Genomic DNA, 144,179 nt, shown 5'->3' on the forward strand with positions numbered 1-144,179 from the left:
CGCACACACATACTCTGATCAGCACATTGGGAAGCAACCGTTAAGTGTTTTGCTCAAGGACGCTTCGACATGTAGTCAGGGAAAGCCTGGAATTGATCCACCAACCTTCTGGTTGGAGGACAATTGTGCTTCCTCCTTCCTACTTCCTAGATATACACCACTCATATGCTTGCAGAGATGGATGTAATAATAACAAGGAGTTCATCAGAGTACTTTTTGTTGCTGTTGTTTCCCACTTCCCACTCTCTGTTAGGCTGTGGTACAGGAAGTGGTACAAGAACAAGGTTTTGAAATGTGTTCTTCTATGTCTTAGTCTGCACACAGTTAAAGGTCATTTTTGTTCCAAAGAGTGTCAGTACTGGTGCTCTACCATATACAACACACACACACACACCTATGAGGTACATGTATTGTATGCTTATAACATGAAAAAAGTTTTCTTGCTTTAATTATTCTCATGCTGCACTTACTGCTGCACATAAGCATATTTACCAAAGTGTTTCTGCAGTAATGTTACTGTATTTTCTTCCTGACAAACTGATGTAGATTGTTGTTAATGATGCAAGTGAGCTTGAACTATTACATTTATCATTGATAAAAACAGGCACCACAGACCAAACACTTAACTTAAAAGCTTTAAAATTCACAGGCACATCCCCTAGGCATGAGCATGTCAGGTTTACCTATAGCAGCTTTCTAAGTGGTTTTCAAAATTACTGTGACTTCGTGGCTGCCAGCAGAATTAATTTGACATGAATTTCATTTAAAATGAAAGCCACGGGCAAACTGCTGGACAGATGATGGGATGTAGTTTTTCAGGTAAGAGAAATAGCACCATAAACCTGAAACCTTTCAAATGCAACGCCTACAACCAACACAGGATAACAAACAGTCCAATAGCCAGCAGCTAAGTGGTGTATTTTGAGGTAATGGTCCATAAGAGGAGAGAGCTCTCATGCAAAACTCTGTGCCAAGTCTGCCTGTGTTGATAAGATTTGAAATCCAATGGGCAAGTATCTTTTATCAAGCTATTTCTGAGATGCAAATCATCCATGTCTGCTGTTTTAGATATTACAAAAACAGGTCATGTCAAACCACTTCTGAAGTTAGATAAGAAAAATCAAGACACAAGGTCTTTTAGTCTGGTTCTCCTTTTTATCTTTTCTTTTTTTTTTTTTTTTTTTTAGGAAAGTTACTTTTTTGTAAGGCAGGAAAATTGCCTTGTTTCAGCTATTGTAAATATGCAAATTCCTTTGTGGGCAGCACAGAGGTGCAGTGATTAACAATGTTGATTCACAGCAAGAGGCTTGGTTCATTCATGGCTTCTGGTTGTCAGCTGGGGCTTCTCTGTGTGACCCCTGCATGTTTTTCCTGTTTCTGCACTGAGATTTCTCTATGTATGCATGTAAGGATGCATATTTCTCTGTCTCCGTGTCAGCTCTGTGATGGACTGCTGATTTATTCAGGCTTCCTGCCATATGATAGTTGTGATGTGTTGCAGCTCTTTGCTGCATTGAGCAGAATAAAGCAAATCTAGACGTAGGATAAATATTCCTTCATTGCCTTATTACTTTTAATTGCCTTTGTCCAGCATTTAAATTGGTTGTGTAATTCAGCCTAACTGCTTCAGCTCACAGTATGCACGCAGTGCAAGCAGAGGTTGCTTTTATCTCAAAACCTCCGCGCTGCATTGAGATTTGAGCAAAGAAGTAATTTGCCGGGCTTGCAAGTGTGACCGGTGTGGGTGTGATAGTGAGTTAGAGCCATGAATCTGACTCTACTATTCCTCCATGCACCCTCAAGAGACACTGAACAATGTCACATTGAGGTTCTGATATACTGTCCACCTCTTCAGCAGCGATGCCCTTGACTGTGTTACTGACACCTCCCAATGACAACAATACAAACAATCTGCTGCCGATTAGTTCAAATCACACGTCCTATTTATTCTTTTCCCTCAGCTCATGATGCCCTTGGATTTCTATTGGTTTATGTCCCAGTCTCAATAGAAATGGAATAAAACAAATTCTATTAATGTCAAATTTTTTTATCTTTCTTATTTGCTTTGGATTCTTCACCAAATGCTTCCTCGTTACTTGCTAAAATGATAAATTAATGTTAATCTGCCATGGCCACCTTTTCCACAGTGTACCCTGCTTAGGCTCCAGTCTCATCCATGACCCTGCATTGGAATAAATGGGTGTAGACCATGGATGGATTGATGGATGACATTAATAAAGATTTTCCACAAGAATTGTTTGGTTTATTTCACGACCTGAATCCATCTCTAGATTCAGAATACGTTGCAGAAAAATTACATATTCCATTCTGTAGTCATTTTGTTTTCCTAATCTTTATCTCTTTGAATATAAAAGGTCAATAATAAGAACAATAGTTTGAAAGGATACAGCTCTGTGAGGCTGCACTTGGATGCAATGATGCACAAAGCTTAATTCTAACACATTTTTTCCATCCTACACAATGTATTAGTAATTACCTCCTAAAACCAAGTACACTTGTGAGTGGTAAACACATACTAGTATTGCAGTCAGTTGGTTATAAACCAATGAACCAGACAAATTATAATTCTAACACTGAGATGGTGCTGCAGTTAGTCTGTCAATCAAACAACCACCAACACATGTAAAGGTACAGCAAACACAGGAAATAGCAACTTGAAATTAAATGGCCACATGAGGAATAACTGAAAAGAGATGGAATAAAGATGATAAACAAGCAACTCAAAGAATTCAGTGAAAGCCACAAAGATACTGAAAACGAGATGAACTAATGTACACGTGTGTAAACATGAGATGTTTAGAAGGATGGAAAATTTGACAATTCAAGGGGGGTTGTGGTGGAATACCTGTCTATAACACTCAAATGAAGCGGTACATGAGACTAAATGTATGATTTCCTTTAGAGCCGTTCCACATTAGTGTTTAGAGAATGAATAGAAGCAAACAGCACAGCAGAAAATGGTGTGAAGCAGCAACTCTAAGACTGGATTCAGATAGACACAGATGGGCATAATGCTTCAAACCTTGGTGGGGGATAAAACTGATGCTAGTAGTTGTAGCAATCAGTCACAAGATCAAACACACGATTTTTCAGATTTACTGCTACTTGTAAAAAGTTGAACTATCTTAAACTTTTCATCTTCAGCTACACTAGCAGGGTGAAGCAAGTGGCCCAGAATTCAATCTGGCAATGCAAGATGCCACCCCACTCAAATGGAATAAGAAGTGAGGCTGTTGCTGCCTGACCTGAATGAATCCCAGCACAACCAGAACATCTCTGGAACATACAAGGAAAACAGCTTAAGAGGGAAAACGATGACAAAGAAACTCAAGAAGTATCACATTTAGAGCTCAAACCACAAACTGATGAAAAAAAAAGAAAAGAAAGGGTCTCAGTAGTATCAAAAACAGTGCTGTGTTGTTTGAAGTTGTGTTGGTAGGGGTTCTTTTGACGGACGCTTTATTTAGTAACAAGAAGATCCATCAATTATTCATTTTTTGTATCAATGCCACATGGCCCACACCATGCCCAAGAGGACCAGGCCCCCCCAGACAACCACCCAGTGTGGGCTAGCACCCACCCCGATGTTCCTGCCGCACATCCCAGGAACCAGGACACCATCAATCCCCCTCACCCTCCACCCACTCCAACCTGCACCTCACATAACCCTCACTTACAGCCTCCCCTACGCTGTTCCCATATACACTCACTTTCACACAACCACATCACACATAACCCTCACACCATGCCCCATGGGGGTCGTCCCCAGCGGACTAGAGGGCAGCTGGTACTGGGCTCGGACCAGAAGACAGTGAGCCCCAAATCTGGTCTCCACCACCACCCCCTGCCTCCCCCCCCATTACATCCCACCCAGATGGGACAGACTGGGCATCCCCCAGCCCCCCATCAGTGCAGTCAATCCGGGTCGTGGCTCCATGCACAACCACCTCTTGCTGACCTGCCATTTTTAAAACAAAGGTTTCCACCCACCACAGATGGAGCTGTGCCAGGCTGCAAAGTAGTCGTTATTGTGCCAGGAATAAAAAAAAAAAAAAAAGTAAGCGAAATGAATATATAACAACAAATTCTAAAAGTGCTGTAAAGATATTTACATAACCTAACTTTATCTTTTCTTACTGTAACTGTGGGGCATGGTGTTTAAAGGCACATATTTTACATGTTTCAAAAATTAGTTGTTATTTTGGGTTGGACAAAATGACAGCTAAGCTTAGGACCATCTTAATTTTGGCTCTGCTTCACTGGAACATGCTCAATGGCACTGTGTAATTGCAGAAAAACGAGCCCAGGGCCCCCACCAATTTAGTAATATTGGTAAGCTGCAACATTTAAATGATACATTTTATTTATCTAAACTTTTTATAACTAAGTAAATAGAAGACAGCCCTCTCTGCACTTACAGTGCAACATTACACAAATAATTTACACACACCAGCGTAGATATAGTGAAAACAACAGTCACACTTATCAAACCAACAAGCATAATATATCAATAAAACAACTTCAGCCTGTGGAATTCCTTTATGTCTCTGCATCTACTTTGGTGTATTCTACTGATAAATAAATATAATAATCTTAACATCTATTTGACATTTCCCATTCATCAGCCTTAATGATAATCTATATTGGACTTTCCAATGCATGGTAGTTTGTTAATACTACATGTGCATACTGATGGAAATATGGCAAATAATCTGCACCAACAAAAGCAATAATTGTGTTGGTAGAAGAAGCGATAACCTTCATGCAAGTAACTTTTCCAATGCACTGCAGGAATTCTATTAGCAGTTTGTAAGAAGATCTTAGATCCCAACTTTGTAAAAAGGCCTACATACACTAGCCCACCTGTCAAAAGTTTAGACACACCTACCGTAGGTGTGTCTAAACTTTTGAGTGGTACTGTATAAACAAAGGAAACACCTGTGAAGAAGTGGAGCAATCTCTCCCACAAGAGATTCCTCTGAAGAACTTTACCAAATCTGTGCGTTACAACTTTTTCAGCTCCATGAGATAACTGTTGGTTTGTTACGTAAAACCTCTGAAACATTTCCATATCTCTCAGAAATCAGTAACATTACCTCCTCTTTGACGCTAATGGCTGGCTGCAGTGCCCGAAGTGACATTATCATGTAAAACATATTACACTCCCACTGTTTTAGGAGTGGCATCACCCAGCTGCACCTTTGTTTGCAGCTGATCTACTTTTTAAAAGGTGACTCATGTCATCAAATCATGCAGAAAAAAGTAAGATAATAGTCTCATGTCATTATATGAGCAGCAGGAGCCAGAAGTATTAGTGTGTAGATCCCTTGCATCTTGCTTTGTTAAAGACTTGAGTCCGAACCATGTCTCTAATTAGATCTGTCAGCTCAAAGCCTAGTATGTGTGGGAACAGCATGGAAAACTGCTGAGCAACTGAAGGGGATGAGATACACATGCTCCATAGCTGTCGGTGGCAAGATGAAGTTGAAGTAGTTTATGTATAAAACACAAATTTTAGTTGTCTTTACTTTTAGTAAATGTGGTTAATTTACATTACTTTTAGTCTTAATAATAATTATAAATAATAATTCATTCTTAGACTTGCTTAGTTTACATAAAGGGACCAGAGCCAGTCCCAGCTGGCTGGGTTGGCAGTCCATCACAGAGCCTAAAGAGGGATGAGAGTCCGTGTATCTGTAGGTAGTACATGCAAACTTCACACAACTATTTGAACCAAGAACCTTCGTGTTGGGAAATAACAGTGTTAACCATCACGCTACTGCAGCTCCAGTATGAATTCAGTCATGTTTATTGCTGAGGTTACAACAAAAGGGAATAATTATAGAGAATGGATATTAACAAATTAAATCACATGATTAGCAGCTTGGAATGTGATACTCTTTTTTTAGATTAAATATTTATTCATGGTGCTTCTCGTTCTACTGCAGTAATGATGTGTTGCATAACTTTTGGTTCCCTTCTTTTTAAAAGCATATTTACTATGGCTGACAAGCTTTAAACATCTGCAGTATTTATATGCTATCCACCTTAGGCTATGAATATGACCCTGATCAGCTTTCTCTGGTTTCCACAGTCATTTTTAATCATGTTACATGTCTGTAGACTTGTGTCTAACTTCCTCTGAGCCTTTACCACCTTAAAGTGGATCTGACAGTTTATAAATGATTTACAATATTTTTGGCGAGGCTTGTCCTTCAACGTCATTAATATTAAAAGTCCTAGAGCATCATTTTTTCCATCTGTAATCTTTCTTACTTTCACTTGATGACAGATTAGACTTACCACAAAGACGGAGAACCTAGACTGGTTATAAGACTTTCCCCCTTTCATGACAAGACTCAGCTCTCTTATATTTCTTAAATTCAAAATAAGCTCTCAGCATATTTTACTTTGCTTTATGAAGTTTTCTTTTCTTCTTTTTTTTTTGTTTTTTTTGTTTGTTTGTTTGTTTTAGCCCCTCAGCAGAAACTTCAGACCTCATGCTGCAAGCCAGTTAATCTGAACTGGCTACAACAAGTGACACACACATACAGACAGATGAGCTGATGAGCTATATACAGTATACATTTAAGAAAATTCATTTATGCAGTACATTTAAGAAAAGTTGGGACAGGGGCATGTTTACCGCCAAAACACACAGTGAGTCCCTGTGAGATGGTTTATTTTGATGTTTCATTAGCATGACCATTTGGATGATTCAAAGGCTGTCTGCAACCAATCATGCTGGCCAAGTACTTGACCTTTATCATACGAAAAACCGCACCCTAATCCTGCACATGTGTCGTATTTCAGCGATTGGATCAATACAGTTGTGGAAGATGAAGATGTGTCCTATAGAGGACCTGCAGCAAGTGAGTGTACACTTCTTTGACCATTCCTCCTATATACAAAAGCTAATGCAGTGTCCTGGTATCCAAGGTTGTAGGTGATGAAAGTTTCCCCTAAACATAAATTAAATAAAAGACCCAGAAACTAATTTAGAAAGTGATTAGTAAGGTTAAAAAATGACCATGCTTTGAGTTAAATATATGAGCTTAATTGTCATTGTTACAGGGATGTGAAGGTGGAGAAGGTTATTAAAAGGTTCTCTACGATGTTCTCACTTTTGCCACAGAGCATTTCTCCTTAGTGTCTTCATGAATGAATGAATAAATATCTTTATTGACAGTAAAACTGCATCACCGCTTAGTGGCCTGAGACCTGAGTAGCCACATCAGCAATATGAAACATCTCAATCTCCAAAAGAGGTGTAATGAAACCGCAGCTGAGTGTTGTGTGCTGCGGACATCAGTGTGACAGGAGTTGTAACCATGCAACGCAGGAAAATAGACTGGAAATTTACCACAGATGGAAGGAATGTCAGTTCAACAGACTAGAAAATTGTACAATTACTAGGTTTTCCTTACAAAGATACATCTTTCACTGAAACATCTCTATACATGTTTCTACTTGACGTCCACTTCATACCTGTTGCTAAGGTTCACTTGGCTGTAAAAGAAGGGGGTGGATGGCAGGAAGTTCTTTTATGGACCTTTGTGAGACTCTGAACACCTTTTTTGCAAGAGATGATAAGTCTGAGGCTTAGCCTGCACCTGTTTTTGAGTATTTGGTTAACCCAAACATACACTTGTGTGTATTTAACTCAAATAATGTTCTTCTTGTTCTTGTTCTTGTTCTTGTTTTTGTTCTTGTTCTTGTTCTTGTTCTTGTTCTTGTTCTTGTTCTTGTTGTTCTTCTTCTTCTTCTTCTTATTATTATTATTATTATTTTGTAACATAGCCTACTAGTTTTGGTGCCTTAATCTTACCAAGCAACAGTTCAAAATAAAATGGAAAAAAGAACCAAGCTGAAGTCAAACTCTTTGCTGTAGAAGTCTGTTGTTTAATTCCTCCAACACCTAAATGCACTCTAGTTAGCAAGATGTTGATGTTGTTTGTGTACTTTGAAAACTGATTCTAAAGAGGATAAAATAATTTGAACGGTCATAATAAAAAGAAAAACCAACTTTCGGTTTGAACAGAATGTTCCCTTGTATTATTCATTAGTTTTTGGTCCATCCAGCCTGACCTCCATCCCTGTACAAACTTTGTAGCTAAATAACTACACTTTTTCCTCCGTTCCTCCTTTGCTTCTGTGATATGATTATTACAGCCATTAGGGGATGTTGTCACAATGAAGCATAAAGACAGGCCTTAATTAGATATTTGAATAAATTATCCATGGGTTCCTCATTTTGTAGGCTGATAATTCTTCAAATACAAGTGTTTAATTACAATATAGGTTTGAATATTCAGTAAATTTGATCACATAAATTTTTCTCAGTTTTAAGACTTCAGTGACTAAGTGCTTTATTAGAAGAAAAGTCAGCAGCTCACCACAGATAAAAGCTGCGAATAAAGACAGGATGTGTCCATTATGTTGGAGTCTTTAAAAACTACTGTATGACGCACTATGTCAAGAAATGCCATTTGCAGAGGATGTAGACCTTGAAATGTTGCGGCTATTTTGAACAAATCTTCAGTTTCCTGTTACAGTAATATCAGAAAACTTTATAGATTTTGTTTTCTGTTTTATTTGTTTTCTGACCAATTTGAATTTCTTTACATGAGGCTGAGCATCAACAGACAGCTGCACTAATGTGTATTATTCCCTATCTCTTCTGTGACACATGAAAAAGGCCAAACTCCATGGCAACATGACTCCAGTCTTATCCTCTAACGTAAATGCCATCAGTACGCCTCATCTGACACCACTCCTTTAACCCATTCAGGCCTGATGCAGCAGGCAATGTGAGTGTAGCGTCATTATTTCCAGGACACACCAGACATTTTAGAAACATTTAGAAAAATCAGATGGAATTCAATGTCTAACTAAAAGCTGGAGATTTAACTCCTTAAATGGTTTGTATTTCATGTCTGTAGTTTTCTTAATAGGCTGTTTTTTTGTGGTCAGGTTTTTAGAAAAGCTTCATATTTAAGGAAGACTGTCACAAAACAATGCCTTACAGTTTGTGTGAATGGGTTAAACCTTGTAAATCCAGCCTTATTTTCTTTATTACTGTGTATTCTTTCTCCACAACTTCTTTGAACTGTTGAAGACTCATCAACCCACTGACTGCTTTCTACTGATTTTCACACTGCTAAATCTTTCCAATTTCAGTTATTGTATTGGGATAATTTCATTTGATATGTTGTTATTTTCAGACCATTAAGTTTAATTACTCACATGATGACTTGTTTCATGTGGCGCACAAGAAATACAGTTAATGAAGTAACTTAATATTTTTATTCTCAACTAACAATTCACATCATTTGATGCATCATTATTTTTCTTCATTCACAGGCGACGTTAAATTGTCTTCAGCATGATTGATTCTGGTTTGAAATTCTGGGTTTTTTTAAAGCCACAAAAGGAAGAAATGCTCACTGAAACAAATAGTTTGACTCCAATAGATCTCACATGATGGTGCTGAAAAATCAGAAGTTGACAGTCACACAAAAAATATTGTAAAAATGTTTTGCCTTTGAACAAATATGGCTGTGCATATCTTTATGCACATGTACACAACTACACAAACACATACAATCTTAAAAGTAACCTTTGCATATGTTTCTATATATCCTTAATAGTAATTAGTAAAGTAGTAGTAATTAGTAAAGTAATAGTAAATAGTTCTGTGCAAGACAACGTAAAACAAAATAAACACAGTAAACACAGAGCCATCTTCTATTGTTTTTGTTACAGTTTCCTGATTTCTGCTTTATTCTTACTATATTTGTAAAACAATGTCACCGTTTTAAGTAAAAGGCTCCAAAATATTGGATGTTAGAATTTCTTCTCTTCGCAGCAAAAAAATAAATTTATAAATAAAAAAATAAAAAATACTCCTCCACATTTCTCCCTATTTGAACAGTGAAATCCTCTATGCTTTGCCTTTTAACACGCTAGCAAGAATTTCAAACCAGACCTCATGCTGTTTAGTATTCAACATGAACCATATAAAGATATAACGCCTTTCCAAAAGAAGTTGAAGTTAGGTGTCAGTGCACACTTTAAATTAAAGTAAAATACAAGTTGTTTCTTAAATCAAAGGTGTGGTATATATATATATATATATATATATATATATATATATATATATATATATATATATATATATATATATATATATATATATATTTATTAGAAATCTGAAAAGCTTTATTACCAGGTACGATAAACACAATAGAAAAAGGAAAAAAGATAAGAAAAAAACAAGTTGTATTAGTGCATTATGGGATTGCACGGTGGTGTGCACCCCTGCCTCTCAGCAAGAAGGTCACGGGTTCAGCCTTTCTTTGACGAGTTTGCATGTTCTGTTTGCATGTATGTGTAGATTCTCTCCAGCTACTCTGGCTTCCTCCAACTGTCCAAAGACCTGTATGTTAGGTTAATTAGATAAGTCTAAATTCTCCCTAGGAGTGAGTGTGAGTGGCAGTTTGTTGCCCTGTCCAGGGTGTACCCTGCCTCTTGCCTGCAAATTGCTGGGATCGGCTCCTGGAGAGCGTTTTGTGTAGAAGTTCACAGTCAACTGCCCGGGAGATGAACCGTCTTCAGCTGTATAACAAGAACAGTCTCTGCTGAGCCTTCTTGGTGAGCTCCCACTTGAGCTGACATCCACAAACAGGATCTTGATGTTGGATCCTGAAGAGTCCAGATGCTGGAGGATGAAGTGGAAGGCAATGTTTAAAACATCATCTGCAGTTCTTTTAGCTCTGTAGGCGTACAATAGGGGATCCAGGAGAGGGTGTGTAATCATTAAGTCCTGTGATCTGCCCTTTTGGGGGCTGGAATAATGGCTGATGTCTTGAAATCAGCTGCCACATTTTGAAGGGAGGAGAGTCCACAACTTTTTTTTTTTAGGGGATGTTTGGAGTTGGCAATTATTATAATTTTATAAGCAAAAATACTCCCTCATTCTTGCTTCATTGGACGCTTCAGCTGAGTTAATTAGTTTGCAGATTAGCGTCACATTCTTTTGTCATTCCACATCATTTCCACTCTCTCATCGGCCTTTTCCCACCACATTTTAAAAACTTGTTTAACATAAATGTATGTATGTATGTATGTATGTATATATGTGTGTGTGTATGTGTATGTGTATGTGTGTGTGTGTGTGTGTGTGTGTGTGTGTGTGTTTCAGCATTTAATATGATGTCTTTGCATTTAGTTGGATAAACTGCTTAAACAATTTAAAAAAACTGTTTGAAATCTGTTCTTTTACTCGGTATTCAATATTTTTTTTTCTTCTCCACTTTGGAAAAAGCAGTTATAATAATAGTTGGCCGTCATGTCAGCCCTTAGATCTCAATGTAACATTACATTTAGCAAAATGTGTGGGAAAGAGGAAAAAAATGTGTCCAGAGAAATAACTGGAGAGACTCACATGGATTTAAACATGGAAATCTCACAAGAATGCCAATAGAATCTCAGTCAAATTCCCTCTCCCTGTGTCCCTTTGTGCAGAAAGCAAAGGTAACCTCCCTCACGATTTTATTTACTAACGTGATCATCATCTGTACAATAATTATAAACAGATGTATAATGTTGTCATGTTATCGCTTGTGTAAATAAAGCAAAATCAATAGTCCAGTGAATGGTTTTATTCACTTGATGCTGAACAGTTTGTTTGCATCCTCAGAAGATCAATTGGACTTTAGAAAAGGAGCGCGTCATACATCCTCTCTGAGATACCTTTTGATATGAGCAATAAAAAGCACATGTTACAGCACCAACTGTGATTTTCTTGGAACATGTGCAAATTGCTTTTAGTGCCTCATCTGAAAAAGCATATAGCTTAGATATTTTATGTGCCAACAAATGCAGCCACCCATTTGGGATGGGTGGTGTAGGTGTGTGTGTGTGTGTATGCGGATTGAGGCAGGGGGGTGGGGGGTTTAAGAGGTGGGTGCTGCATTGATGATGTCTCATCCCTGAGTCCATTTCATTTTGGTTTGAAATTATTTGTAGTTTCCAAAGAGGAGGTTTGTGAACTTTTGTTGCTTATTGAAAATTAAATTCCAGCAGGATAAATTAATTTATTTAATCTTCATCTCTCCCCTCAGACTAGGGTGACATGAAAATGCTCTTTTCTATAAGTGAATGTTTGCAGCCCTATTAAAAATTATTGCCATTATCACCCTTTTACAGTCAACTTTGTTATTTTTACTAACTCTTTCCTGACAACTCAGACAGCCGTGTAGGGTTAAAAGAAAAAGGGGGGAGTCTAATTTAGTGCAGATCTTGGGGTTCACGCTCCGATGATGTTGGTGCTCCTATAGTTGCAAAGCTGAACATTGATGTTGATGAATAATGCACATGCCACCTAGTGGTGGTGATGATTAACACTTTTGGAGTCTTATTGGAGACCTTATAACAGAGGCTCATGCGCTGTTGCAGGTCATTCCGACTCCACCAGAGAAGATGATGAAGCTTTTACTTTCTGCAGATTTTTCTCATTTGTAACATTTGTAATTTTAAAAGCGAATATGTATATATTCTAGATCACAGCCCTGTATCTTTCTTTTGGGGTGGTTAGATTTAGGTTTGTTGGGTCAGTGAGATATGCTGTTATCAGATTTTAGACACTTGTTTTATCTTGTAGATCCGCAGACTTCAGCAACGTGTCTTAAAAAACAAAAACAAAAGAAACAGACTTTCTTAAAGGTTTCTATTGGTAGAAACACTTGCTCCTCTCACATCCTGTGCTTTTAGAAAGCATGGGTGACGTCCAAGACAACGTAAATCCCTTCTTTTATCAACTGAGAAGACTGAACCTGATAACATCTCACCCTTTGTCTTGTCACATTTGAAGAGGCTAAGAAGACTTTGAGACTTAAAACCCTCCCGGTACCTGAACCGTTGCGCGACTGCACAACCCTGACGCATCTGCAGAGGACGAGACTGCGGCAATGGAAAGTATTTCAAATGAAAGTGACTTTTGGCAGTTCAACGAATCCTGGAAGAACCCGAGTCTCATGAACGGGACCGGAGGCTTGAATCAGACGAACCCTCTGAAGCGAAATGAGGAGGTAGCGAAGGTGGAGGTGACTGTGCTCGCTCTGGTGCTGTTCCTGGCGCTGGCGGGGAACCTGTGCGTCCTGCTGGCCATCCACACAGCCAAACACAGTCAATCTCGTATGTATTACTTCATGAAGCACCTGAGCATCGCCGATCTTGTTGTGGCGATATTTCAAGTGCTCCCTCAACTTATATGGGACATTACATTTCGCTTCTATGGACCAGACATTTTGTGCAGGTTGGTGAAATACTTGCAGGTCGTTGGGATGTTCGCATCTACTTACATGTTAGTTTTAATGTCTGTAGACCGGTGTTTGGCAATTTGTCAGCCTCTCCGTTCATTGCATAGGAGAAAAGATCGTTTTTATGTCATATTTTCCTGGATCCTCAGTTTGCTCTTCAGTATCCCGCAGATGTTCATCTTTTCCCTCAAAGAGGTTGGCTCTGGAGTGTATGACTGCTGGGGCGACTTCGTAAAACCTTGGGGAGCCAAAGCTTACATTACATGGATCAGCCTCACCATCTATATTATTCCAGTGGCCATACTGAGCATTTGTTACGGACTAATTAGCTTCAAAATATGGCAAAACTTTAAATTAAAAACCAGACGAGAGCAGTGTATAAGCCTGACGCCCAAAACCTCCAAAAGCAACACACTGGCCCGCGTGAGCAGCGTGAAGCTCATCTCCAAGGCAAAGATAACCACAGTAAAAATGACTTTTGTGATTGTCGTGGCATACATCGTCTGTTGGACCCCCTTTTTTTCCGTCCAGATGTGGTCTGCGTGGGATCCAGCAGCCCCTCGCGAAGGTAGGTTAAAGTTTATTATAAAGAGCACGCGCGCCAGTGGGTCAAGACTGACACAGTGCACACGTTATATGCGCATTTGGAACGTTTTAAACACCAGCACAGAACCCATCATCTCATCTTTTGCACATTTCCTAGACACTGTTATCCATTGGAAATGATCAGTTTTCAGATGTTCATCCCTCTGGCTTTGCGCTCTTCACGTGCGAGGAGCGCGAAATTATGATGAGTCGCAGCTAATTAAGGAAACAAAAAGTAATTTTAAAGAGGTATTCAGACTGTTTTGTATTCCAGGCAGTAGATTTGTACAGCCAAGGTAACTCAGTAACCCAGCGAATTTACACCCATATAGCCTATTGGATATGTATGAATGTGTCAATAAGCAGTTGTAAAAGTAAGATTAAGATTAGAAAGAGACGCGGCCCGAAATATCACCTCACCACAAATATTTGGAAAACATTATCAGAATTGACATTGAAAACTAGTTGTCACATGGGCTATATAGAATCCTATTTAATGCAATGCACAATGTGCTGTTAGAAAACAAAATGATTGATTGGGGTTTCAGATGGAAAACGATGCACGCAGATTTCCCAACTTTCTTGTGAGCTTCCTTGCACTGCAGAGACCCACTGGCGGTTAATCATTAATCAACTTAGTGTGCGCCACCGCGCGTCCAGAAGCTTTGGTGCCTGTGGGGCACGTTGACATTTAACCACAATAAGCAACAAGCAGCGATCAACTGCTTGTGGTCAATTTGCTTCGATCTGCTTGGAAATGGCCACACCCACAAAAGATTTTATGTAAATATATATATATATATATATATATATATATATATATACGCACAAACACACACACACACACACACACACACACACACACAAATTAAATGTCTTTGTGCAATAAAAAGCTTTGCCTGGAAAAGCTGAAAAGGTAAATTGAAACGTTGATTTTCCAAACAATTTGTTCACTAGGTAGAATATAAAACATGCTTTTAAGTAATGTTTCGTAAGACTATAATAATAATAAAAAAAAACTTTAACACTGTATGTGTCCAAATTAAAGAATTCATACAAACCCCTAAAGAATAAAAGAATAATGTCGGGAGGTATAAATGCAGACCAGACATGGTGCAGGCCTTCTCTTTGTTGCTGAGGGTTTGTGTAAATGTTGTCAGCCACGTCAAACTGCATTGTTCACACCAACAATTTATGCTCTACTGCTAGTTGCTACACTGATGTATTAGAAGCAGAAGCATATTGCTTGATGAAACAGTAATTGGCTCTGACACCACACCTCACTGTGATGTTCAGAGTAACAGTGGCCAGAAATGAGCAATGACTTCAGCCCGTGAATGGAGAAGAAAGTGATTAATTCATTCATTTGCAGAGGCTGCATTATTGCAGGGAGGAGGACGATGGCTGGACGTGAACAGCACGTAGAAATGGCACACTTGGCAGTGACACGTGCCACTGTTTGTGTACAAAGAGAGTGTCATCTGTGTGTGCTGATAAGGTGTCAATTAGAAGCAGAAAGTGAGCCCAAAACAGAAAAATAAAGACCATCCAAGAGGAAAAATCACTACATTGCAATGATTTTATACACACACACTTACACACACACATATATACATAAGTGTGTATATATATATATATATATATATATATATATATATATATATATATATATATATATATATGTGTGTGTGTGTGTGTGACATGGATGCATGCATTGTCTAAGTTAAAATAAATAGATGGTTTGGATGTTTTCTCACTGAGAATGTCTTTTGGTGAGAAAGCCTGTAGTTAATACGAACCCTAGTTTAGCTGAGCATAATAACCAGAGACGGAGGGACCAAACTGAATCAGGCAGAAGCAGCTTGCCGTGTTTTCTCTGAATATCTTTACTTATTTTCCCCTGGGGACCAGAAACCTGTAATAACTTACTCAGAAAATAGCTTGAAATCATTGTTAATGAACTAGTTGTCCTCATTTAATTCTTTTTGCACAGATGAAAACAAAGATGCAATGGCTTACTTGCAGGCTGAGTTAAATATAATAGTCATTATATGTTAAGCTGACTAACTTCTAGATTCAGCTTTATATTTACAGTAATGTCATTACATGCTATCAATTTTCTCATCTTAGTCTCATCAGGGAACCAAACTATATCTCTGAAAAAAAAAACAAAAAAAACAAAACAAACGTGCCTGACGCACATGCTGTCAGTGTATGAAGTCTTCATCAAGGCAATCAATCTACATTTTAAACTTAAGAACAAGGAGCTAAATTTCCCTGTTTCTCTAAAGCAAATGATTACATTTTGATGACGTAAAATATAAAAAAAATTGTCATAGGGAGGAAGTTTACATTGTAATCACCCGATTAGGCTTATCAGATTGATTACTGAAAATGTCAGAAGACAGCTCCATTCTCTCGAAGGTTTGTTAGAGAGGTCTCGCTGGTGTCTGTGATTTCACATCAAGCAGCAAGACAGATTTCATTATGTAGTGGACAAAAAAACCACGAAGGTTAAACCTTGACTCAGACACACACATGGACTCCCAGAAACACACTGCGAATACAACCATCTCTCTGCTGAGCCTTGTGCCCTTGGAAGCTGACTCACACTCCGTATAGTATTGATTTGCATTAAGGGTTTGACAGACACAATGCCCAGTGTTCAATTTATTTTCAAAAGGTCAGTTCTTGTGTAGCATCTTTACAAGAAAAACGTTAAATAAAAATAGCTAAAAATATCACTTAATGTTAAAATCAAAATGAGGGGGACGCTTGTTTGCCACAAGGGAACAAGAATCAGCTTTAAATGAATTGCTGAGGAGTCCTTTGGACTGACCAGTATTAGCTGTGACAGCTGTACAGATGTACCACCCCAGGGATGATTAGTCTGTCTTTTCATTTGCTCTGTGATCTATCATTCCCTGGTGTAAGACACCATGAGCCAATTCAGCAAAGGCTCTTTCGTGATAGTGCCCCCTATTATTTAAATCAGGTCCAGGCCGCACTCTCATGTACTTTGATAATAAATCCCTGATAACCACCACTTGATCTTTTTTGCTGTCTGCCCTGCACTGTATTCCAGTGGCAGTAGCTTAAAAGGGATTATGAAACCTATGACAGTGTAAAATAGGAGTATACGAATCACTTATTCTGTCTTGGACTCGTGTTTTAATTTCATTATCTGGCCTTTCAATGACAGTTATTCTCAATCATATGTATGCCCACTCATTCTCACCATAATTTTATTACATCTCATGGGCAAATTATGAGAACAGCAGAGGAATGGCTGGACTGAAAGAGAGATTAGTAAGAAGAGGTTAAATACAGGATACAAACCAATTACATGATCTGAAACTCATTTGCTAAATGTCAGGTGGTTGGTGGCGTTAAAAGGAAAATGTCATGCAATCCCACTTCAGGTTTCTTGGTGTAATGTATCACCACGTTGTGCAAGAAGCCTTTCCACTTTTCAGACGCTAATGATGACAGCATGCTTTGTTTTATACATCAGCATGAACTTGTTTATAAACTGAATCTGACTTCTTTTTTTGGAGGGGGGGACTCTTAAAAAGATGTTGCACATTTTACTGATTTTGTCAAGCTGCTGGCCTGGTCTGTTTTACCTCCGAATACTGGCTGGGATTTCATCAACTAAGAAAGCTTCACAATTGCACGGTTTGGCCTTTGTTTTGAAACAGGGGATCTGAACAGATTGTGACAGAAAATGGGAAACAGATGACAGGGGGAAAAAGCAGTCAAGTCCACAACCAGGCCATGTGTTTTGTGAAGCTAAGTTCTGGTATAATGTGCTTTGAACTGCAAATAAATGAGTTTCATAAAAAGGTCTTTGCTATGTTCCCTACCTCCAACTCCCAAACCGTATTCAGTGCATCCTGGCTACTCTAAGAGAATTCTCCCTAGCTATGCCTTTGTTTGTTATATTAACTCATAATCAAGATTAAACAGAGCAAGTATAGAGTATGTTTGAGGTTACTCAAAATCTAATAAAACCATAACTACTGGGTTTGTTGTATATGACTTCTTTGAAGCCTTGTTTTGGCCATCCCCCTGCACAAAGAAGACTCAATTTAGAGACAAGGCAAGGCAAATTTATTTGTATTAGCACATTTCATACATAAGTCAACCCAATGTGCTGTACATAATCAAAAAGAAACAGATGAGAGAGTACACAGAATGAGGTACATTTGATAAAAACAGACATCCATGGGAAATACATAATCATCATATTCATTATCATCATCACTGTCACCAGGCTGTTCTTATTTATGGAACCACAATGGTGGAGTTATGAAATGCTAACAGAACAAACACATCTTTCTCTACCTTTAAGAGGCTCTTCAAGCTTAACCTAAAGAACATGTAACACCCTCACACAACTAACCTGCTCTTACTTTCATACTCTGATATTTACATTTACTCATACTGATTTAGTACTCAGTGTGCAGTTTCTTAATGCACTGAAGCCTGAATGTTGTTATCTTACTTGTTTACATTTTTTATGTCATAAAATGACTCACATATGCCTAAAAGGAGTTGGTAGAAGGTGTGATGGCACCACAGTCACACAAGAGAACTAAATTTATGTCCCATCCAAGGCAATATTTTCCAATAACTTTTCACTTTTCAACTTTGTATGGTTTGTTAGGGTAAGTCATAAAAGGGTTAGGTTTGAATTCTATGGTTACATCTTATTACTTTGCCCGAGTACTTCTCTATTCAGAACAAAAGGCAAAGTAAAATGTTACAATCTCACAGTTTCTGCATCTTAAAGAAGCCCTACTGAATTTGGGATGACTTTTCTCTTTGAAGAAGAGCCGTTCGGGTCAAAGTGAGCTATCTGATCCATGCTGTTGCATCACTAACATTCAGCCGCATCATTTGGATGGCTAAAAAGAATTAATAGACCTTTTTCACAGCAGGCAAGCACAGGTGTAATAATGTCAGCTACAGCCCAGTGAGTGCCTCCTCTTGTTCTCACTGGTTTGGTGTTATGGCTCACTGGGACTCTTAATGGAACTTAACCATGATTTTGCTGCATCTTTGCTTTTCTCAACAGTGGCATGTTAAAATATATGTTTTTAAAAGAGCTCTGTGGAGATAAGAGTTTGAGAGTTTGTTAAAGGGATTAGGTTTAGATGCAGGACTAGGATTAAACCTGCCACATCTGCTTTTTAATGTCTCCTGTTGCAGTAAAGTTGTAGGAACTCATCATAGAATAGATAGAGGAGGGTTAGGGTTAAGCATAGGGATCTGTTTTTCAAAATTGTCACAAATAATTTAAAATGTGTGTGCATCAACTAAGAAAGTATAAGATATCTTTTCCCCCTAGTACACACAACAAAGAATGGCAGTGAATGTAGTTTAAGCAAGTCACCAACATCCTTATTCATTTTAGTAAAAAAACAAAAAACAAAAACAAAAAACCTTCAGGCCAGAATGTTTTGTATAAATAAATTTTTCTTTTATCTCACCACAGTAAATTTTCTCTGTTTCTCCCCACACACAGCCATGCCCTTCATTATCTCCATGCTGCTGGCCAGCCTCAACAGTTGCTGCAATCCTTGGATCTACATGTGCTTTGCTGGGCATCTATTTCACGACCTGAGACAAAACTTTCTTTGTTGTTCTGCTCACTACCTGAAATCATCCCAGTGCCGCTGTGAGCGTGACTTTGACTCCAGCCACAAGAGCAACTCCTCAACCTTTGCCATTAAGAGCACTAGCAGTCAGAGGAGCATCACACAGACGTCCACCACATAAGCCCCCCCACACCTTGTCCCCTCTGTCAGGCTGCCCACTCAACCTTCCACTACATGCTGCTGCACATAAATTTTCCAGTAGTTCGATTTCTTCTAACACCCTTCACTACAAGGCTTATTTTAGCAAGACTGGTAGTGAAGGGTTTTGTCATTTTATGACAAAAGTCACAATATTTTTTATTTCAGCATAAATTGGCAATTAAACTGTGAAATAGATCATTGAATGAAACAAATGACTTGTTCTTATAAAGAAATGAAATTTCTGTGGACCACCTTAAAAAATCAGATGTTTATTAATATTATTATTATTATTATTATTATTATTATTATTATTATTATTATTATTATTATTATTATTATTGTACCAATTTTTTTTTTTTATTTAGATGTACAGATGTGTGTTTGTGTATTTACTGTGAAGAAAAGTATGAACAGAGAGTATTTGAAGTATTTTATAGCACCATCATCAACCACAGTGTTGACACAGGTTTTGTGGCCAGCAGAGCTTATGGGTCCTGTTTGTCTGTGTTATGATGCAATAGTTCTTCTGTCATAAATATTGTGTACCCAGTTGTTTACTTTGCTACATAACTGCATAGATTTAAACTTACTTAACGTCATGTTAGATATGAAACCTCATGGCTGTCACTGATATAAATTTGTCAAATGAATAAAAAGTAAATAAAGAGTTAAAGCAAGAACCAATGGCGTTATTAATTACACACAGTTGATATTCACCGGAGCTCCTTTTGTCTTCTGAGCAGACTGAAGACCATCTCTGTCCTGAAGAAACTTTGGGTTGAAGCAAAATTTTTGCTGTACATTCAAACTGTGAACATCTTATTCAGCCTCAGAAGTCTGAGGCCACTACAGGAAGGAAATAATGTAGCTCACCTTTCTGAAAGTTAGTTGAGGTAAATGCACCTGCATGATAATAAAACAATAAATGGTCCACACTCTATTTTTTTTAATGTTACTCTGTACACAGTATGCATTGATTTGTTTACAGATACAGATGGAACAATTCAGCGGCGATATGGGGTTCAGTGTCTTGTCCAAGGACACTTTAGCATGTGGACAGGCTGGGGATCCAAATACTAACCTTCCATTTGGAGGACGACCACTGAGTCACAGGGGCTCCAGGTGTGGATGATTAATACACCTGAGCTTATCTTTGTTTAGGAACCTTCCTAGCAGCCATTTGAAATCTCCAAATACTAATAATACTCGTAATAAAGTTATATTATAGAATAGAAATACTTAATTAATCCCTTTGGAGAGTCCTCAGGGAAATTTGGGTATTTTATTTTAATTTTATGTCTTTATATACTAATATGATATATAGTCTGTGTAACACTGTGATTGGGTTGCATTAGATGAAGTATCTAAAGAACCTTTAGCAGAATATTTATTGTGCATCTGTAGTTTGAGTTCTGCAGGCTCTCAGCAAGTCATCTATATTTCTGCTACCACCTTAACTTAACCCTGTGATGTTTTCCAACAATGTCAAAGATAAGAAGCTAAGAAGAACTGGTAAGTTTTTTTTTCTTCTTCTTCCTAACTAATAATAGTAATAATAATAATAATAACTAATAATAATAATAATAATAATAATAGCTTTCTTGTGCTCCATTGTGGGCATCAGGGATCTCAGTTTTCGGGGTGATTAGCTGCCCATGGATGCTGATTGTTGGAAAAAAGTTTGATAAGTTAGATTGCATGTAATTTTTTTTTAATTTCCCTCCTTCTAGGCTGTCCTTGTTTTCCTTGCACCCTCTCTTCCCTTTCTCCCCTCTTCTTAATTACAGAAGGGAGTCCAGGTATGCTGCCGTGAGGCTCCATCTGTCTGTCAACATTCATCATTGTCAGCTGTCAAGACAAGCCCCAGACCCTACCTGATCAAATAGTCACCTGCCTTGTCATCTACAATTTATTACAATCGTTGTTTATCTCCACGTGCTTACCTTCTTCTCCATATCTTCAATAGACAATCCAGACAAGATTTCTTCTTCACTGGACTGTTCAACTGCAACAATATGTCTCTTGTTGGACAAAGAACCAAAGGACTTTCTGTGCTCTGCAGCCTGCAATTTTAATTGTTAATTGTTCATTTTAATTGCATTTCCTAAATAAATTAATTAAAAATGTTCTGTTTAAAAGATTAAACAGAAAGATCTATCTATCTATCTATCTATCTATCTATCTATCTATCTATCTATCTATCTATCTATCTATCTATCTATCTATCTATCTATCTATCTATCTATCTATCTATCTATCTATCTATCCATCTATGTGTGTCTGTGTGTGTGAGAGAGAGTGTGTATGCATGAAGACACTTGTGAGTACCATCAGTGTTTCACTGTTTTAATGTTAGAATGTTTCACCAGTGCGCTTGGATCATTCAAACGGTTGAACTAGACAGAAAATCTAAAAACAGATTAACAAAAAGAAAAAGAAACAGAGAGGGAAACACACTGAGGTTATAAACAAAGAAGGGTGTGGTAACACTGAATCATCAAGTATGAGTCTCAGACACAAAAGAGGAGCACATGAAAGATACACAACAGCATCCTCTAGTGGGTCACACTCCACTGGTCAGTTTTTCCAGGATGGCTGAAGGTTTTAAAAAAACACCCCAAATCACAGCGATATTTTACATAACTTCTGCAAAGCCTTTAAATGAATCTTCTTTATAAACCAAATACTACACCAGTGGTGCAACATAATTATTAAAGTGTAATTTGGCTTTTATACATTTGTACTTTTCTAAAGAACACAGTGAGCACAAATTGAAGAGGAAGTTTTCACCTTTTTTCTGCCAGTAGTCAATGCATTCACATACACACCTGAAATATCTAAACAAAAACTATTATTATTCCTCTCATGATACTCTGATAAAAAGGATGATCTGAATGACTGTCCCTGTTCAATTAGAAGCTTGATAGTTTTTGGAAGTGTTGTCAAAATAAAGAGAAAAATATATCTGAAAACATTTTAGATCATGTGAAAAAAAAAATCTGTCAACGCTACTACCAGAAGAATCTATAACTTTTAAAAACAGCCAAATGTGACGCATACAGGAACATCATCCACAGGTTCATCAGTATTTGGAGTTCCTTCCCTTTTCTGAGAGAATAAAGCTGTTGGATGAGATTTTTATTTTACAAATAAATGTAGATAGTCAGATCTTCTTTGTGATAGACGGCCCACTTCTTCTCGACTGAGAAGCACATACAAGTGCTGGAGCTGTCAGAAAAAAATGCTGCCTGCTGCACCTGTCACAGCGCTTCTGGTAGCAAAATGCACACTGGGCATGTCAAGTCTCAGATCTTTCAGGTTGGAGGATGGTGATCAGCTTGTTACAACGGCAAGAGGAAGACTATATGGGAGAAAGCAAAGTGCCAGGACTGTTTTTCTGGTGTATAAAAACATACCACACATCATCCTGTCATACTTGAAAAACTGCAGTGTGAGTTCTTAGACTTCTTTGCGCAGTGCCACGCGCACGCTGCTGAAAATTTTGCCTAGGGCTTCGAAGAATGGATCACAGAAGGTCTGAATGCAGAGAGAGTAAATGCGGCTGACGCACTGCGACTCAATCAGACAGCTCTTGATGCAGGGAACCACAGCCCAGATGTGGCAGAAGGAAATGCAGGCAAAAAGGAAGCCCCAGAGCAGGGCAACAGGAATACCGAAGACAGCCGACAAGATGCGGTAGCACCAGTATTTGGACACAGTGAAGGTGGTGTAGCTGAGCTTCCACACCCCATCTAGGCTGTGTGTGCCATCCGGCTCAGCAATGACATCCTCAAACTCCACCTAGTAAGACATTTAAAAGAGACATTTATTAGTAAATATCCCTGCCAGGACAGAGCTTTTAGCCCTCATCATTCATATTTCCATGTCAAGTATGACATTTTTACTTTTCAAAGCTGAGTACTAGGGGCAAATTTATGCACAGAAACTAATTATCTATCCACTTCAAGTGCTGTCATACAGGCAAAGTTGTGGAGAGGCATTTAATGTGATGTTCAGATTGGTCAAAATGCTCTGCTCCGGCACATTTTTCACAAATCAAAGTTAGGCTCATGTAAAATTCATAAGAAAAACTACAATGGCCCAATCTGTCTGGTCTTTTCTGGAAAGTTGGCCATTACATGCTCAGCTAAGACTGGAGCAACAAAATCACCACGTCTGTTATCATACTTCACCATCCTCTGAATGAATGTCTGAACATGGACAGCTTATCTATATTTTTCTGAACAGTACAAATACAGGTCTTTTAAAGCTTTTGGAAAACTGTTTCAATCAAATTCTATTAAAAAGAAAAAATATCAATATTCATTACATTAAATAGACTAACACCCAAATGGTCCATAGCTGGAAAATTGGATTCCTTAAGTGGGATTAGACTAATTAGGGGCAGTGTTTTAATTAACAATCGACTCTTTTTCAGTTAAAAGCAAATAAATTTAAAATCCCTGCAGGAAATTCTTGCATAGATTTTAAATGTGATTGCTAATTCGGCACCAACTCTAACTCCCAGGCTAGAGTGTTGGGAATAATGTTAAACTTTACTCTTATGAATGAACAGTTTTGTAGAGTTTCTGAAAACTGACTGTAAATTGTTCCAAACTGAGCAGTCAGCTCAGTAAACAAATGCTTGACTCATAACTGATTTACTATCCTCTTAGACAATGTCAAATAAATAAATAAATAATATATTTGTCCCTGTCTGAAAAAAGATATTTTGTGATGGTTACATGGCAACAGTTACAAATACAAACAGTAACCTAAAAAAAACATGGTAGCACAGTGTATCAGTTTCAAGCTTTAACCCATTCCCAAAATAAGCTTTGTGCTATGCACATGCAACAGGAATAGCTCTTAGTCTATTTCGAGATTTTTAAAGCAACACAATAACCTGTTCTCTCCTTTTGTTCCTGACAACCACATTATTCAATTTCTCCACATTTCCATACATGCAAAGATGGGGGTTTCACTCTTAAACCTTCCCATGGGCGCTGTCACCAAACTGCACAAACCTTCACTACATCCTCATTGATCTGCTTGGGGTCTCTGTTAATTAGATCGATCTCTTTGGTGTGACTGTCCTTCACAATCTTCTCCTCGTTGGCGTTGTACTGGTACTGATCCGCCATGGTGGGGCTGCAGGTCCTGGTCCAGCTGTAGACAGAGAGGATAAGCCTTTCTGGACACTACACGCAGCCGGCTCACTTCACTTCTGACCCCTGTGGAAAGACTGTGACACTCCCGCTGACATGCCAGTGGACAGCTGTTGGAGGCGTCCTGGTAAAAATGGAGGCCTTACCCCCACCCTGTGCTCACACAGGCACCCACAGGGAGAAAGAGTACGCTCACACGCATGCACCCAATGTAATGAACGCAGACAGAAAAGGAATGCCTCAAAGGAGAACCCAGAGTTGTGTCAGATTTCACATGGAGTTGTTAAGTTAGCTGGGCTGGGTTTGCACAGTGACACTAACTTCCACTGCAGAATGCGGGAGTAAGGACAAACACACTCATGCTCTGGTTTGAGCTGAACTGTAGTAAAGTCTAATGGCTGATTGTGAAGGAATTTATTTATTTTTCTTCTTTTTGGTGTTGTGTGGTATGCATAATCATCACTGTCTGCACTTTCACTTTGTTTTAAGGCTGAGGAACATGATTCCTATTAATAAAGACTTTACCGACAAGGAATTTATCAGCTTCTCTAATGATTCATTTTGAAGACTTGATTGGAAATTTTTGTTAATGCTTCATGCTTGATATGTTTGCAGCTGACAATGTTTAATTATGAATACAAACACAAACACCCAGAGCACATAACAGGGTACACTGAGGGAAATCCACTCTCCATCGCTGGATGTCAGGGGAATGAACCAAAACCATATGATCTGCTTCATGAGCATTGGCATGGCATTTATAAGAGCAACATGCCTTTATTTTTCATATGGTACAAAATAAATAACAATAACATAAGCATAAGAAAAAACATATATTTAGCCTCTTCAGATTTATCTGATTTTTATGGGGTTGAGAACATAAAATTCAATAGTTCCCTAAAATAAAACTCAGTCTTCAGCCTTCTTTAAACTGTGCAGATGGTGCTATCCATCACAGATTTCCATATGAGCATGCTGCATAAACAAACTCATACAGTGGAGCGGCCAAATAAAGTGGGGGTAAAGAAAGGGTGGGGCAGAGATCATCCCTGTGAAATGTGGTATAAAACCTCACAGCACCCCCAGATCACTGTTGCTATTTTTCTCAATCAGTTGGGTCTAAAAGAAGTACAGGAAGCGTGAATCTAGAGCATGGATTGGCATTCCTTGTGCTAGATCCCTGGTAGTAGAGACAAAGATGAGAAGGGAGAGGTGGGATGAGATCAGAGTGCATGTGATTGAGTGCCAGGCCAATTAGACGACTATTCTTGGTGTGGCAGTGGAGAGAAGAACTAAGTTAGGCGTGGAGGCAGGGGGACAGAAATAGCTTAGCAGAGAGAGGTGGTGGGCATACCTCAGTATTCATGGGTGTCTATATAGTAATCTGAGACTGCACTGGCTCTTATCTTCCATTAAATTCAGACAAACACACATGCCTCTCAGACCAGATTTGGGGGTCTAATGGAGTGTAATGGTGTATAGTGGGTATCACTAACTCAGGTTATTTAACAAATGCTGTCTGTGCAAAAAGCAGTATTGGGTGTGGTGCTTGTTACATATATGCAACATTGCTTAGTACTGATTTGTTACATAACAACTTTGTTATACTATTTCTAGTAAGTTGGGAGACTCAATTTTTTCCTCCTGTTTCTTAATCGGATAGAATAAACAACAGAATTATGACACTGATCCGTCATATGGGAAGAAAAATAGGTAGAGCTTAGCAGATCTTGAAGGATTTTACACTTGCAAGATGTTTTATTCAAATAAAAGATTGTGGATGTCTATGAGTCAGGTAAAGGATTTACATCCATTTATTTCCTATACCTTTTTCTATACCCTGGACACGTCAGTCCATCGCAGGGCTGATCTCAGACGTGTTTAAGCTAAAAAGTACCACACAACAGAAAATCATCTAGGTGGTGTAAATTACAACCAAATGCAATTTTTTCCAGGAACAGCACCAAGAGACTGTTCAAATTTGACCAGCATAAAGGATCTGCCAGGAAAAAGTTTTTACTGCCCAACAAAAGCATTAGAGGAAAACTGCGGTTTGTTAGTTGGCAAACTGCAATCTTGTTAAAGGTCTTTGCCTTCATGTCAAACAGTCCACTAGAATCAGGGTTAATTTGTGCACAAATAAGAACATACATGTGCATATGCAATTACTTCACCATATTTAAAAAGCTATGAATATGCATGGCTTTTAAATGTTGCAATCAGTGAGAAATTGCTCACATCTGCAAGAGAGTAATTTCTGTTCCCATCTGCCCCAAATGGATGCAGAAACTCATTTGATTAATTATTTGCATATAAAAACATTGCATTTATTCGTCAGACCTGGAAATGGAAACAGTAGCAAAGAAGAAGTGCAGCTTCACAAAATGCTTCAGGTAAATTGTCACATTCATTGGAGAAATGGTGAGAATTCGATTAATTTGATAGTTTTATTTCCAAGGTCCAAAGAGAAAAACAATTACTTAATGGAAAAAAACAACAGAGGCTATCGATTATGTTGAAAGCAAAGGGCCCTGATAAAGGGAAAAACAAAGAAGTAGTTGGATGATAATGCATGTAGAAAATAGTCCAATAATGACAGAATAACCTTTTTCACACAGGTGTGTAAACAGATATCAAAAACACAATAAATTATTTTGGCGATTCCTAATTACCCTTTTGTGAGTGAGAAAAGCCATGTATCTTTTTAGAACAATGTACTCTGCACAGATTAATTATATATAGAGCACAAAACATCTTTTTCTATTCTTTAAGAACTAGGCAGCTTTCAGATACTAAAGGTACTTGAATGAAATGTGAGGTTATCTGTCTGGAACTTGAAATCAGCAGAAAAGTTTGGATCTTCTGGGACCTGCAAATAGGACCTTGGAGCCATTGGTCACATGTCAAAGTAGCTTTGAGCATGATACCATTACCACTATAAATTCTGTTGGTTTTTGTGTGAGTGTTTGTATGACAAAGAGCTTTTTTTTTTTTGCATGTGTTAAAACAGTAAAACTGCTTTGCCAGATCAGAAAAACAAGAAAATGTAAGTGTAGTTATTTTACCATAACAATCATTGAACAAATTATCTGAAAACTTACTCAAAATGAGGAAGAGCAGGGATACAAATCAAAATTTAAGAAAATCCCCAAACAATTAATCTGGCAGAAATAAGAGATTTGGTGGAAATTTAGGGAAAAGAGAAATGGAATTGATTTAATCAAAATTTTAATAACTACTGCAGCATAGAGTAAATAATAGGTAATAGTCCTGTGTTGATCAGCAGTCATTGTGGAGAACTATTGCTGTGGGCAGAAATGACCTCCTGTTTTTTTACAGTTGAGCTGAGGTGAGGACCCAAATGCAGACAGATGAGGCAGGAGAATGCGACACTACAGGGTTTAATTCCAAAGAACGAGGAAAAGTGATACAGACTGGAACACAAGGAAACAACAATGATGAGGAACTAATAAGGCACAGGTGAGAAGAATGAACCAATTAACCCGGGTGAACTAATGAGCAGCAATCAAAAAACACAGAATTAAACACGATCCTAAATACAAGAAACCAAGAGCATTAACCATGAAAATAACAAAACTCAAACGCATGGAACCGTGAACTATGACACCTGTATGTGGTCATTCCTGCTCACAGCAATATTCCTAAAGGAGCCTCTGAATGAACATCTTTTAATCACAATGTTTATAATGTGCAGTGTTGTCCTTCTTTAAAAGGAACCTGTGTGACATTTTCCTTTGCACCCTCAGCTCAAGCAACCAGAAAAGAAATACAAATTGCAGTTTGGTAAATTAAAGAACACACTAAAAATTATTTCTGTAAAACAGAACCAATACTTGCTTTGAGACCAATGGTGTGTTAATTTTTCTAGAAAAGGTTATTCTAATCTGTCAATACTTTAGCTGATTATGTTTTTTTTTATTTTATGAACCACAAAAAATACATATTTGTTTTATTTAATGTAAGCAAAAGGGATTAAACTAAACTAAACTACACTAAACTAAATTAAACTAAACAAATGTTTTAAAATCTCCAATGATAAACAAGTTTCAATTAAATATACAAAAGTCATTTACATTCCATTAGTGAAACAGACACATAATCAATTAAAGATTGAGCATCAGTAATGTTTTATTGAATTTATTTGCAATGTTAATTCTGTAGCAGCACCATGACAGCAGTAATTTAGCTTGTCTCAAGCACATATTAGTCCATAAAAAGACCTGCTCAGTAGCTCTGCTAGCACTCTTAAGCCCTGTTAGTCTCTTAATACAGTTACATCAAAATTTCTGGGTTTTCCAGATTAACACATACATTGTTTAGTTGTTTTGTAGTTGTGTGCTGCACAGTTGCCACACTCGTTTCCATCCATTGCAGGTGTGCAAGAAGCTATGAACCTCACTGTTATCAAAATGTAAAACATGATGAATATGTCAGTGTGCAAAATATCATGACAGGTGCACATAAATACAGAACAGTTAGCATAAATTATCTCTAAGACAAAACCTAAATCAACGTGCCACCACTTTTCTCTGTACCTTCTGTTTAAATTTACACACAGTGTAAATATTTGGTTCTATCTGTTTTCATCCTTTGTCAGATGGATAGTGATTTGACCACAGCACTTTCCAAGACTGGTAAAGAAAGGACTGACAAAAATGTTCAGTATGCTAGCCCACACAGCCTGGATCCAGTGCATATTGATGAGAAGGAGCTGCACACAGGGCACGATCAGCCTGGAAGGACAAAAGGAGGAGGACAAAACATGAGATAATGTAATAAAAAGCATATTAAAATACGTCTATACAGCCCAGTGAAGTTCCTACTGTGGGGAAACTGCAATAAAGAAATTGCAGCAGTCACTTTTACAAATTGATCCTGATTCACCAGCTTATACATTTCTGTAATATCTACCACATGTCAGTGTAACAGTCCTACCAGATGTGAAGGCAGCTGAGCACAGCAAAGAGGAGCCCTGCTGCCAGTGACACCGGCACTGCCAGCAGGAGGGAGATGAAGCGGTAGCACCACAGTCTGGACACCTCAAACAGGGCATGACTCCACAGCCAAACTTTATCAAAGCTTCGCACAGAGGGGGGTTCTGCAATCACATCCTCAAACATGACCTCAAGTCACACACAGATAGATACTGTAAGTGATTTTATACAGAAATTAATGCTATGCTATATAATGTAAAACCTTTAGATGCAGAATGACAGTGATGGATTAGATATTTGACAAGAACGATATACTGAAGCACCTATATAAACAAAAACAGCTGTGTATGATGATGACCACTTGAGGTCAGCATAATACAACACACTCATATCTAATCAGTAATTCAATGGAGTTAGTTGTCTGTATTAATTTTATTGAAAACTGAGCACCAAGACAATAATGGGATTCAATGCATAGCAACAGATTAAGTCTTTAGATTCTTCCTGATCATAAATAAAACACTTATTATCAAGAACTATTTGGATCATTATTAAAAGAAAAAAAAGGAAAAGTGACAGCAAATACTTTTTGCTGGCTCATCTATTTTAGTTAATATGTTTTATGTTGGTTCAGTTGTCAGGAGCACACTGGTTACCTTTAGATTGCTGTTGACTCTTTTGGGATCCCTGTTGTGAATCAGAGGTCTTACATCATCATGGATGAAGTCCACATCTTCAGAGTGTACATCCACTTTTACTTCCACCAGTTCCTCTGATAGTCTTGTGTCTTTTAATCCCTGGTCCTCCATTTCTGCTTAGTTGAGCTGTGTTCCTGCTTGTTATCAGTGGAGACATGGAGGATGAGCTGTTGCTTGAGGATGGCTGGCTTGATGCTGACACCCAGGTGGAACATAGTATACTGATGACTGCCCTGACCCTTTCTGAGGAATGCCTTTAATGGCTATGTGTGACACACTTTGCACACAGTCCAATTTATACTTGCATGAGAAAAATCCATTGCTCATGGACTAAAATGAGCCCTGACTCCCTTATAAATAAATAATGTGCGAGTGGTGATAAGAGGGAGTGCTTCGGCATCATATACTTCTTCCATCAATGGTGGATGGTGGTATTTGGTAGTTTTTGGTAATTATATACTGCTAAACACTCACAACAGCCTCTTGCCAGGAGCTTGTCCTGCTAATTTCTCATCCAAGTTGGAATTTTACTCATTATTAGAAACAGATTAACCTCCTAAAAGTTCCCTCAGGATCTAAATTGGGGTGTCCAGCTCCGGTCCTCAAGGGCCGAATTCCTGTAGGTTTCAGGTGTTCCCCTGATCCAGAACAACTTTTACACCACATTAAGCGGCTCACCTTAACACCATGCCCAAGCATGGTGACTTGTTAATCTGATTCAAGTGTACTGCAGCAGGAAATATCCAAAACCTGTAGGATAGCGGCTCTCAAGGACCAACTTTGGACATTCTTGATATAAAAGTTTCACACAGCATTAGCATACTTTATGCATTTGTTTCACAGAAACTAATTCAAGATGCAGCAAGTAAGTACTCACTAAATTTTTGGAAGTTAATATAACCATGACATATGACATTACATGAAAAGGGAGCTGTAGTGCTACACCTTTGTTAAGTTGACCTAATGCATAAGTCACAGACATTTCATTAGATTGTGTCTACTTGTGGGTTGAAAAACAAATAAACAAAACACATCAAATCCTTTAGATATAATATAGTTAAAATGGTTAACATTTTTTTGGTTGTGCTGTGGCACCTTTTTAGTGCTACCTTCTCGGTAGGTCTCAGTGAGACCCCCATTTAGACCAACAATAAAACAGAAAACATTTTTGCTTCACCTAGTTTCATCATCTTTAATCTCTTACAAAACCAGCTACTGATCCTTCATGCTTGCAATCCCAGATTGAATCAATAAAATGTGTCTGTCCATACGCACTGTGAATATATGGTTTATCTCTGCTTAAAATGTTGGCTAACTGTTGTTTACACTTATCACCTGGTTGAATCTGAACAGCAAATATACCACAGACAGCCAGCAATCTGACATCTTATCTCATTAACATTCATCCAGCTTTGTTGTAATTTTAAATTTGAAGGAAAATCTCCCTGCTTATTGATAGAATAAGCTGATAAAATGGAGCTGGATTCACTGCCATGTAGCACCCTCTAGTGGCCAAAAAGTGTCTGTAGTTTCTTTTTCTTATTTTATCGTCTCTAAACCAGTGGTTAAATCAGCTGCATTCTCCACCTAAGCATACATAAATAGTTAATATTCTTACAGAGTTGTAGTGGATGTGGCAGCTTCTGCTTAAAACGATGGTGTTATTGATGTATTTTAAAACACTAGTACTCTTCTTGCATTTGTTTTAATTAAAAAAATTATATTAGGAGGGAGAAAAAAAAATCACAAGTAAATAACTACTTCTTACTTCAAATGTAATTAAAATCAAACCAAAATAACCTAAAAACTAACACAAAACATAGTAAAATTTAGACTGAGTATATAGCTAAAAGTATTTTAGATTGAGCTTCACTGTTCCCTCATACTAATATGTTATTATAATGAACATAATTAGATTATTAATGCTGAAACATCACTGTGTAAGCAGCATGTTGCTGTTGTAACTGCTGTGTGTGAGCTTATTTTAAAATAACAACAACAAGGAAAATCAATATTTGATTAAATGTTAACAGAGACCTGGTTTAGATTATTTTATGAAAGATCTCAGACACCATAACTATTGTTTACAATCTTATTTAAAAAAAAAAAACAAACAAAAAAACATATCCAAATAGTCAAGTAACTCTTTAGTTGGGCATTTCAAATGCAAATTGTGGTTGCCATTGAACTTGTTTTGAAAATCCATCACAAGTGGCTTAGATTTAGTCCTAAATCAACAGGTCATGGATCCAGATGAGTGGACAGTTGTTAGATTATCCATGACCTTGTCGGTAAGATTGTCCCCTGATGTCACTTGGCCTGTAAAATGCATTTCTTTTCCTCTTTCATGTTATTCGATATACTCGCTGCCAAGCTGCCAAAGTTTTTCAGATTATCCCAGATCTTTGATATTTTTTTTTCTTTTTATTCAGTGTCACAGATCTTTGATATGTGTGTTTTTCTTTTTATTCAGTATCACAGATCTTTGATATGTGTTTTTTTCTTTTTATTCAGTGTCACAGATCTTTGATATGTGTCAAAAAGTGAGCATTCTGATTTTTGCATCTATTCAGTCAGATGAGGAGGAAACAGGAATGGTATCTGAGTTTTGCACATAAACATAAATACCTTATTTTAAACTGTGTCACACATGCATACATTGTTAACATGTGCAAGTAAAAAACATGTAAACTCTTATATTGGATAGCATGGCAGCATGTTTGAGAGGTGAGATCAAAACTACATACAGTATCTGTCTAACCTGTTCTTTCTGAGGCTTTTAGAAATGACATGCTTATACATTTCAAAGATGTTTTCATTCAAAAAAATGTCTGAGCATGTGCTGAAAACCCCACAGAGTCCTTATTTGTGTTCACAGATCAGTTTTACAAATAGTCACTTTTGCCACAGTAGATCAAGTAGACATTTTATTCTAGCTCTGCTTGATGTGATCATATTGACATAAGGCTTAATGAAGTCTGCAGAGAATCTAGATCTACCCCCCTGAGATATGTGAGCAGCTATTATATCCTAATATAGTGGTTTAATGATAGAACATTTGCTGATAAATAGAAGTAGTCTAATTATGACATATCCTAACTAGGCACCCATGCTGCTGTGACATCAAAAACATTCTTACATATGTTTATCCACATCTATATGCACCTGTCAGAAAGCTACTGCATTATTCACCCAAGTGTACATAACCACAGTTACATAAGAGTTATGCATATTTCAGTAAGTGATAACCATACTGCAGAATTGTGTTTGCTGTTATTTGCTGTAACCACACTATCCTGTCTTTTCCACTGTTCATGAAAGACTAACACAAACAGCAGTGGTCATAAAACAGCACTTTGTTACCGCTCTGTGCATTACCAATGCCCTGTAATGATTTCTATTGTAAATTCACTATCTCAACTCATCATATCCATGTCACTGTTATATTTGTCCATATTCAAAGAGACCTGTGCTATCTGTTGCTATCTACCTTCAACTTCTGCTCGACTGTTAATGCGTTTCTATCCAAATCTAAAGGCCCCGTTCTATATTTGAATTAGCAGACTCCAATTAAGATATGATGCTAAAGCATACATCAAGACAGCAGGTTGTTGTTGTTGCTATGTGAGTCACGGGCTCGCTCGATTTCCATGACAACAGGGAGAGATTACATTAACTGTCTATCAGCATATCTGTTGCACACAGAAACTCTTATTCATGGAGGTTTCACACACTATGAAGGAATAATGCAGTGATATAAGGGAGTCATCCTTAGACATGAGGCAAAGGATCACTACTACGCATCATTTACTTTTTCAGCACTTTATGAATTTGAACACTTGACAATGCTATGTCTTTTATTATAAACAGGTATGTTATCATTTATATGAAAACTTACAATAGAACTAAGCTGCATTCAAATGGAATAAAAAACATTTTTTAAATAGAATAATATCCATCCAATCAGGACTTTGTTATTGCAGTTATATAAAAGATTTAAACATTTACAAAAAAGTTTATAAGCATGATTTAAACAGTCAGTTATGATGAATAAAAAATATTTACAGAGAAAATGTGTTCAAATATTCTATGTTAGACAACAGTTTTAACACCCTGACTTCAAATAAATAAGAAAATAAACAACAATAAAGTCACAATAAACGTATGAGAGAATTAAACAATGTATGAGACAAAATATACAAATATACCATATAAATGTGTGTGTGTGTGTGTGTGTGTGTGTGAGTGTGTGTGTGTGTGTGTGCGTGCCTGCGTGCGTGTGTGTGTATCTGTGTACATTTTTATGGGTACAACTTTACTTTTTATGACTTTTTAGATCTATCTATCTAATGCTCTAGGATAAATTGTCCATTCATTAAAAAGTGATATGGTCTGCATATTAGCAATATGTTCCACAATTATGGATCATTGTCTATGGATGCTCCTCTGGTATTTGTCCAGGGATCTTGTTTTCATGCTTTATTGTGTTTTTGGGACTCAAGTTAGCACAGCTTGAGCGATTTGTAGCCGTGGTGCTGGTCCTCTGAATGAACTGAAGAAAATTTTCCTGAAATGAGCCCTCTTGGCTTGATGCTCCAATTTCCACAGGTTGGGTCAAGCAGCAACGTCGGAACTTTACCAGCTCATCTCTGATCTGTCTGTTCAACATGCCATAGAAGAAGGGGTTAACTGCAAAGGAGGAGTAGGCAAGCCATGTGACTGCTTCCTCTAGGTCCCCAGGGCTCTGCATGGAACCGGTTAGAGACATCTGCAGGTGGAAGATGAAGTAAGGCAACCAACAAACCAAGAACTGTCCCACGATGAATACTAAAGTGAGTGCAGCTTTGCCTCCACCGAATGCCCTCTCTGGAGATAGTCTTTGGGGCAGAGTACGAGTGGTGTTGATCATGGTAGTCTGGCTGTTGATGGAGTCTGAGCGATCCTTAGCAGGACTAGCATTTGCCCACGTTGTAACAGCAGGGACTTGCTGCAAAGCTGCAGAACGAGCTACCTTATACACAGCACAGTAAACAGTGAAAATAACCACTGCAGGAGCCAAGAAACAAACCACACTGAATAGCACAGCAAAAACTCTTCTTAAGCGACTGTGGCTTGCATGAAGAGAACAGTGAGCTGCTGCAATTGAGCTCTGATGTCCATAAGCTGGCCATCCAAACAGTGTCACCAAAGCCAAGAGGAGGGATTTAACCCAGATAAGGAGCATGACACCAATAGCAAGGTTGATGGTCATTTTAACCTCATAACGCATGGGGTGTACAATATAGAAGTAACGCTCCACACTGATGGCTGTGATCGTAAGAATGGATAAACAAATAAGAAAAACATTGAGAAAGATGTAAACCTGACACTCCAGCACAGTAAACACCACAGTGCCAAAAAATGGTGAACCGGATATGATACCCAAAGGCATGAGGAGGATGGCACACAACAGGTCCACTGCACAGAGGTGACACACAAATGCAAACCTCTTCAGGTGAGGAGCACGAGCAATGGCCACCATCACACCAGTGTTGGCCAACAAAGCAATGAGGTTAAGGGTCACCATGCAGAACAACCCAAACAGATCTTTGATTTGAGACTGGGAGCTTGTGACAACACCCACATCTGCAGGAACTGTAGGATTGGGCCCCCACAGAGCAGTGGTAATATTTGTAACTGAATGATGGGGCACAGAGGCTTTCATGGAAACAGTCTTGTCAGCCATTATTTATTTACCACTTCCTCCATTTGCAAATCAGATGTTCTATGGATTTCCTGTGTTGAGAGAATAGAGAATATTTTATTTTAATTTTTATGATTATTTATTCAATAAAACATAATCATGCACATTTCACATCTGCACAGGCATTATTTGATATAATGGTTACTACTGAAATAAGTGGTGTAATTATTTAAAAAGATCTAAACCAGTTATTGAAATAAATTGTAAATAACTTTTTGTACTATTCTACTGTATTTCTATACATTAAAAGCAACTGAAAGCAGCTACTTTTTGTACATACACCCACCAGCCACTTTATTAGGTACACAAGTTCAATAAGTGTACTGCTCAGGGCAAAGCAGATAGAGGCGGTGATTTTGAGGAAAATCCCGTATTAAAGAGAGAATTTGTTTAACTTCAGCAGAACAAGCACTGATTTCAGTCAGGGTTGGTACAGTCAGTTAGGTGAGTTTACTGCTTGAGTTTCTGTCTTGGTTTCGGGTTATTGTTTACATTGCTGGTGTGGGGCTCTGTCGTTAGCACCTTCTCTCTACAACCAGTTGAGGCCGTGACGCGGGTCACACCCACTGTGTACTGCTCAGGGCAAAGCAGATAGAGGCGGTGATTTTGAGGAAAATCCCATATAAAAGAGAGAAACCCATCCCTGTCAGATATGGGTACAGACCAAGGCATGTCACCCATAGACACCGCAATCCGTAAAACCTGTCCTTTCCAGTGGCATGCACGTCAGCCACACCCTCTGTTACCTTTGGTCTCTGGAACTGTCAGTCTGCAGTGAACAAAACAGAATTCATCAGTTCATTGATAAATGTCTCTGACATTCAGTTCCTAACCCTGACTGAAATCTGGATCTGTCCAGAAAACACGGCTACACCAGCTCCCCTTTCTGTCAATGCAGAATTTACCCAAACACCTCACTCAGCTGGACGAGGAGGTGGAACGGGCATTCTTATTTCTACAAAGTGGAACTTTACTTCTCCGTCCTATGGCTAACTCTTGAGTATCACGCAGTAAAGGTCCCTACACCCATTACTGCATACATTCTGGTCATTTACCGCCCTCCGGGTGGCAGTATAGATGAGTTTGTCTCTGAAATCGACATGATTCTCTCTGACATTCCTGATGATGGTACACCACTAATTGTCATGGGAGACATGAACATTCACATTGGCAAACCACAGGCAACTGACTTTCTGGCTCTCATCTACTCTTTCAATCTCAAACTGGTACAGACTCCTCCAACACACAAAGCTGGCAATACTCTTGACTTGGTGCTGACCAGAAACTGCTCCACAGCCAACCTGTCCGTCACCCCGCTGCATCTCTCAGACCACTTCCTGGTTAAATTCTCTGTCTTCCTTCCTCATGTCAATCAAGCGGCTCCAAAAATGGTGTCCTACTGCAGAAACTTGAGATCCCTCAGATCTACACAGCTGTCTGATAAGGTTTACTCTACCCTCCCTTCACACTTGGACTTCTCCTTACTGTCTGTTAATGAGGCTACAGAAACACTCTGCTCCTCTCTCGCCTCCTCTCTGGACAAACTCTGTCCTCTGGTGTCAAAACCAGCCAGACAAAACCCTCCCAGTCCATGGCTCACAGAGGTTCTAAGGGAGCACAGAGCCGGACTCAGGGCTGCAGAAAGAAAGTGGCGCAAATCAAAAGAGCACACTGACTTGTCTGAGTACCAGCAAAAACTTGAAACTTTCACATTCAGCCTAAAGGCGGCCAAGATAGCCTTTTATCAGAACAAGATCTGCAATGCTCCCAACATACGACAACTGTTCATGGTGTTTAACTCTCTTCTATCTCCACCACCTGCTCAGCCTCCCACTGTGCTGACTGCAGAAATGTTTGCTTCCTATTTCACTGAAAAGGTCGCTACCATCAGTAACCAATTCACTGCGCCTGACCAACTCAACCTTACCAAACCAGCTACTGGTGCCTCACTCTGCTCTTTCCGCTATCTAAATGAGGACGAAGTCTCTAAACTTCTAGTCAGCTCAAAACCCACAACCTGTCCTCTTGATCCTGTTCCCTCTGACATCCTGCAGAGCATTTTACCTACAGTCAAAACTGCAGTAACCCATATTATCAACTCCTCTCTTAAATCCGGTGTCTTTCCTTCTGCCTCCAAGTAAGCTCGGGTTACCCCGCTGCTGAAGAAACCCACACTCAACCCAGCCCAGGTTGAAAACTACCGGCCGGTCTCACTGCTTCCATTCATGTCTAAATTACTAGAGCGTGCCATCTTCAGTCAGGTCTCACAGTTCCTCCAAGACAACAACCTGTTTGATCCATATCAATCTGGCTATAGGCAAGGTCACTCTACTGAAACTGCTCTCCTGTCAGTTACTGATTCCCTACGGCTTGCCAGATCCACTGGTCAATCCTCAGTCCTTATACTGCTGGACCTAGCTGCTGCCTTTGACATGGTCAACCATCATATAAAGTTCTCCAAACTCTCGGAGCTTGGCATCTCAGGATCTGTCCTCTTGTGGTTTACGACCTACCTCACAGGAAGATCATTCAAAGTATCTTGGCAAGGGGGAATGTCCAGATCACATGGGCTGACAACAGGGGTGCCTCAAGGCTCGGTGCTTGGCCCTCTTCTCTTTTCACTATACACCTCTTCACTCGGTGCAGTCATTAGCTCTCATGGTTTCTCCTACCACTGCTATGCAGATGACACTCAGCTTTTCCTTTCTTTTCCACCTGACGACACAACCGTCTCAATGCGAATATCAGCATGCCTTGCTGATATCTCCGCATGGATGAAGGATCGCCACCTTCAGCTAAATTTGTCCAAGACTGAGCTTATTGTCTTTCCAGCCAGTCCTTCTTTACCACCACAGATAAGCGTGCAGCTTGACTCAATCACACTTGTGCCTACGTCTTCTACCAAGAATCTTGGTGTCATGGTAGACAACCAGCTGACCTTTAAGGACCATGTTGCCTCGGTTTCCCGGTCTTGCCGATTTGCTCTCTACAACATCAGGAGGATCAGACCCTACCTGACTGAACACACGACCCAGCTCCTGGTCCAGGCTCTGGTCATTTCACGCATTGACTACTGCAACTCCTTACTGGCTTGCCTGCCTGCATGCTCAGTTAAACCTCTGCAGATGATCCAGAACGCAGCAGCACATCTGGTCTTCAACCAGCCCAAAAGAGCTCATGTCACTCCACTGCTAATTGCTCTTCACTGGATTCCAGTTGCAGCAGGCATCCTCCCGGGTTGTGGAACGATCTACCAAACTCCGTCCGATCCGCAGAGTCCTTATCCACTTTTAAGAGCAAGCTAAAGACTCAGTTGTTTAAGGAGCATTTCCACACTTAGCTTAACTATTTTACGCAACAGAATGAGTTAGAAAGATTTGTCCAGCTCTTTGGCTCAACCAAGTACTGAAGAAGCTGTGTGCACTTATGCCCAAGATGATATTGTGTGATGAAATCATGCACTTATGCCCAAGTTGATATTGTGTGATGAAATCGTGATCTTGTATTTAAACAAAATGACTTAAAAAAAATAAATAATTAAAAAAATTATATGCACTGCCTCTAGCACTACATGACAGCACCTGGGTCCAACTGGACTCAAAGCAGTCTGACTATCACTTAATTATGATGTCCCATCTTTCAATTCATGCTTGTGTTGTTCTTACTCTCAAATGTAAGTCGCTTTGGATAAAAGCGTCTGCTAAATGACTGTAGAATAGAATAGAATAGAATAGAATAGAATAGAATAGAATAGAATAGAATAAGTTGTCAACAAAAACATATAATTAGCCAATCACATGGTAGCAGCTCATGCATTAAGGCAGGTAGTCATGGTAAAAACGACTTGTGAAGTTCAAACTACTGTAAGTGTCAGAATGGAGAAGAAGGGAGGTTTAATTGACTGAGAATGTGGTATGGTGATTAGTACTTGGTTTGTCTGAGTATTTCAGAAACTGCTGGTCTACTAGGTTTTTCCCACACAACTATCTCTGAATGGTGGGGCTTACAGATAACGATCTGAAAAAGAGAAAATCTTTAGTGAGTGGCAATTGTCTGCTTTATTGATGTCAGTAGTCAAAAGAAAAATGGGCTGACTGGCTGGAGATAATAAAGGCCACAGTAGCCCAAATAACCAGTTGTTACATCCACAGTCTGCAGAATACCATCTCTGAAGCAGATGGGCTACAATAGCAGAAGGCCACACCATATGCTAGTCCTGTCAGCTACAGGAAACTGAGGCTAAAATTCATGATGGTTGGTAATAACTGGACAATAGAAGATAAAATGTTGCCTGGTCTGATGGGTCTCTAGTTCAGCTGTGGCATTCAGAACGTAGGGTTAGAATTGTACATCATGAAAGCATGGACCTGCCCTGTCTTGGATAAGTGGTTCAGGCTTCTGGTGGTGGTGTAATGGTAAGAGGGATGTATTCTTGGCACACTTTAGGCCACTTAGTATAAACCAAGTGTCATTTAAGCACCACAGTCAACCTGAGTATTGCTAAAGACAATGTTCATCCTTTTATGACAACAGTGTACCCATTTATGATGACTACTTCCACCAGAATAACGAACCATGTCACAAAGCTCAAATCATCTCCAACAGGTTTCTTAAACATGACAACGAGGTCACTGTACTTCAGTGGCCTCCACAGTCTACAGATCTCCGTCCAGATGGGAACCTCTGAAATGTGGTGGAACGGGAGATTCTCATCATGTATGCGCAGCCAACAAATCTGCAACAACAGCTTGATGATTTCATGTCAGTATAAACCAAAATCTCAGAGGAATGTTTTGAACACCTTGTTCAATCGATGCCACGAAGAATTAAAACAGTTCTAAAGCCAAAAGTGGGTCCAACACAGCACTACTACCCTGTACCTAATAAAGTGGCCGGTGAATGTATTTAAGTGCAAAATACAAAAACATGTATGAAAACATCTGTGGCTATGGGTAAATTGGACATTATTTACTGTAAATACGTAAACAAGTGTGTTACTTGTGTGAATTTAGTATCCCCAGTTTTTATTAAAAGCTGGACATCTGAGTCTGGGGAGGATTTATGGACAAAATTAAATGTGACATTATAAACAAAATGTTTGCCTTAGGAAATTTAAAAAGTCCTGCTCTCCTGCTTAGATTTCTAAAATATAAAAATAAAAATACACACACTATTATAAATGCTGATTAGCATGAAAATTACTTACCCATGATCCACTCTTTGCTGGCATAGTATAGCTTAAACCAGTTGGTTAACTGTGGTCTGATCTGAATAAACTCAGCTTAAGTCCAACATATTTCAGGTTCAAACAACGGAGCCCAGCTCTAGTCCTTTTAGCCAAAATCATAACAACCAGGCATCCATTTAACATTAAAGTTTTAAAGTTAACACCAAGTGTTTAAAGTTTGTTTTTTTCTGAAGACAGGCAGCAGTGATCCAAAATTAATTCGTATATTTTCAGTAAACTTTCGCTGATCATGGATTCCATAATCGTTGTAATAGAATTATGCCTCTTTGCTCTCTTCACCCTTCCTCCAATAACACTCTCACTCCTGTTCTGTGCAGTGTATGGCAGTGACAGTCACACATTGTATTGTGTAATCGTGTGTGCTGGGTTTTTTCTTTTTGTTTTTTTTTTCCTTTGCCAATAGACACACACTTCACTGTCCCCCTTCAGAGCCCAGTCTTCACTGGGTCCTAATTTCCACCACCAATGAGGAAACTCATACCTAACTGATCTTGAAAAAGTCCCTTTGTGGTAAATAAAATAAGGGAATGAATAAAATGAACAATAACAAAATCTATTATTGTTATATGATTGAATTGATTCTACTCAGCATGATGTATTTTATTTGTAGACTGTAACGGTTTACATATTTTCATGATTCTCTATATTAATGACTTGTAATATCCATTCAACCTAACTTAGCATACAGTATAACTTATGTAATAACATTAAGAATGCAAAAGTGGCCCCATATTCCTCTCCCCAAAACTACTTTTCTGGTTAACCTTGTTGCACTAATTCAGTCTGTTTGGTTCTTTGCATCTGTGTCAGAATTTGATAAGATTGATAGGCCATACTTATCAGCCATTTTCATTTACAGGTATGAAAAATAACTTATATGGCCTTTATTAATAAATGGAGGAATTTGGGCAAAGTGAGAACTGTAGCCTGTCAATCAACTGACAGACACTGACATGTGATGATGTTCGACCACTGCTCAGTCAGCTGGGTGTCAGAGTATCTCAAAGCGTTGTTGCTTTCTCAAAATATTGTGGTGGAAGCTCTCACTAAGAGCCATATAAGGTAAAGGAAGGTAGACGTACAAACAGTTCGAAGTGGTTCATTTGCATGTCATGTGATGCCGACAATCCTTATGCCAACATGTATTTTGAATGTGAAGGCTGAAACAAAAAAGCAAAACCAGTCTGTATATTTTGTGATTTGTGGACTGTGGCACTTCTCTTTCCCCCTAAAGCTCTACTCAAAATATTTTACTAAAGTAGTATATTAATATTGTTTAGTAAAAACTAAAAAATGAAAAATAAATCAGGAGACGTTAGATCTCTGTACTGACTTAAAAAAACTTTACATTGATCACCTGTTCAATGTAAAGTTTTGATTTCTTGCAGCAATTTCAGTGTATTTTACATTGTTTGTGACAATATAGAAATCTGTGGTGATATAAAGATGCTGTGATCTCAGCTCAAATGTTCAGACTTCAGAATTTCAGAGACGTATCTATTTTTAAGTTTTAGTATATTTCTTTATACAATATTTACACACAGTATATGCACATTTGAGACAATAGAAAAAAGTTAAATATATTAAAATGGTAATGCAATAAAGGAAAAAACAGAACTGATAAGTGTCATTAAAATACAATACCAATAAACAATATTTAAGAATTACAAGTTTTTGTCAAAGAAGGGATCTGAAAAAAACAATTAAAATTAGATTTACTTTGTGGACAGTTTAAGATAAATCCTATTTATAATGTAGCCTGTTAGTGCTCTCCAATTAAAAGTTTGATTTTAAATGTTATTCTGCATAATAAAGTTTTTATATTACATATAAGCAAACATGTAAAAAAAAGCACACACACACTGACACACAGAGAAACAGGTTTACAGGGGTAGTTCAGTTTATTACTGCATCCCAAGTTCAAGCAATATTGATTAAGTCATATAGTCAGTGCAAATATGCAGACGTCGTTTCCATTCAAAGCAGGCTGCGTCTTACTGATGCCGTAGGCTAGTTCTGGGAACAAACCTAGAGCTACTAGGCATGAAAAAGCTATTTATGACGTGAATACATCTTTCAATACATCTTTCAGACAGTTCAACAAAACATTAGATTTGTAACATCGGCCACAAGCTGCACTTCATTCCTTTGATAACGTGAACACATGCCGTTTTTCATTCTGCTGCAGCTCTATTATTTTCAAAATGTGTTAAAAAACCTGCAAAGACATGCTTCGAGTTACCTTTAAATATCCATTATATCCTCATTTTAAAGGACTACTTTGCATTTAGAGGAGCATTCAAAGGAGTCTTCCCCCACAGCCAATGCGTTAAAATTTTATAGTTTCAAATATTTCAAACTTCTTTTGACCATCTTTAACTTTCATAATCTACAATCTGGTATAGTTGTTGCATAACCTCACCTCTGTCCCACTTTTGCAGTGGAATGAGACTATGGCAACTACAAATGAGATGCTCACAACCTAGGTTGCTATCAATAATGCAAAAATAATTTCTCAGGCATTCATCAAAGAAAGGATTATAGCAGACGTACTATTAAAGGTCATCCTCCACATTATGGTAAAGAAAAGAAATATTAGCATTTTCTCACGAGTCCTACACTAAATATTTTCTATCACACAAGAAAATATAAGGCACAGAAAATAATTAATCTATGCAAAATGGCTTAAATTTTGACACAACCAGTCTTCAATAAGACAGTAAGTCATATTAGATATGACAAACAGTATATCTAAGCCTTGTGGGAAGTGAAACTTAACTTTTTTCTCTCTCAAAAACATCCGTTTCTCTCTTTGATTTGAAATATTAATGCATTTTTAGCTCCAGCAGGTAGCGAATGCGACACTGGCTCTCTTTGTAGATGAGATATTCACTGTTGCTGAAGGAGCTCCCTGAGAACTGGGGTTGTGCTATAGCTTTTCCCTGAGGTACTGCAACCTTTTTGCCATCCAGGGTGATGACAGTGTCCTTAGAAGGATCTGGGGGGGAAAAAAAAGCCAAATAAAATAAGCCAAGCAGAAATAAACTAAACAAAACAAAGAAAATGAATTCCATGCTGTTTTATGATTTTGTCCTGTTATTGTGAAAAAGTGCAACTTTAAGCACAATATGGCGCAACACAAAGACAAGTAATTATCAGTGGCGGTCATCTTTAAAGCAGAGTTTCAGAATAGTTAATAAACATTTTTTAAACTGTATGAAATACACTGAGTATTTTACCTGGTTCCACTTGACCTCGTGCCACCACACTATCAAAGCCAGCAGGAGCCTTCTTTAGGCTAGGGTTATCATTGGTGATGGTATGCTCTTTACCAAGAGCTACTTCACTCAGAAACATCACTCCTATATTTTTTGAGGGACGCACTGAAAAGTAACAACAGAAAAAGTCTGATTCAAGTACAATTTTATGATTGTAATAAATGCCTGCATCATCTTCTGTGAGCCCGTCTCTGCAGCCTCACCGTAGCACGCAGACTTGCAGTTTTCAGATGCTAAGTAAATGCCACAACCAACACGGCCCCCTGAATGGGGCATTATCCTCAAGCCGCTCTTCAGAATAGCAGCAACAACTGCTATGTTGGTACCATGCCACAGCAGACGGCGGTTCTCCAGTTTATCATTCTTGCTAAAACGTTGTCCCTGCAATGTGCAAGTTAGATGTTAGGCTTTTGTTCTTCTGTATTACATTTCCTAAAACTGACTGTGCAGTGCTTACCTCCGTCTCTCGGTCCACTTCCCAAACGTTGATAATTTTTGGCTTACAATAATTATTTGCAGTTGCATTCAGGTATTTTTCTATGATCTTCAATAACAAAAGAACAACCAAAACAAATATTGTTGCAGTACATTAAGAACTGAAAATTTAAAACAACACCCTCACAGGCTCCTAAAATTAAGGACAGAATACCTTAAAATTTTTTGTATCTTTGTCCATTAGAGTCAGTTTGCATTTGAGAGACATGTAGTCTTGATCGATAGGATGAGGAATTGTCTCTATCATCTCTTCCTGAGCCTTCTCAGTTTCTGTCTTCAAAGTCTGTGCAAGCTCGATGTCAGCCAGCACCTGTATGCATGTAAAAAAATAAAAATAAAATAATCAAGCAACTACAGGAATAAGAGAACTTTAAACTTAGCTCATTCCAACAGAACTAAGAAAAGAAAAAGAATCTCACCATAAGCATTTCTTTTTTCTTTTCAACAATCTCGTTGTCGTCAATGGTTGGCGGTCTGTTCCTGCCAAAGTTGTGTGGGATTGTTGTGAAGAACTTTGAAGAAAGTTCCTCCAGACGCCCTCTTCCACTCCTCTGACTCATAGCTGCTTCAATCTCCTCCAGAACTTCAAAGCCTTTTGCAATCTGCACCTTACTGAGCTTACCCAAAGGCATCTTTTTAACATCTATAAAACAGACACACACACACACACATCCAATAAAGACTATTTTCTGTTTAGCTTTTTGCTAGGACAAGACATCTTGCACGTTTTATTTAATCTCTTTTAGAGTGCAAATATTTTTAATTTACTTGCAAAAGTGATTACTTGTGTAAGCAACACGCAAGACAGTGAATACTGAAAGCTCAAAATACAGAGATAAGATATGTAAATGCAGACTTCACCCTTTGTTTCAAGCAGTGGTTAATCATTTAACACACTTCATTTGGCATTGTATGTGAAAGCATATTAAACAAAAGGGATATGTGCACACTGAACATTAGCTAACTACATGAACTGGTTTGTTTAAAATGGTTGGCCAACTGAGACATACACACCTAAGTTCATGCATTCCATTGCCTCTTTGAACATGTCATTGCTGAAAATGAGTGTGATAAGTTTTTGTGTAGCTTCATCAAGGGTGCAAGGCAGTGCATTTCTCGAAAGCTGGACTGTTTTTCCATCAACGCTGTCCACCTGCAGTGGACAGAGAAGGCCCAGAGAGCTTTTGCTAAAGATGATAGCAGGTTCAAAAGGTCTAAAATATGATTTGATTATGAGGATCTTGAGTTATATTGAAATAGTCAATACTTCTTGTTTTAAAAAGATGCACATTTACGTTACCTTGACCTCAGCATCCTGCTCTCCATCCACTTCAATTAAGGTGTACTTCCCAGAGTGAGAGACAAAGTTCACTCGGTCACTCCAGTTATTCTTTGTCTTGTCCTTAAATTTTTTCTCAAAATCCTTAACGGCATTCTCAGGCTTATCAAACGGGTTGCTTAGTTTGTTTTGCCCCGCTTCCCCCTGAATTTAGATCAGGGATTAAAGAATTATTTGAAGTTGACAAACGTCCAAACATCACCAGAATAACACAGTATATTAGATGATATATAAAGATGCTAACTGCACCATCCACTCTGATAGTAGTATGATAAAAATATGAAATAATAAATATCTTATTAGAATATACTAATGTGCTGTGGTACAAGCATGCTTACATGCTGTATGTAACAGTAATGTAAAGGTAACAGATTAAAGTAGGGTTTTCATAACTTTACCAAGAATAACAATTTCTATTTATGATAAAAATAAAAAAAAAGAAATGTGTCCCAAATAGAGTTTTTCCATTCTGCATTTCCACTGGTTTTGCAGTACTAGAGAAAGAATCTGTATGTGGAGGATGTGGCTATTTTTTCTGCTTTGATTGGTTGCACCTGAAAGGGTGGGGTTAAACAGCATGCTTTGTAGGGCTTGTTTTTGCACTTTGTATTTGGATTAATTCTACTTTATGGCGTAGCTAAAATCCCAGGTAGTACAACAGGTTATTGCAGATGTACTTGCTATTATTCAAATACTTTAAGTGATAAATGAACAAAATAAAACTTTAAAGACAGTTTGATAGAAATATTGGGTTGAGAAAAACTTACCACTCTACCCCATCTGTTCCATGAATAGTATTTGTTGTTGGCTTTAATAATTTGGATGACATAAAACTTATTATTATTATGTCCAATATTTGTCTGGTTGAGCATGCAGTCATAGTCCTCATATACCTGTTGGAGACAACAGAGAACATTTAATAAATGTTCTTTTATAAATATAGTGCAGAGTTGTAGTGTAACTATCCCACCTCTCCAGAGGATGACAGTGGACAGTGCTCATCCACCTTCTTTTTGCCTTTTATTTGTGGCCCTGCAGCCAGAAGGGCCTCTTTTGCAGAAGTGAAAGCATCCTTGGGTTTTGGTGTTTCGGGCTCTTCCTTCACCTTCTTTCCACCTGCCTTGGCTGCAGAAGCAGCTCGTCTCTTCGGTGCCATGGCCCTGCTGTAAAACCTGCACACAAACTTACCATGTTGGTCACCGGAAATAATGCCCTGACAAGTTCAGACATGTCTCAGTGACGCTCTATCGCCCCCATAGGATAAATTTATGTTAAATTCCAAATAGATATAATTTCCTATATGGCCGTGTTGACTACTTATCAAATAGCTACTAATGAGTAATGCAGACGCTCCCTGTATATTTTTTATGAGTTTTGGAAAGACCGAAGAAGCCTCTACATCTCAGATCTGATCCCGAAAACGGCCTGAATGTAGCTCAGCTGGGAACTTACCTTAACAACAATAAACAGTGTTAGCACAGAAGCAGACAGACAGAGACAAGCTGTATTCCCCGTGGACGCAAAGTATTTCCTGGCTGCACCTGGATGACTGTGGCTCTGTGGAAGTTCCCAATCACCGTAGAGTCTGAAGAAAGAGGTGGGGCTTTACTGTAAACATCTTTCCTCTGCTGGAGGAAGACGAAATGCAACTAACGGCTGGACCGCGGCCGCCACCTAGCTAGCTTAACTGGAAATGTTTGGATCATTTTTCAGAGGCAGTCAAGTCTTGGTCATTTTTTAAAATATTTTTTTTATTTTATTTTATTTTTTTATCCAAAAGTTCCCTTTCAGGCCATAAATAACATTTAAATTGTATTTATCCATAGTAGGGAGCGCTTAAAGTATGTTTGCTCACTTAAAAACCGCATTATCCTTATTTTGTTCTGGTAAAGTTTTCTTATAAAAACTATAAAGTTAAATACAGAGTAGAGGAGTCATTTAATAAAGAAAAACAATTTAATTTTGCTATGCAGACCAGTGGTCTTCTGCTGAGCCTAACTTGTGATGTGGTGTGTGTTGTTTTGGAATATTTCTAGAGAAATATAATCATTTTTGAATGTACAGAAATCAGTAAACGTTTTCGAGTCACATCTAATAACAGGTCTTAAAACACACACACACACACATACATATATATATATATATATAAATTATAATTATGATTATGATTATTATTATTATTATTATTAGGGAGATAGCAAGAGTTGTTTTAAAATCTATTAATTTATCTCATACTGTTAAAAGAACAGAGTTAATAGTTGAGAAATTAACAGAACTTGCTCGCACATCATGTGAGCATTTCCCTCAAACACAAAGCCACAAAATGCCTCTAAACTACTGATTTTTTTTTTTTTTCTTTCTTAGTTTGACTTGATCATCCCTGTCCCCATCCATGCCCCTGTCCTGACAATGGATTTGGAATTTGAGGTTTTTACGGACTGAAACAACAGGCTGTATTTACATATTATACAATCGTGCAATGTTTCCTTGCTCCAGAACACCTGACTCAAATGAATGAGTCATTGTGCAGAGCTCGAAAGGCTGTTGGATCCATTCAGTTTGAGTGAGGTGTTGGTGTAGGAAAAAATGATAAACCTCCAAGACAGCAGCCCCCGAGGACCGACTTTAGACACCCCTGGTCTAGTGGGAGTCTAAAGTGTATCTTCAAACCCAGTGGTTCTCAGTCCAGGTCCTTAGGACCCACTGCCCTGCATGTTTTAGATGTGTTACTTCTCCACCACACCTGAGTCAGATTATTGGACTTCCTCAAGTTCTTTGCAAGTCGGTTAATGAGCCTTCATTTCATTCAGGCATATTAAAGTAGGGTTACCTCTAAAACATGCAGGGCAGTGGGTCCTGACCTGGAATGTGAAAAACTGTTCTAACCAATGTTTATTTAAATAAAAATAAAAAAAAAAAATACTTGAAATTTTAATTACTGTGAATTGTAGACATGAGAGTGGTTATTAATGATTTTACCAGGAGTCTTTCAATTAACCTGTTCAGACTTTCCAAATTCCAGGTCTCCCACCCAAACTGCATGTTATATATTTTATCTCGGCTCCCACATAGAATTGAGAATTTGTATTGAGAAACTCTGTTCCAGCTAATCCTGTGACTTAACTTCTCATAATTATGTTTTTATATATAAATAATTAGTTTGATATAAGATGCAACTTTATAACCTTAAACAGGATTAATACTCTTGTTCTTACTATCACAGCATGGAGTTGTAGAAATGCATTTTTGAGCTGGAGCATGTAAACAAGGTAATTTGTTTGCAGCTCAAATGACCTGCTCACTTTCCCCTTTTGCAAACACTCTGTTAATGGAAATGGCAAAGGTTGCCTACTATAGGCATAGTATTCTTCAAATCAAGATCAAAATGTGGACACAAGATGGCAGTGTTATATCACAGATTTGGCTTTGATCTGTTTTCAGACGTATCAGTGTCAGCTGTGCATGCTGTTAGCTGCTGTGTGTATTTTTTGATTGGCTTTGGTGGCTTTTATCCCATATCAGCAGATGATATTTGTGCTGGTGATTTTCATTTTAGAGCTGTTTGCTTTCTACAGATGGTGTAGATTTAAACTCTTCACTTTTGGGCAGTGCAAATTTTAGACCTCAACTGGGTCCAAATTTCATTTGCACAGATATCCTAAATTTGAATTAGTTTAAGAATCACTGTATGAAGTATTTGTGGGATTGATACGGGATCCCCAGTTCCTTCCGACCAAAAGTATTCCTTTCAGTTCAGTTTTAAAGCAAAACATATGAACATATTGTAGATATTTAACAGTTATCATTGAGATGCAAAAATGTAATTTAGATGAAGCAAAACGGACAGATACAATAAAGACAACTAAGACCTCAAGTTTTATCCAAGTTGCCTGTGTTTACAGTGTCAAAGTCAATCAAAACCTTAATTTGCATTAATCTCTGGAATGTGCCTCTCGTGAGGAGAGGCAAAGAAACACACTCAGAAAAAAATCATTTTAATTTAATAAAAACACATTTTATTTACATATAATTACAAGAAAGCACAAACTGGTTCACCAGAATCTACATTAAAAACATTTTTTATATAATACATTTAACAGATTTACTATAATTAACTCCATTGTTGTAAGTAGAATCTTCAAAAAACAAGGGCTATATTTTATTTTATTGGCATCTCATTTAAAATTGCTACGAGTCAAAGAACAAAATAAAATAATTGGGACATTGTACTCACAGCACTTTGAGGACAACAAAGTCAGGACGATCGTCTGTGTGACCTGTCTTCGATATCTGAGACACCTGATTCAGGACTAGTGATTATATAACTGTTTACAAGGCTTAGCAAAAGAACCCAGTTGATCTTCACAAGGAGGATGTTGTTGAGTCCACCACCTCTCGTCCGTTACACACTGTTGGAACAACATTGGAGGCTGATGCTGCAAAGCAAACACACACATATGCCAATGTTAAGGTTGTTTTGTGTACTGTTCCATTTTCACTAAGACACACTGCTATAAGCAAAGGAGCCCCCCTGCTCCAAGATGAGTCAAGTAATGGATAGTAAAAAAATATTAAATCTAGTTATTAGTAGTTGTTTTATGTATGTATAAAATGTTACTATATTTTAAACAAATATCCAAAATTGTGTCCCTCTGGCCTTTGATGCGCTTGTATTACACTGGATGTGTTTTTTTTTTTACATTTTTTTTAACTTGTTTCACTAACTGGTTGTCCAGAGCTCATGAACAACACATGATTTTAAAAGGAAAATTAAAAATATCTCGCTGTACCTAAAGTGGCCTTATATACATGAATATGGAACAAATTAAACTGAAATCAAATAAAAATGACCTTTTTTACATCAGGTGGTACCTTGAGAAAAACTGGAAGCCGGGCCAGTATTGACACTGAAGCGGGTGGTGGCCACTCTGAGGGTGCTGACATTCTTCTGTGGCTGGAACAGGATGATGTGAATCTTTGGAGCAAAGAGGCAACCCAGCACTACTGACCCACTCAGACTGACGGAGATGCACATGGTGGTAGTCTGCACCTGCAGAGTGAGACAGAGGTGAGAAATTCATTACTGGAAGCTGAAAGGTATTGTTTGATAATACCTTGTCTGGCTTCAAGCACTTGCATCCATCATCTACCTCACATATATTCAGTGATAAACAAATACGGAACAGGAAATAAACATGCATTTCCAAAAACAAAGGATTGGTGGATATTCTACAAAAATGAATGTGTCAGTCTTAACCTCATTATCAGCATAAGTTTCTATGTAGTCATATCATCAGTGACATATCATGGAGTATCATTTTCGATAATGATAATAAGAAGAACCCTCCAGTCGGAAAGAAATAAGTACATCTTTCACCATTTAAAATGAAAGTCAGGTGTAAAAGAGGAGGTAGATGGATGTCGTCAACTGAGACTTCTAACTGAAAGGTGTTAAGCGATGTGTTTATTTGCTTGTCAATCAGCTGCTTAACCCTCACTCCTTTTTTGCTTCACCCTGCCCACGTTGCTATTTGTCCTCAGCCTGCTCCATCATTTCCAACTCTTTCACAGCCTTTTTCTGCCCTCCTGAAGAAGAGGATTCAGCTCTGCACTGTGTGATGTATGGTGAGAACATATCTTTTTCACAAGGCACAGCAGGTGCTTGTCATCACCCTGAATGTTAATGCTGGAATTAAAATAATGTGGGCACCAAGTGTTGTGCTGCACACAAACTGTTCTGCCTCAAGGATAACAGCAAGTAAACAGAAGTGGTCTTTAATTATCTTACATAAAGATTTAGGTTTCTACTCTGTGTTTATCTCACAGTCGCCTATATTAGATCTAAATCTTGATGTCTTTATCCACAAATAAATAGATAACGATTAGTTTCACAAAAATTGCAATGCTGTGAAAACGATTTGTAAACAGCACAAAGACAACATGTGGTATGTTGAGATTTTATTTATTTATTTATTTTAAAATATGTTTATACTGAATATAATGCTAGGAGGAAGCTCCACTTGTGCAATGCTAAGAAATGTTTCACCTGGTGCAACAGTTCACAAACACTTCAAATGATGATATGAGATGATTTGGCATAAATAAATGAGCATCCAAGTGAGCCTTAGTCACTTAAAAGTGAGAATGGTGAAAGGTAGGCTGGGGAATTAGTTCAACAATACAAAAATGTTTCTTGATGTAATGCAAAAAAATGTCCCTCATGTTTGTATCGGCATGAATTACAGTTTACAGAAATCCTTTTCTAAGGTCCTTTTAGCTCCTCCCTCATATTAAATACTTTCCCAGCATCAGGGGAACCATCTGCGATGTAACTTGGTCATTTGTTTAGACAATGTAAGTGTATGGTTGAAGACACCAATATAGAACAGCCACTCACTACAATAAATAATATCTTGTAAGCATCAATAAAATGTTTCCTCTATAAATACAAGCCTTAATAAAAATAGGAGAGTTAAGAATTGTTTTATTCTAATGTGAGTTGAAGGAGCAATAAGGAATTAAGATGTTATTTTAACCCATCCACCAGCCACCATCTGGCTGTTCTGTTTGTTCAGCATTCATGTTTGTGGAGAGGACAAGCTCTCTTCGGCTGTCCTGTGCCCTACGCTCTGTATCCATAAGTCTGTGCTTTTTGGTCTGAAAGCATGTTACACTAAAACCTCAAACTACAGAAAACAATTCCAATTCTTTACAAAAAAGCTTACTTTTAAAAATAGCATCGGTCTCCTCTGTTCCCCAGTTGCTTATAGAGGGTTGAAATTATTGTGTTGCTAGCAGCAATTTTAAATTCATGATATTTATTTATTTATTTTTCATAAGGTAATAAAAAAAATGCTCCGTTTCAACATTTTATATTGTTTTGGGGCTAGATTTAGCAGATGAGGATTTGTAACTCATAGCACTGTGTTTGTTTTTATATTTTACACAGCTTACTCTCTTTTGTAGGACCAGGGTTTATTTTTCAAGAATTAGGAGACATAGCTCCTCTCTAAGAAACTAGGGATCTTAAGAAATGTAAGAAAATTATTGACTGATATATATTTCATGTCTTTGCAATATATTAGTCACTTAGTAAACCAACATGAATTTACCACTATATCTTGATGTGTCATAGGTTGGTATGTATGATTAATTCATTAAGATTCCCCTCATGCCACCTTTGGAGTACATTACATTCTGCACACTCATGTTCTGGTTTGAGATTTACTCTATACTAAACTCAGAAACAAAAAACCTAATTATACCTAAAGGCTTGTCACTGGGGTGGTACCCTCAAAGGTACTGCTGTTGTACCTTTAACAGAGAGTAGTTTTTTGTATCTTTTGAACCTTATGAATTCTATTCTATTCTGTTCTACAGTCATTTAGCAGACGCTTTATCCAAAGTGACTTACATTTGAGAGTAAGAACAAGTATGAAGACCACTATTGTACCTCTGGTGACTGTCTTGTACCTTGATTTAAAAGTAAAAAATGCCTCCCATTACAACGCTTGTGGGACATCATAATGCTTTTTCTCTATCACACACACACACTAGAGGTAATGTTTGAACTTTGCAAGTGGGGAGTGGGGAAACCTGGACTAAAACCATCAACCTTCTGACTGGCAGACAACGACACTTCCTCCTGAGCTATGGCCAGGTTGACAATAAAATGAGGATAATGTGAAATAAGTTAAAAAATTGTTTGAAAAAAAAGAAAGAAAGAAAGAAAGAAAGAAAGAAAGAAAGAAAGAAAGAAAGAAAGAAAGAAAGAAAGAAAGAAAGAAAGAAAGAAAGAAAGAAAGAAAGAAGTGAATGCAAAAATCTAGGTTTATTTATAAGTTTACGTCTAAACCTTTTTTTCTTCCCTCAACACTGCACAACAGATTTATTGAAATTTGTCTTGAATGTATAAGAAAACTGTAAAACCTTCTTCAATAGGAAAAGTATTTTTTCTGTTATATCTCAGCACTGACTATATCCTGATACTATACCCTAATGTTTAGAGGAAACAGTAGAGATATGTACCATTTACTACATAAATGAACCGTTCAGGCCTGCAGATGGGTACAAATACTTACTTTGAGGTCCAGTTGTGGGCCCTAGTTGGTGCATAAGTCCAGAATGTACCCAGGAGGACAGAATAATACTCCTACAGTACCCTTTTTCTGACAGTGTAATCAAAATACTCCATTCTGTGTATCTGCACTGTGAGTTTAAAATTGCTGAGTAAGGCCAATGTAAACATTCTACATAATGGTCTTACAACATTAAGATACAGAATTGCTAAATGCTCTTTTGCTAATACTGTAGTTTTGAAAAAATGCTTTGGCCAGTACCTCAAAGAATAAAACCTGTTAAAGTGCCTTTAATAATTCACACTATGTTTCTCTGGAAGAGCAGCGACAAGGAATCAGCCTTTCCGCTCATATTTTTCCAGTGGGGAGTGAGTGTGGAGAGCAGGATGTAGAGCTATGGTTACTCCTTGTCTTCATTCACTGTTCTTTTTAATATGTAGACCTATGAAGGTTTTTTTATTTTATTATTTTTTTTACTTTTTAATACAGCACTGCTGCTTGAGTTAAATGTATGCTTTGTTCAGCTGGTTTAATACATTCAGAGAATGTTACAGCAGAGATGAAATTCCTCTTTTTATTGGACTTTGTGCAATACATTTATTAAAAAAACTTTATTGGATGAATCACCCGAGAGCTAGTCTAACCTTGATGGCATAGATGTTGAATTTACCAGACTTATTCATATTTTAGTGTGTTATTTGTCTTATGGTGGGTTCAATAAAGGCAGTTTGTGCTCAATATATCTGATGACAGTGGTGTAAGAAGGTGGTAATTATGTCTTCTAATGTTGGGTGAACTCATGTAAATTAGGTATGATCCAGGCGATTCTGTTTCAGTGCTTCTGTTGCCTGCAATGATTTCCTAGAAGCACTACGATTTTTGGCTGAGATGGATGTTTAGTTAGTTGGGCTTGTTGCTGAGATGAGATGACAAGCGCTGGCATCAGAGAATCCCTCTTCCCCAGAGTCCAGAGAACATGTTCAATATTTCATATTGATAATCCAATATATTATTCATTGCTCAGTAGACTGTACTTAGCTTAGTTTAACATTTCATGGAGAACTACAGTAAAATCTTTATTTGTTATTCAGATGGAAATTTGCATCAGGCTTTGACAACAATTTAGGAAGTGGTGTAAAACTAGGAGAACACTGGTAATATGTCACTGCCTGTAAGAAACTAGAGACACTGTGCCAGCTGAGTTGCTTCAGTTATTATTCATTGGTCAAAGGGGAACTTTGCATCTATCTAATGAGCCCGTTCAGGCAACGAATGGTGTTGACTGGAGAGGTGCTGGAGGGTTCCTCTGAGCATCACTCGAGTCCCAGGATAGAGGGAGCACAGCTGGGACTCAGCATCCTGGTCTTTCACACTCCATTCCACACAGCAACGCACAGGGACACACAGGGACGTTCAGTTCCCTTTTAGCTCTCATGGTCCTGCCTTTTCCATGTTGCTGCAAAGGCAGCTGTGTCAGGAGACTCCCCTTCCTACTTCGCCCTTCTGTCCCAGTCTCATTGTGCACTGGTCATATCCCAGAGGGATAATGCCCCAAGTCAGCATAGACTTGGGGCATAAGTCTGCTGCCTGTGACTGTGACCTTATAAGATCAGCCCCATCATCCTCACAGAAGGCTATTTCAACCCTTCGTTTAGCTGTCACTTTGCAATATTTTTGGGTGTCTGTGTTTTAAGCTTACCTTGTCCATGTTTTAGTTTATTATAGCATACACATACATTTCAAGACCACAATCTGATTCTACTTGTTTGTCCAGAGTGAAGTGTGGATCAATGGTGCACATATTTTGGCAAAAATCTTTTTCATCTGTTTCACTTTCTTCTGGCATGTTTCAGTGCAGCACTCACAGCTACAAGCTACAGTAAACTCATTCTGAACAGGCACATTTCAAATAGGCACTGCACCAGTGCATACAAAATACAAATCCAGGCACAGAGGAAGTCATTATCTTCGAGGCTGTATTCTGCTCAGATTTTAAGAACCTTAAGCCATCGGAACAAATAAATTGTTAAAAATGATAACCACAGCATGTTCTTTTTAGAAATGTGTATTTTTTATCTTCCATTAAAAATACAGCATGTGTGCTCATGCAGCATAGGTTAACTTACCCTGTAGTCACTGGCAGTAACGTAGAATATGGGTTGGAAAGCTAGCCAGATGATGCAGGTGGTGTACATCGTAAACCCAATAAACTTGGCCTCGTTGAAGTTCTCTGGGCATTTGCGGGTCTTGAAAGCATAGACTGTGCAGAGGATAATGAGTATGCAGTTGTAAGTGAGAGACATGAGCATGCTGGAGTCCTTGCTGTTACACTTGAGGGTGACCACGTCTCTTTTCTCTGGGCTTACTTCTTTTCTCACACCTGGCGCTTCCACCAGCAGCCAGACCACCACCACTACAAGCTGGCAGGAAATCAGAGCACCACAAATGGCCACCTGAGAGGCTGGGCTGATAAATCGAGGCCTTTGGGCTCCATCCTTCACTCCACTAAAGATCCGAGCAATTCGATTGGTCTTGGTTAGAAGGGCTGAGTAGCATACGGCAAAGGAGGTGCCTAAACCAAGTCGCCGTAGTGTACACACTGCTGTGGAAGGTTTGGCAATGTAGATGAAGGTCATGCTGTAACACATTAGCACTCCCAGCAGAAGAATGTAAGAAAGCTCTCGTCCACTGGCCTTGACCACCGGTGTCTCATTGTGTTTAAGGAAAAGGCCAATGACGAAGAGTGTGCTCATCATCCCTAGACAGGAAATAGTGACAGGCCCAATGGCCCAGGCATCTTCCCAGCGGATGTACTCCTCAGGCAAGTCATAACACCCCGTAAGATTGGCCAGTGGCCACTGCCCAAAGCTACAGTCAGCACAGGTAAACTCATCCTGCAAGTACTGATAGGGCTGGCAGGGAATACAGATCCAGCAACACACATCTCCTGGCTGCATACTTTTCACCTCGTTCTTTCTACATGGGTCACTACACTGGGAGGTAGGCACAACCTGGCCACCCCAAGGGATCAGGCTGGTGTTTAAGGTCAGGCTCTGTGCCCAGTAGCCGACATTTTGGTAGACGTAGCGTCCACCCTCTTTGTGGTAGTGAAAAATATTGTAGCGACCAACGCTGTCTCCAAAGGCATCAAAACGGACTACATTCTCTGTATCAGGGGGACGAAAGGGTGCTGAAAGGGAAAAGGGGAAAAAAAATCTGAGTCTGTTTCGTTGATATAATCATATTTGATTTAACAGCATTTTAGGAATCACACAAATGTCATATTATATATCGTAACTTTCAGTAGCCTTATGAAGTACAGCTGAAATGAGTCACCCATCATAATTCTTTAGAAAAATAATCATACTAAGAACATTTATTAGAACATTTTAGTATTTCAAGTAAAAAATACCATGGATTAAAAAAACTAATATTTTTTTTATATGTAAAATGTCAAAAAGTTGTGAAAAAGCTGCTTGTAAAGATCCAAAAGACTTTGATATATATTGGGAAAATAAACTAAACAAATTTAAAACCAACTAGCTTTCAGATGTTTTTTAAATCTTCCCACATAGCATGTTTCAGGTTGTTACTATATTAAAATGTAAACCTTGACCCATGTTTGCAATCCAGAAAATACCTACTTTTAGTTGTTGCTCAAAAGATTTCTGCATCTATCTTTCTCATTGTCCTGAGTAATATCTGAGCTGCATCTGCAAAAAGCATCTACACAGAATCATTCTGCCATCACCTTGACTTCAGGGTGGGTGCTAATGAGGTAACGCTCAGTGCCTGGTTTCCTCTTCACACATGCTGTTGGCAATTGTGCCCAAATAATTCAGTCTTTTTTCATCAAGTCAGAGGAGTATGCTTTACAGAGTCATGTCAATGTCTTCAGACATTTTCCCAGCAGGCTGTCATGTGCGTAGAAATGACTTTTAGTTAACTCTTCTACTGTAAATGCCTGACTGTTATATCAATGTTTAACGTTTTTCCATCTCTTTAAAGGAACTCAAGTTTTTTAATGGTGATTCAATTCCTAGTTAAAGAATAGAGGCTGCTATGCTTTTGACCACTTTAAATGCTGTAGAAATTTTGTATCCAGATCTATGCCTTTGCACTGGTTGAGAATATCCTTATTTGTCTAAAGGCAATTCTCTCAGAACTTATAGCACTGTTTTTACTCAGACATGCACCATTCTTAAAACTGGAAAGTTTTGTCATTATAATATTTGACTGTTTTAACTGTCATTCAAGCTAAATGTGCATGAGAAAATTTATACCATATGACATTGCCTTTATCTAAAAACAAGTATTCATTGTTGTTGTTATTTGTTTGTTCCTATAGTCAGTCCATGCATCTTGGTTTTAAAACATATACAGAGCTTAGTAGTTCACCTGTTTTTCTCCTTTGGGTGATGTAATGACTCTTGGGACTGACTAATTTAAGGCCTCTTATCCATTTTAAAATCTCTAGATAGTGAAATCCTTTGGGCATTTCCCCCCTTTTTTTTTTTTTAGAAATGATGAAAAGCATAAAAGCACAGCTGGATAAGAGCACAGCATTATCATTATCTCCCATCAGTGAAAATGTCAGTATTTCCATAAATTGAAAGATAACCCAACACTGGTACATAAGTGAGAGCAGTTGAACCTGTAAGCCTGTTATTTATTATGTGTGGATGAGGTGATGCAATTATAGTTACATGTTTTGTGTGTTGTAGACAACAATTTTATGTAGACAAACAGAAAATAAATTATATTTGCACAATGAGTGTCTGAAAAGTTCAAACCAAAGTGCTTTATTCATGCAAGAAAAAACCTCCTCAAAGCATGAGGGTGAGGAAATGGTTTCATTACTGCTAACTGAATCACTACAGAATGTATCTGCAGCAAGTGTAGAAATATATAATTGCTATTGCACTAATTCAATAATTTATATGAACTGACAAAATGAATATAAACTGATGCAGTCTAATTTGGCATCCTGTATGTACAGATGGCACTTGAAGAAATTAAATATGTTGAAGTTTGCATGGAGTTTTACACTGCACAAATCAGTGTGTAGTCAGAAATGTGATACTTATATGCTCAATTTTAATGTTTGCCCATTAAGATTTTACTCACCGTCAAACTTGACTTTGAGAATGTAGTCCCTGTAAAATTTTCGGCCATTGCCAGTTTTCAGAGCTTCGCACATCTTGGTGGAGTTGGGGCATAAAGCCTGCCTCATGTTATGTAAGGCAGCAGCCATTGCATAGACAGCATTCACTATGAACATGATCTTAGATTCTGGTTGAAATGGAATATCATGGAGCGAGTGTTTTCCACAGCCCAGGTCATGGAGGCTGCACTGGAACTGGTTTTCCCAAAATTCTTTAAACCAAGGATTCCTTGTGTTGTTGTATGGGTGCAGGTTAGTGAAGTATTCGTTGAATTGGGGGATTTGATAGGAAGCCAGTTCAATGGTGAATGCGCCATCTGCCACAGCCTCACTTCCCCTCACAACACTCTCCTGTGCTCCCCAGCCATCACTGGCCACCCAGGTGAAGGTAACGTTCATGCGGTTGGCTGCCACCAGCAGCTCACGGGCGTCCTCACTACGTGTGAATAGGATGACCACTTTGGCATTGGACTTCTGCTGAAGGGAACGGATTACATTCTCGTAGCTCCAGCGGCTCATAGAACGGCTCACCTTGGCTGAGGTGGCAATGCAAATCTGGCGGGCACGAGCCTCCTGCTGGAAGGCATCAATGCCAGTCTCACCATAGTCACCTTCTGAAGCCACTGTCGATACATATGTCCAGTTGAAGTAACGCAGAATCTCTGCCATAGCCTTAGCCTGGTAGAAGTCAGGGGGCACGGTCCGGGCAAAATAGTCATAACGGGTCTTGTCACTTAGCTTGGCACTGGTGGAAGCGTAGCTGATCTGAGGGATCTGGAAAAGTCGTAGCAGGTTTGCCACCTGGAACAAGGAAAAGACCAAAATGATAAGTCATTTAAATCTGCAGTTATCTTTATTACATAGAAATGAATGTATAGTTGTAAAATCTTAGAAGTACAGTATAAAAATTTCACAGACAACGTGCACCTGCCACCTCTTTGAATGATTATAATTGCACATCTTTAAATAAATTAATGAAATTGTCTAGATTACACATTTTCCCCATGCAGATGCAATTAGTTTCACCCCATTTGGTCTTTGATTTGCTTACTGGATTCCTGCTGGGTCCTTTGAAACCTAACTCCCCAGATGATACTGACTTAATGGTGCGATCCTGCTTTTAACCATTGTGAGCATTTCCTGTTTATCTAATCCTTTCTAATCAGAAAGGCTTTTAACAAAGCTACACAAAAACTGAGTGGCTACAGGTGTTTCTAAGAACAGAAAGGAGGTACTGTGTGACAAAACAGATTCTTCTGTAGTTCTTGCTCCACTTTTGAGAGAAGTAGTGAGCACAGGTATTTGTCATGCATTTACACCCCCATATATACAAATGCACTATTTGGGAAACATTTTTTAGGATAAAGATTTTCTCCAACTTCAGCTGTAACTTTTATGTGAGAACTGGAAAACCAGGGCTTTTATTTTTTCTTGGGGGATCAAATTTTGCAACACCGTCTCTAAATGTGTAGTTACAACCCAACTTGAGCGGCAAGCTGTTGGAACCACTTAATTAAGAAGAACTAGACCATTTTCGTATGTCCCAGACACTGATGTTGTATTTGAATGAACTGCTCTGCCCACACACCAAAGACCAGGAAAATGTTAACAAAATGTTTGGAAATGGTGCTGCGTGGGTGGGATTTTTCAAAGAAAGAAAGAAAGAAAGAGATTTTTTTTTGCTCTTGATCTCAGAATCTAGAATTTTCTTCTTATACAAAAATAACTGTCACATGGTTTGCGTGATTTCCCACCAATCTCTGACATCAGCTTACTTATCCACTGAACAGAACAACACTGAATTTCCTGCAGTGTTTCTATGCAACATTTACAAGTGATTCAACTCTTAGATTTGACTTGACTACTGCAAACCCTTCCATTTTGTTCATTCTTTTTCTTTTTTTTCAAACCATTTCCTGGTGGATGAGCAAGTGCACAAGGATCATTATCCAGTTGAGAGGATTTCTTATTCATCTTTAACATTTTGACAGATGACCCAACAATATCTTCAAGCACCCTTTGATATGATGCAGAAATCATTGCTGAATCAGTGACAGGAAGCTGCCCTGTCCCTGAGGCAGCTGGGCAAGCCAGACCATAGCATTCATTTTATAATGCTTTACATTTTCTGTGAGGTTTTACTCAGTGAAAGAGGTCTTTGGCCTGTTTCAAACCTGTCTGCTCTTTAATTTGCCCGTCCAGAAAGAACTATTCCAGGATGTCTGGTTCTGGTCAGCTCAACACATCCTCATCATGAAGACCGGCTAATAATCATGTTTTATGTATAACAGTCTCTTACCCCAAACTGCCTTGATAGAATTGTTCAAAATATGGAGAATCAGCTGATGGCAGTGTTTTTGCTCCTTTATGAACAAATCAGAATATAATCTAAAGTGGAAAGTGGTATTGACACTGATTAGTCCTTTACTAGATCTACACTACAATTTTTTGTGGTTATAACATCTTATTTTCATGATCACTTGATGGGCATATTGTTTTTTGAGGACACCATAACCATAACCATTTGTTTGATTTAATTATAAGAAACTTGTGTAAATGGAAGTATTAACATTCCACACAAAGATTTCAAACAATAATCAATGGCTTTTTGTTTATTTTGTTTTGTTTACTTAACCCCCCCCCCCCCCCATAGACTAGCACATCATCATACAACTTTGCCCCCAAATCATAATAATTTTCATTTATATATAAATTATTGATTAAAGGGTGCTACCTTAAAATATTTTGATTAGGAACCAGATGTACCTTTCCACATTAAACATTTATTTTTAATATACAACAGCAATATCAAGCTAGAATCTACTCAAATATTTAACATAGAGTGAGACATGAATCTGTAGGAGTTATAGAACATTTAAGCCTTCAGTATTTGTACACGTAACATATTTGCTTATAGATAATTAGTGACATGTAAATTGTCAGACTTTAGTTAATAACTACTTTTAAAATGATTTTGTTCAAAGAGAGTGGAAACATAATAGCTCCCTTTGTTTCTAAAAGAAAAGTACTTAGACAAGCTGGAAGTGTTACTGCAGGGAAGATACAGCATTTATCAAGGGATTTAAATCCAGGCCAGTAAAGCTACATTTGTTTAAGCCAAGGGTCTTTTCTTCTGTAAGCACTGACTTGTTCTTGACAATGAAGGAACAGAACACATGCCTTAACATGCCAGTATGAGCCATTCACGAAGGTAACACCAGTAAAACTGCATTCATGAAGGTGACAGTAGCATTACAGGATGCTGTTATTATTCATGTTTACAGGTATGACCTAAAAACAGTTATAACTGTCTCTGTTAGAGAATATATAGATCTGACTAAGTGATGGAGTGAAAAAAGAATGGGCTTTATGGGAAATTACATCATGTTCAATGATTTTTGTTTGTTTTTTTGTTGTTGTTGTTGTTCGGAAATTACTAAACATCAGTAAAACTGTTTCTTGGTTGTTGTTTATGTCACTAACATAATTTGTTTACATTTTGTGAAATTGTGATTGAAAATATATGTGGATGATGAAGTGAAAGATTTAAAATATCTTTCTGATCTCTAACCAAAACCACACCACTGGTGTGCAGATCCAGGATGTTTTTTTTTTTTTGTTTGTTTTTCTATTTTTTTTTTTTTCCTTTTTAATATAAAATTTTTGAGCTGAGCGACGCAGACTGTACTGTGGCCAATTAATGCATGTGTAATATTCAGTCACTGTTGGCACTGAAACAGTCCTCATCAGTTTTCTTTATTGGGTTATGCCAGATACCAGCAAGACAAGCAGATAGTTTGAGGTTCTGTATGTCATTTGTTCTCCACCAGGCAGTGATGGGCATTTAGAGACGCAGCTGTGGGTCTTAACTGAGTTATGAATGAATACAATATGCCAAATGAGGGGATCCTTGCAGATGGTGTCTACAGCATCAGACTGAGTTAAACTGTAGCTGCTTGTTCAGTGTTGAATACACTGAAGCTGGTGGGGGATGTAGAGAAGTAGAAGTGTATTGTTTGAGTTTTTGGAGTGCAGTTGTTTAACCCTGGATGTTGTACCTTTCAAATAAAATGTGCCTACTCACTCCAGGAGGGATTAATAAGAATTATTGCAGACAGGGAGGATTTTCATGTTGTCTGTGAAAATGCTGCCAATTAAAAAGAGAGGGAAGTTCTTTTCACCCATGCACCAGAGTCCTGATATGTTCTAGTAATATTCTGCAGTGGTGGGATATGAGAATGTAAATGTCTGCAATATGCACTGTAGATGCAAACTTTCAATGGAGAATTTCCACTTTCCTTCTGCTGGAGATGGACATCTGAAACACAAGGGATGAGGTGCAGGAGAATTGCTGTCTAGGGAGTGCAGAATGAAGCATGTGATGCAGATATTCCATTGTTTACACATTAGGAAAAGCATTTGCTAACATGCATTTGTTAGCATGAGTACTGCATGTATCTGTATTTATCTGCAGTGGCAGGGACAGCACGTGGTGAAATATTTTGCTAAAATATTGTATCACCCAGAAATGATCCAGAGGTTTTATTAGGACTCTGGAGCCACTATAACACAAGTGTTGGAGTCCCACTAATGTCCTACAGATGTTAGCATGGTGGCATGTGACAGGACAAATGTCTGTAACATTCACTCCCAACTTAGTCTAAGGGTTTTTGTTCATGAGTACAAACAGCTGAATCCCAGTTGTGTAGGTGTTCTTAGACACTTTGTAGTAACGGCTTAAAATGATTTAAAAAATATTTAATCATTTTTAATTGATGAATCGATTTAGTTGCAGGGTTATAGTAAACTCCTCAACCATTGCCTTAAGCCAGAATAAACTTGAGACAGAATAATGAACCTTGACTACTTAACAGAAGCCTTACCAGGTTGTTTAATTGTACTGTTGGACTGATGAATCAAAAGTTTAAGAATTTGCTTTACATCAGATATGCCTGATATATACAGTAGGTTAATATCATGATGATGTAAATTAGATGTCATTCATTACTTTATTTATTAAAAATATTGCAGGATGTGATACTATAAAGCTTGTGTTATATTGTGGATGCTCTGAGGTTTTGGGGGATCAATTTGCCCTGTCTATGATTTTTTATTTTTTTTTTATTTTTATTCTTTCTTTCTTTTTGTTTTTCCAAACTGGTTGGATTTCTTTCAGTCTGGTTGTTTTGTATGTTTATTGATGAGTTGCAACCCATTGATTTTCAGTCAGTAAGAGAATAGATTATTTACAAAACATGTTGCTATATAGGGGAAATTTAAAGGAATATGTGTATAATGCAGGTTTAAACAGGAGAAACTTGCATTATAAAACACAACGATTATATGTAACAAGTTATGTATTATATTCACTTTTTCATATGATTTACCAATACTATTATACTATTATGTGGGAAAAAAATAATTAATTTTGCTGAAATCTCTCAGCGCTCACTGTGGTAAGTAGTTTCTCTGCAAGATATTAAATGGCTTTCTAATCCACTTACGATGCATGTGGCTTATGAAAGGTTGTAAAGCACAGTGACAGACATGACACTGATACAACGGAATTATTGGGAATCATTAGACAGATATTTACAAGACTTAAGCGAAAGCTCAAGGCTCTTTAACCTGCTGAAGTCTGTCCCTGACATATACAGTAGACTTAAGTGAAGAAACCACTAGACAGTAAATGAAAATAGAACTGGAGCATAGAAAAAACTGAAATAGACACTCTCTACGCTGATACCATAAGGAGACGTTGAAACTCTGCAGGGCATTGATTGATCCAAGAATCATCAACTGTAAGCACAAACGACTCTCTGCAGCTGCACGCAGACACCAACACACTGACTTTTTTCCGTGAAGTTGTTTGAAAGTTGACATAAATTAAGGATATTTGACTGCATGGAATGCAGTTGTGAGGAAGACTAATGATTTACTGATCCTTTCTTTTTTCTTCTCTGACAGAGTGGACTTTGCAACTCAGTTGTTATTGTTACTGCCAGCAGATAAAACTGTTCTGAAAAAGAAACCAGTCACATACTCATTCAATGCAACAGTTGTGTGTCTTGTCTGTGTCACTGCAGTTTCACACAGAGTGCACTGAAAAACAGATGATCCACCCAGAAGGACATAGTACTGTCTGTAATGGCAAGCAAAGCAGGGTAAGTTACTGTACATGTAACTTGTAATGTAAAAGGATTAGAAGCTGTGAGAGCATGTTAACTGCTTTTCTGCTCTTCATTGTAGCATAATTCAGTCTACATGCACAGCATCATATAGACAGATCTGCATGTGTGTCATTGTCTCTTGTAATGTACAAATGAATTGTTGTATGAACAAGATTATGCACACATAGTGAATTTGTAAAATATGGAGATATATGATAACATGTGTGGCAGTATGAGCTCAGCCTGCTGTATGTGGTGGTGAAAGCTCTCAGGCTAAGTGTCATGAGAGCTCTTGTGTTGTAGTAATGTAACTCTAGGGTTACTGAATTTAATCATGTCCTAATTTAATTTTGCATGGTAACACAAAGCTGGTTGACCTTTTTTAAAAAGAGGAATACTGCAGAAGAGAAAAATGAAGTGCAATCAAGAAGCTGACCAGAAAAAAATCCCATCTTGAAAAAAAAGGGCTTCATGTTATATGGATAATTATACTAAATATCATGCAAGGAAAAAAATCTTTTAGTACCTTTGCTTGGTTTAAGCACATATAATGAACAGGGGGCAAAATGCAGAGACAGCAACCCCCATATGCCCCATGTACACAAAAGCACAAAAACAGCAACAATTTACCAGGTGAAGTGATGATAATATGTTACTTCAAAGTATATTATTTGTTTTAATTCTTTAGTATTTTATTGTAATTTTCAAGTCCAGTTCCAATGTCTGAATATTTATAGGAATTACAAATTTACTGCTATTTATTCTTGCATTCATATAGTACCATTTTAGTCACATTAAATGTACAAAAAATAACACAAAGTTGCTGTGACAAGCTTTATTACCAAATCCCTTTTCTTTCTTTTATATATTCATCTCATATCTAGTTTATGCGCTTTACTTTGGTTATTTAGTTATTTGTATCCACTAATCATGTGATTTATTGGATAAGATGAAATTAAAGGAATAAAACAGAGCATAGATACAGGAACATATAAATAAGAGTCTGAGAGAGTGGCCTGATCCAGGAAATATCAGGCCTACTTTGTAGAAATGTCATGATTTTTTTCTACATGAAAAGCCCATCTGCTCTTCCCAGAAGACTATCTCAGTGTGCTTCTACGGCAATAACACTGCATTCCCAGAGCAGCAGTCCTTAGCTCTACTCAGTATCACACGTATATGGCCCAGTGCAGCACCGTGAAACACTCAGGCATACGTATGCACGAGGAATGGGCATGCATGTACATGCACTATAAACAGTGATGTTAGCATTGGATCATTATTAGTTTATTTTTTTATGATTTTGCTGCTTGGGAACAGCTTTAAGAGACCGAAATTTTAACTGTAACATACATAGAGCAAAGATGGTTTTTCACCTCATTCTGTTCTCTTATTCTGCTTGATAATAAGAATTTTCTTTATGCTGTAGTTATCTTCTATCTATGCTGTAGCCCAGAGAGCCAAGCAACCATTACTAGGTACATTTCTATGATTTCTTCTCATTCATTAACATTGTTTACAGCTCAGTAAATTGAAGTATATTAGCTTTAATTTCTCTCCTGAATGACTTGTTAGTATATTTATATATCTTTACAGTCCATTCTCATTCAGACAACTGACTGTAAAATTCAGCAAAAAAAGTTAAAAATCAAAATGAGCAAATTTGGGATGCAATTGACTTTTTGTAAACCTGTCTTTAACATCTAATATAAGAAAACATTCATTAAGTTTGTGCGGTGGCATGATATGTGTTTCATCTGCACACATAGCAGATTCTGCCAAGCCACTGAATAATCCAATCATTGTCAATTATTTACGATTTCAGAGTATGTTATTCACTTTTATCCATGAATATTGCATTTTCACTACATGTCTCTAACAGATACGATTCATTATTGTTCTCCTTGGCAATGAATTCTGTCGCGTGTGTTTCCATGTTTCAATCCTTTGACTCATGCATGCTTCACAGATTGGCAGGGTCTACCTGCAGATGAAGCCTTTTCTATAAATAGAGTTGTTTGTGACAGAAAAACATTAGATTCCCAAGCTCACTTAAAGCTCATAAATACACCTTATTATTTCCGTCTCTTGGTTTATTCTTCAAATGTCAAGTAGATTGTTTATATCAGGATCTATGTCTTTAAATCCTTCTATGCAGCTTTATGAATATGTCCTCTCTTCATGTTGTTAATCAGTTAAAATGACCACACCTCAGGCAGCGTGCTGATGTACTCCAATTATTTCACCGAGATGCCTCTGCACAAAAAGAGCCAGGGATTTCTGTGTAGTGTTTTGAAAGCTCACTGCACACTATTTTTCATTGTTTGTCATTGGATTCCAGAAATTTCCCCTATGTTTTGAGGCTGGGAATAGTTTTTTTTTTTTTCATGAGCATTTGAGTATTTGACATTCCAGAGTTGAATTCCCTTTATGTGCCTTGGCGATTATGATGTTTTGCCTGGGGATGCTCTCTTACCAATGAGTCATATTCAGCAGTGCTTTCTGCTGTCGGGGTAACAAAAGTGGAGTCCCATCCATGTATTAATCAAAAGCCAGCCCTCAGGCAAGATGTTCCTAGACTGTAATTGGAGGATATAATACATCTCTGATTAACCCACACATTTAGGACACTACGGGCTACTGCAGCCAAGTCTATATAAAACAACTACAACCTACAGAAAAAATGTTTTTTTTGTATCTTAAGTTTAAAGGTTTTTTGTGTTATGTATGCAATAATACACATGTATCTTGTCATTAATCCAGCTCTTCACAAATGAATAAAGATGCTGAATGTAGTGAGGAGAGTTGTTCAAGGCTTAATACTTAAGTCACATTATTTTTTCTACAAGTATGTTCAAACTGTCCAGATGGCATCACAGACTTTCTTCTTACTGTTTAAGATCCGAGTTGTGGTTGTCAAATGCTTTGACACCGTATGATACCATGTGACTCACTCTATCTCATTCCCTACATGAGCATGTCTGCCCGTCACTGTCTTAGCATCTCCGTGAAACATGATATCTCGTGCGATTGCTCAACATCCTCTGTGTGCATGCACACCTCTGCCAACCCACCAGACAGTCCGGCTGCAACCACAGATGGGGAAGATGGGGATGATGGGGCCTAGCCTGTGAGAGCGTCACAGAACTTCGCCTCCACACTTAACTCAATCTGTGCTCATGTAACGCCAGCATGGCCAGGCCTGCAGCCAGATCTGCCCCCATATCTGCGATTGTCACACTACAACACCAGCAGCACAGCAACACGCTTCTTCATTGTGACAGATTTAGACAGCACTCAGTGTTCTCACCACCTGTCAGTTCACTCTGTTCCACCATGTAGCCAGAGCAATAAGGGCCTTTGAAATAATATTATTATGTGTCCTGTAACTGCCTTCCCTTTGGGGGTGAAATACACACATCTGTATTAAACACCTGCCTTTCTTACAGAGAGCCAGACTCTGTAACCTTTCACACAGCCAGACTGGTTCACGTGAAGGTCTGACAGGCTATAGACTACGCACAAACAAGGCAGTTACAAAGGACAGAAACATTCTGTAGAGATGGTATCCAGCGGCAGTACAGAAATGCCACACACTCTCATGCCCCAAATGCATATCTCTGTGTAATAACGTCAGAGACAACAATGAGGCAATAGCATGTCTAAATACATGCAGCTCATCTGATTTTCAAAGGGCACATCTTACACAGCAAATCTATAAACATTAGGAGAGGGGGAAATTATTATCTGGTCACTGTTCATTTTAAAAAGCTAGTGAAAGGGTAAGAAATGATGCTATGAGCAAATTTACTGCCATGATTAAATGCTCACCAACTGGCTAAGATAAAGAGGCTGAGCTAGCACAGCTCATGGCTGAACTTTATTACTACATGAAGAGTTATTCATGGTGAGAAAGGGAACTCTGTCCTGTGGTGTACTTCTACCAATTCAATGAGAAGCTAGGGCAGACCCCAGACCTTAGGCTTGTAATAGTACATCCATAAATTACCACACGACAAGGGTACTCTCTACGGAGCCCCAGATACTGGGTTTTGCTAAAATTACAGCTCGTTTATCAAGTCCTTTGTTTCCAAAGTGTCCTTTTCACCAGGAATCCTTTTATAGGTGCTCTGAATCTCCTTCCTAAATTATTTCCCTGGGAGCTTTCTACCTGTTAAGTGTATTACTGTACTGTACTTTACTGTATGTTTGGCATTCTGCTTTATCAGCATTACAGTAAGAAGAGTTGTTAGCTGAGCTTTGGTTCAATTATGGGAATATGTATATATAATATCCACTGCACAACTGGAGAAAAGTCTTTTTCAGGAACTTCGAAATGATAAAGTACTGGAATATAAATAAGTGTGTCACAGTCTAACAAGCTCTCTAACAACTATATAGATCATTTGTTCATGCCCTTAAATCTGATCTATATAAGCCTCCTGTGAAGTGCTGCCCATCCACGCGTCAGGGGGGAGATAATGACATCTATGAGAGCAAGCATCATTGCCAAGTGTTTGCTTTAAGAAGCCACAAAATCCTTAAAAAATTTTTTAAATGAATAAATAAACAAGCATGGAGGAAGTTAGATGGCATGCTAACACACGGCACTGTCAGTCATTCACTCATGACATGACAGCTATTTTTACACTTCTGAGATACATTCAACAATAACATGACAACACTTGATTTAAACACTTTTCTTTCTCCCGGTTGGGTTTAGGCAGCACCATCACTTGGTTAGGGTTAGACATTTAAACCTGGTTATGGCTGTGGCATGATCGTGGTCAGGGCTGAAATGCAGTTGTTTTACAGATCACATGTAGTTGCTCTCATGACCTCATGGGAAGGACAGTCTGCATAGTTTTATGCATCACTTTAAAAAATAAAGAACTGTGAGAAAATTACATCAATTTTTCTTTTAAATTTGATGAACTCTTTCATAATCTAACAAGTTTTTAACCTTGTTAGCATGTCTTTAACATGTTTTATTTTTTCATTTGTCTTTTTTTTCCGAGAGATAACAGAGCCATGAATGCCATGAGGAGGGATTTGAATCTGTAGAGCTCTACCAGCAATCTCAGAATGATGAGGTCACACTATCTGCACAAACCATTTTAAACATCAGAAGGATCAGTAATTATTGTGGGATCGCTATTATACATGTAACAGGAGGAAATCACTCTAGAATTCTTTATGTCTAACCCAAACATGATATTCTATGACAAAAGCTGTTTCAGGTCATTTGGAAATTGAACTGTCCCATTATAAATAGCAGAGCAAACACTTGACTTTTGGGACAGCTACTTTGGAAACTTGACCCAAAAACAGTTGGATTTTTCCATTTTGAATTAAATGGGCATGTCCATCAAGTGGCATGTAATTTCTTTAATGTGCTTTCATTCATATAACCCTGCACTGAAGGGGTGGATCTGTCAGTACATGGGGCTGCAGCCAGTGGCAAGGAGTTCTGCCCAGCAAGGGCGTTGTGCTGCTCTTCCATTAACTCAGGAGTTGGAAGCCGCTGACGTTTAGCCAACCAGAATCCAATTACCAGCTGATAACATTGTAAACCCAAAGGCTCATTTTATCCACTCTTATGTTGTTGAAAGTGAAGGACATTGAATACATTCATATTCAGATTTTTTCCCTGAAATGAGACCTGTTTTTCCTCTTGAAAAATCACTCTTTGGTTTAAACATGTATAGCTGAATTGCCTCAAGTCCACTGAAAAACACAGCAGAGGGACAGTGTGGGCAGGACTCGTTCTTTGAATAGAAAAAAGGGGGAAAACAACAAAGTCCTACTCCAAACAATTAGACTGTTTTCATGGCAAAGCCCTTGAAATGTACAATTTTGAAGAACACAGATAAGTTTTTAAGGGAGGTTTTTAGAACTACTGGAGTGAGACTTTAACATCCTGAACTTCCTTGTGACTCTATATCCACTCATAATCTTTGGTCTGTCTATGTCTGTATTCATATTCCTGTATTTAAATGCTTTGTGAGGTTTTGCAGCACAGGCATCTATCTGCATGTATATATTTTTTCCTAATTAGCATATTTTGCCTGTGCGATTGCATACATCTTAATGAAATGCAAAGAATACCAGTCACAATTGTCTGTCACTATATTCAATTTACAAAAAATAATGTCCTAGTGTTTTGTTTTGTTTGTTTGTTTGTTTGTTTGTTTGTTTGTTTGTTTGTTTGTTTGTTTGTTGTTTGTTTGTTTGTTTGTTTTTCCAATACATTTATTCTAGGCTTTGGGCCCAAGTCTTAGAAAACAGCAGTCAAAACTCTGCTGTTAATTTTAGTATCATGTTCACTGAGATAGTAGAGAGATTTTTAAGAAAGCAAGAACTTGTTAACAGAATAAGTGGGCAGTGTGGAGATGTATAATATGATAGACCCATATATGTGTCTATCGCAGTTATTAAAATGTCATACAGTAGATGGATAATGCAATCCTCATGACAGGTCTCATATATAGAGCTGACCACTTCTTTCTGACCTTTCATGTCTAAAATTTAGCTAAAGATGCTACTGCCAGCCTGTTGCCCTGACTTAGAGTTCCTATAGAATCTGTGGGTTTTCAGTGTTCTGAATCCAATTAAATTTCTTAAATGGTAAATGTGAGCTCCTTTTTTTAGATAAGCATATATGTGGAGCATAACCGTGAATATCTGAAGTGAGGTGAACCATGCTTTTCATCTTGTAGAGGAAGACTGTTCTCTGGTTGACTGAGCCAGGATGATGAGCTTGAGGTAATGCTTTAAGGCACAAATATCTGTGGATATTTACAAGTCTTGGTTCCACAGGACACACTGTCTCTTCTTCACAACGACTTAAAATGATGCTGATGTGGTAGCAATATTACAGCTGAAGACTCAGAGATCCAATTAGCAAACCTTTCATTGAATCATCTTGAGTGAGCCAAAAGGAGCACTGCTGCTGAGAGTAATCATGCCATCACTAGTCATCCTGTCAGCCCGTTCTGAGCTCAACATCTGTAGCATGTCTGCCTCTGACAGGACCTTTGCTAAAGTGTGAATTACAGCGAAAGAGAACGAGATCTTCTAAATTAGATCATCCAGACATACAGGCATTCAGGTAAACAGATCCTCTTGTGGAACCAATACTCATTAAGTCCCTGTGTTACCATCTCACAAGGGGTAATTGCGCATGGTATTTAAGACTAAGTGGAAAGTTATATGACTATCTATCACAGTCGTATCAAACCCGTATTTCCCCCTCTCTCTGGTTCTCACTCAAGCCCACAGTAGCAGCTGATCAGGAAATAAACACTTTATGAGCATCTGACCAACTTATTTTGTGGTATACAACAAAGCAAATTTTAATTAACAAAATAAAAAATAATCATAGACGCAGCATGGCAGGTCTGCTTTAATTTACTCCTACCTGAATGGAAACATCACTGTAAGAGCCTCCTATCACCCCTGAGATAGCCAGAGGGACTTCATCAGGAATGGCGTAGGAGCCATCAGGGCACGTGTACTCGCTGTCATCCACTTTGGTGAGGGAGGCTCTGACAAATTCTAGAGACTGCTCCAGAGCGTAGGTGTCCTTAGAGCAGGTGTCCAGTATATGGGCACCCAGTCTGATTCCAGGAAGAATGCGCTCATCCTTGTTAATTTCATCTAAAGCCAGTAGCATGGCCTCCAGTCTCTGGATCCCTCTTTGTGCATTGATCTTGCCACAGTCCTCTGCCCCCTCACCCTTCTGGTGTACAGGAAACAGGCCACCAATCATCAAATCACCATCCAGGGTGATCTCCTTCTTGGAGTCAGTGTTATAACCCACCACGGGTAAACCCTGGGGAGCCTGGGCAAAAAGAGACAAGCACACGCACAGCAGGCAGAGGTGGGACAGCCAGAAGGGTCGGGGCACAGGGCGCACCCCCAACACAGGGGATTTCCCCAGTGACATATCCCTGTGCAAAACAAGGACACCGTCCTGCCCGTGGATTCTGATCAGCTTTTGATGACGGCGGCAACAACAACAACAAAAAAAGAAGAAGAAGAAGAAGAAAAAGACCTGTAAGGTGCAGCAGCACCAGCAGATCTCAAAGCACAAGTGTTGTTATTCTGACAGAGGCCATTTACAGCATCGTTGCATCCTCTTCAGTCTTCTCTTCTTCAGTGTCTGTAGATTACAGCCTGCAGATCAAACAGAGAGAAATTCACTCACAGCTTTTGATTCAGAGTACAATGATCCCTTTGTCTCACAAAGATCGTGTCTGCCAGGGACAGACTCATTCAGTGGAAACATTCTACATCATCTGTACAAGTAAATAAATAATTATGTATTTGTATGCCATTTGAGGATAGTTTTAACAGGGAATGAGGGAAAACAAAAACTGATTGACTTATTAGCAGCCTCTTATATGAACTACAACTCAGCTGGAGTGCATTCATAAACCAAATACGTCTACTTTGATTAAATATTTCTTCAATTTATTCCTCTAAAATCAAAATGACTCATACCCCTCAAAATGTCTCTGTAATGCAGATAGAATAATTAAGGCTGTGCACTGTATGTAGTGAATAATCTTGGCATATTTGGCTAATAAGTGTTGGCAGAAGCTTGAGGACAGAGATCACTGTTAGAGCAGAGTTCACTGAAGACAACACAAACATCCTTCAAAATGTTTTTCTCATGTCTTCAAGCGGAACACCGTCAATCCCTCATTGTAAAGGGCCTCATTTAGAAAGAGTGTTATCATTTCAGGCTTATTTTCCCCTCTCGCTGTTTCATTGTCTGCGTGACCTCCTTTTACTTTTTGCTTAGGCAGATGATTGTACAACTCATTTAGAATCACATGTGCATTTTGTACGCTGAAAGTCTGCAGAGATAACAAATTGTATCCTCAAGAAACATTTTGTCAAATCACATTACTTGCTGTCTTACAAAAACACACGAAATGTAAATAAGTAAAACAAATAGTGCATTTGGTGTTTTGTACGGAAAACTCTACAACTTCAGTTTATCATTTTTTCCTTAAATCATAAAGCCACCTGAAGTGCACATTTAAAGGAAATCCATACACTGTTTATCTTCCCAGTCTTCTTACTTTTTAAAGTTTTCTAAACTACTCATTCTTTAGTTGGGATGTCTATATTACACCCATCCATTTTAACATTAAGACATTTAGAGTGTAAATCAAAATCAAAGTCTTAAGTTGAACAAACTTGAGACCACTGTTCAGATTTACTCAAAGTTACTCAATTAAGTTGAGGCAATTTGTGAACACAGTTCAAAAACATGAGTAGACTTGAGTATCTATCCTAACTTTGTTAAACTTTCCTTTTTAATTTTTGGTCCACACAACACCAGAACCCCTTAATTGTGTTTAATTGAAAAAGCTTTGCAGCTGGATGCCTTACTGTTGTTTAAGTTCACTCAACTTTTTTTTTTCTATTTCAATGACTGTGGCTGTTTAGTGATTCCTGGTGGATTTGTGAAAATTAATATGAACGAGGTATTCACTTGCATACAAGTTGTTCTTGGCTCTTTTGTGACCTTGTATGTTATTGCAAGTCTTGCTCCTGGAGTCAGCTTTTTTGGTCAACCACTGCAGAGGAGGAAAACAACTATCTTAAATTTATTACAACAAGTACACAAGTGTCTGACTGCTTGGTGAGACCAATTTTTAAAGAGGATTTTGCTCATCCCATGGTACATTTAAGAAACCATATTGATTTTTGAAGCACTGTCTCTGTTACTCTGGTTGTATATATATTGTGTGTGTATATATATATATAATGTATTTAAAGGTTGACAGTTTTTCAGGAATTACAGTAGAAAATACTTTCTTGTGGAGTAAAGAAATAATGCCAATCCTGTATCTTTATCAGTTCAATATTAAGCCACAGTCAGGAGAAGCTTAGCTCAAAAACTGAAAAAAGAAAAACTGTTTTGCAGCCACCAAAGAATGTATTAGTTTCGTAATGTTTCATGTTACATCCCTTTAATTTATACATGCGTCTTGTACAGTTAGCTTTAACAGTGGTATTGATCATGTTATCTCTTGCTTGACACAAACGGGATTAATCTATTTTAAATCTATCTTAAATCCAAAGTAGATATACTGCAGATAAAAAGAGAGAGAGAGAGAAAAAAGAACTTAAGTTTACACAAAGCTGTCTTAGCACTGGCAATCCTGTGCTGCGCCTTGTTTCTATTCAATGTGACATGTCCTAAGAGTTGAAGCTGATCCAGTACATATACGGACTGACAACAGAGGAGTTGCAGTGCTCAGTCCTGAGGCCATAAACTCACTATTTTCCACATATAAACTGCTGTATATTAGAGGGAAAAAAGCAAAAAAATGTTTTAAGAACAGTCCCATCTCATGCATATTTCAGACAAGGCATACACAGTTTTTAGTGCCAGCTGTGGCTCACATGATTGTACAACTTTTTATTAAAGTTTCCCAACAGTTCTTTTCTTTTCTTTTTTAAATCTGTCAAGTTTGATGTCAATGTGATGTTTATGAGCTTGACTCTAAACAGCTGTTTTTCCCCTCTCTTTCATTGATCTGTCAGTAGGTTTTAATTGTGTCTTCACCTCTGAGATTCTTTGTAAAGTCTGTTTTAGTGCAAGAGCCATAAATGATTGAGACATCCAGATACAGACAGATGTGAAATATGATGAAAACCGATAAACAGGTGCTATTAATAGCTACTGCTGTGCATGACAACCATGCATAATGACAGTTGATCTGGTTATGAAGGAGAAAATGTCCATTGAGCACATACATATAATATGTAAGTGGACTTTTAATTGAGATGAACTGTGGGGGTGGAAATGAGAGTTATGAGTGTGTGCCCAGTTTTACAGACTTAATTGGGGCTTAGAAATCTCCCAAAAAGAATGGATTTTCATTGGGTGTAAACAGTTTTCTGCTTGTAGTCTCTGGTGTTCGTCCCCACAGATCCCTGAGGTTTAATTAGGCAGACTATTGAGTATGGAGGAAGTTTATCTTAGTAAATTATCGAGCCAGAATGATCTATCTCACACCCATTGTCTCAACAAGTCAAGTGTGCTGACAAGTAGCAATTAACTGTATTGATGAGAGATTATGAAAACAAAGCAAGGGGATATTAACACCCATATTTCTTTCTCTCTGTTTTAAAATACTGACTCACCTATTAAAGCAACATAAAGCGCACAGCAGGAGTAAGACTGCAGATCACATTCTTTAGGATTTTCTTTCTCTCTCTCTCTGTCTCTCGCTCCCTCTCTCTTTTACTTCCACTGTTGTTTCCATGGAAACTTGCCAAGAGATGTAGAGGATGAAGAGAAAGTGGAAGACAGACCAGGACAAGTGGGCCAGTGTGATCATGCATGGTGCTTGTTCTTGTGGGAGAACTGGGATGTCTGCACTGTTAACTGACCAACTGATCAGATTCCTGCTATAGCTTCTGCTTTTAAAGAGCAACTCACCCCAAAGGCAGCAATAATTTAAAGAGGCAAGCAACAATTTAAAACCGTCGACATGTTTTGTTGCTCTTTTTATATCAGATCTTTGATCACTAGTTTTAGCTCTCAACAATTATTTGAAAAAGAAGCGATGATCCTGGTGCAAACCACACATTTTTTTATTAAGAAATAAGATACAACATGGAGCATCAGGAACTGTCAGTTAAACTTAAAAGGTCCCTTTTTCTTCTGCACAAAATAATTGTGTGGATTTCACACTTTCCTTTTACTCCCTCAGCAGCTTGTCAACAAGTGAAATTCTACTGCAACAGTCTGCACATAGGAGGCAAAGTCACACTTACGTCCTGTGCATACAAAATCAAACACAACAAAGGAATACAGCTGGGTACAACAAGAAGGTTTTAATGTTGAGAGGGTGCATTCTGATAGTAGTAAGACTCTACAGCATGTAGAAATGCTGCTACACAAGTTATAAAATCCCAGATGGCAGAAATAAACTATATGTCTGGAATCTAAGCTGATTCTAATGTATTTATTTAGAGTATAATATATTAAATTGTCTGCAAAAGCACCGGTAAAGCACTTAAGCCCATGGTCTCCAGAGAGAATGGTGACAAAAGGATTTCTGGCTGACGCATTGTCAGTCTCTTCCCAGATCCCACATTCCCATCGGAGGCCTTCGACTCACCAGTGGACTCAATTTCTCTGTCTTTTATCACTCTCCTATAATATGATTGTACGCAGACCCACTTAAAAAAAAACTATCTTTGAATATTTTTTCATTGTTTCGCCATGACCAGTACAAGTCAATCACCTCCATCATCTCTGTGTTCTGCAGTGTTTTGTAGATACTAAAGAGGGAAACCTGTAACATGTCCAAGTACATCTATAGTTTTAGATACTTCCTAAAAAATCACATTCAAGGAAATTTTAAATATTGGGGAATCGTGCTAATTGGGTCACAACATAGACAATGGAAAAAAATTCAAATCTCTCAGGTAGAAAAAACACAAGTTTTCTTGTTAGATAACTGTTGGGCATTATTGTTTTATAGCTGTGGGTATGCATAAATGACAGCTGCTAAAAGCAATATTTACACTTTAGATGCAATATCCCACCCAGGATTCTGTCTGCACGGCAACATCAAAGCAAAACTATGCCTCTCAGTTTTTCTCTCTCCTCCTATCTAACAATCTCCGTTTCCCTCTTCACCAGATGGCCTTTTTAATTCAAGATAGTAAAGCCTGCCAGCCTCTTACACACTTCAAACCAGACTGTGTGAGGGAAAGGAAGAGGAGGAGTGGATTGGGGGCTGAAAAAAATTACAAGAAAAGATAGCAGATGTGAGAGGGCAGGGGGGAAAATGAGGGAGTGGATGGCCGTGTGGGCAGCAGTGAAAGAGGAATAACGTTAAGGTTTGAGAACGATGCAGATTTCTTTTTTTTTTTTTTTTTTATGACACTCATTTTCCCCAGGAGTGGAGTGCAGCATTAATATGGTAATATCCCCCCAGGCGATAGAAAGTGTTGAAGAGTGGAGGTCATCTTGTGTATACGCAGCCCTGAGCCTGGATGAGCAGGTTGGAAATCCCTAGTGGAATGAATTGGAGCCTTGCTGAGAGGAAGCAAAGGTAATGGAAGTCAGGGTTCCCTAAAATCACATTTCCAGCTGACAAAGAGAACAGTCTTGGCTGAGGGAAGACTGAAGGCAGTCATTTAACAGGAAGAAAGGCTTGGAAGTGAAAACTCCTACATGCACATGTCACCATTCACAAGCAGTGAGTAACTCTGAAGCTGGATGCAACTGTTACATATTGAACATCGCAAATTATTTTACTTCTTGACACATTAACTTCTTAAGAAAGTTTATGTTCTTAACTACTGAGTTTATTGTATCATAGATCTGTGTGTCCATAGCTCCAAAATCACCTTGAGTCAATATTCTGCTTCACTATGATGATCATGTTTAAAATGTGTTGAGTTTGTGTGTATTTTCAGTTAATCTGCTACCAGAAATAGTCAAATTTCACTAAACTGGACCAGTCGCCAACCAGTGACAACTTTAAAACCTCTTAATAGGTTCCCTGCATTTGGTTAAATAAAATAAACCCTAACCCATGGTTGCATGGACAAAGTGGGTCTGGTTGTGTCTTGGAGTGTCTGACACCAGGCAGCAGGTCCTTTGGTTCCTGTGGGTTGCGGATGGGGACTGTGCCAGTCAGGTTTTTTTCTGTCTCATCTTGAGGATGTAAGATTGGATTGGGATTTGGGGAGTTTAGTGGTTGGGTCGAGTTCTTTGAGTCATGTCATTGCTGAGCAATTTTTGCACATAGGATTTGTATTTTCCCACCAGGGATGCCCCTCCAGGTAAGTCTATAGGTGGTACATTTCAGAGTAGCATCCACATGAATGCCAGGTCCCAAGCTTTTCCCACAGAATATTGCAATGTAATGAGATGATCATCTGTCTTTGGTAGTGATGTGGCCACACAGAGTTCACTGAACATGTAGTGTCCTTTGACTTAATGCTTTCTTTAACAAATGCAGAAGTTAAAGTAAATAACTTTAAAAACATGTTTTGTTATTTCACTTAGGTTCACTATTATTAATGTAACTCCACTGTTTTGTAAGTCCTATGAGAGGCCATTGTTTGCTGAACCTTCATTTTATTGTGGGGGACCCACAGAAATGTTGGGCGTATTGAGATCAGAGGTGGACTGTAAACATTTAGGATTACGTCCCCCCTTTCTAAAAATGTGTTTAATTTGTTTAATTGTTCATCTTGAAAGTGTGATAAACTTGATCATTTGTTCATTCAGATCTAGTATACAATATGTACACTCACATCAAAATAATTTCAGGCACCTTAGGCATCTAGGGGTCATTGAGGTTAAAAAACGTGGAAGTGTCATTCAGTAAGCCCCCAATAACCTGCAGTATGCAACTGCATGGTAATGTGCTTGTGTTTTTCTGTTGCAGAATTAAAAGAGGAGTGGTTTTCACATGCTTGGGAGCCACTTTGTGTTCAAATGAGCAGCATTACACTCACTGTTTGGTTAAAATGTTAAAACTAAGTGGTTAGATTTAGAGATTATATATAAATCTAAATATAATTGTGTCTGTGGCTACTATAAATATGAAGCGTCAACATTTTCTCATGCCCAAGCAGTAGCTTCTGACAGGTTTTCTTTGTATAGTTTGTCAGGTGATGGTTGAATACACTGACAGAATCATCAATAGTGACCACCGTTAAATCAGTAAAATGATAAAATATCTCACATAAATGCAAACACTAAACCTTTGCTAATCAGGCCATTTCTGCAACTACCAATTAGCTCACCTTCCCTGCGCATGGAAGCATATGGCTTTATACAGTTAACACTACTGCCAGCGTAGAATACTGTCATTACATTGGGCATTCCTAAAAACTGTGGCTTCAAACAATTTCAGTATTTCTCATTTATATTTGCCATTTATGTTTCATAGAACCACAGATGTGGATCATCTTAACATTTCTCAGTTAATGGATATGCAGGTGCATGCACCTTTTATCACACAGGTGCATTGTGAAAGATGAGACTTGTTTTGTTATTTCACTTAGTTTCACTATTATTAATGTAACTCCACTGTCTTGTAAGTCCTATGAGAGGCCATTGTTTGCTGAACCTTCATTTTATTGTGGGGGACCCACAGAAATGTTGGGCGTATTGAGATCAGAGGTGGACTGTGAACATCTGGCATTACGTCCCCCCTTTCTAAAAATTTGTTTAATTTGTTTAATTGTTCATCTTGAAAGTGTGATAAACTTGATCATTTGTTCATTCAGATCTAGTATACAATATGTACACTCACATCAAAATAATTTCAGGCACCTTAGGCATCTAGGGGTCCTTTAGGTTAAAAAACGTGGAAGTGTCATTCAGTAAGCCCCCAATAACCTGCAGTATGCAGCTGCATGGTAATGTGCTTGTGTTTTTCTGTTGCAGAATTGAAAGAGAAGGAGTGGTTTTCACATGCTTGGGCGTCACTTTGTGTTCAAATGAGCAGCATTACACTCACTGTTTGGTTAAATGTTAAAACTAAGTGGTTAGATTTAGGGTTTATATATAAATCTAAATATAATTGTGTCTGTGGTTACTATAAATATGAAGCGTCAACATTTACTCATGCCCAAGCAGTAGCTTCTGACAGGTTTTCTTTGTATAGTTTGTCAGGTGATGGTTGAATACATTGACAGAATCATCAATAGCGACCACCGTTAAATCAGTAAAATGATAAAATATCTCACATAAATGCAAACACTAAACCTTTGCTAATCAGGCCATTACTACCAAACTACCAATTAAAGAATGAGAGAGAAGGTGAAGTTTGAATGTGATGCCTCTAAATGCGATTTAGAGGGATTTAAATCTCCAGATTGCTCAGTCATTGTCTATATGAAGTTACAGGTATTCTATAAATGGGATGCAAACCTCATATTCAGCTCCAGATAATCCATTTAATTCTTTGCATGCTTGTCTGATTCTGTTTTACTGACAGTTTTCCTCGTGCCTCCCGGCTGTATCCCACCTCCCCTTGGCCACCTCCTCACTACACCTGTGAAGAGGAATCCCTTGCTTGAGTTCAACGGTCCTTTTACCTCCCAGGAGCTCCATTCTGCCTCCCTCATCAAACATTCATCCACTCTCTTTGTCTCTCAGAGATCATTACTGCCCTCCTCATGATTGGCTTGAGCACTGTAATGAACGTGCGTAGCTTTTGTTTCAAAGGATTTTATTGTGTCTTTGCATTATTCACCACTGCACCACAACACTGCAAAAGGAAAGAGGCTCTTAAACAAGGGATGTTTTAAGTGTTTTTTACAATATCCTTGAGGGAATCTAAGTTTTATCTGTTTACACATGACAAACGGAGAGCTGTCATTTTGCTTTTCTGTTACTTTTTTTTCTTCTTTTTTTTCATTTACACTACCACCCAAACATTTGGATGCTCTTACCCATTTGATTTAATGGAAAAGTGTATCCACACTTTTGACTGATTTTTTGTATATAACAAGAACTCTGCATCTCAAGCAGCATTGCTTGTATGTAGCTGCTTGATATACTCTAAATTTAGGTCTTGCTTCAGTAAAATGAAAGTTGCATCCTATTCAGACTTACCACTGAGTCTGATTAGAAGGTCATATCTCCATCTCTTTTTCTGCTGCATTCATTTAGACTTAACTAATCTCTCCAGTAACAAATAAATCTACAGGTCTCATCAGCATATCTCCTGACTTGATTGACAGACTGTTGTGAACAAACAGGGTGTCATTTATAAAACAAGTTTCTAATCCAAAATAATTCTCTAAAACACAGATACGGTCACTTAGAATGGTTGGCTGCTTCATGCATGGACCATTTACTTCCAAGTTGAATTTCTAAAAGATCTAGGACTGAAGTTGAAACTGACTGGTAAGATCATAATGACTAAAAATGCCTTTTGAAGTTGGTCTGGTGTTTTTGTATACAATTGACTATAGTTTGGTAATTAACCAGTAAACCATTAGTAAAACTGTCGCATATCACTGTTGACAGTGAACTAAGGGGAATATTACACATTATACAGGTAGACAGTCTATCACCAAGCAACACTACAGATGTTTCCAACCTAAAAACTCTGTGCTTCTGACTTGTTTGGATAGCACACTGACATTCATTATGCACATTCCTGGAGCTATTATTGCCCTGCAGGATCCCAGGGCTGAAACATATTTATTTTATTTATTTAATTTATTTAACCTTTACTTTACCAGGGAAGTCCCATTGAGATTAAAAGCTTTCAATGGATTACAGATCAAACAAATGGCTTGTTACCAGGCTTGCAGAGCTGAATGACATGCAGATGAGGGAATCAATCATTTGATTCAGGTATGTTGGAGAAGGGTTGCAGCTAAAAGTATCAGGACAGTAGAACTCTAGGACTAGACTTGGGCATCCCTGCTCTAGTGCTTCAGGTAATGCCGTTTGCTCATGTTAAACAGTGATACACAGATGGGTCAACGGCGGAAGTGGCTGCCCTTTTTGCAAAAAAATCCAACACAGATTGCCCAGATGGTTCTGTATGACAAACCATCTGGTGTATCAGGTTAGTGTTAATAAAATCAAACAGAAGAAAATAAAAATCCTTTAGCTTCTTATTAACATACAACAAGCAAATGAAGCTTGTCATTTGATTTATTAAGACATAGTCTCTGAATACTGATCATTCATACTTCTGGACAGTCTTAGTAGCTGAAACTCAGCTGTTATTATTTAGTTTTAACTGTGAATCAGCATCTGTAGAGGCAGAGATGGAATGATTTGGTTTGTCGTTTGACCTCCACCGACTATTAATAAAAACAGCCTGTCTCTGTGAACATGGGCTCCATCCAGAAGATGAAGCCACATATCCATGATAAATCCGCAGATGTGCAGAGAAAAGAATCTGCTCTGCAGCGTGACCTTTACACCAAAGTCAGAGCAATCTGAGATAGCAGTAGAAGGAATCAACAACAGTTCATCATTATTCACTATGTGAATTATTAGGGTGGCTGACTTGGGACTCACCTAGGAACCTTGCATGCACGCTCAAAGTCAGTGCCACAGTTCATTTTAATCTGAGAGTCATGCTCACATTATTAATTAATTGAAAGCGTCTCTGTGCTTTCACCTGAGTAAATACATGTTTAAATTTTTCTGCTTGAAAGTACAGTTCTGTTTTATTTCAATATGTTAGGCTACTTTCCTGGATCCTTAATGATTTTTGTAGATTTGCATTATGATAATGCAAATACCTTAAATTTGATTTGTAGAAACTATAACTGCAATGCATAACTAAATCAGAAGTTACACACAAATTATTGCCACTTGTTGTGTGCATGTGAAGTTAGAGCCATGATTGTTTTGAGGTATTTCAGCGCGGCCACCACCCCTTCACCGTAGAGAAAGAGGTGTACAACTCTGTCTTTGTGGGACAGATGCAGATGTAATATTAGCTCCTCAAATTCAACTTAACAACTCTGTAAAGGGCTTGTATTGTGCATATATATTGGTGCACAATATAAATGAGACTTTATATGAATGATGCAAACAGACATCCAACCTATCAGACCCACGTGCACATAAGTGTGTGTATTTGCACAACAATAAGGAAGAGAAAGCTATTAAGCTGTCATTTTAGGACCATAGGGATTCATCACATAGGAATTTAGTCCCTGATGGCATTTAGCTAATACAGGATGTATACATCCTTTGTGTGCTGTAAAAGGTTTAAATGGCAATAACAATGTAGATGTCTCTTAACTCATAACTTTGATTCAGAAAGTCAAACTTCAGCTGTGCTCCAACTACATCTATGGGTTTGTGTATGAGTATGGATCCCACTGACAACGGCTTGTTTAGGTTAAGCTCGTCTAGGTAAACATACCTGAGAAGGAGACAGTGGGTAATATCACTTTCAGTCCTCTTTGTATCAGGTCAGCTATAAAAGGTGAATCAAACCACACACAGACTAATCTGTTTAAGGCCCAAAGGTTAGACACCTCCTGCCTCCCTCCTGACACTTCCTTCTTCTTCTTCTTCTTCTTCTTTTTTCTTATCTCAAGATTCAGTAGATGGCCGTGGAGTAAGTTCTTCAGTCAGCCATGAGTTGAATAATTTACAATAATCAACATGTTCAACTAAGTGCTGGGCTCACACATCATTCCAGTTTCTCAGTTTTAAAGAAGCATATACAAGCATGCCTACAGTCATTTTGTTATGTAAGATATTCCAAAGCGTGCCTCTGATGAACCATTGGTTGAGTACACAGCTTACAAATGATTTGCGTCTGCATAAATCTATGTTTTGACCAGGCTGATTGCAGAGCACATTGAGTTTTTTTATTTTTATTATTATTTTATTTATTTTTTTTTATGTGTGTGTGTTTTATCTGCTGAACATGCAGCACAGATGCCCCTGGGACATGGAGGAAGCGCCCACAGTACATTTTTTGCTTCCCTTAAATAGCCTTCTCCAGTATTAAGGCTGCAGCCTCAAAATATTTACAGCTGTGGGTTTTCGTTCCTATTCCCCCACGTGTTTAAAATGCATTTTGAACGCTACCTATGCCATTCAACTACACACACATCTGTGTTCTCATGCTAATTTGCAAAAGTATGATGATTATTTGCAGTGACGTGATTCTAATTTAATATGTTGAATTGTCTAGTACATCTCGAAAGGGATATATCACAAATAATAGCACACTTAACAATGCATTCATTTAGGGAAAAAATGCGAGAATATAGAAACAAAAAGTGCTTTGTACGCCAGCATCGAAACCCAGTGAGACACAAACTCATTCTGATTAAGTTCTTAACTCGATTTTCTGGCTGTGCTTAGCTCTTTTGATCACAGAAGTGAAATCGCTAGATATAACGGTTTTTGCGTAGTTCTGCATCGGGAGTTTCTAAACAGCCCGTGTAGATGAAAGATATGTCTGGAACAAGAGATGCATCAACAAAACAAAACAACGACGAGGTAAAACGTTTGATCAGTTTTGCATCGACAACACATTGATATAAATGGAAAATATTTTGTCAACAAATTACGTATTAATTGATTATTTCGTCGTTTATTTTAAATGAGTACAAGAAGGATTTTCGGATTCATTCTGCAGATGTTTTATCAAGGCAACAAAAAGGTGAGGTCAGCCCTACAACAAAGTCAAACCTGAATAAACAGACTGAGTTTACGTTCTTAACAAGCATCAGCTGAAGTTCAGAAAAATCCAAAGCCATGAATTCAATGCGCAAAACAGTCAAAACCAAAAAAAAAAAAAAAACACACACACACACGTTTACTTACCTGCTCAGTTCTTCGCGCCAGTGTGCAGTGAACAGGCTTAGAGAAACGAACGCATATCCTTCGCAGCAGTGTTGCTATTTTAGACCCAAAACAACTGTGACAAAGGACTACAGTAGAGCTGCATGAATGAAAAAAAGGCGAGTGCTGCTGCCTCAAGTTTGAACCGCGTGCAGCTGAGCCGCGCGCCAGGAGCTGTCCGTGGTGCTGGAAAACAACAACGCCGCCACACACAGACGCACAGCAGCCGCCGGATTCCTGGAGGTCTGATCCTGCCGACAGCGCTTCAAAAGTCACACTTCTTCAATGCGCTCGAAACAAATGCAACTGACGCCCACATCTTTATTCTGCTCAGAAAAGGGCGTCCGCTTTCTCTGGCTTTAAGTGCGATAGAAATAATCAGGATATCCTAAATAAAAAGATTAATTTAGAGGAGACTTTTGAGGTTTATATTATATCTATCAAGATTTAGCACAGAAGAAAGCCAGCACTGGTAGAAAAAAAAAGTTTGAATTCAACCTGTTACTCGAGAAAGCTACTTAAAATTTTGAGTCACTTGCAGATATTTTCAAATAGACTGACCTCGCCTCAACCCTCACAAAACTGAACAAAAATTCACGCTGCAGCAGACACGAGGAGAGTCTGGCTCGCTGTATGTTTACTAAATTACAATTATCAAATGTTGAGCGTAATGGAAACAATTATAAAGCGTTTTTCTCTGTTTAGTCGCTCTAAGTTTACCAAACTCTACCGGCTTGCGAATATCAGTAAATATAAGAACCGTCTTCTATTTGTTGAATTGCTCTGGAGGTGGGAAAGAAGATTAAAATAGCGACTCTTTGGAGACTAATTATTGTCAATGGAGGATTTATTTATTTATTATATATCTGGGTTCCGCGAGCAAGTTGTGACACGGCAGGAAAAGAGTGTGAGGTCACTCCCAGATGGCACAGTGTTGCGCGCAGGGGACACGCGGCGTTAGAGGGATAAGCTGCGACCCTTTTCTTTCTCCTGCCACGAGCAGCTTCAGACATGTATTGGTCTGCATTTAAATTTGTGCGCTGAAACATCTTTTCCATCCACAGGCTTATGGTGTAATGAGATTAATAAGTAACATCACGGGAGGGCAATAATCTCTATGCCCTCGAAGCTGCGTGACAGCCATGTGGGTTTCACGATTAATTAAATCAGTTGTTGACCCACTGTGTCATAGCAGTCTGCCTTCCAGACTGATTTTCGTTTTTACCTTTGGACAATGGTTGGGGGTGCCAGTATTAAAACTGAAAGAGCAACAGACATGCAGTGAGGGCATCTGTCCCTGTAGACTCATCACACCTCTGCAGGCAGAAGCTACAAGCAAACATTTTATCAAAATGAATTCGTTCAAGGAAAGCTGAACAGCTGAGGTAGTATTTTTTTTTTTGACAAATCTCCTGGTCAGCCAGAGGTGATGTTTAAAGTCTATATGAGATGCTGGAGATACTTTAAGTAAAAGTAAAAAAAATTTTATGACATGCCCTCCATCATAACAAGATTCTCCTCTGACACTTTGCCACAATGACCAATCTGGTGTTTTTGTTTTTACTCCAATATAGTATTCAAAAGGGTTTGTATTTGGATTTTTCTATTTATCAAAAATCTGTGTCCCCTACTACCAAGTAGTAGTACTCTTTTGTACACCTAGAAAAACCAAAGCTTAACTAACGGTAATGTTTATTTCTAGTTTAAAATAATATATTAGAAAATATCCCTCCATGAGATTTGCTTTTGATTATCTTCACAATATCAACTTAACCAGCAACATGGACCACTTTTTGTTCTTATTCTCTGAAAAACAGAATGCTTACAGTCACCACGTCTACTTATGGTTGGAGTGTACAAAAAATATTTGAATATTTGTAATTGTAGGTCATGTTGCTCATTAAAGACTAAAATTCTAAAGACTTTGTTAATCAAAATTATGATTGGAGCCTGTTCCCTCTCCTCGTGTTACAAAGAGCTGTTAAAATAAATTGAGGCACAAATGCCAAACCACTAAGTCAGATGGTGTTTAGATCGATGCAGCTCCTGCTTGCAGTGATAAGGATACAGAAGCATTTTACAATATTATTTAAGCATGTTCCTGATTCCTAAAGGTGCTTGTTAATGTAAAATTTTATCACTTTTCAACACTCTGGTTGAATGTTTTAAATGCATCAGGCTCCCCAAAGAAAATTTCAAAGCAGCTGTACTTAATTTGCTCAGCTTGCACTGAAAAAACTGTTTGTACTTTTTTTCAGCTCCTGTATTCATACCTGTACCCACACAGAGCAGTGGCTCTGGCAATCATTACATTGTGAAACCTTGAAAGCAGTTAGTCTTTAAGAGCAAGCTTAATAACTTATGAGGAGCTTACTGCATCATCAATGGCTTTTCAACAAGAATGTGTAGCAGTGTCGCCTACGCTGTTACATCTGTTGGAAGGCTGACAAATAAAAATGGAAGACTGTAGAACGGAGAAAGAAATCATTTGGCTGTATGTTGGAAAACTTTATGCTGGTGTGTAAAGAGAAATGTTTAAAGTATTTGTGTAAGAAACAAACTGATTCACAACTCATTTCTGTTAAATTAATTTCCAATTGATTTTTTATTTTACAGAGAGACACAAAAATGGCACCAAGCTGTACATTTCTACATTTCCAATCTTAGTGATGTCAACCAACAAACATGTCACAACTACTCTCTGAAGTGAATTTTGGCTAAAATAGCTAAACTGGAAGTAAAGGAAGGTTTTTACAAACCAAGTGTAGAAAGACAACATAACATAAAACGCCTTTATTTGAGCACAGAAGGACAGTAAAATATTCTGTACAGTCTCCAAGTCACAACTTTACATCCTGGTGGAGCGGTTGGTGATGAGACTGAGTCATTTCTCTGCATAGGATTTTATAATTTCCCCTGTGTAAATAACACAATGTAGCAGGTCCACCTACTTTCTACAGCAGCAGCTCCAGCACATTTTCTTCATTTATCTTTACTATACATCAAGACACCAAATTCAGGTAATGTTCACAAACACATAACAGAAATGTCTTCAGGATTTGATCATGATAGGTGGGATACAATATGAACTGCTGTACAAAAACATTCTGTTTGATGGTCCAGAATTGTTGGTGTCATTGTAATTAAAACAAATCCTGGACATCATGAACAACTCCATGTTGCCAGGGGTTAAAGACGTCATTGGGAGTTATTTTTTAAAAAAAGAAGAGCGATTACTGTTAAACATAAGTTACATGTTTTAAATAAAGATTTAGAAGGTTGGAAAATATGTTGGTCATGGATTGAACAGCTTTAGATCCACCAACAAGATTACTTGACAGATAACCAACAGGAACGTTCTACCATGCCAGTGTTACATGTCTGCATCCCTTTACTCTTTAAGCATCCTGCCTACTCATCTCCATCTCCCAAGTGCTCCTTCTTCTCAGCCATCAGTTCAACTGCTTCTTTAGCTCCATTTTCACCCTCAGGGATGCCCTCCTCTCCATCTTCCTTCTCCTCTCCCTCCTCCTGCTCCTCCTGATCCATGTCAAGCTCTTCAAAGGATGAGCCGCTGCCCATAGATTCATTCGAGCCTCTGTCGCTGTGGTCAGTGTGCTTAATGTCTTCGTTTGCATCCATTACCTCCCTCAGGGGCAGAGAGGAGGCCAGGGAGGCGGCAGTAGATGCTGCCAGGGATGTCTCTCGGCTGTCCCATGGCACGCCACCGCTTACTGAGCTTACGTCACTGTGAGAATCTGCACCTGCAGCAATGCAAAAAATGAGACAGATGAAATAGATTGTGTGAGATTAAACTTGTCGAGTTGTTTAGATAGTAGCATCTGCACCAAAGTTGTTGAAAAACCCACCAACTGGCCAGATCATCTCCAGCAATGCCACTAACATGACTAGACGGCTTCTTCTTTCATGTACTGGGTAAAATACCAAGTTACATTAACATTATGCTGAGTGAAGCTCATGATGCAAGGCTGAAAAGATATTGAGTGTATGCATTTACATACTCTATCATCCTTTGATCAGAGATGAAACAGATAATGGTAGTGTCTACTTACTTGCTTAAAATTCACCCGACAGAGCTCAGAGAAAGCATATTATTATTCTTAGAGAGACAAAATATCTTCTATGTAATGTCCTAGATGAGTCATTAACATGTTAATGTTACTTTTGAATCTGATCACTCTGTATTTGATTCTGTGCAGATGACTGTAGCTATGCAGAAAAGAAATGCTCTTGCTGGTAGTGTCTGCAGCACACTGCATATTTGTAATCATGGAGAGCATCAATTTGTTTAATTGATGGAGATTTCTTCACCAGCATGATCAGTTTGCTAATGTTCTCCATCTATATCTGAATGTAAATGCATTGGCCTTTGATCTGTGATTCATTGTGAACCAATCACCATTCATCATTGCTCACTCCAGGTCTTTTTTGTGTGAGCGAAATGGAAAGTTATTGTAATATGCACAGCTGGACAATATAAAGAACTTAAGAGAGGTTTAAACAAACTGTGTCTGACAATTCATGTAAGTATTGGGTAATGAATAAAATGAAAAGCGCTTTGGGTGCCTTGAAAAAATCTATTATTATTATTTCTATTATCATTATTATTATTTCTATTATTATTATTATTATTATTATGTCTGTAGAGATATTGACAGGCTACGCTGAATGCGTGTAACCAATGAAAAATCTCTGGCATTTTAAAAATTACAAGTAAATGAGGTGTTGGGACTTGTAAATATAAAAGCACATCATACCTCCCACCCACACAACTAATATCACCTCCATCTCACCACAGCTGGTGTCCTTAAAGAGAAATCTGGATAAAAAACATGTGAACAAAACCCACAAAAAAGCAACAAGTAGAAAATACAGCCATATTTCCAAGCAACGTTTCAATTAGCTATTGACTTATGATTAGATTTCTAAAATATTTTGTTTTCCGTGTTGTTGTGCACAGCCTTAATGCTTTTTTACTGTACAGTTTAATATGCTCTTCCCACGCTTCTTTTCTATCTAAAAAGTGAAATTAATGCATTGAAATTAAACATGCTTCAAAGATTAAATTTGACTTGACTTTAGAATCCCACCAGACACAAAATCACCACTATGCTGATTACTGTCCTTCTGTTTTCACACTCCGAATTAATGTCATGTGCACAACTACATGGCTTTGCACTAAAACGCATCATCAGGGACCCAAATGCAATAAGCAAGGAGTCTTCCAAAACGCTCCCTGAGCTCAGCCATTCCTTTGCATTCATTGAATGTCAGCGTTCTAATTATCACACCCAGCAAAGCTGACCCTGTCCGCAGAGTGGAGCGTTATGCATGTGATTTTTATATAGGCTGTATAACCCTTTGAATCCTGTTTATGGGCCAGCTGATTACGTAGCAAGCCCAAACAAAACCAATGGGAAATGTCCTTAATGAAACACATATGGTGTGAATGTGAGTTGTCATGGTGTTATTAGTTTAAAATGAATATAGATGGCTTCATGTTGTGGATTACATCTCATTGCAAGTTGTAGGGAAAGATTGTAGAGTTACCCATTTAGCAATGAAAGGAATTTCACAATGTAAGGAATTTTACAATTAATAATGGGTTTATTTGGAGTAAATATGTGGAGAGCTCATACCCCTGCATGAAAAAGACTCAGCAAATTAGACATCTTTTACCTTTTCTACAGCTGAAAGAAATTGTTTCTGGGTTGAAGCCTGTGAACATCTTTTGGATAACATTTACTTAGATTAGTTGCTAAATTGGGCCCATTGGGATCATTAGCAGCAAATCAAGGTCTTGTTCTTCAAACTGTTTGAAACAGTGGAGAGGTTTTTTAAGGAGGTGATTAGACACAGACAGTGCTGAGACATGCTGAGAATTTGGAGAATCAGTCTGAGTGGATGTCAAGAAAAGCCTGACATGAAAAGCAGCACAAGTTATAAATTCAATGGATCTTTTATTTCTTTCCTTTTTTCTCTTTTTTTACAAATGGAGTTTTGAAGGGAGGCATCCAGAGATAGTTACCATAGGACACATGGGTGAAAAACACTTTTGTTGGCCTCATCTGTGTGCAATATACCAGAAATAATGCAATACATAAACTTAGTATAAAAATAAAGAAATGAATGTTTGGTAGATTATTTCTTTGTTATAACAATATTTCTTATTCTATTGGAAGACCTGTTTATGTCCCTTTTAAATGGTGCCACAATTGTAAGGAAAATACATTTGTGGGACGAACAGCAGAGTTGAGTATGTGGGTTGTGCCCATTAAAAAAAAACTTGCCAAATCTTCTCAACCAATGCCAACCAGCTTATTCTGTTATTGACTCTTTGTTTGGTGTTGTTAATTTGTTTGACTGATTAAAGTGAACTAAAGAAATACGACATATTGGCAAATAACACACAGGGGCCTCCTTAACTGCCACAGCCGCCTGACACCTGGTCCTCATGATGGTCACCAGCTTGGTCACACACTCCTGGGATGGCATCCCATTCTTCATCCAGCATTTGTGGGCAAATTAGCCAATGTGGTTGTGATCCATTCCCAAAGTCTGGAGGTAGTGTCTGATAAGCCCCACTCTGGCAAGCTATGTCATCTTGGAGGTTAAAGTTTAGTTTCAGACTGTGAAGATATTAAATTGCCACTGCTTGTAGCATATCTCTCTATACTGATGCCTCCAATGATGACAATCTTTATTTTTTCCTGTCAGAGAGATGCCTCCCCCAACCATCACACTGCCTCTACCATAGGCCCTAATGATGCAGCAATCATGCTGAACAGGAAGTGAAATCATAGCTCAACACATTCCCTTTAATGACATCATTGGTGTGTGTGTGTGAGCGTGTTGACTCGCTGGGGGCACTGCAGTAAGCAAGGATGCATCTTTTCTATTAGCACTTATAGCTAAGCTTTTGACATGATCAAATCAAGTTGCCAAAGCTACAGAGCAATGCTGAACTACTTTGCCCCATCATGGCAGCTCACAGCTATAGTTGTGCAATTGTTTTGATTTACAACCAGACAGTGAGTTTCAATGTGTCTTTAATTACAATATTTAAAGTTTTGTAAGGCTATTCTGTGGCTTAAGTGGGCTCCATAAGTCTCTGTTATTTTCTTCATGAAGCTAATGTTTACAACTGATATTAAAAAGTATGCTCTTGCAGCACATCAATGGCTGTTATGATCACTTCATTATCATAAAGGATTTTTCATTTTGTTTGCCTTCTCTGGTCTCAGGACAGGCACAGTGTTTCAGTCAGGATGGTCAATGATGTGGACACTGAATGAAGGAAGGCAGTCTCCCAGGTGGCAAAGCAAGACTTCCACAGCTGGCTTGTCAAGCAGAGCTTAACTCCACTGATTGATCTGTCTCCCATTAAGAAGGCTCAGCTGTGTCTGAGACTGAGAAAGACCACAAACACAAAAACACACATATACGTACACTTTGTATGTAATGAATTTAGGTTTAGAAGTTTCTGTCACAAATATTTTCTTCCTAACAACCATTAATTTAGAAAAACTGATTACAGCCATGACTTAGGACCACGGTACACATTTAGATCTGTTTGTGATCTTACATCTACCTTTATCTTGTTGTGTGTGTGTATATATATATCTATGTATAAATATATAGATATATATATAGATATATATGTATGTATAGGGCTGTCAAAATGACTAAAATTTTTAATCATATTAATTACAGCTTTCAAATTAATCACAAATTTCAAATGATTTCAAAATGATTAATTACCATTCTCAAGAAAGAGCCAATGCTACAAATATTTGAAGTTAACAGACCTTCTCTTGGTTAAACGTCAGAATGTCCAACGGTCAGTAAATGCAGCATGTTATATATGTTGTTTTTAATCATCTCTACCATGTTCTAGATTCAACAGGGGTATTCAACAAAAACTTTAAAGCTGTCCAGTTATAGAAAAACTTTTCCAGGATATCATAATGACACAGACACACACACACACACATATATTATACACTTCCATTCAAAAGTTTGGGGTCACTTTGCCATGGGATTCAATAGGGAAGTGACCCCAAACTTTTGAACGGTAGTGTATATATACACTTAAATACAGTGTGTATGTATAATGAAAACATTGCATAAATTGAACTTTAGTCAAAATAAGACATACATGACTCGTCTCAAAAAGACCAGAGGTAAGACCTCATGTTATGACAGTGAAACTGATTTGTGCCTCACAGATAACAAGGTTTTTTGAGGGGCTGCATGACGGCAACACACTCTCTTCTGTACTCTTTATTTTACACATCTCCCATTCATTCGTAGGCATTGCCATCGTTGCTCTGTCAAGTGAAGTTGAACATGCATGTGGGTAGGGGTATGCTGGTGTTACACCAAAATTTGTGACCATGGGTGTGTGTGTGTGTGTGTGGGGGGGGGGGGGGGGGGGGGGGTACATTCCTCTGCATGTACGTCTTAAAAGACAAGTGAAGTCTTGAAAACTTGTATTTAAGTCTGAGGTCATTTTAATGCATGTACACATTCTGATGACTATCTGAAATTGTGACCTATCATATCATATCCCTCTTATAGTCTGGACCCTTCTAACATAATATCTGATATTGTGGAAAGCTGTGAGAGAATCAGGTGGGGCTTCATAACAGGAGCAAGACATGCCCAAATAAGCAACTACTCTCAGAAAAAACAAGCTCAAAAACCTGCAACAGACAATATTTGCAAAAGACTTAACAGAAAAACAAGCCCCAAGTTGCTGAAAAAGGCAGATTTAGCAACACTGCTGCCTTTCTCCAGTGCAGTCATCTTTATTTGTTTGATCCAGCTGGCAGTTTACAGCCATGCCAGGAGCCTCACACACTGATTGGCTGAGTGCATCACATGGGTTGGCTTACTTCCCTTGCAATTGGTCCACGTGTTTCCTGACCACTACTGTGAGGACTGCAAAAAGTTGCACAAGTTAAAGTATAAGCACCCAGTCAGATTTTATATTTTAACTCTGGGTCCATATGGGACAGGTTCTGGCTCAGGACCGTGGTCCGCTTGTTAGTGACCTCTGTTCTAGATCATAATTCAGAATTCATCATCATCTCATCGTTATCTCACCAACCGTCTCCATGGTGACAATTTCTGTCATAAAACCAGCAGATATAACAAGTGAAGTTAAACAGTCAACATTGATGAAGAAACTCTGATAAAACTGATGATCTGGATAAAAACAGGTTTTTCCTTTTATTATTAAAGTGTAAGTGTTAAAAAAAATCCTACAGCAGCATCAGCCAAAGTAAACACCTGTTGATAAAATATATAATTGACTGTTTGTTTTACAAGTTTTTCTTCACTTTTTTAACACTTTTTTCCTGGTCAGTGCACCTGCCTACCCCACATCAAAGCTTTTCTAGACCCGCCCCTGTATAGCTGAAATATAAATCCTTTCTACAGCTAGATCCTTTCGTCAACTACTGTGTTAGAGAACAATGCCAAAAACAATACTTTGGGGTAAATATGTGACAGTGTGAACCACTGCTAGATTCCTCCCTATCAGCTGAACAATAAATAAACCCAACGAGACAAAAGCTGATCAGCTGATCATCGACAGCGGAGATGACCAGAGAGCTACTAGAGCAAACACGTTGGTGCAAAATGCAGCTGAGCTGTCGCAAGTTTAAAAAAGAAATGCAGGAAAAATGCAGGTGTAGAACCCTCTCACCTGGAAAAGAGTGTGTTAAAACACCCCTATTCTCCACAGGGGTGACGTCCATGGGTTGCTACATTAACGCTGTGTTTATTCTCAAATCCATCCATAGAGCCAGCCAGCTCATCTTTCCCATCTGGCCTCTCCACCTCCCGCCGTCATATCAGAGGAATGACGGATGTTTGGGCTTGTCATGCCGCGCATACGTTAATTGTGTTAAAAATTTCGACGCAGTTTATTACATAAATTAATTATAATGCATATTTTTAAAAAATCTAGTCCTGAATCACCTCACAGATACTGGCAGGAAAAGAATACATGGAATGCCATAACCAAGTAGCTGGCACAGTGTACAGAAACATCTGTGCAAAATATGGACTGGAGACCCCTAGGTCACAAAGTGAAACACCTCCCAAAGTGATGAAGAATGAAAGCACCAAGATCATGTGACTTCCAGATACAGACCAACAAAATGGTGGTGGTGTGTGTATTATATATATATATATATATATATATATATATGCAAAGTGTGTCTCTAACACTTTAATAACTTTACAAACAGAATGAACTTAATGACTTTTTTCCTTCAGTGTGATCCATGACATGACATTTTGACTTGTAGCATAAAATTCTAAACACTGTAAAATAAATTGTTTAGCACTTAAACATTGGTTCTCATTGCCTCAAGTTTGGACACACTGTGGCTGCATGCGCTTGTGTTTGAGTACATGTGGCAGCTCAACATCTGATATAGCCTGGAGCCCTCCATAGATTCATTTTTTAAAATCATTTTTCTCTTTTGTCGCCTTGTGTCTGTGTTTTTATGTGTGAGATTCATACAGCCTCCGGATTTTAACACATATTTTTTTAAGCTCAAACTGAAACATTTCCAGCTTGCATGGACGCATCTTTATGTCAGCTCTTACAGCCCTGAGTAGACTCATGTCGGGTCTAGTCTTTACACTGACATTGTATTAAATAGTGTCCATCCATACACAGTAAAGCTGCATTCTCTTTTAACATTTCAGTTTACTCAAATAAGCAAATCCCACATATTGATTAGTGAACTTAAAGGGAAAATTTACCCCCAAATATACCTCCTAAGGCTTGTAGAATTATTCAGCCATCTAGATCTTTTTATGTGTGTTGCAAAGCTACAGATATATAAGATAAAAAATATTTTTGCCTTCTCCCAAACATAATGGAACTTGGCTTGTGCTGCTTGACATGACAAAAGAATCTTTGAAAGACTCAACAGCAAAGTCTGCCCAGATATGACCCAGTTGCTCAAGAAATTCCATGAACTTTTTTTGACAAACACTTGGGTGTAAGAGGGGTCTGTGCATGATAATGCAAAGTTATTTTCTCCTTATGTGATTTTAAACATGCAACACCAGCCAAAGGTTAACTGGATTACAGTATTTAGTATGATTTTTATATTATTAACTTTCTCATTTGTTAAACCTTGTGTAAATCTGGTGAAACAGACAAAACTAACTTAGAGTTGTGGATAACCTTGACTCACAATACGCAATGTCTTGAGAATAGGCTTCATCTGTCTTGTTTAATAGCACTATGACAGTGACCCCATCTAAACATGTGCCAACTATAACCATTTACAGATCATGTAAAACATTTCTCTTAAGACATGATTTAGGTTTATATCAGACAGAACCAGCCCACCTCCACCTACTCTGTGCCAACAACACAACATAATTTCCTTTTCTCTTGTGATTGTTGCACTGACAAAGTCAATACTGCCATGACACCAACCAATGAGTCCATAAAGAGTAATGACAGCAGACAAGACGTCGCGCTTGAAGACACATACTTGTAATGACAGAACAATTACAGACACTCATATATATCATGTTCTCAGTGGTCAAGGGGCAGGAGTAAAGTCAGGTGAAATAAAAGTTGTCACATTTTTCCTCTTTCTTTGCTCTTGCCTGACTCCAGTTAAAACGAGGGAAAGATGACAGAACTATAATGTTGCATGTTTGTGTCAAAATGCTTTATTCAACAGCAATTACATGAAAAAAGAAAAGTCATAGGATGCAACTTCTAAAGAATAAAGTTTCTGACTCATTAGTGGTGGACTTGTTTGGGTGTGGTAAAAAATACTCCGACGTACACTTGTACATCCCTGCAGCCAGGTGAGAGATTAAACCACTGGAGGTCAGCAAAATCAACATTTTCAGGTGTTTATTTCCATTTTTTCACTTTTAAAACTTCTTTCAGCTACAATGAAAGGTTTTATTATTTGCTTAGAACAGGCTTTAGATGAGTGTTGACAGTTATTACCAGATTAAATGTAAAAATGAGTAAAGGTTTACCTGTAATGTCAGTTCCTCTGTCCTCGTCGGAGTCATCGTCTTTCACATCTGTTTTAAGTTCCTCTTTCATTTCAGGTACAAAGAAGTCTGTTTGGCGAGACAGAGGAACCATATAGTTGATGATACCTGAGCTGCAGATCTCAATCATTGGGAAGGCACAAAGCTTCCTCTCCTGCAAAAAAATGAAAGAAAACAATTGTTAGAAGTAGTGTCACAATATCATCTCAAAGATCCACTGAATTTATTCTGTAGTCATTCATATGAAGTCATAAATTCAAATTCAAGGACATCTTGTTTGTTTCTGGGGAATCCCACTGACAGATGAAGTAGTGGATGAAGTAACTGCACCCACTTCAGGTTATCCAGTACAGTAAGCCTGTAGTATGCCTTAACATACCGATGAAACTAATTTCTAAATCCAATTTTTTTTTTCATTTCTGCAGAAGCTTGGCACCACCTTAAAATACTAAAAGGTTAAAAAAAATCATTAAACTGAAATTCCCTCAGTTAATACTTAAATCAAGTGTAAAACATGATCACCACAAAGCAGGAACAGGAATAAACAGTGTTGGAGGAGTTTGGATTAATACATAAAATGTCATTTACACTGCTGACATAACACTATGTATTAATGGTATTTTTAATATTTTTAATGTGAATATACTAATAGGCCCTCCAATCTGAGTCTACAGAAGTTGCATTACCATCCACACTTACGTGTCTACATATGCACTCTCCAGTGTGTGAGTTAAAGGTGAAGAGTTTATAATTATGCCATATTTTCTCTAACGAGGACATTAGGTTTGCATAATTTTGCTTTATGATATTATATAGTACACATGCGATTGCAGAGGAGTGAGATATTTGATAAACTATCACTGGACAGCTGCAGGAGGGAGGGGTGAGTTTTAGAGGCCGGTCTCAGCAATGATCAGTAAAAGTTACAGGTGAACATTTTAGTGTCAGTTGCAATGTTGAAACATATGATCAATATAGTCTGATAACAGATTAATCATCAATCATCAAATCCATCAAATTATAACGAGTTAAGTTTGCTGGTTTCTGTGGAACCTGTGAGAATAAAAGAAGGGGTCCAGATCAGCTTTCTTTATTTACTGCAGTGTAATTACAATCACTTTTATTTTAGCTATACACCCATATGCTAGCTGGTGTCCAAACTATAATAAGTTATATCCCCAATCACTGTTAAACTTAACAATGTTCTCTGTTATTCAAACCTCTTAAACCATAACAAATTTCAAATACAACTAATCTGTGTGCTGATTTGGAGTCACTGCTCCCTCGGCATGCTACAAGATATCCCCCTTTCATTCATACCGCTTTTCATTAACCTGACTGTGTGTGTTTGTGTCATGTGTGAATAACTCCTCGGTGCTTCACCATAACATTTTATAACAGCAATCTAAGTCGGAGCTAGCAACATGTACATAACACTTTCAACATGGTTTAAGCGTGAACTGCTGAAGTCTTATTAAGAGACATCCATCCACAGCAAAGGTGTGTTAATCTTGCATATGATCAGCTGTGGAGAGGAATCTGGCAGATTGTGATATTGTATAAATAGAAGCCCTGATCAAACTTTCCTCCTCTGTGGTTTTACCAGTTAGATTCAGTACTGAGTTGTTTTATCACATCTGAGCCAAATAAACAAAAGAGAAGTGGTTTAACTGTCACTTTGTTTAATACAACTTGGCAAGTTTATTAGCGTATTGTGGATTATTATAGTAAAAAAACATGTAAAGAGATTTTTATTTTGTATTAATGCTTCTGGCTTCTCACTATGCTCAGGTAAATAAATGTAACATTTTTCCTCTAGCCGATAAAGCTGTGCTGTTACTGTAGTGCAATCAACCCCTAACAGGTATAACCCTGACAGTTTAACAAGCGTTTTATGTGTAGAAAAGTCATATTTCATCCTCTTTTATCCAGCAAAAACATGTTTAACACAACCATAGTGAACTTGTCACATTAGTAGGGATTGTTATGGTGATACAATATGTTTGAGATTGTATTAATAAAGTCATTAACATGCACAATGCGTGGCTAAACAAAATATTACAAATCTTATCTTAAGGGCTCATATGTTTACCTTGAAAGAACTTATGAGAGTAAGTGAGGTTCCTCTATTAGCACTGAAATATAGCTGCTGTACAGACACCTTCCACTTCGCTCTAATCACACCTTCCTATCGCTCTGATCTTCCTCAACTTGGTATGCATTTCAAGGGATTTTTTCTTGTCGTTATCTCCTGCACTTTTTCTTCTCTCAGGTTTAAACTTAAGCCAAACCACAGTCACATTGATACGTCTGCAGCAAAGAGCGAGACTACAATGTGAAAATGACAATGGCAGATTATAAATTGAGGGATTTTCTCTAATAACATTAAAACAAAGAGACTTAAATTCTTTAAATACCAATGTTTTGTTGTCTTTTAATTTAAGCTCATTTGCAGACTTTCCTTGCTAAGTAACAAAAACAGTAATTCAAGGCTTATTTTGTCAGGAAAAAAAAAACAAAAAAAAAACATAGTGGACAGTCTACCAGCAGTCACATGGCTCAAGTTCCTATTGATCAGGGTGACGTGAGCTGATTGATTCATTTTAATCTAACCCTTGCAAAATAATATTGCAGTATCTGGTATGAATCACCTCACAGCCTCCAGCCCTGGGCCTGCTTATGTAAATCAGCTCCCATCTCCTTGAACCTGCTCAGATAATGAGCAGGGAACTCAAGACAAAGTCAGTGTGATATATTCTAAGAGAAAACAAATATAACGCAGATACATCTAACTCAAATAAAACAGCATGCAAGAGAGATGTGTATGTGTGTATTACTGACAGTAACATTTGCCTTGTTGAAATAGTGGCCTGTACATAAATGTCTCATTCTCTAAGTGTAAGCTCATGTGGAAAGACAGACTATTTGACAACATCTACAGATCAATCTCAGACTGGATAGTCTGGTAGAAAGGTGAGATTAAAAATTAAAAAAGTCCAGATCAACACACAATCTATGACATAGGAAATGACTTTCTTTTATATCTTATTTTAATTAGTAATAAAATTTCTCATACTTTTGTGACATATCTCAAGTTACAATATATGTTGTATTATTGTGACTGTCTCATGAATATAGAATTTGCCATTAAGACAAGGACTTGACAAAGAACATTTTCCTACCTACAAACAAAAAACACAAACCTTGGCATAAATCAAGGTGGTTATTTTAATCTTTTATAGAAAGTCTGATTTTGTCTCATAACTTGATAAAATGTGCACATGGTCTAAATAAAGGCATGATCCTGCCAGCTATCAGACTGTCTTGTGTCACGTTTGAAGTATGAAGAGGACTTTTTAAATTTTTAATCTCACCTTTCTACCAGACTATCCAGTCTGAGATTTTATTAAATTGTGCCCTAAACGTGTACATATTTCACAAAGTTTAATTGGGGGTTGTGACATTAATTTCAATTCCACTTTCTTTTTATATCCAGAATGCTGCCTTTTAATGCATTTGACATCACTCAGCCAGCACATGGGAAAACTGGGTCCTTTCCCATCATTCCCTCTACTGTTAACACAAAGAACTACTCCAAATTAGATGATATTTTATTTATGTTGGGCTACAGCTTCATTTGTTTTCATTAAAAACCCAATAACTATATGTATACATTAACTAAATTGCTGCACACTTCCTTAAGTGATATTAAAACATTTGTCTTATATTAAAACGACCTTTGGAAAAAAAAAAAGAAAAAGAAGGAAAAAAAAAATACAAAGAAAAAATACACAAAACTCAGATACACATACAGACATAGACTAAGATGGGCAAATTTATTTAATTTCTCTTTCTTCATTTAACTCTTTATGAGATTTCAATGGTTTGAGTAGCATGCATACACTACATAGATGCTGCCACTGTATATTCTTTAGGTTATGAATAGAATCGCATTTCTATAAATAATTAGTTATAGAAATATGGCTTTGTGCTTTTTGTTTGCATTGCATTAACAAAATGATGTAATTTGTCAACTATAATGTAACAATAGAGGAAAGCCTGTTTTCCAAAAAGGGGAAGATTTAACAATGCAAATGGTGACTGTAAATAAATGGTTAGAAGGCAGATAGCTTAACAAAAGCACAGCAAATGTTTGTCACACACACACAAGACTTAAAGTTTTTCATTGGGCATAAATTAACCTTTTTCATATAACATGCATGCTCACACACTCTGAAATATATTAGATATTTTCTCGTGCATTTAACGATTTCTTCTGTCTGACAGCTAACAAAATGAAGCACTATGAATATTTACTATTAAAATTGATAACAGAACAAGTCTAATCTCTGGAAGGTCTGTCTCAATCAAACATACCTCCTCTCACTGGGGAAATGAATAAAGAAATAGCTTACAGATTAACTGTCTCATAATGATCACAACTCGCTCCTAGCTTGGATGTTTTAATTATTAGACAAGAAGATGCTCCATTTCCTCCTAGTGCCCTTTTCGGGTCTCCGTCTACATCTGTGCCGTGTGACTGCAATCCATCTTTTCTGTTTAGCTCATCATGGAGTCAACTTGCATCAGCTAAACCTGTGTGTGTCTCGGAGCTGTTGGGATTTAAATGTGCTCTGCTGCAGGACAGAGAGGCAGATGAGACTGGATGGTCTAAAAACAGGTCAGTCACTCCTTGCTGACTGCCTCAGGGCAGGCTCAATTATTATGATCATCACAGTCCCGTCTCTCAAGACCGATACATCATCCAGGACAAAGAATCAGCAAATAAAAAAGGTGGCATCAGCATTCTAACAATAAGATGTTAGTGCGCTACACAGGTACTCAGAGCCAGATTTGTGCTTGGTGAACTGAATGGCCAGGTTGCCTAGCCATCAATGTGGTTGTTTTGACTTCAGCATGGCCGAAAACAGCCTTGTTATACCTACTTCACCCTGTGCAAGGTTACAGGGGGCTGGAGCCTACCCCAGCTGGCATCAGACAAGAGGCAAGGTGCACCCTGGAACGGTCACCGATTCATCACAGGACCAACAACACAGAGACAAACAATTGTGCATGCTCACACTCACACCGACGCTCATTTTATAAACAGCAGTTGCACTGACATGTATGTTTTAGGCCCTCTAAAGAAGAAAACCCAAACAGGAACAGAGAAAAGAAGCAAACTTTATATAGAAATGCTATTGCTGAGATTTAAACTGCTGTTGTGAAGTAAATGTTAACCATCACCACTGTATTGTAGTTAGAGTCAGGGTTCAAGACACTGATGGAAAACTAGTATTCCTGGAAACCTGAAGGACTGATTTAGTGAAGAGCTAAACTTGATGGCAGCACAGTGGATGTTAAAGGGCTACAAAAGCAAAGAATTATGGATGCCTGAATGATGGTTTATTAATTCCTTAAAATAAAATTATGTTGCTGCAATAGAAATTTAGGGTAAAAAAAAAAGTATATCATAACAATATTAGGTAAATAATGAATAAAAATTAGCATTAGAAAGTCAGATTAGTTAGTAGTAATTGAGACTGAGATTTAGTTGAGATTACAGTGAATATGGGGATGCTGTGATTACAGCTTGGCAACAGCTAAGCTGATGATGTCTAATGCAGTGTCGGTAGATAACATGGATGAACTCTCTCAGTAGACAACATAGAAAGAAACTTAGAGCCAACAGTTCAATATCTGTGGTGCAAAAATGCTTTGCAGCACTAACATGTCCAGGATTGCACCATGTGCCATTAACAAGCATTGCAATCCCACTTCTTTTTGTCTTGTTGCTCTGTCTGGAGTGTCAGCATCTCTACATGAATTGAAGAGCCATGTAGAGAGGTGTTGGAGTCTGGAATATGTATCTGCAGCCTCGTGTCAGTGAACAAATAACACTGTTTTCCCAAAATTCCCACTGTGTCCTCATATGTGATTCAACTTATCTTCCACTGAACTTACATTTCCAGCAATGATCAAGAGAATAAATAGTGTAAACATCCTCCTTTCCTTCTGTGTAAAGGGGTAGTGCACCCACAAATGTGTTTTTTGAGCTGTAAACAACACTGAATTACTTAATGGTGATGAAAATCACATATAGTGTTGATTTAAATGAGTTTATTTTAAAAACAGGATTTTGTGGGTAAAAAATGGCTCATAACACCCTCTACAGGGTAAAAACATGTTATGTTCTTCGTGACATAGAGATTTTATCTATGTCATGAGAAAATTTTAAAAACCCCACAGCCCCTCCCTCCAAATGCAAACAGATGGGTCCTCCCCTTGCAGGCATAGAAAACCACACCCACCAATGCATATGAAGGGATGTGAACTTTTCTGGTGTAGATTTGCTAGTTTCAGACTTCTAGTCTTTCACACAGTTTCTGATTAAATATTCCTGCAATGGGACAGATTTGTGCTTTTGAGGGGTGTAAAAGTAACACCGGACTTTATTCTTTACCTGCTGATCCTCATCTAATGAGAGACAGCAACTAAAACAGTAGCAGTGGCAACTTACAGCAGCACTTCCTGCAGCTGCCACAACCTGCTGCAAGTTTCCACAGCTTTCCAGAGCTGCTGGAGCCGCTGACAGGCCAGGGCAAGAGCGCTAACGGCTCAGACTGATGCAGTTCAGGACCACCTTGTTCATGTGTAGCTGAGGAGGTTCAGGAGGGTAAAAATCTTCCACCTCAAAGACCGCTCTGTGTAGGTGTTTTGTAAATCTCGCTTTGCATCTTGCTAATAAGCTGAGCTGGCATCTGTCAATCATTTCTGTCTGTGTACCCCCCCCCCCCCAAAAAAAAGCTATTGCAGTTTCAGCCATTTTTCAAATATGGCAGTGGGTGGATTTACACAAAAATAGGGTGTGTAATTACACTTTAACTTCTGCCCTATTTTCTCCTCAACTCATCTGGATCTAGGTCTTACTTCTTACACACTAACTTGGCTGTAAGGAAACTCAGCTGCACTTGTTGGCACAGTTATTCATCACAATCGACCTACAGCCACTGGCAGGTACATCATGCCAACAGTGCATCACAACAGAGTTTATCAGATTTTTACCAGATGTGTGAAATGGACACAGCAGAGGTGGCTATCAGTGGTAATCCTTAGCATCTCCATCAGTTTGATTGCACAAAATCACTGGACGTTCACCAACTGAGCTAACAGGCTATAGCTGGGAAGTAACCGAAATATGTAGTTATTATATTTTTTATTTGTTTTCTCTTTATTTAAAAGAAAAACCTATGAGTCAGGAATTGATATGAATTGGAACTAAATAGACAAATGGTACAAAACCAGATGTGAGACTGTCCTTAACAAGATTTGTAGGCCATATACCGAAACATTAGGGCTGCTGAAGTACCCTTGACCAACACCAAATCTCTCAAACCACCAGGATACAATTTTATGGCTGATCTCTTACAACCATTGAAATACACAATCTTAAATTCTCCAAGTACAACAGTAACACTGTCACTTTTTTTCCTTTGTAAACATTACTGATGAAGAAACCTCCCTGGACACATATATGCAGGTACTCATCATAAAATTTGAATATCATGAAAAAGTTGATTTAATTGGGCTCTTTTTGCCTGAATTACTGCAGCAATGCGGCGTGGCATGGAGTCCATCAGTCTGTGGCACTGCTCAGGTGTTATGAGAGCCCAGGTTGCTCTGATAGTGGCCTTCAGCTCTTCTGCATGGCTGGGTCTGGCGTATCGCATCTTCCTCTTCACAATACCCTATAGATTTTCTATGGGGTTAAGGTCAGGCGAGTCTGCTGGCCAATTAAGAACAGGGATACCATGGTCCTTAAAAAAGGTACTGGAAGTTTTGGCACTGTGTGCAAGTGCCAAGTCCAGTTGGAAAATGAAATCTGCATCTCCGTAAGGCTGGTCAGTGGCAGTGCTCTAAAACTTTCTGGTAGATGGCTACATTGACCGTGAACCTAAGAAAACACAGTGGACCAACTCCAGCAGATGACATGGCACCCCAAACCATCACTGACTCTGGGACCTTGATTTCCAAAGGACATGCAAAATTTATTTTCATCAGAGAACATAACTTTGGACCACTCAGCAGCAGTCTAGTCCTTTCTGTCTTTAGCCCAGGCGAGACGCTTCTGATGCTGTCTCTTGTTCAAGAGTGGCTTGACACAAGGAAAGTGACAGCTGAAACCCATGTCTTGCATACGTCCTGAAGCACTGACTCCAGCTGCAGTCCACTCTTTGTGAATCTCCCCCACATTTTTGAATGAGTTTCGTTTCACAATCCTCTCCAGGGTGCGGTTATCACTATTGGTTGTACACTTTTTTCTACCACATCTTTTCCTTCCCTTCACCTCTCTATTAACGTACTTGGACACAGAGCTCTGTAAACAGCCAGCCTCTTTAGAAATGATCTTTTGTGTCTTGCCCTCATTGTGCAAGGTGTCAATGGTCTTCTTTTGGACAACTGTCAGGTCAGCAGTCTACCCCATGATTTTGTAGCCAACAGAACTAGACTGAGAGACCATTTAAAGGCCTTTGCAGGTGTTTTAAGTTAATTAGCTGATTAGAGTGTGGCACCAGGTGTCTTCAATATTGAACTTTTCCACAATATTCTAATTTTCTGGGATATTGAATTTGGGGTTTTCATTAGTTGTCAGTTATAATAGCAAAATTTAAAGAAATAAACATATGAAATATGTCAGTCTGTGAGGAATGAATGTCTACATTATACAAGTTTCATTTTTTGAATGGAATTACTACTACTACTACTACTACTAATAAATCAACTTTTACATGATATTCTAATTTTATGACGAGCACTTGTAGTATAATCTGATTTGAGTAAAACAAGAAATAAAGAAAAAATAAAAAAATAAGCTTCACATGTATAGCGCCAAATCAAAAGAGTCATCTCAAAGTACTTTTTAAAATAGAGGCCAATCCAATTATAATGCAACTCAATCTAGTTCATAATCCAATTACAATCCAATTAAATCAAACTGAAAAATCCACATTAATTCAATTGGTAACTGTTTTCATATAAAAGTCTAGGTAAAGAAACCGATGGATTGTGACGAATCATGAGTTTCAAAACCTTTATGAGTTTTCAAATGTGACAGCTGAAAAGAAATCCAATTAGCTTCTCATGGTATTCAATCAAGTTAAACACGATTATACCCTACTTAAAAAATATTAGAAAGAATTGTTTTACAAAATAATTAGGATCATTGCTATATGTTTGATTACTAGAATAACTCGGTACCATTTTAGGTAAGAGATTAGTGCAGCTTAAAGAAACTGTCAATTTCTGAATGTGTCAAACTGTGATGTAAATACATGTGACTAATGCATTCTAAAGAACTGAGACAAATTTATGGATTAAAGGGTACAGGATGAGTGTGTCTTTGGGAGAAATGTGCATGTTTGTGTTTGAGTAAGCGTGGGACATATTGGGGGATGCAGATATAGGGAAGGGTCTCATGAGACTTTGTCATGTCTTTGACCTCACTGTCAGCTGCTATGTAAATATACCACACATCTCCTCCACTAAATACCAAGGAGAGAAAAGCAAACATAGATAACACCCCTTGAGCTTGACTTATTGCATCACTAAACCAAAGCTAAACTATAATAAATATGGCCACAAAGTAACTGGGCCATAAGTGAAGCTTAGTAGGGATAGAGAGTATTTTAGCCTTTCATATACAAATTTTGTTGTGTCTGTTCAGGACTGGTAAGTAATGCTATTACAAAAAAAATCATCCACTTTCAGATGTGTTTTGAAAGCTATGACATCAAGAGGCCATTTTTCAAAGATCTAAGCATTAGGCTGGTTTTCCTTTTCATGTCTGATCTCTCATCTCTGTTTGTGTGCAGATGAGCGGCTGCTCTGGCAGCTGGCCAAACAAGAATAAAGTAATAAAACAAATAAATGAATACAAACATATATACATGAAGAAGACAAGAGACAGTGAGAATCTCACAAAATTGAGAAACAAACTGCAGCAAATGTGAGGTCTGACTTGAAGCCATACAGAGGCGACCAATTTACCCCACTCTGGTTGGTGTGTTTTCAGAGGTGCACTGTATTATTTGTCAGGCTGCATAGATTAAATGGCGTATGTACAGCTGACACAATACACAACTGGATACCTACATCCCAGATCTCTCATCTCTGAGGAGCAGCAGTGTAAAGTACACACACACACACACATATATATATACACATATATATATATATATATATATATATATATATACACACACAAAAAATAATAATCTGGATGTTGAAGCTCATAAAAAAGTATTAGGAATTAGGAATTCTAAGAAATTATCTCATCAAAATATATATAACACATCGGAAAAAAGTGCAGAGCTGAAGAGGTCAGTTATCAGATTTTATATAAACTCCTGGGATTCAGTAAACATCAGTACAAGATTGAGTTTAGATTTTAATTCATTGACACTGTAACGCAGTAGGATACCCAGCTTCTAATCCAGATAATCTGTCACAAGTGTGGCTTTGAATCACTGCATTGCACTCTATGCCTGGGCACACCAAATGAGAGATACTTTTCAGGAAAATGGAAAGGTATGGAATTAGGGGTGTGGTATTAAACTGGCTGAAAAACTCAACTGAAAACCAGGAAGGTAATCATATATTATCATTGCTAAACGAAAGATGTGGGGCACCACAAGGGTCAATGTTAGGCCCAAAAATGTTTTTATTGTATTTAAATAATATACATACTGTGTCTAACATGTTGACTTGCATTGTCTTTGCTGATACTAGTAGCTTTGGTACTGAGGAGAATCTTCAGCAGCTTTTGGAGTTAATCATCAGTATGAAAGGTGAAGAAAGATGAAAATGCCTGCTGCACATAAAAAATTTTCTTCTATGGGTCCAAAGCTCTGGCCTGTAAAACCTGATGTATGCCAGCTTTATGTTACACAATCAAAAAGTAATAAGTGAAAAAATATTAGTATTTTGGCAATATACTCAAAAGGGTATGAATCTTGTTCTCTGATTGCATTTGCAATGAAAAAAAGAAGTCTAAAGTGAAGTAAGAGGCAGATGCCAGCTTATAGATTAGTCAAAATCACATTGTAATTCCTCTGTTGCTTTTTGTTTATTTATTTATTTTTTTTAATGTTGGGTTCTGGTGCTAGGTAATACACTCAACAAATCATGGAGTTACATTGTCTGGGGTAATAACCAACAATTTACATCAGAGAGAGTTCTCCTCTAAGTGTGTGAATTGAATGGATTGTTAACAGGCTTGCAAAAGACCTTGACGACGAAGTTCATTAATCTGAATCAGGTGTGTTGGGGTAGGAATAGGTCTAAGACATGCAGGGCAGTGGGTCACAAGGACCTGGATTGAATAACACTGGTCTAAAGTGACCTTTAGTATATGTGTAGCCACTAGGAAAGCTAAAAAATAACTGTCCCATACATGACTGAACACAATTTGTGACAGGTAGACCATGATGGAAAATTACAATGCAATAAGATATTATATAACCTCACATACATCTACAGCTAGAAAACACTAATAACCTACATATCTGAGTATTTTGTAGTACTTCTGGTTAAATTTTTAAGTGGTAAAATCATCTTTTTTTTTTTTTTTTTTTATGGGGCTCTTCTGTTGGTTCACCAGACTGAAAAATCTTAAAAGCACTTAGATGGATTACTATGAACTTTTTGTACAGATATTCACAGTCCCCAAAGAAACACACTGCCCTTGGCAATCCCTTGACTTTTCCTTTACAGGCTGACATTTTTGTTTCAAAGTTAAAAAGTTAGAAATGTACACATTTCTTGTTAAAAACTTTGTGCAGTGTGTTTCAAGCCATGAAGTCTATGAATCTGATTAAAAGACCTCATGCTGGTTGGATTAGAAATGTTACTACACATGTAGCCATTTATTAGTACTTAGCCAATTACAAAGCATGAGAAGGCCACCAGAGATTTTTAAGGCTTTTCAGAGCACAGTTGCCATTTGTTCAACGGGGATTATTCTCAAATGAATGTGACTGAAAGCTGAAACTGGTGTGGGATGCCTTTCTAAACTGATCAAAATCACTCTTGATGCAGAAAATCACCACCTGAAGTAGAAAATGATGAGGCAGCTTGATGGGAACTATGCACAAGAAATTAGATTTCAACGCTTTACAATGTAAGGAATCGAGCATGGAGAATCTGACAACTTGAGTGTGGTTTTCTTTTTTTTACAGTACCTGACTGTCGTTTAAAGAAACTACTGTTCCTGAAATGGAAAAAGCTATAGTCCTATGAGGAGTGAGAATCAGTGACAGTGTACCTCCCCCTCAGGGGAGAGATGTGAGATATGACTGTGGAGCAGTGGTGAATAATGAAAGGAAGACAGCATGTTCATTCAGCCCTGCATTCATGGCGACAGCCTACAACTACAATGGACCCTGCTGCAAGCTGGAAGAAGACCCTGACCTCTAGCTGTGGGTGGTAATCCCATTACACTGTTCTCCTCTCCATTAATCTAAAGGCTTCTGAGTTTGTTAGCTTTATGTTTGAATGAGCACCCCTCAGTGCTTTTTTTTGTGGACGCTGCAAAGGCAATATTACTGTGTTGAAACTTGCAATTATATTAATAAATATGTATGCACATGTAGAGGTGGGAAATGTGACTTCTTGTTTATGTGACTATATTTAGACAATAGGTTTGAAGCTGGATGGTTCACATTTGAAGCCTAATTAAACAAAAATAAGTATCTTCAAAATCTATAACCTATTTAATTATGTTCAGATGTTTCACAGATGCACAGATTGGAAGGATTTAATCTGAATTATGAAAGCACAATGATTAATGAGAAAAAGTTAGTGATGTAGTAAAAAAAACATTTTTTAATTGGTAATCCATTAAAGCCAGGAAATGTTTTGAAGCTCACTAGTGACCATCAGTGGTATTGCATGTCCATGCTGTACTACTCAACCTACACCTAGATCAGGAGTCTCAAAGTCAAATTACTTAAGGTCCACTGATGATATTGTCATCTCATAGCAGGGCCACATTAATATTCAAGTACAAGAAAAAACAATTGCAGTATTTCCCAATATTTTTTATTGAATTAGTAAAAGTTCCTACATGTTTAACAAAATCAAATGCAAACAGCAGTCTATGCATTATGTGCAGTTGTACAGCACATTTAGTGCAGGTTATTTTTTTTTTCCTTGGTTTGACACTAACTGGTGTCAAACCAAGGAACTGGTGGTGCTGTAAGCTCCTGGATCTGATGTAATTTATACATTTTAGGACCCACAGACATGACATATTTCAAACATTTGCTGCACAGTGCCTGTTGGTGTATGATACAATGCAAAACAACCACTGGATCTGCATTTTCCTCCTCCAACTTCATGCAATAACCTCAGGGATAGCTGAGCACCATTTGGAAAACAAAGGCACAGCGCGGTATATGTGTTGGGTGAGCCAAATGGAGGGGGAGGGCGGGCCAGATGTGGCCCAGGGTCTGGGAGTTTAAGACCCATGATCTAGATAAACGTTTTCCACTACCAGTGAAGTATTTAAGATTGAACGACGTAAATTTGTTCTGTTTTGTGTTGATCTAATTTAATGTTAATTGATCAACACATTAGTACACATCTTGTCTCTTCTTCTTGTCTCTGTAAGCTGGATTCACTTTTCCATGAACAGCTTGACCTAAATGTGTCCCGTGAATGTTTGAATAACGGATCTTTCTTCATTGACAACTTATTTATTGAAACAGGTCATTTTGGTGCCTTCTGCAGACTGATCAGTGCATTACTCATTTATAAATGCTGCAGGCAGACCCCGTGTAGTTAAAAGCACCTATACCAGGATAGTTTGTGTCATGCTGTCACTTTTTGTTTTTTTTTTCTTTGTTATTGATCCAAATGTACAACATAACATACAGAATTTTCACAGCATTTTGTTTCTTTTCATTGCTTTAACAAGGAAGGAGATAATAAAAAAACTGTCAAATATTCATCTAAAATAACAGCTGTAGCCCTAAGATTCATCAGACAAGAGAAATACCATGCAACAAATAAAATAAGGATACAAAGATAACAATTAGAAGAACAACAATAAAAACAAGAAGGAGAGGAAAAGAAAAACAAACAAAAAAAAGGCAGGAGGGGAAATTCATCAAGGGGGCATAGAAGTCAGGCAATTGTAATATGGAAAAAATTTAAAAATGTAAATGGTAAAAGCAATGATGCTCTTTTTTGTAACATAATTTATAAAATTTAAGAGTAAGTTTACTGCAACATGGCATAGCTCCAGTGGATCTTCACAATTTTGACCAGATTATCAAAACATAAAACCAAAACCCATCAAGTCTGAGACAAGCCCAGAACATATGAAGTACGCCTGCTTGTGGATTTAAGAGCTTCTCATGTTTAATTTTTGTAATCAAGTCCACAAACTAATTTTTTTTTGTAAAATTAATGTACATGAAATAAAAAAATGTAACAGTCTTTGCTACTTCTGTAGCTCATAAGCTGTCAAAAGGTGGTGTAGGTTTTTATGTCCTTCAACACAACATTTTTTTCATCCTGTCCTCGTTAGAAATTCAGGGCTCCAGTGTAAAAGAAGAACCCAACGAGTTTTTTTCCCCTTTTCTTTTTTTCCCATAGAAAAATTAACCCATTGGAACAAGGAAGAGTGACAGAAGCATCACACCCAAGTGACAGCTACACCACCCTGCACTGTGGCAATAACTTGAACCTCATATCAGCTCTGCATTCTCTGTCATGACAGGGGCGCGCACACACACACACACACACACACACACACTAATGTCACATCCTGCTGTTGTGGTGGATATATGCCAACAATCACAAAAACTGTGTGCTTAATATGAAAATTTATTCATTCTGACTCAAAAAACATTAGCCCTGAGAGAGCTGCTTTTCAGGGGATTCCTTTAGACCAGGCATGTCAAACTGGTCCAGCAAAGGGCCGTGTGGCTGCAGGTTTTTGTTCCAGCCAGCCAAGAGCACACAGTTTGACCAATCAGCTGTCTGAAGACTGAGATCAGTTGATTGAATCAGTCAAATCTGGTGTGCTGCTGCTTGGTTGGAACAAAAACCTGCAGCCACACGGCCCTTTGCTGGACCAGTTTGACATATGTGCTTTAGACCATGTCAATAAATAACAGTGCAATCCAAATTCTTTCAAGGATTTATCCCTAAACATTTGGTAGCTAATGATTACAAGAGAAAACTACAGAAAAACACTGTTTTTTTTCTCCTTTGTAGTTGCCCTGCTGCCTCTTTTCTCTGTCTATACATACTCAGCAACAAGTAGCAGATCGAGTAAACCAACATTTAGGCCAAACTGAGAACAACTACGCCTGCGTTAAGTGGAATTAAATCTTTTCAAGCAAAGACATGGTTATGCTCAACATGTTTGTGTTGAAATGAGTGAAGAGTGATGCCATCACACAACTATCCCTGAGGTTATTGCAGTCTCCTCATGGAGGATGGGTGATACTGCTAAGAAAAACGCAAAGCTGGCAACAAACTGTAGAGTAGGTGCATCGCTAAAAACAAAAACATGACAGCATTATTCTCACAATCTTTTGCTAAATGTCTCAGCTTGTATATTGTTTGCAGTGATCTAAAGTGTGAGTTTGTGCCATTTGGAACTTCCTATGTTCACACACTAAAGGGGCTGCAGAGATACCTGTAGAAACAGACCGGCTCTCTTCATGCCATTCATGCTGCATCAGTAACAGCTATTTCATAGGTGTCTGGATTCAAATCTGGAGGCTGAGGAATGAGTTAAAATTATAAGACAAATGTACTGTGACCTCATGCATTGCATGAGATTTGTAGAACTGTCTCACACGAATATGGCTGCATACCTTGGCTCTCTCCATCAATGCTGTGTCTATGTCTATGAAAGGTGAACTGTGTCTGAATGACAGGGAGCTGTCATTTAAACAAGCCAAATAATGAATTAATTTCTTAACAACAGGCTATATAACACAGTCATCTATGTACACAAAGACTTTGTCTCCCCCTCACACACACATCTATTCATATTTAAAGGTAGATGTTTCTGACACTGATTTCTGGCACACAAAAAAGGGAAATTAACACAAAAGCTAGGTGTCATGGTGACAATTGGTGACAGTCTCCTGAGTTTTCTCCTTCCTCTGGTCTTTCTACTCCCAGTCCGCTATTACAGCCACATAGCACACTCTCCTCACACTCACCATGATCTTGTGTTGCTTTTCTCTTTGGAAAAAGAAAAAAAACTCTACTTCACACTTCAGCTGAGGTGTCCAATTCAGATTGTCCCTTATGGTCACACACCTCCCCACAGTAAAGTATTTTCTTTCCACCCGCAATGATGCTATTTTCAGCAAGCTGTGGCCTCCTCCATCACCTTCTTGCTTCCATGCCCAAGTGAAAAAGTCTACAGATGATTGGCTGGACGTAGGGCTGAAAATGGCATAGCTGTAAAGAGCTGGAAGAGCAGTAGGCAGGGCGATTGGTTTGTTGCAACCTCTCTGTGCACCCATGCAATCAATAAGAACAAACACTTGATGAGCTACAAGTGTACTGACTCTGTCAGCAGCTGCTGTGGTCTCCAGAGGTCCTTCACAATTGATCTGGTGAGTTGGCAAGAGGTAAGAAGCAATAAGAGAAGCTATCTCTCAACTCTGGACTGAAAATTCTCCCTCATGTTTCTGTTTCTTCTACCTAAGCTGGTGTTTTTGGACGTGCAAGAGTTTAAAAATTCTGAAACAGGCCAGTGAAACGATATTATTTACAGCTATTGTGCTCTGTTCAACTAAATTATCTGTAGGTCACTAATTGTTGCCGACCACCGATAAGGCTAACATTAGTATGGACTCAAACATCAGCACTTCATTATGATTCAAATGGGTCAATGAACTTGAAATTATACTAATTAAAAACATAAATAATTTTTTTTTCTGTATAAATGAAACACCTAAAAAACACACTATCGTTAAATTAAATATGGTTAGACAACGGAAATTCAAGCGCTGTTATTCTCACTTTTCACAAGATTTCCCAAAGTTAGAATGAATGAAATGGTTTTACCACATCTATTTAATTACAATCTCACCAGTATATTTGCAACTAATTTTAAACTGGTTCTGGTGATAGCTACGCTCTACTAAAAAAGCATCACTATGTGATGCAGTTGTAGTGTTCAATAAATAATCATAACTTTAAATATTGATCATTTTAATCTGCATTATCTTAACTTACTATGTCATTCCACAACTCTAAAAGTTAACTTGTACAGTAGATCATCAGACTAAGTTTGTAAAGCTGTGAGCTGTGATTACAGGTCTGTCTCCTCATTAACTCTCTAGTTTCCAGCTGGTTTAGATGGATGCAAACCTCTTGTGCTTATGAAGAGTCAAAACACTTCCTGCAGTACACTTCAAAGTTAACAGACTTTATGACCTTTTGTGAGATGACTGAAAAAGAAAGGCAGAAATAAGATACTGGGACTACTAGACCATTCAGAAATGTTCAGTGATACATGCCTTGACCCAAAACACTCAAAAGCACTACCTTCCATGTGCACAGAATTGGGTAGGGATGGTAGGGGCATGTCCTGACCAATATCTCCCTATTATCTTTCATCCTACAAAGAGCTGAGTGATCCGTGCTGTAGGGATGCCTGGTACATTGCTTCTATACATCTAGCCTTATAACCAATTTCAGCTGACATGATTGGCTATATGCTTTCATTTCTTGCTAAGGTGATTGGCTATCCCAGCTGTCATTCACTCTGTTGAAAAAGCTTGCGCTAACTAGTGGGAGAGACCGGTGGCAATGGTGGTTGTGTCATCAGTCTGAATTTCAGGAACAAAGAAAAGAAAGATGGACATCAGGACTCATTGTAGAGTGAGTCAACATAAATGTTTAAGGAACAAAGACATCATTTCCTCAGATATCATTTATTTTATTTTTAATCTTGATAATAACAGACACTCAAAGTCAGAAAACTTGTGTCCTTAGCAAGCATCTATGTGTTATTTTGCTAGGTGACAGAATCAAAGTTGCAAGGCAGTTCAGAGAGAGAAGAAGCCGAGGATGGTGGGAAGATAGGAGGGATAAGTGAGCTTTAAAATTGAAATGAGAGTGATAAGGATTTAATGATTAATATCCCCTCTCATATCAAAAATCTGTACAACTGCAGTGATTCAAAATGATTACATATAATTTAAAAAAAAAAGTCTTACCACAACAAGCTAGATGAACAACGGTTTATCACTGTGTTTGCTATTATTTATTTTAAATGGCACAATTTCCTTCAAGGTTTCATTAAGTTGATTAACTCAAGTAGTGGATTTCTTGTACTGTGTGATTATAGAACCCTTTTGTGATGTTGATGATTGTACCGTAGTAAATCTGTGGCGAAGTCAAACTGCCTTCTTGTCTGGACAATATTGACACAAGACAAATATACCAGCAGATGTCTGTACCTCATAACATTCCAGAATTCATTACCTTCATCAAGGCGGAGGTCATGTAATTGGTGGCTTTGGTCTGTCTGTCTGTCTGTTAGCAACATAACTCAAAAAGTTATGGATGGATTTTGATGAAATTTTCAGGAAATCTTACAAATGGAACAAGGATCAGAATCATCGCCTGGATCCAGGAATTTCTCGGAGGATTCTTTATTATAGGGCGATAGAAGCTCTAATGGCAAAATTATCCCTAACTAAAAAATAATTCCCACAATCATTGGCAGAAAAAAAAAATTACAATGGCTCGGTGGAGGTCTGCTCTATCTGAGTGCTTCTAGTTGAGTAAGATTATTCTATATTTTGTACAGTTAAAACAAAACAGTCCCTGTGAATAGAATATTTTGTATTTTAAACTTCTGCTTGTTCAGATTTTCATATCTGTTCTAAATGACATGATAATAAAAATAAACATATTATAAATACTAAAAAACTTGACTACACCCTTGTAACCTTCTTAGCAAAGTTGTTTTGGAAGGTGAAATATATCTTTAGTGCTAAATCTAGTTTCTATTGCCTGCAGTGGAAATTCAGAGGCTCAGGGAACAGCACCTTTCAATGAGCTCTAGTTCCTGGGGAAAGTTTCTGTGGTCCAACCCCAGCTTGTATGAGCTGCAGATTTCCCCAAAACACAGACTCCAAGGACGACACTAGTTATGACTTTGGAGCCTAGAGTAAACAGATGCCAAAAAAGCAAACAGTTGCTTTATATTTCTCTGAAAGCAGTTCAGAAACGCAAGGCTATTAAGAAAACCATTGGAGGAGTTTGCAGTCAATTAGTTCCAGACATTAAAGCTTCAATTCAATGAACCACTGAGAAAAAGCAAGATAGGGAAATACACAAGTAGGAATAGTGATTAATTTTATACAGGCAGACAGATTCCCTCCTCTAATTGAGATCTTAATCTGTGAGTCTAATGTTAGAGATATTCACATCTCTATTCCAATGAGATGCAATAAGGGGGAAGGGATGTAGACAGTGACTGTGACATGGAAAGAAAATGGACTATCTCTGCTACTGCAGGCCTCTTATGTACTGAGCATTTTAAATATATCCCAGTCTCTACACACTACTACAGTTTCTTTGCATGAGCATCTAAGATAACTGCGGAATATTTTCTGACCTCTAACGTAAAGAGAGTTAGAGGGGGGTGAATTACCAAAAATCCCATTTTGTCAAGTTTCTGTTACATGACAAAGCTTCACAAAAACACAAAACTTAGTGGGGATAATTAGAGTTGAGAATATTTTCCTTTAGGAACTTTAACAGACAAGCACAGCCAATCAGTTTACACACACACACACATATCTTGTCCAGAGATAATTAAAAGTTATGAAAGGCTACAGTAGAAAAAAGTATTGGCCAAAGATAGAAAAAGTTGTGATTAATGTACCGGTGATGTGAGTAATGTGGCTGTAACTAGTTTTTTCCAATGTTTAGCAAAAATTGGCTTACGGTTGAAATGATGGTCAGGGTACACGAGAGAAAGAAATGGGTGATGAAAAACATTCCTACACCACATCAAAATTCATAACACGGGGACCAGCATTTACTTGATTCTTTGTCCTTCATGAAGTGTAGACCTGTCTGGCCTCGTAGAACAAGAAATGAGCCATCAGACATTCTACTATTTCTATGAATAAACCATGTTTTACCCCTTCTTGCCAAATTAAACTGGAACAGAACAGAAATGCCTCAGCCAGAAAGTGTCATCTCTAGTTCAGGAAAGAGATCCTGAGAAGCTCGGTCATCTGGGAGGGGTGCAGAGTAGAGCAGCTGCTCCTCCACATTTAGAGGAGCCAGATGAGGCGACTTGTGCATCTGGTTAGGATGCCTCCTGGACACCTCCCTGGCGAGGTGTTCCTCTCACTTCCCACAGAGAATAGGACCCAGAGAAGATCCAGGACACGCTGGAGGACTACATCTCTTGGCTGGCCAAGGAATCACTTCATTCCCATACAAATTCTGCTATTAGCATCATTTAATATTTTGGATTACCTTGGCTCCTAGAATGAGTTATGAGATTAAGCAAGACTGCAAGTTCTTCCTAACACATCCCACACAGAATGGTAACTGGTAGAAACGGTTGTCTCAGGTCTCAGCTCCACATGCAAAATAAGTCTGTGTTTGTCTGGTGGCTTAGTTCCTCTCCTCATCTTCTATTCCAAGACACGTGGCTCTTTGAAAAGCCCTGAAGCAGAGCAATAAGTCATTAAAATCCACAATAGCCTAATCAGAAAACGGTTGACTTTTTTTTTTTTTTTTTGTAGCTCAATTCAGCCTAGTGTGCAAAGCCCGCCCATTCACAAATCAGGCCCTCCCATCCAGAAACTAGCTTTTTTTATTTTAATTTGCATACGTTTTAATATCATTTTAATTTGTTTATAATACCTCTCGAGATATTTGGAAGTTCTGTGTGTCTGTATATTAAATCTATGTGGGTATATATTAATAAACTCGCAATAAACTTAAAGGGCGCATTATGTTCTGTAAGTTATCGCGATATTTCACACTGGCTAGCTTTAATGAAGCAGTAGCAGACTGACACCTTTTGACAAGGGAGATGAGAACAAGGTCCAACAATAACATGAAGAAAAGAACATTTATCAGGTGTAAGAATCAACCACTTCCAACAGTTTGGAAAATTTCAGCAATGTGACAAGACCTAGCAAGATAGTAACCATAGCAACCACAGGAGGGCGTCCCTCCTCGTCCTCTGCCTCTGGAGACATCATCTGCAGCTAGTTTAAAGTCAGTCTGACTCATCCTTACTAAGTGCAGTAAGTAAAAATTCCATGTTAACTGACGGTATTTTAGTAACGCTGCAGAGTTTCCTTGATGTTTTACAAAGTTGAAGTAAGTTGCATAAATTAAACTCTAGAAGCCATTCTCTAAAATGAACTTAGAGAGTACCTGTACAAAAGTTACTGAACGTTCCTCTTTGATTGGATGTAGAAGTTTGTTGATTGGTAAGTGAAAATGAAAACATCTGCGCTGAGCATCTGTATTGTTCTGTGTAAAATGTGATTGATGGTGCTGAACAAATCTCTCATAATAGTCACAGTTTCGGTACTTTGCGTTTGATTAACTGATCTCTGCCTCAGACAGTCTGTCATTTAATCATGAAATCTGATTGCTTCATTCATTCATGCAACATTACAGAAATCATAAACTATGTTTTCAGCACCGTTGTTTTGTCTGTAAGCAACACATTTTAAAACGTTATGGACAGATTTGGATGAAATTTTCAGGAAATCTCAGAAATTGCATAAAAACAACAAGTGATTAGAGTTGGGGGTGATCCAGATCACCGCCTGGATCCAGGATTTTTTTTAAGGATTCTGCTATTGCTATTTATGGATGAAATGTTCAATTTTCTCATAGGCCTATATCTGTCAGTCACAGCTGTTATCAGCTGGATCAAACTTTAGACTAACTGTCAGAAAAAGTTTTTTTTTTTTTTTTTTAACAGTAGAGGAAACTGTTTCAATGGTATTTTTAGTCTAATTCTAATTTTAATCCTAATTCTAATCTGCTTCAATATGGGTCAAATATTAAATTATTAATCTAAAATTTGGTCTCTTATATATTCAAATTTCACTTGATAAATGGGGCCTTCCCATAGCAATTGACTGCCCAACCTGTTTCTGTGTCCTGGCGCCGGGACTGTGTGTGTTTCCCCTCGGTTTGTTGGCTTTGGGGTTTCAAGTAGTGTGGCAACGGCCAATCGTTGCCATTGAAAATGGCAAGAGGTTAAAGTGCTCTTTCTGGAGACGTGGGCCTGTTGCTTTTCGCAATTTTGCGACTTTGGTGCTTAGAGGGTTAAAACAACTGAAATGAACTGAACTTGTGCAACACTGGGCTGCCCCTCTTCTTCTGAAAGCTCGTTCCTGCATGTGCAGTTATTGTGCTTGAAGTCTTTATGGCAGGCTGATGGATTTTCCTGGTAATTCCCAGTCGTATGTGTCTTTAACAATCTGAATGAGCCAAGGTGGCAACCATCACAGTGTGTAGGCCTCAAAGCAATAGAGTTGTCAATATCTAATTATGTTACAGCTCAGTGGCTAATTGGAGTTTAATTCTGTCAGAGTCTTTCAATTAACCCTGATAAACTGCACATAAACCAACAGAACAATGATTAAGAGGACAAACAACTTTCGTGGCCACAATCAGTTCCAGTGAAACAGAGAGAAGAAAACAGGATGCTGGAAGTAATCTTATGACAAATAGCACACTTTAAGTAGCAACAATTTGTTTCTGTATCCCGCCTCCAGCCCTAAAGACCAAGTAAAAATACAGGGAGGGATGATCCGATGTCAGCTACAAGACAGAAGCTGTTGGGTCTGGGTTAAAGTTGCCATTGCCCTGCTGCTGTCCAAAGGGCAAGAGCCATGTTTAAGCCACAGGCCACCCACTATTAACGCTCTGTCAGCATAGCACAACGGCAGCCTAATGGCTACGATTAACAATGCCCTCTGCTCAGATCTCAATGCTCTCTCTGTGCTACTCACAGCCTGCTCCCGCCCTAATGATTGTATTTTATGGGAGCAGTGAAAAAGAAACTTGAACCAAAAGTTGAAAGTGAAGAATAAATAAAAGAAGGAATTCAGAAGGAAAAAGGTAAAGTAAAAACAAGGCAAAGCTGAAAATAAATCTAACAGTGAATAAAGGCTCGAGAAAAAAGAAAAAGACAATACAATAGACAATACAATAGTGTTGTGATGTGCTGTAGATATTGCTAGTTTGAAGAGGAGCACTATTACATTACAGAACAAGGAAAAAATGAGAGGCTCTTCGAACCAATCCAGTTTTATAGGTTTGGTAAACACAAAGACCAGCTTAAACCATGAAGGAACCTCCTACAGACACACTTTGAGGTCTACTACATTTTAAGACTATTACAAAAAGCCTAAATATAGACATATTTTGCACAAACAAAAATATTATTGTTTGAGGGAATGAATTCTAAAAAACTGGGACTCACAAAGAGCTGAAGAGAAACTACCACAAACACATTAATGCTATTTGTTTTATTGCTATTTCTTGTTAGATATATATATATATTTCCTTTTTTAACATTTTAAAAACATAAAATAGTTCATTTGCGATTCTTTTTCGAACTGTTAGATATGTGCTTATATCTAAATGGTGAAAACTGCATACCTCCAGATCCTACTGCTTTAATTATTTAGTTATTCAGGGTAAAGTGTACATGAATATTTGGCAATCAGAAGCAGACAGACCATCTGGAGGAGTGGGAGTTTTCCTGGTGGGCTGGTCGACCAGTGGGATGGTGATGAGTCCAGAAACAGCAAATATGAAATTAGACACAAAAACTCTGTTTTTGTTTTATCTCTCTTACCAACCGGCTCCATACAGATGTGAGCCTGGCAACAGTTTATTTCACCTCTTATGGGTCTTTTTTGTGTATGTGTGTCTGTCGTGTCAGCTTTACTTTCATAAATCTCATCAGATTTAGTGAAATTACACTGCTACAAAATTTAAATAAATTAATTTTTAACAGTCAAGTCTTGCACAGCTGTGAAAAACAAACATCCCACATGAAAATTATTGGCTGTATACTTAAGCAAATGGCTTCGGCATTTGAAACTCTGTGTTTAATTCACAGTTAGTTGTCCTTAGTTCGAGTTCTGACTGATGCTCTTTTAATTTCTACACTGTAAAACATCATCTAACATCATCATTGATGCTCTCTACCTCCAAAGCTGAGGAAACCAATTCTCAGCTAAACAGACAGAAAAACATTTTTTGGTCACCATATTGACGTCATATCAGCAATAATCCAATTTTCACCAACGTTGCACTGTATAGACCAGATGCTATAGACATAAAAATACAGTTAACCTGTGAGAATGTTGATCGATAACAGTTTATGCATTAAAGTTTAACCATAGCTGATGCAGTAAGTAGCATCTCCCTCCTACATATCCTGTAGCTGTAGAAAAATTACTCTATTTCAGTGGGGTCAAAGTATTTGTCTGAATAAAAAAAAAACTAAATAACTAAGGAGATTGCAGAAAAAAAACTCAAACTGGATTGATAAGAACTCTTTAAAAAAAAGGATAGAAGTGACTCATTTCCAAAGAAAAAACATGTGGTCAGGAAAAAAATGATGACTATGATTGTTATTTGAGATTATATTAATGTTTGGTGAAACAGTAGAATCCAGGGTAGGGTTTAATAATGAAGCAAGAGCCTTTTCCAATGAACAGTACTCAGAGACCTCAAGGTATTGGGTCTGTATAACCCTGTGGGCTCAGCATTATAATCTGAGGTTGCTTTAAATGGTCCAGACTAGGTTCAGTAACATTATCTACCCATGAAAGGTCAGCTGACTGCCTCAACACACTGAATGACTGTGTTTTTCATAAATAAATTTGATTTTTTTTTTTCCCCTGGCACTGGCATATTCCAACATGTTACTCAGATTGTAATTGAAAAAAGACAGTGTAAGAGCATGGGACATCATTTTCACATACAGACTGGGCACCAGAGTTAAGACATTAACCCCAATGAGAATCTTTGGGATAAGATGGATAAAAGATTATGAAGTGGTCCACTTCTCCTATCATCAATACAAGCTCTTGGTTTAAAAAAAAAAAAATCAAATGCATCTTTATTTCATTGTGAACTGATTAATATTGTCCAAAAGCAGACTGTTTGATGTGAAATGAAGACTTCAAACATAAAGGAAATTGTATCTCAGGACACAGCAGTTTTTGAAGCCGTAGGCACTAAATAAATATACAACAGGTCCATATATATTTGGACACGGACAGAAGTTTGGTTATTTTAGCTGTATACCTAAACCTAAACATTTTCAAGATAGTTATCTAATCAATATGGGCTTATAATCAGCTTCACATTTTAATTGGAGAAAAGGTTTGGAAATTACAATTCTTTAATATGTAGCCTGGACCACAAGGAACTGGACAGAAGGGCTGCACGATAAATTGTTAAAAAATCGCGATCTCGATTTACACATACACATGATCTCATTTCTACACACCACGATTCTAAAGCATTTTATTTCACAAGCTGTTTCACAGCGGGAAGTCTGCGGGAAGGAGGTTTAAATACATAGCGACGAAAACCCAAGACAGTCACCCTTTCACCCGAACCGAACTCGTACCCAAAACAGGTTCGCATTCGGCAGTGGTGTGGAAGTATTTTCGATTTAAGGCAGATGATGACAAATGGTGTGAGTTGCATAGTAAAGTGAGTTTTGCCCTGGTTGCTGCACCGCAAGGCAACACCACAAATCTCTACAATCATATTAATCACGTACAAAGCAAGAAACAAACACAGATGTCAATAACCAGACTGAACCTTATACAATGCATTTATATATATATATATATATATATATATATATATATATATATATATGTGTGTGTGTGTGTGTGTGTGTATTATATTTATATATGTAATACATACCTGTAGAAAAGTGACATTAAGCCCGGTTTAAGTTTTTGCATTTTTTTTCTTTCTATGACAGGGCATTTGATTTTTCAAATGAGGAAAGCCTGTAGAAAATGTTTTCAATTGAAATTACTCTGGTTAAAAAGTGCATACAGAGCCATAAGAAATAAATAAAATTTTTTATTTAATGATTAATGTTGTTTTATAGGCAAGTACTAATAGGTTCTGTTAGTTCCAGGTACAATGTGTGCAATAAGGTCATTATAAAAAGTTTTTTTGATAAACATTAAACCAGTGTGGCCTTCAACTTGTTTGTTTTTGTTTGTTTGTTTTTTTGTTGTTAAAGTTCAGTGCAAAAAACATTTTGGTTAGATGGCAAAAACATGCATGGTTTGCAATGGCTCTGGGTCACTGGTGTTTAATGATGATGTGACAACAGACAGAAGCAGCAGGATAAAATCTAATGTTAGAGCGATCTACTTTCTGCTCATATTCATCAAAGATTGGATGTCTCGTACAGGTGAGGACCCCAGGAGTTTTTAAGGCAAATAAGTACCTAAAAAACTCTGCCATGGCTGAGTTAGTGATCAGATCTCAACCCGACTATCCATAAACTTCAGAGAGTTATGAAGAAAGATCCACAAACGAGCAACGACTGAAGACAGCTGCAGTAAAGGTCAAGCAAAGGATCACAAGGGAGGAAACCCAGTGTTAAGAGATGTCCATGCGTTCCAGACTTCCAAGCAAGGTTTAAAAATAAACTTTTTTTTATAGCAATGTTGATTTTCCATTTACTTTTGAGCCCCTGAATAAAATTCAACAGGTTTGGTTCAGACTAAAGAAATCCTCAAGGGAAAAATCTCATAGCAACAGTGAAGCAAGGAGGGGGAAATGCTGTGGTTTGAGTTTGGTTCACTGACATATGGACTGGACAGCTCGTTTTCACTGATTTAAGTATTAAATCTGCATCAGAATGCCTAAAAGTACTGTTAGGTAACCCCGAATATTGTAGTGCCTTTTATAGCAATATAATAACCCTCATCACCAGAAAATCAACAAAGAAATGATACATGAAAAACATTGCAATGACTATGAAATGGCCGCGTCAAAACCAACATTTCTGGATACCTATTAAATGGACCTTTGGGTAAAATGGCACCTGAATGGGATAAAGTGAACAGCTAGTCAGTCTTCTGAATGGGTACTCCCACTCATCACAAATTTTACATCTCCATTTGTTGCCATTTAAGAATATTACACACAAAACATATAAAAAATATTCAGCAACAGAATTTGGTATTTACATAAATCTTTTTTCATTCAAGCTAAAGCAAAACATGTTGAGGTTCATCCAAAGTATAACAAAGTCAAATCTAAGTACAGTAGGTGTTTACCTTCTAACCTTATGTCTCTTCTGTACTCTGCTCGTACTTTTCTTGAGGGCTTATATCATCGTGCTCTGCAGGACCCATCTGCCCTCCAAAAGCTCATTTTATTTGGCCACACCTCAGTGAATCGAAATTACTATTTAAATAGCTAAGAAAACCCTCATCACAAAAACCCTGTGTCACAGCACAGCCCTCCATTAGCATGTCTATTCCTGCTTTCCATCACCATGACTGTCCATCAATCCAATGTGTCTTTCATTACAGTCAGTCCACCTCTGATAATACCCAAAGGACCAACTTTAACTTCTAGTACTGTTACATTCTCCATCTTAAAATATTTTATACCTTTTAATAACTACTGGTTTTTATGGATCTAAGCCTACACGTCATAGATATGTCTCTTTTTGCTGCAAAGTGTTCTCTTTTAGGTAGATTTGATATACATACATATGATAAACAAGGTTTCTCTGCAATATTTTATGCTGTACTGGTTACAGTTAAATTTTTCTAAATGAAATAGCTGTTACAATAACTGATAATAGGCCTTATCTATATAGGAGTAGTTTACTTAAACTTAACTCCCAAGAGAACTGTACAGATACACTGATGCTGGTAGGCTTGCAATTTAAATGATTGACATTTCTATTTTGGAACATTACTTTCAGGTCTTTCTATGCTCACATTCCCAACTGGCCACCAAATGCTAATTAGCCCATATGGTTCCTCTGGAACTGGACAGATCTTCATGTCAGCAATGGAACTGCTCTCAGTCAAGGTATCAACAGCCCTGAGGTTATAACATAAGGCTGTTCTGGTCAGAGCTACTGCATAGGTACCAGTGGACCTCATCAATTACATAGATACATGATATAGTCCCCTCTGAATTTGGATGCTGCTACAAAGAGGGGAAAATCAATATAATATATCAATCTCACAGTGTATTGAGTCAATTTGCATGAAGAAGTCAAACTTTTGAGGCCAGGCATTTTTAATTAACTGATCTTATTGTAAAATTAATTCATTTTCCTGTAGCACGTCTGACTTCTTGCTGACGAAGCTTCAGAAAAACCTGCAGCTGCAAAGGATAACCCGGAGCTTGTCAGGTAGAGTTTTTATGATGTTCGACTGGGGCTGACAGCAACACAGATGCTGAAAATGTCAACTCTGACGGTTTCTTAAAAATGAAACACATGATACTGGCTTCTGTCTGGCAGGAATGCAAAGAAAACTGAGGCACTCAGCAGCTCAGTGTAACAATCGCTGACAGGAATGATGGCAGCTCAGAAATACATATGCACAAAATATAAACTAGAACATGTGTAAGACAAGATAAACCCTATTAAAGCCTGTTTGACAGCTGGTGCAAAAGTTCTTCTGTTTAATAATCACAACACTTTTAATAAGCAAGGCATTGTTACAAGACCACAGCAGTGGCAAAAAAGAAAATAAAAAAAGTAAATGACTACAACTGAAGAAAGATATTTCTGAAACTTGCAGGTTGTCAGGTACAAAAATATTCTCTTGCCAGTTTATTATCTTCTGTTCTGAACTATAGGATTTTTCACACTGCGCTCACCCTGGTTGTCTTGCTGGGCCGAGACAGGCAGGTACTCCATCCTGTCAACTGTCTGCCAACATCCAGTTATGTGGTTTAGCCAGGCTTGTTTCTCTGGGCAGCTGACTTAACAGAGCTTGTTGCTAGGGCAACCACCTCTGCCAAAGATTTCCCCCTTTCTGTTTTCCATGGAGACCGGATACTTTGATAATCTGAGGGATTGCAGAAAATGTGGAGGAAGTGCAGAGTGGCTGCCAAATGTCCTCTGAAGCATGAGAGTTGTCTCAAAAGAGCAAATTTAGAAAGGAAGCAGAAATGCCACCAGTGATACTGTGTGTTCTTAAAAGCTCCAAGAAAGCTGTCACCCACTCATATGTAAATCGTAGGTGTTTTTTTTAATGATTTCTTTTCCATGCGACAAAAGAACAATGCATAATTACATTTTGATGTGTTTAATAATTTCTCAGGAACATTCAACACGCAAATGAGTACATTTATAATCACACCTACATCCCCTCCGAGCCAACATTCAAAAGCTTTTTGTTATTTAAATACATGGAATTTGAGCCTGTAAATTAATTATAAAATTAACTAAACTAATTAAGGCTCTTTATTAAATCATCTATTTCAGCATTTAACAAAAAATATGAACTAAAACTGAAAATTATTTCTTATTACACTATTATGCTCATATAGCATTTCTTTACATTTTTCATTTTCTGTATTATTAAACTCTATTAAAAGTTAAACTATTTTTTCCTGTTCCTCATCTATTTGAACTATCCAGTTTGATCCTCACAAATCATATATGGAGAAATGCATGATAGCTTAACGGAGAAGACTACCAGGAACCTTGGAAAAAGGTTTCTTGATCCTCAACAGGTTGGACACTGTGGGGAGAAACATTCAGACAGGCTGTAGAAAATCTACGAGCACTGTCAGCCTTACAGGGAGTCTTCTATTCGTAAAGATAGATCTAAGAATAAGAGGTGAAACATGCACCAAGGTCACAAAGGATTTAAGGTCTACTTTAAAAAATTAAAGGCTTCTTTCACACTGAGTGCTTCAAATAAAGCCGTTCTTCAAAAGAAACATTTCTAAGTTTGCAGTTTGCTAAATATTACATAAAAATGCCAGAAGGCTGTGGGTACAGAAAATGCAACTAAAAGCTTTAATTCAAATATGAAACATTATAAGAATAGTAAAAACTGGATTTCAGTAAAAGAATCCATCTGTTATCAGCATCTAGGCCTGGTCTGACTTGCCCATCATTGCTGTAGCAATTAATTTTAAGTCATATCAGTAAATTTTAAAATAGAAATGTCAGGATATCTGTCTTATTCTCAGGATGAAGTGGGTCAGGCAGTAAGACATCATCTAACATTTGGCTGTCTATGACACAGAAAAGATGCTGAATACGACAGAGAATAAGGCTGAGTCTAATTGTTCCCTCAGCAAGGAGAAAATGTTTAACTTGGAGGGTGCCACTATGTCAGCCACTTACAGGAATACTATTCCTATAGCAAATAATTTTAGCATCTGTAAAAAGATTTGCCTCAAAATGAACTTCAGTATTATGATAAGAGGATTTGTGATTACGGCAAACATAGATCATTAATAAGCCTGGTTATCAGCAGCCAAAACTGTAAAATAAGATCACAAGTTTAAAAACTCTATGCTAATTGAATTTCAAGTAAAATCCCCCACATACCGATGGATTCGGTCTCGCTCTCTCTCATATATATATTTATACAATGCTCAAAAAAATTAAAGGGAACACTTAAACAACACAATGTAACTCCAAGTCAATCACACTTAGTCCACTTAGGAAGGAACACTGATTGACAATCTGTTTCACATGCTGTTGTGCAAATGCTGACATGAATAGACAACAGGTGGAAATTATAGGCAATTAGCAAGGGAGTGGTTCAGCAGGTGGTGACCACAGACCACTTCTCAGTTCCTGCTTTCTGGCTGATGTTTTGGTCACTTTTGAATGCTGGCGGTGCTTTCACTCTAGTGGTAGCATGAGACGGAGTCTACAACCCACACAAGTGGCTCAGGTAGTGCAGCTCATCCAGGATGGCACATTAATGCGAGCTGTGGCAAGAAGGTTTGCTGTGTCTGTCAACGTAGTGTCCAGCACATGGAGGTGCTACCAGGAGACAGGCCAGTACATCAGGAAACGTGGAGGAAGTGTTAGGAGGGCAACAACCCAGCAGCAGGACCGCTACCTCCGCCTTTGTGCAAGGAGGAACAGGAGGAGCCCTGCCAGAGCCCTGCAAAATGACCTCCAGCAGGCCACAAATGTGCATGTGTTTGCTCAAACGGTCAGAAACAGACTCTTTGAGGGTGGTATGAGGGCACGACGTCCACAGGTGGGGGTTGTGCTTACAGCCCAACACCGTGCAGGATGTTTGGCATTTGCCAGAGAACACCAAGATTGGCAACTTCGCCACTGGCGCCCTGTGCTCTTCACAGATGAAAGCAGGTTCACACTCAGCACATGTGACAGATGTGACAGAGTCTGGAGACGCCGGGGAGAACGTTCTGCTGCCTGCAACATCCTCCAGCATGACCGGTTTGGCAGTGGGTCAGTAATGGTGTGGGGTGGCATTTCTTTGGGGGGCCGCACAGCCATCGATGTGCTCGCCAGAGGTAGCCTGACTGCCATTAGGTACCGAGATGAGATCCTCAGACCCCTTGAGAGAACATATGCAGGTGCGATTGGCCCTGGGTTCCTCCTAATGTAAGACAATGCTAGACCTCACGTGGCTGGAGTGTCTCAGCACTTCCTGCAAGACGAAGGCATTGATGCTATGGACCGTTCCCCAGACCTAAATCCAATTGAGCACATCTGGGACATCATGTCTCGTTCCATCCACCAACCAGGAGTTGGCAGATGCTTTAGTCCAGGTCTGGGAGGAGATCCCTCAGGAGACCATCCGGCACCTCATCAGGAACATGCTCAATCGTTGTAGGAAGGTCATACAGGCATGGGGAGGCCACACACACTACTGAGCCTCATTGTGACTTGTTTTAAGGACATTACATCAAAGTTGGATCAGCCTGTAGTGTGTTTTTCCACTTTAATTTTGAATGTGACTCCAAATCCAGACCTCCATGGGTTAATAAATTTGATTTCCATTGATGATTTTTTGTGTGATTTTGTTGTCAGCATATTCAGCTATGTAAAGAACAAAGTGTTTAATAAGAATATTTCATTCATTCAGATCTAGGATGTGTTATTTTAGTGTTCCCTTTATTTTTTGAGCAGTGTATATATTTTCATTGCTACAGCCATTTTACATGGACATTCTGAACAAATACATCACATGAGAAACTAAGGAGCTAATGCTGAATCACCAGCTGGTATTATCTTAAAAAGTAAAACTTCAGTGAAAGCTTTACAGCTCATTTAAATGTCTACACCATTATTAGGGAACAATGCAACAACAGAGAAATAAACAAAAACACATACATTCCAGTTGCCCATGGGCAGAGAAACAGAAAATTAGCATATATGCAAATGAATCAGAGAAAGAAGAAAATGTAAATCTGTTCCCTTTTCTCCAGAAAGAGAAGCGGAACAATTTATCTTCATTTTCAGCCAAGTAAGGAGGGAAAAAAAAAAATCTACCCCAACAGAAGATATGGAGAACAATACGGTGCCAACGAGTCTCAGGGGCAGCACATCTATATGAGCGCATCCCTCAAAGCTAAGACAGCACTGGCAACAGGAGGAAGATGAATGAAGGAGGAGCAGATTATTCTGTTTTCAGCAGTGGCAGACTGATGCTGTTATGTCATGTCATTAATGTAAAGCAAACAAGGAGCATCCTGTCAAATGCAGTGTGAAGGGATATAACATACATGTCACACCTATTCAGACAGTGTGAAGAACAAATTCAGCTTCCTACTTAATATGTGAAGGCTCCAAGAAAACTATGATATGGCAACTCCAATTATGAGAGGTTCAAAAGCAAAGAAGCTAGTCCCCACACACTTACACAGAGTACTACATTTACATTCTTTCTATAGCTAATAGTATCAGTTTATCAGTTTCTGGCTCATAAAATGTACTAAAATATAAAGCAAACACGCATGATATAAAATAACAATAACAATATACACATTAGCCACAACACTATTAGTGTGTTCCAGTTCAAAGTTCGTTTCCCAAAGGATTTTTTTTATCAGAAATGATGGCATCTTGTTTATCCAAACCGAGAGCTCCTAAGTTGAAAGGGACCCCGAGATTCCAGATTGAAAGATGGCTGCACCTAGCGTCACCCCTAGTTCATTGCTGTCTTTAATGAATTTCTTTCTATGTTTTTAGTATCTACTAAGTTTCTAGTGTAAACAGCACCAATTGTTACGGGGAGGTTGTTCCTGAAATTATGCATCAACATGTGTGGTTTATTAATCATTATCTCCAAAATTGGCTGGTCTTCTTATAATGCACATTTTACATTTGGTTTTGTTATTTTCTAGCTTTAATAGGCATAATTGTAGATGCTCACAAATGGGCTATTTTGGAGGTGTCCAATTTTTCCAAGTTGGTGCAGTGGGAATGCCAGTTGCCTGGAAATGATGTCACCAACTCCCAGGCGCTTGGAATTACACAACTGAAATGGACCATATGACCACCTGGTTGTGAGCATCTCCTCATGCCACCAGACGAGCTCCGACCAGTCACCTGGGACTAAGGTCCATTTTGTAATGCTGTTGGTAATATCAGCCATTTCTGGGTTTTACTCTAACATAATGCAACTGCAGTTGTTTTGGTTACATTACAGCTCAGTTAAAGCTCCTACTCTAACATGCCAGAAAACCATCTATGACATAGCATAACGCAATTCCTGACCACACCATTAAAAATAAATAAAATATGTAAAATAAACTGATAAAGAAACAACTTGTAAAAAGCAGTTGCTCACATAAACTGAAATTCTAATTGTTAGCTTTTAAAGACCTAACAGAGATAAATGGGCCAATAGAGAAGCCCGGGCTTTATTGTGCTCGTATCATTGCATATAGACTATATTAGCAAATAGGCTCAACGAACTCTGACACAAGTTTGATGCCAGACAAATTATGACACAATTAGGCATATTGGTATTATATTAAAACAGATGCAAGAAATAGTGAAACTGTTCATTTATTCTTTAACCATAGCTATGTTATTTACCAGACTGACCTGGCCAACAATTACAATGCTCATCTTTATATTTTCTTTAATTTCTCTCTGCTATTGCAGCCCAGCTGACTGGTGTCCTGCTGCAAAGTGGACTCGCTCCTTCAAGCTTGAAGTTAAAAGGTGAGGTGCATGCAATAAATTAGACAAAAAAGAAATCATAAATATACACACTGAAGATCAGTGAGGAGGAAGATGCTTGGCGGTCTAGTGGTATACATAAAAATATGCACTCTTCAGCTCACGTGGTACTCTTCATTGCACTTGGTTGCATCCCATCACACTGCCATTTGGCTCAGCAAACCATTCAGTGCCATGAAAATGTTTATGGTATTTCACATCCTGCCCGGCTCTGCCTCATTCCTCTGAGCGACAGCTTACTGAATGGCATTAATAAATTGAGTTGCCCTGTTGGCTGTCTTCACTTCAGTTCAGAGGAACAAGCAAGAAGAGTCAAAAGGGTAGGTTTGTTTGATGCATTTCATCAGCTGTAAAATATAACTCCACTACTGCCTGGTGAATGCTTGAACGCCACATTAATTTAACTCCATTATGCTTCAGTAATAATTCACATAGTCATGTGTGTAAGATAGTGGTCCAGAATTAATTAGTTTTCGGGATTAGAGTATTTGGGCAGAATGTATCAGGTCCCAAGACACATGGTGAGTCTGGAGGTTTTACTCATTCATGTTTTATCAAATGTCTTCCATTCAATCATTTGTGTTCCTGAAAGGCTACTGCAGTTCAGACGTCTTTAAACTACTCCATTTGGATTCATTGCCACCTCACACATAGTATATGTTGCCAGTGTGTGTACAGGCAAGCTAATCCTATTTTATAGGTGATCAAATGTCAAAACATCATTTGTCTCTCAGGGGACTCACAGGGCTGTTTGACTGAGCTTCACTCTTTGGCACTGTTTCTGTTTAAAATTAACCTTTCCGCCCATTCCTAGTATCATTCCCAGCCCCTATGGACAGACAATATAATTAGAGTGGGTGTAGGAGAGGAAGACAGGCCAATACAGAGCTCACACAGTGGTATTGGTAACAGAAGATGAACGAGGTATAAAAGAAGTATGAACGAGGGAAGAGGGGAATTAGAGGTGGTGGCGATGGGAGATGTGTCACAGCCTGATGAACCATAACCTGTGGCATGTTAAATGTTAAAATATCACATCTACCTGAAAACTTTTCAGCTGAAAACATTTGATTGAATTCTGACTTATCTTGCTACAGTCAAATAACAGTTGATTTAAGAACTTAGTGATATTATATGGCAGATTTTACAGTAGACCAACATGAAAAATCTGCAACAAATGAAAAAAAATGAACATTTAGAGATCCACCTGTGGCTGTAGAGTAACATATCAAAGCTGTCGGGTGTCTGCTATGTCTCATTTTCTGAACCTATTTTGTAAAAAAAAAAAAAAAAAAAAAGAAAAAAAAAAAATCTTTAAAATGCCTCTAAAGCCCAAGGCCAATGATACTGCTGACCACAACATGCCTGAGCTTTGATAGTGAAACTAAAACCCTTAAAGGTGAAGGATAAGCCGCAGCTTTGATTATCTTGTCAGAAACGAAAGCTCTCTTTGTAAGTTGTGTTACATTGTAACAAATGGGGACTAGACTGAGAATCTACAATAGCTATTAAACAACATCAGATACTATTATTATCTCTTAATTATGTTATAATTATCTAAATACATATAATACTTTTATGCATGTGATTACTGTCAGTGCCTGTGGGGGTTAAAACTGTGCTTTCGAACATATTTAATTACTTCCTTTGTTTTGATGGCCTGCTTTTGCATCACGCATCCCTTGACAGTCTTCTTAAGCTGAGTTTGAAAAACCAAATATTTTTTCTCTGAACACACCATTTTAACATTGCATGCAGGGCTTCAGAGTGCAGACTGTTTGGTTACACATCCAACAAATTATCTGCAATTCTATTTTTTCTTTTTTCATATCTAAACTTCTGTCAGTGTGCTTTTTTCCTGCATACATATATAATATATGTAGACACTGCTGAATGTTTTATCTTGGTCCTAAATGCATTAGTCTGTTCGCCACCATGACAATAGCAAGGCAGGCCATTAAACCTGCACAAAAGAATGGGGTTTTTACAGGATTAAAAATACTAAAAGTTTATAAAGCCACTGTGTGATGTTATATTAAAAAGTTTTAAAGAGCAAATAAAGTTTCAGTAATATAATAGTTAAGCAACAATTATGGACTTGATTTAAAACATTTAACCTTGTTACAACTATCCCAGGTTTTTCTTCATGAAAGAAATGAGCTTTTTTTTTTTTTATATATATATTTTTTAATTTAACATGGATAATTATAAAGTTATCTTCCATCTCTGCATTATTTAACTTTTCTGTTACTCCCGGTCAGACTAGGGATGTCACAATTATTTGATTTTACAATTAATCGCAGTATTAAACACTATGACTAATTAATCGTAATGATCCCTTAATATTGTCACTTTCTATAAAACATTATGTATGAACCATATCAGCCATATCTTTTTTTTTTTTTATTTATTTTTTCTGTTTTTAGGTTAAAGAAAAATAAAATGACCAAAGTGTCATTGTGGAGGATGGCTCACCAGTCTGTAAAGTAGAACATGAAAAGTTGCAAAGAAAGGAGTAAATACATCCAATACTTTTCACCGCCTGCAGGATAACCATGTCATTTGCTATATTGTAATTATGTACAACTCAGGTTGGTCTTACAGCACATAGTGACGAGTTCACAAGCATTCATTGAACGTTACATGAGGAAAAAAATAATAATTTGGTTAAAAACTAGATAAATATTAGCTTCATTTAACCTAACATAATACTTAAATGAAATTTTATCGCATCAGTTGCTAATTCAAAATCATGTACAACTCATGCTAGTGTTACCAAGCAATGTGACATGTTTACTGAACATTACATTATACAGATGAGAAAAATAAAAAAAAATGTTTTTTGTGATGGATAGTTTCGCTGCTTAAACAGAATCAAACCTGTATGAGGTCCGTGGTTTTTAGTTGTCAATGTGCAATCGTCATAGTCCGTAGAAGAAACTGTATTTAATTCCAGATACATTCCAGATTCCAGAAAAAGTGTTTTTCCCCTTCCTGATTTCTTTTTTTTTTTTTTTTTTTTGCATGGTTGTCATACTTAAATGTCTGAGATTAAACAAATCTGAATTTTAGTCAAATCCAAACCTACATGGCCCTGTGTGAAATAATGTTGAACCTCCCTGTTAAAACATAACTGTGGTTTATTACACCTGAGTTCAGTTTCTCTAGCCACACCCAGGTCTGATTACTGCCACACCTGTTCTCAATGTAGCAATCACTTAAACATGACCTGCATGACAAAGTGAAGTAGACCAAAAGATCCTCAAAAGCTGGACATCATGCTGAGATCCAAAGAAATTCAGGAACAAATGAGAAAGAAAGTAATTGAGATCTATCAATCTGGAAAAGTTTCTAAAGCCGTTTCTAAAGCTTTGGAACTCCAGCAAACCACAGTGAGAGCCGTTATCTACAAATGGTGAAAACATGGAACAATGGTGAACCTTCCCAGGAGTGGCCAGCTGACCAAAATTACCCCAAGACCGCAGCGACAACTCATCCAAGAGGTCACACAACAACATCCAAAGAACTGCAGACCTCACTTGCCTCAGTTAAGGTCAGTGTTCATGACTCCACCATAACTAAGAGACTGGGCAAAAAAGGCCTGCATGGCAGAGTTCCAAGACGAAAACCACTGCTAAGCAAAAAGAACATTAAAGCTTGTCTCAATTTTGCCAGAAAACACCTTGATGATCCTCAAGACTTTTGGGGAAATACTCTGGACTGACAGGACAAAAGTTGAACTTTTTGGAAGGTGTGTGTGTCTCATTACATCTGGCGTTAAAGTAACACTGCATTTCAGAAAAAAACATGATACCAAAAAGAAAATATGGTAATAAAATATGCTGTGATAAATGGAATTATGAATTCTGCTGTCTGCCAAAAAATCCTGAAGGAGAATGTCCTGCCATCTGTAAGCGACCTCTCAAACTAACTTTGGTTCTGTAGCAGGACAATGATCCAAAACACACCAGCAAGTCCACAACTGAATGGCTGAAGAAAAACAAATCAGTCAGTCAAAGATGCTTCTGGCACAAACCTCTTGGGTGGGAGGGTCTTCTGAGAAGTCATTTCCCATTGGACAGTGATTTTTTTTATTGACAGTTCAGCGACCCAGAACTTACACAGCGTTGGCAAGCAGACTCTCCAAAGCCAGAGGCTACACCGAGACTTCTTCACTCATTAATGAAAATGTGAACGAAAGTGAGTGTTGACCATATTTTCTATCTGTATTTAGACGCTTTAAGTTTCAATATAGTTAAAGCTACATTTCATTATACAGTGCTCCCTCGTTTATTGGGGGGGGTTACGTTCTGACAAGACACAAAACACAGCGCATTGATGAAACCAAGCACAGTGGGCTGATTCCTACAGTAAAATTTGGACGTAGAATAGTTTAAATAGGATTTACATAAACTTAAATATGCAGTGCTGCATACAAAAAAAAAAAGAAAAAAAGAAAAATCCACAAAACAGCGAGACCACAGAAGATGAACCCCCATTTGGCGAGTTACCACTGTATACAGGTGAAACTAAAAAAAAAAAAAAATAGAATATCACGCAAAACTTATTTTATTTCAGTAATTCAACTTAAAAAGGAAAACTAATATATAGACTCTTTATATGAAAAGTGACATATTTCAAGCATTTAGTCATTATAATTTTGATGATATTGTCTTACAGCTTATGAAAACCCAAACATCATGATCTCAAATAATTAGAATGTTACATTAAATCAATTTTTTTTAAAAAAAGGATTCTGATTGCAGAAATGTTGACCATCTTCAGAGTACAGCCATGCATATGAACTTACTACCTCAATGTAGCGTAGCATGGATGTTATCGGCCTGCAGCACTGCTGGGGTGTCATGGAAGACCAGGATGCTTCAATAGCGGCCTCAAATCTTCTGCATTGCTTGGTCCCATGTGTCTCATTTTCTCTTGACAATGACCCACAGATTTTCTATGGGGGTTCAGGTCAGGAGAGTTTGCTGGCCAATCAAATAATCAAGTAGTCAGAAATCCCTTGGTCACTGAACCAGGTTTTGGTTCTTTTGGAAGTGGGCAGGTGCCAAGTCCTGCTAGAAAATAAAGTCATCATCTTCAAAAAGCTTTTCTGCTGAATGAAGCATGAAGTGCTCTAAAATATCCTGGTAGACGGCTGCGTTGACTCTGGACTTAAAGCACAGTGGACCAACACCAGTAGATGACATAGCTCCCCAAATCAACACAGACTGTGGAAACTTCACGCTGCACTTTAAGTGTCTTGGATTATTGTCTCTCCAGACTCTGGGACCTTGATTTCAAAATGAGATGCAACATTTGCCCCATCAGAAGCAAGTACTTTGGACCACTGCTCAACAGACCAGTTAATTTTTTCTTTAATCCAGGTAAGATGCTTCTGACTTCTTTTGTTCAGGAACGGCTTAAGAAGAGGAATACGACATTTGAAGCCCATGCCCAGGATCTGTCTGTGTGTGGTGGCTCTTGAAGCACTAACTCCAGCCTCGGTCCACTCCTTTTTGAGTGGCCTTTTCCTGACGGTCCTCTCCAGGCTGCGCTCATCCCTGCTGGCTGTGTACCCTTTTCTTCCACACTTTTCCCTTCCACTCAACTATTTATTGATGTGCTTTGATTCAGCACTTTGAAAGCATCCAACTTCTTTTGCAATTACCCTTTGAGGCTTTCCCTCCTTCTGGAGGGTGTCAATGATGGTTTTCTACACAACTGTCAGCTCAGCAACCTTCCCCCATGTTTGGGAATTCTACTGAAATAGACAGAGACCATTAAAATCCTCAGGCGTTGGTTGCAGGTGTTTTGGATTAATTAGTTGATTAGAGTGTGGCAATTAGAAGCTACAACATTGAACCTTTTCACACTATTCTAATTTTCTGAGATTTAGATTTTTGGGTTTTTGTATAAGCTGTAAACCATAATCACCAAAATCCTAACTATCTCAATTTGCATATAATGAGTCTATAAAATTTATCAGTTTACCTTGTTAAGTCGAATTATTGAAGAGAAAAAGTTTTGCACGATATTCAGATTTTTTGAGTTTCACCTTCATAGCTAATCTGATCAGATTAGCTGCTAATCTGATCAGATTAGCTGCTAATCTACAGAAAGTGTTTTGGGTTAATGGGTCAGTGGCTGTAGCTAAGAAGCTAACGCAAGCTACACCTGTAAAACCTTACCTGCCTTCCTAAAAACAAGGGTTAAAATGTGCATTGATTAAAAATCCCTCAAAGGGTATTTGGTTAAATTGTTACGGTTAAAAGATTAGTTAAGTCATCTACAAACAGCTACAAAATACAGTACATGTCAATAGAGTATATCACAATATGCGATTACAAAAGAATTTAAAGTGCAGTAATAGTAAAAAAAACATTTATTAAATAATAGAATTTTGACACAAAGAAATTGATTTGTTGAGCTGGTTTGTAGGGTCAATGTTGATATTTTTGTGATTGTGCATATTATATGTCTACAAAGACAATATTTATAGTGAAACACTGGACTGTAAACTGGACAGTGTCAAAGCTTGATGAGTTGATATGTTTAAAATAAGCCCATGCTATCATTTCTCCTTTTTTTTTCTTCTAACTGTATCTGCTGTCAACAGGTTCTGGACTCTGCTACCCCCTACATCTGCTTCATCTTAATGGCCTATCTTCACTCCTGATATTCAGATATATGTTCTAACAGCTGCGATTAACATTCATGTTAATTAGTCATGAGAATCAGTGGAGTCTCGCTGAGTTTTCACCCAAAGGAGCTAATTTGTCAATGTTAAACTTTCAAATTTCATTTTAGACTCATGCATCACCATGGGACCTGAGCAGGACCTGAAGAAACCTAGGAGGCAGACCCAGGTAAGACAGTTAATCATCTGTTTGTGACTGTTATCTAAATCAGCATCTGTGATCAGAGTAAAGCAGTTGGGAAAATAGATGTAACACTTTCACTCTGGTGTAATTTAATGGTCCAAAATCACCTGCTAGAGAGGTTGATGCATAAGACTCAATATTAGTTTATCACTACAATACAATTTTATATTCATGAGATAATGCAGATTAATTCATTCATATATGTAATTTTTTTTTCTTTATTGTGCAATCTTTGACAAATATATTCTTTTTTCTGGGGGTTTTCTTTAGGTGGACCTCCTGCTTTACACTTTGCTCCAAACATGAGTGAAAGTGGTACATAGAAGCATGCAGCAGAGGCACAATTCCACAACAATTTCCAAGACTTCCTGCAAAAGCTTGAAAGTAAATGTTAAAACACTTAAGCAGAGCTGAAAAATATTTTTGCAGAGGCTTGCACAAAAATTTGGAGAAGAACTAGTTGGTGAAAAACACACTTCCTAGACAGAGATGTCAGCGTGCCGTGGCAAAAGACTCTTATGCAATCATAAATAAATAAATATAAAGAAAATCGGGCTGTCAAATGATTAAAGTTTTTTAATCAGATTAATCACAGCTTACATATGAATTAATCATGAATAATCACCATTCGCGACTGTGCCTGAAATTTGTCTGTTTTTACAAGCCAATGCTTACAAATATTTAAGGTAACTGATCTTCCCTTGGATAAACATCCGATCTCCAAGGGTCAGTAAATGCAGCATGTAATGTACTTCAGTGTTGTTCTGCTTCATTTCTAACATGTTCTAGATCATAATGTTCTAGATCATAATGCGTCTACTTGCTTTTGAAGGCAAATATTGTTTTGCTATTAAAATGAGATTGAGATTGATTACAAAGCCTCTAATTAGATATTTTTTAATAGATCCAGATAGATAGATAGATAGATAGATAAAATGGAGCATAGCGTTAAAAGCACAGTGAAAAATTTCAGTGCACCTACATTTTGTAGAGGTGCACCTAACAGAAAACAGTGCCCCGGTGAAGCTAATGTGGAGCCCTGGCACGCATTTCCTACAGTATACTATTTGTTCCCTGTCTGATGCAGATCGGAGAAGAGTGAGATGCATAAACCATGATAGAAGCTGCTGCTCTGTGTGAATAACAGATCCATAGGCAGTCCAGGTATGAGAGCTGTCACTGCGATGCCTGCGGGACAGAGTCTCAGGCATGCTAATTTGGCATTTGGGTTCAAAAGTGAGTGTGACAGATGATAATGGAAGTTGACAGGGGACAGGCAGGACCCTTATTATTAGTATGATAAGTAGCTCTTCTTTTCAGAGGTCAATCTCTATTCAACAGCAGAGACAGTACAAACCATACGCACAATGCATGTCTAACTCTCGCTGTGATGGAATTATCCTCCAGTGCATTATCTCAAAAGAACGAAAAAAAGAATGGATTAAGAATCTTACTGCATGCTTCACAAAATATACGTTTTCAAGCAGTGTTTTTAAAAAGCAGACTTTTCATACATGGTTTCTTGTATATTCATTTTTTTCACTGCAGGCCCCCCACAGCCCTGCACTGGAATAAGCAGGTATAGAAAGCAGATGGATGGATGGTTTACTCAAAGATGGATACAAATGCAGATGTGACATGACAGACATGGTGATGCATACAGTGTATAAAATGCACAGTCAAAAGGGAGAAGTGACTCAGTTAAACAGAGGGAGGTGGGACTGGTCATAAAGTTTACAAAAAAGTTTGGATACTGGATGCCGTCTGCAGTTGAAAATATTCAGTGCATCATAAAACATAAAAAACAAGTAAGAAGACGCAGATCTCCTGAACAGATAGAATCCTATACAAAGAAAGAATGAGACAACATTCCTCTCCAATAGGTCCAACAGCTGATCTCTTCAGTTCCCACGTTTACATTGTTGTGTAAAGAAGATGCTACTATTAAAGTTAAATTCATTCCTTTACATTTAATAACAATTCAGTTAAAAGGTAAAATGGTAACATCAAGGATTAACAATTTCATTATGGTTCTCAATGTATCAGATAAAATGCATAATTTGATAATGTAGAATTTCTGTTGAAAACTGTTTTGAATTTGGGCTTACAATGAGGCAATGCTACATCACTGTGATGCTGATAGATGAGGTGTAATTAGTCAGACTAAAGCCAGATATATTGAAAAGGACAGTTTTTTGACCGTGTGATTAAGTAAAATATTTTGTTTCAAAATTAGGACTTTTGAACGATTAACTCATTTGATGAACTCATTTCAAACGTGTTTTAAGTTGTTGCTAGGCAGACTATAAGATGGTGGAACAGAAAACTTAAACAGAACAGAGTACCGTTATAGCTTTGTAGTGGTAAACAAAATACATTTTTGTGCAATAGGAAAATGTCTCACATTTAATAACTGGTACTTTTTTTAATGTTTTTTAATCTATTGTAAATAAAATATTTATGAGATTTGAAAATCCTTTAGAATCATTGCTCAAAAAGCATGTGGGGTTGTATTTGTCTGGCGATCAATCATTCAGATATTAAGATCCTAACAGTCACTGATTCATGCAAAATTTCAAAATTTTGATAGAAAAATAGATAAAAGCTACACGAATGGAATCTGGAGGTTTAATGACTACTCCATTTGTAAGATTCAAACTAAACAATATGAAGATGTTTCCTTCTGTTTTTACAACAGGACAGAAAATTTGCCCTTGACAAAACATATAAAAAATTGCAGTTTTACACTTAATCTGGCTCTATTATAATTATAGTAAAATGTTTTAACTAAAGGGGATCTTGCTGCCACTGCATTTGCATTCAAGATTTTCCTGGTGTTTTCTGAGAGCACAGTCAGCAACAAGGAGTAAATTGAGAGTTTAGGACTCTGTCACTAACTTAAATGGATCACAAGTCTGCTAGTAATCCCAGCCTTCCAACTTTCTACCACCTTTCCATTCTTTTTCAACCTATTGGCACATTATCCCAATCTGCAAAAGCTGCCGTAATGCAGATTGCATTAGCGACTGAGTGATCAAATTAGACGCCAGCACGCTCGCCCGCCTCTGCAATCACTAGCACTTTCCAATGGAGACAACTGCACGCTTACAATCAATTTGCCGCCTTAATCTAATAGAGCAGCTCACACGCAGTACTGTGGCCCGTTTCATTTCTTGCACACTTGGTGACATGGAAAACATGATTTCTACAGTTAAACAATGACATGCATGCATACCCACAGGCACACACGCCCACACAGACTGACATGAATTCATGCAAGCGTATGAATAAACCCTTTTTCCATCCTTCTCAACCACACGTCCTCATGGACATGCATGCTTCACTACATCCACAAATAAACATATCTGAATCCTGTCTTTCTCAAGAACTCACTGCCTTCTTGTTAGGAGTTGTTAGGATGTGGAGCAGAGAGCCGGCAGGAGATGATGTTGACACTGTTCCTTAATCACTACTATTCATCTCCCAAGCATGCGTTTGTTGTTTCACAAACAGATATGGTGCAAGAAGAGCTCAGTGGTAGCACAAGCAGTAAATGAAACACTTTCCTGCTCACTGTCTAATGGAAAAAAAAATGGGTTGACTGAATTAAACAGACATCATTTAAATGAGCTGCAGTTAATACTTTTACACAAAATCTTTTTGTTTTGGAAATTACAACGAAAGCAGTCAATAAATGCCTGAAATTAATATGAATTATTATAAACACAGTGCAACTTGATGATTTGTTTGAACCACAATAAATTAATCATCAAGACTGCTTTCATATTCTAACCAATTTTCACATCTTGATTCCAAATAAAATGGGAGAGTATGATTAAATTTTTTCTTCTCTTTCACACACAAAATATGGTCTTTCCCAAAGCAATTAAAAAATCATAGTTGACTATAGTTAATGAGTAAACAAACTTAGAAGAAACTTAATTTGTCTTTTCATCTGTTTACCAGGCTCAAACCAATAAATGCATTAATGTATTTTTAAGATTTGTGCATGAAAACAATAACCTCCACTTTTAACAAGTCAGTAAAAATCTTTATGGCTTCTGACTTTGATCATTAATCAGAGTAAATGTTCAACCACGTGGATCTACAACATTCCTCCCACTGGGAGAGAATGAATAGAATCAATATTTGCTCCCATGAAGCATTTATCCAGGCTCCACAGTACAAACCACTGATGTCTCATCTCTTTTAATGAGGATGGCTCACCAGGCATCTTCAACACGCAGATTGTTTCCACAGCAATCTCAGGCTGCTGTTGGTTAGAATGTACCATTCAGTGCTGTAAGTATGCCAGCCACTAAGATACGCAAGCAGGTTCACAGTACACACACACACACAGTTAGCAAACATGAAGCAAAATTGGATAATTAGAGCTTTATCCTGCATGTCATACAAGGCAAATGCAGATTTATTGTTCCTTTGTCATTTGCAGAAATTATTTTAACATGCACTGCTATTTTTACATTTTGAAAAATACTAAATAGCCCCTAGTTACAACTGTTACAATAGTTAGAACATGC

The 144,179-nt window shown here is 38.0% G+C and overlaps 7 protein-coding genes and 1 long non-coding RNA gene across 9 annotated transcripts in view; 2 read left to right on the top strand and 6 right to left on the bottom strand.

Moving 5' to 3' along the window:
* Positions 1–12,519: 12,519 nt before the first annotated feature.
* Positions 12,520–20,369, top strand: oxtr (oxytocin receptor). Its single transcript, XM_041981008.1, has 2 exons — positions 12,520–13,911; positions 19,459–20,369. The coding sequence occupies exons 1-2, from the start codon at positions 12,993–12,995 to the stop codon at positions 19,710–19,712; spliced, it is 1,173 nt and encodes a 390-aa protein (XP_041836942.1). The 5' UTR covers positions 12,520–12,992; the 3' UTR covers positions 19,713–20,369.
* A 1,695-nt stretch (positions 20,370–22,064) lies between these two features.
* Positions 22,065–25,043, bottom strand: cav3 (caveolin 3). The gene is made up of 2 exons (XM_041981012.1): positions 24,760–25,043; positions 22,065–23,533 (listed from the first exon to the last, which is right to left on the bottom strand). The coding sequence occupies exons 1-2, from the start codon at positions 24,874–24,876 to the stop codon at positions 23,192–23,194; spliced, it is 459 nt and encodes a 152-aa protein (XP_041836946.1). The 5' UTR covers positions 24,877–25,043; the 3' UTR covers positions 22,065–23,191.
* Positions 25,044–28,964: 3,921 nt separating this feature from the next.
* Positions 28,965–33,269, bottom strand: LOC121637095 (caveolin-2-like). 2 transcript variants are annotated; one of them, XM_041981011.1, is made up of 4 exons: positions 30,512–33,269; positions 29,857–30,044; positions 29,457–29,654; positions 28,965–29,319 (listed from the first exon to the last, which is right to left on the bottom strand). In XM_041981011.1, the coding sequence occupies exons 1-3, from the start codon at positions 30,662–30,664 to the stop codon at positions 29,495–29,497; spliced, it is 501 nt and encodes a 166-aa protein (XP_041836945.1). In that variant the 5' UTR covers positions 30,665–33,269; the 3' UTR covers positions 28,965–29,319; positions 29,457–29,494. The 2 variants fall into 2 exon arrangements, with proteins under 2 accessions (XP_041836945.1, XP_041836943.1); XM_041981009.1 differs by having other exon boundaries at positions 28,965–29,654.
* Positions 33,270–34,829: 1,560 nt separating this feature from the next.
* gpr61l (G protein-coupled receptor 61-like) lies at positions 34,830–41,850 on the bottom strand. The gene is made up of 2 exons (XM_041981007.1): positions 41,503–41,850; positions 34,830–36,328 (listed from the first exon to the last, which is right to left on the bottom strand). Exon 2 carries the CDS (start codon positions 36,276–36,278, stop codon positions 34,986–34,988), a length of 1,293 nt encoding a protein of 430 aa, XP_041836941.1. The 5' UTR covers positions 36,279–36,328; positions 41,503–41,850; the 3' UTR covers positions 34,830–34,985.
* A 1,572-nt stretch (positions 41,851–43,422) lies between these two features.
* On the bottom strand, positions 43,423–48,307 carry parp3 (poly (ADP-ribose) polymerase family, member 3). The gene is made up of 11 exons (XM_041981205.1): positions 48,109–48,307; positions 47,627–47,828; positions 47,424–47,549; positions 46,618–46,800; positions 46,332–46,470; positions 45,737–45,960; positions 45,472–45,627; positions 45,280–45,366; positions 45,026–45,203; positions 44,784–44,927; positions 43,423–44,542 (listed from the first exon to the last, which is right to left on the bottom strand). Exons 2-11 carry the CDS (start codon positions 47,810–47,812, stop codon positions 44,370–44,372), a joined length of 1,596 nt encoding a protein of 531 aa, XP_041837139.1. The 5' UTR covers positions 47,813–47,828; positions 48,109–48,307; the 3' UTR covers positions 43,423–44,369.
* A 2,338-nt stretch (positions 48,308–50,645) lies between these two features.
* grm2a (glutamate receptor, metabotropic 2a) lies at positions 50,646–87,072 on the bottom strand. Its single transcript, XM_041980118.1, has 6 exons — positions 86,398–87,072; positions 73,489–74,246; positions 59,862–60,699; positions 56,861–57,924; positions 51,529–51,706; positions 50,646–51,092 (listed from the first exon to the last, which is right to left on the bottom strand). The coding sequence occupies exons 2-6, from the start codon at positions 74,014–74,016 to the stop codon at positions 51,019–51,021; spliced, it is 2,682 nt and encodes an 893-aa protein (XP_041836052.1). The 5' UTR covers positions 74,017–74,246; positions 86,398–87,072; the 3' UTR covers positions 50,646–51,018.
* Positions 87,073–89,635: 2,563 nt separating this feature from the next.
* Positions 89,636–144,179, bottom strand: part of tex264a (testis expressed 264, ER-phagy receptor a) — a 92,997-nt gene continuing 38,453 nt past the window's right edge. The window contains exons 3-4 of the mRNA XM_041980119.1: positions 98,470–98,641; positions 89,636–90,179 (exon numbers count right to left, since the gene is read on the bottom strand). Coding sequence (XP_041836053.1) covers positions 89,827–90,179; positions 98,470–98,641 — 525 coding nt within the window. The 3' untranslated portion in view covers positions 89,636–89,826. The remainder of the gene's footprint in view (positions 90,180–98,469; positions 98,642–144,179) is intronic.
* LOC121636551 lies at positions 139,517–141,818 on the top strand. The gene is made up of 3 exons (XR_006009746.1): positions 139,517–139,623; positions 139,909–140,022; positions 141,187–141,818. It is a non-coding gene; the product is annotated as an uncharacterized LOC121636551 (long non-coding RNA).

Source organism: Melanotaenia boesemani, chromosome 3, assembly GCF_017639745.1.
Source record: "Melanotaenia boesemani isolate fMelBoe1 chromosome 3, fMelBoe1.pri, whole genome shotgun sequence".
Lineage (NCBI taxonomy): Eukaryota > Metazoa > Chordata > Actinopteri > Atheriniformes > Melanotaeniidae > Melanotaenia > Melanotaenia boesemani.

Bases quoted from the DNA above. Each gene is read 5' to 3' on its own strand.
- parp3 (XM_041981205.1), bottom strand. From the start codon at position 47,812: ATGGCACCGAAGAGACGAGCTGCTTCTGCAGCCAAGGCAGGTGGAAAG. The intron at 45,961-46,331 runs GTGTGTATGTCT...TCTGTTTTATAG, and splicing joins AATGGAATGCATGAACTTAG to ATGTTAAAAAGATGCCTTTG. The intron at 45,367-45,471 runs GTATTCTGTCCT...TTGTTATTGAAG, and splicing joins AAGATACAAAAAATTTTAAG to ATCATAGAAAAATACCTGAA.
- oxtr (XM_041981008.1), top strand. From the start codon at position 12,993: ATGGAAAGTATTTCAAATGAAAGTGACTTTTGGCAGTTCAACGAATCC. The intron at 13,912-19,458 runs GTAGGTTAAAGT...CCCCACACACAG, and splicing joins TCCAGCAGCCCCTCGCGAAG to CCATGCCCTTCATTATCTCC.
- cav3 (XM_041981012.1), bottom strand. From the start codon at position 24,876: ATGGCGGATCAGTACCAGTACAACGCCAACGAGGAGAAGATTGTGAAG. The intron at 23,534-24,759 runs GTTTGTGCAGTT...ATGTCTTACTAG, and splicing joins TCAATGAGGATGTAGTGAAG to GTGGAGTTTGAGGATGTCAT.
- grm2a (XM_041980118.1), bottom strand. From the start codon at position 74,016: ATGTCACTGGGGAAATCCCCTGTGTTGGGGGTGCGCCCTGTGCCCCGA. The intron at 60,700-73,488 runs GTAGGAGTAAAT...TCCTTGTTCCAG, and splicing joins ACAGTGATGTTTCCATTCAG to GTGGCAAACCTGCTACGACT. The intron at 51,707-56,860 runs GTAAGTTAACCT...CTCACTCTGCAG, and splicing joins TTACTGCCAGTGACTACAGG to GTGCAGACTACCACCATGTG.
- gpr61l (XM_041981007.1), bottom strand. From the start codon at position 36,278: ATGGCTGACAAGACTGTTTCCATGAAAGCCTCTGTGCCCCATCATTCA.
- LOC121637095 (XM_041981011.1), bottom strand. From the start codon at position 30,664: ATGGAGGACCAGGGATTAAAAGACACAAGACTATCAGAGGAACTGGTG. The intron at 30,045-30,511 runs GTAACCAGTGTG...GTGTGACTTGAG, and splicing joins GAGTCAACAGCAATCTAAAG to GTCATGTTTGAGGATGTGAT. The intron at 29,655-29,856 runs GTAGGACTGTTA...TTGTCCTTCCAG, and splicing joins CTCAGCTGCCTTCACATCTG to GCTGATCGTGCCCTGTGTGC.